Raw genomic sequence first — 121,896 nt, forward strand, 5'->3', positions numbered from 1 at the left:
AGAGAGAGAGAGAGAGAGAGAAGAAGAAGAAGAAGAAGAAGAAGAAGAAGAAGAAGAAGAAGAAGAAGAAGAAGAAGAAGAAGAAGAAGAAGAAGAAACACAAGCAATGGTAGTGTTGAGAACAAAATTGGTTCTAAGGAGACTTTACAATTCCAAAACACTGACAATAAGAAAACTAAGATGTACCAGAGGAATATTCTAATTTTGTACAAAAGATGAATATTACCTTCTTAAAAGGCTTGTCTTGAGCATGAGGTCAATAATTCATGATATCTCTCTTCCTGTGAACAGATATTTAATGAAGTAAGTGATACATTGTTATTTTAAACCTGTATGGACTTTCAGATATATAGAGACCTCTTTGATCTGAGATCTATAGAAAGTCACTATATGTCACTCCTAGCTAGTTACTGGTGAAAAGATGTGCGCATGTCAAAAGCTAGGCTCATACTCCATAGATGAAGGACAATAGTTCTTTGTTCTGCTGGGACTACTGATTCTATAGATGGAGTGAGTTTGGATGTGGCTGGAAATAGTACAGCTATGATGGCACCATCAGAGAGGACAATTGAGGTAAGGATAGAGAGACACCCCACGTGACCACTTGAGGGCCTACATCCAGCTATACTTAGAGCTCATACTAGTCTCTGAGCGTCTCAGTTACAGGATCATGAACTAAAAGCCTCTCTCTCTCTCTCTCTCTCTCTCTCTCTCTCTCTCTCTCTCTCACTCACAGACATTCTCTCACACACTGTCATGTGTTCACACACGATTTTCTTTCACACACAGATAAATAAACTCTAACACCCTATGCCCCGCCAATGCACACCTGCCTGATGTCATTAAAGTCCAGTGTTTCTGTCCTGAGAGGGAGCAAACATTGCTAACAACCCAAGCAATAAAGTAATTGAGAAGATGGCCTGCGCCCCATCTGCTCTACTCCTCCTTAGGAGAAAAAGACACACAGGCTATCATCATTTTGTGTTTAAGCCTGTACACAGACTACAATAAAGCAGCCCTCTTTTGTCACTTCCCCTGACAGTGAGAGCATGCTGGGCACTAGTCCCCACCTTTCTGGAGAGCCCAAATGCTCACCCAGCTCTGAGGTATACAGAGCACTCCCGGTCTAGGCCTGGTCTCCATCAAAGTTCCAAACAGGGAGAGCACTTAGCCACTCACTAATTTGTTAATGCGAATGTTAAACTCAAGCCACGTGTTTGCTTATTGGCCCACCAGTGGCTTTCCTTATTTTTCAGACACTGTTCAATGTGTCATAAGAGCTGGACATGCTAAGTCCAGCAATCCTTGGAACCAATGTGAGGTGGAAGGAAAAAACTGACCCCACAAAGTTGCCCGTTGACATTGAATCACACACTGTGGTGTGTGGGCCCACATGTGTGTGCATGCACACACACACACTTCAGTAATTTAATTGAGTAAAGGATGATAAAAGAACCACCCACGGGGCTGGAGAGATGGCTCAGAGGGTAAGAGCATTGCCTGCTCTTCCAAAGATCCTGAGTTCAATTCCCAGCAACCACATGGTGGCTCACAACCATCTATAATGAGGTCTGGTGCCCTCTTCTGGCCTGCAGGCATACACACAGACAAAATATTGTATACATAATAAACAAATAAATAAATAAATATTTAAAAAAGAACCACCCATAGAGGATACTTGCCTGGCTTTATTTCACCAATGTACCATGTACCCCAACATGAACTTTTGGGATGACCTTCAACCAAGCACCTGATGGGGCAGTATCACTGTCAACCCAGGATGCTCATCGGCATGGGTGCCATCAGGCAGAGCTTGCTCCCTATCATTCTCGGAGGACATTGTGTCCCAACGACACCCCATACTCTGTGCCTGGCATGCTCTATGGAAAACCAACTTCCCGGTCCCGTGATCACAGTTTAGTGTCTCAGATGCCCTTCCGGAATCCAGAGTGAGTATTGGCTGGTAAGACTAACGTGCTTAGGGGCTGGCGGGGCTTTTAGCAGGGGCTGGAAAAGGCACACTGCAACCTCACCTGAAGGAACACCTTGGCCCGCTGCTGTAAACAGATCTTTCTTTCCTGCCAGCCATTTCCCAATTTATCACACAGAGGCTTATATTACTTCTAAATCCTCAACCAAGAGATGAGGCTTACCACTAGCTAACTCTTACGCTTAAATTAACCCTATTTCTATCTATACTTTGCCACGTGGCTTGGTACCTTTTTTCAAGTATTGCGTTCTCATCCAGCTTTTCTGCCTTTCCTGTCCGTTCTCTAATACTGCCCTTCCTCTTTCCATCATTCTCAGTTTGGTTCTCCCACCTAACCTTATTCTGTTCAGCTATTGGCCAATCAGCTTGTTTATTAAACCAATCACAGCGACAAATGTTCGAGGTGTAGGAAGGGATTACTCCACAACAGCTGCCAGAGTTTGCAATCAGATGGCTGTGGGTCTCGGCGTGAAGGAAGAAAATGCTCGCTGTAATTAATTCTTGCTTTCTTAGGATTCGGGTGTTTCAGACTGGCCTATTATTTGGGTCCTGGCTCTCTCACGGAGAATCTTAAAGAGAATCTTTGTGTTGAACAGGAGTCACATTTTACTGCCTCCAGGACAAAGACTCACGAACGCCTTGATTCCTTGCCACACAGACTGAAAGAACAAAAGCATACGTTTATGAGATGCAGCCACAGAGCACTGAGCGCTGCTTCTCTAGACAAATCTCTCCATTGTGACACCCATGTGTACCATTGCCCTAGTTAGAGGATGGACATCCTTATTTCTGTTTCCGTTTGCTGGACTCTGAAACAGAAATCGGGTCCTGAGGGTGGTATACCCAATCTCAACCAGGAGGGACACACCAGTTCCCAGAAGCTTAGGTTCCCAATTCCTAGATCATTCTAAGGCACAGGCCAGGTGCACTCACAGAAGTTGGGCACAGCAATGCCCCTCACTAAACCTCAGGTACCACTTTGCTACCCCCTGGTCAGGCACAAAGCCAGGTCTGTTTCTTGAGTTTTTCCAGAGTGACTTTCCAGTCTAGTTGCATGGGGGCAGCCACCGTCTCCTCTCCTCTGTGAAGACGTTTCCAATGACCTCCATCTAGCCACATGTTATTTCAAACCTTTTTCCTGTTTCTTAGCCAGAACTCAGCCCAAATCCCCTGTGCCCTGGTCTTATTCTGGCCTACTTAAAAGGGTTGTGTCTTTCCTTTCTCCCAGCTTGATAAGACCGCTGAGGCTATGGGCCTGGGTCTACCATCACATGGGACCCTGCATATGACGTGGCATAGTGTCTCTACAAGGGACTAGAGCCCTTCTCTGGCTCCAGTGCTGGCTTGTCACTTGACTTTTGAACTTGGTCTGCTACAGAATCTCAGAGGACATTCTCTGTCCCCTTTCAGTGCCTGGAACAGACAGAAGCGCTGACCTCCGTAGTCATTTCCTTTCTGAACCTAACCGAAGGAACCAGAAGCGCAGTAACAAGCACAGCTCCATCCTGAGAAAACAACTGAGCCCAGGAAGCAGTGTGGTAGATCTCCCAAGATAGGACACAGCACTCAGCTCGGCTCACACAAGACCGTCCTCACAGGTTTGGAGTCAGCTGACCTGAATTCTACCCCAAGCTTGCTACAGACTTTGTTTTCTGCTGTATCAGCAGAGCAAGTAATGGGCCTTTTTGAACTCCAGTCTTCTCATCAGTTAAATGAGTCCAATAATAACGCTACATAGGATTAGCATAAGGATGGGTTAGCAAGACAGCAGAACTTCTTAATGCTAATTAAGTATAAAATCTTGTACTTGGACCTGGATGGTGTGAAGGGGTGTGTGTGTGTGTGTGTGTGTGTGTGTGTGTGTGTGTGTGAGAGAGAGAGAGAGAGAGAGAGAGAGAGAGAGAGAGAGAGAGAGAGAGATTGACTGAAGCCAATCTGAGACATGCTGATAACCCGTGCATCTGCATAGCACCTAGCACATAACGAACACTCAAGAAACATAACACTCAAATATAGCACTAGAAGTATAATGGTAAAGCATTGAAACCCAGTAGATGGATCAGCAGTTCTTCCAGATAACAAAACGATAGTTGCTTATATTTAACCTCACAGATTTTGCGGGGTTACAGCCTACAGTAGAAATTCATGTTTCCAAAGCAGAAGGTGGTCCACTGCATTTAACTAGAAGGGCCTGTCTTCTTTAAGGGCTGAGGGCCATTTTAGAGATGCCTGTATGGAGATGCTCTTTCCAAACCTTGGAACATTTCGTTTTTAAAGGAATCACTTTCGAAATCTGGTTTTCCCCTTAAGTTTGAATAGACAACCTGATAACAGGAGTTGAGTCATTTAAGGCCTGCGCTGGATACTCTGTACTCATAATCAGTAAACTAAGACCTACAGGCTAAATACAGTCTACTGCCTGTTTCTATAAATAAATTTTTCTTAGAACATAGACATGTCCATTCACTCATGTATTGCTCAGGACTGATTTCTCAACGCAAATGATAGAGTTGAGTGGTGGGAACAGAAACTGCATTACCTGAAAAGTACAGCATCCTTTTCCCATCATGGCGCTGGAGAGATGGTTCAGTGGTTAAGAGTGTTTGCTATTCTTCCAGGAGACCCCAGTGCTGTTTCTCACACCCACGCCCCGTGGCTCATCACCACCTGGAACTCCAGCTCCCCAGGACCTCAAACCGCTTCTGGCCTCTAAGGATACCTGCATACATGGGGCATACACTCACACTGACTCATACACTTAAATAATAAAAATAAGTCTTTAGCTTTGGGTGGTGGCACTTGCCTTGGATCCCAGCATTCAGGAGGCAGAGGGAGGTGGATTTTTGTGAGTCTGAGGCCAGCCTGGTCTAGATGGTCAATTCTAGGTCAGCCTAGGCTGTGCAGTGAAGCCCTACCTCAGTCATAATAGTAGAATAAAAATATTCTTTTAAATGCTATCTGTCCTTTACTGAAAATGTTTTCTAGTCTTTTTCGTCTATCATATGAGTTAGGATCTCTAACTTATCAATTTATAAAGGATACGTTCTCATGAGTGGTAGATGGCCATGCTTGCCCACAGGTGCATCTGATTATCAAGGATACTTGAACCTCAATCAGATGCAAATGCCCTTAAGCCTGGACCTCCTTCACTTTATATATTTTCAATCAGTCTTTTCCCATCTTTTTCTAGCCTCTGGCTATTTGCCAAGAGGGTAGAGCTTGGATTACTCTCTTTACCCAAACTGGTTACCTTCCAAGTACCTGATCAAGCTCTGTGTCACCCAGAAGGGCTTTACTGCACCCTTGACAGAGCTACTTCTCCTTAGGGGAGCTTAGTGATTTGTTTATGCCTCCAGGATGCCAGAGATTAATTCAATCCTTTATTAATTACTTTCCTTCGGGCAAGATCTCATGTATTCTAGGCTAACCATGAACTCTCTTTGTAGCTGAGGATTAGCTGGTACTTCTGATCCTCCTATCTTTGCCTCCCCCGTGCTGGAGTTATAGGAGTACCCTTGTTTGTCCACATTGGGGATTGAACCAGGAACTCACATCCCATACAAGCACTCTGCCAGCTGAGCTATATCCTGACCCCTCTGTATACTTCTTCTAAATCATGATAATCATGATTACCATGCCTGACAGGAGCCACTCCAGGGAAGAAAGATTTATCCTGGCTCATGGTCTCCCAGGGTTCAGTCCATCCTGACAAACCAGGCCTAGCAAACCAGTTCAGTTTGTGGTAGTGAACACATGGGATGCAGGTTCATCATGGGAGACCAGGAACCAGAAGTCAGAGCTGCAAAGGCCGGCCCTTAGTTACCTAACTTCTGCAGAGACCCCACCTCCTAAAGACTCCACAGCCTCCCAACATAGCGCCACCAGCTGGGAAACAAGCATGAGCTTGCCCGGAACATTCCAGGTTGGAATCATAACAATTGCTTGGATTTTCAGAACCACCGGGAAGGTAGGTAGAATCTGGTAGGCAAGGCACCGTGTCTTGTGGTACTGCTCTGGCCTCCTCCATTCCCCTTAGCACAAAGGCCAACATCACATTGGGAGCCGCAGATGGAGTTGTGAGTGCCGTTGGGCTGGCTACAGTGAGAGACAGATATTTAGACAGATATTTTAGATGGGTATTGGTACTTCCCTTTCCATCACTTCCCCATCCTTGTCAACAGGCTCTGTTCTTCACTTGGACAAATAACCCCATTCATCTCAATTAAAACAAATGAACAAGCAAGCTCGTGCTTTTTCTGTAGCTTCATCTTCTCTCTCACACTCTGCCCTGATAGTTTTGTTTTTCTGATCTACACACAACTCTGTTCTTCCCTTTCAATAGCTATCCATTTCTTTATCCCTGTTTCTATCCTCTATCTCCTCCCACTTGGCCTTCGCCTTTCCTGTTTGTTCCTGTCTCTCTCGGCTTGGTACACTATGGCAATGAAGTATACCTTACATACATTTTTATAAGAATTATATGCGATTTTACTTTCTTTGTGTAGGTGAAAAGGCATTGATTTTTAATGGTTAATGTGTCTCTAAGGAAAAAAAATAACTCTAAATTAATTACACACTAGTATTCCTTTAGGGGATGTATTTAAAAAAGATTATCCACCCACTCTGTATGACTAGTTAGAAAGAAATAATTGAAACAAGATACAATCATCAGAGTGATTTGGTGGGTAGTGGCATTGCCAGTGAAGTCCTGTTCTTTGTTGCATGCCTGTTCTATGTGTAGACAGGCCAAGTCAACCGTTCAGGTCTTGGAACAAAAACCTCCTGCATAGGCAGTTTTGTTTGACCTGCTAACCTGAGGGATTTCCCCATAGGAATGTCCTTAAAGAAAAGTAAGTTCTCTTCTGAGGTCATCTTCATGATGGTGAATTTTTATTTGTTTTTTGTTTTGTTTTGTTTTATGGTCTCAGAGAGTAAATACAAAAGGAATGTCATTAACCTCAGACGTGCTATCATCAAAATAAAATTCTAATCTCTGTCTTGAATGTTGATTTGCTGGGTTGTGTTCTGTTTTGCTGTTGTTGTGGTGGTGGTTGTGATGGTAGTGGTGGTGGTGGTGTGTGTTTGTGTGAATGTGAAAATTTTTTTCCTTAATTGTCATTTTGCCAAAAGTATTTATTTCGTTTCCTGAAAAAAAAGAGTTAAGAAAATGAGTTGGGTACATTTCATCAGCCTTCACAATTGAAATTCTAGTACCTAAGGATAGCACGTCCAAGAGATGGGGAACCCAGATGGCGGTCCCAGAAGCTGCCCTGAACAATGTGCCTGTTTCTCTAGAAAGGTGAGAAGGCCAACATGATTCTGGGTCCATTCCTTCCGGAGGCCATCTGTCCTGTTTTTGAGAGACGCGGGACTGACTCTGGGGTTGCCTGTGGTGCACAGACACAGCGTGGTGAGGAATTAGAACTTCCCTTGGCTATCCCGTGTCAGGCACTCTGAGGTAATGCCATTAGACACATCTCTGTTCCTGCTGGGTGGTAGTGGCACCTAAGCCAGTGCCCGAGATCCTTCTAGCGTGACTAGAAGTTGTACCAAAAGTAAGTTTCCTCTTTTTACTTCAAACCACAAGGCAGTCTCCTGGTTTTCCCTGTCACTAGCTGAGCTCATTTAGGCCTTAGAGAAGGGAGTCCTGCCTGGTGAGCTTAGGGTAACATGAAGGGGTCTAGTGAGAGGAAGAACCACTTGCCAGCCAGAAACCATGGCTTATGTAGTAGGAGATTAACTTCTACTGTGCTCACTGCTATACACTTTAAAGCTTACTTATTATGGATGGCATAAATGACTGACCCTATGCCCTAGTGTATTCAGGTTGCTATGGAAATTGCATGGTAAGTCTTATAAACACTGAAAATCCAGTTCTTGAGACTGAGAGTCCAAACTCAAGGCAGCCAGTACCTGTGAGATTCCCTTCTCTATGCTGTGAATATGTTTTATTACAATTGGTTAATAAAGAAGCTACTTCAGTCTATGGCAGGGTAGACTAGAACTAGGCAGGAAAACCAAACAAAGATATAGAGAGAAAGAAGGCAGAGTCTAAGAGATGCCACGTAGCTACTGAAAGAGAAAGACATCCAGAACCTTTACCAGTAAGCCACAGCCTTGTGACTATACACAGATAAATAGAAATGGGTTAATTTAAGATGTAAGAGCTAGCTAGGAATATGCCTAAGCTATTGGCCAAACAGTGTTGTAATTACTATAGATCTGGGTGATTATTCAGGTCTGGGTGGCCAGGAACAAACGACCAGTCTCTATTTACAATGAAGTGCATTATCTACTTTACATGTGGACCTAAAATTTTACTTTAAATTTTGTTTTTGAATGGTAACCTCAGGAGATTATGTCCATTGTGATGTTCTGGCCAGGCCAGATGAAAGATAAAGGACCCACATGAAGATGCTACTCTGCATGCTGAGTCTCTGCCCTGATCCTCCTTCCTTCCTAGAAAATCCTTTATGCCCCTGAGCTCCAGGAAACCGAGTTTTGAGGTTGACCCTCCTTATCATTTCCCTTCACCAAACCTGATTCCTTCTCACCAGATCTCAGCTTCTGAATCCTCATCTTCAGCCAGTGGACAGTTTGGGTTTTCTCCAGTCTGGGTTCATGGGATTCAGTCATCTTGCTGACAACACACAAGGTAGAAAGGGCAAGAGACTCATTCAGGACTCTCCCAAGGCCAGCAGACTCATTGACCAATTGCTTGCCAAAGGCTCACCTCCTACACCATCCCCTTGAAATCTAGAATTTCAACATATGAATTTTGGAATAGAGGAAGACATAAAAACATTCAGGCCAGCATGCAGTAACACGATAGGAGCAGATAGCAACTAAAGGGCAGTAGATGTTCCTCCCCAAAAGCCTGGTGAAGGCCCCTCAGAAGCACGGTTCTTTTGTCATTTTGGGGTTTTTTTGGGGGGGGGGTAGAGTAACACATCTGGTGGTCCTCCTGCCTCAGCCTCCTGAGTGCTGGGATTAGAAGTGTATACCAGCATGTTTGCCATTTTCTTCCTTGCTTTCAGGTTTCCTTTATTGTAACTTCTCTACATGTTTCGTGTGTAAAAGTTCTCATTAATAATTTCGTCCCTTCTTCAAAACTTTTCCAAGGTGTTGTGGCACATACCAGTATGTTGGAAGTGGAGGTGGGAGACTTGTAAATTTGAGGTCAGTCTGGGCCTTATAACGAGAATTTGTCTCAAAAGAAACAATAACAAAAACCCCTTTGCCCTCAATCTGTATCTGTATACTTTGACCAAGTTTGCAAAAAGTTAGCGAGAATGAATTGTATAAAACTTCCAAGGATAAGAGTTAGGCGGTAATAGGACAAAGCACGTGGTAACTAAGCGCCCTGGCATGTTCGGGGCACTGGGCTTCTTCTCCTCACCAAGGGGTGAAGGAGGAATGCTTGTGCCATAGGGGTAATGAGAGATTGTGTGAAGTCTGCTGAAACCTTCAGACAAGGCAAGCACCACGGTTCACACCTGTTATCTCAGCACTGGCTAGATAGAGGCAGGAGGTTTATCACAAGTTCAAGGTCAGCCTGGTCTACAAAGTGACTCCTAGGCCATCCAGGGCTACATAGTGAGACCCTGTCTCGAGAAACAATAGCGAAATAATACAAGATAAATACAAAAAAGAGGTTTTTTTCACTTTTTTAAAAAGCCAGGATAAGATTGCTATACGGGGCTACAGAGATGGCTCAGTTGGCAGAGAGCTCACTGTGCTTACGCGAGGATCCGTGGGTCCCAGAATTCACAGATAAAAGCTGGGCATTGTGGTATGAGTCTATAATCTCAGTTCTGGGGTGGTGGAAATAGGAGGATCCCTGGAACGTTCTGGTCAATCAGCCTACCTAATTAGTGACTTCCAGGTTCAGAGAGAAAACCTGTCCAGGAAAAAAAGGCAAATAGTCACTGAGAAAGTGACGTTGATCTCTGGTCTCCACATGCTTGTGAATAGAGGTACACACACACATACACACATGCATGCACGCACACACACGCATACATGAACACACATGCATACACACACACATGCACACATGCACAGAGAGAGAATTGTTTCTAGTCCAAAAATCTTCACAATTATTTATAAATAAAAGGCATACTAATCTTTTAATTATGAGAAGAGTGCAAGTTGTATTTTATAATAAGGAAGTGAGACAAAAATTCAGGAAACCCCTGAGAATTTCCTTTCATACATTAGGTGCTGTTACACTTATTTTGTGTGTCAAGCAAATATATATATTTCATTTCTCCCATAAGTTTTTGTTAGTAGAATAGACAAATGTATACAGTCCCTCTGGGTTTTTATGATGCTGTTTTTACATTCCATTAGAAAGGTGGCATAGTTGACTGTGGATTACAACAAATACTGCTCTTACGGTGTTGGGGATCAACCCAGAACTTCATACATGCTAAGGAAATGCGGCAGATGCTCTGCCACCAAGTTACAGCTCCAGGCCAGGAGGAATACATCTTTATTTTCATTTCCTCTTTTCCCTGCCTCTCTGCGTGATGCCAGGGATGAAACTCAGGGCCTTGAAAATGCTAAGCAGGAATTGTGCCTCAGAGCCACGATCTCAACAGGCTTTACCTTTCTTGGTCATCTAATTCCATTTATAAGTTCTGGGGAAGTTCCAGGGAACTGGACTCGGAGTTTTCTGCAGACGCTCCACCCGGTGAGCTCTCAGAGGCAGCTTGGTGACAAGCTAGAACACCGTAGCTCTGGAGCCAGGACAGCCCTTGAGAAACCCACACAGTGAGGCAAGGCACAGGCCTCCGGAGTTACTGCTGTCTCAGGGAATCCTGTGATCTTTGGCAAGTTGGCCTCCTCCAGCTCCAGACAGGTTTTTGGAAAGGAACTGAGTTATGAGTTATCAGGCAAGAAAGAGTTCCTCGGTCTACTCGGGACTAAGAAAGGGCATAACATTCGTTTTGTGTATGTCAGGCAGGACATTTTGTCACAAAAAGGGAGAAATATGCAGAAAAAAAATTCAGAAAAGAGAAAGAAGAATGTTGTAAGCAAGGAGAAAGTGCAGAATAAATAATGAAGGCTAACTAAAATTAAAGCACAGTGACGTGGTGACATAACCATGCCACTCTGGGACCAAGGCAGAAAGATTGTCACGAGTCTGAAGTTAGCCTGAGCTCTGCAGTGAGAACCTGTGTCAACAAGCCCAAGAAAAATAATTTCTGTTTCTTAATCCGGGGCCACAGTTGCACACTGTGCATCCTAAGAGATGCAGGGATTTCAGTCACCAAGGTCACCTGCTTCACCATGGATAGTTACAGGAAGCCTGTGAATTCAGGGTCTTGGGCTGTAACCTCGAAAACGCATTAAAGTGATTGGAGGCTCATTCGTTAAAACTGTACCAGCAGAGGTTATCCGCTCAGACGAGCAAGTCCAGAGCATGAGGACGCAATAAAGGGAATATACGCTGAGAAAATACTGCACTTAGCAAATCTGAGTCTCGGCTTATCAATGGATTTCTAACTCTGTATGTGTGCCCATGCATGTGTGTGTGCGTGAAAGAGATAAAAACAGACACAGAGAGAGAGTGAGGAGAGGCGAAGAGAGAGAGGAGAGGAAGGAGGAGGAGAGGGAGAGGGGGGAAGAGAGAAGAGTGGAAGAGTGCTGTGTGTGTGTGTGTGTGTGTGTGTGTAAGAGAGAGAGAGAGAGAGAGAGAGAGAGAGAGAGAGAGAGAGAGAGAGAGGAGAAGAAAGAGGAGAGGGAGAGAGAGAGGGAAGAGAAAAAAGCGGAAAAGTGTGTTTGTGTGTGTATGTGTATCTGTGTGTGTGTGTGTGAGAGAGAGAGAGAGAGAGAGGGAGAGAGAGAGAGAGAGAGAGAGAGAGAGAGAGAGAGAGAGAGAGAGAGATTGATTTAGGATTAAACTCCTTGCCTGCCCTTCCACCCAGAACATCCCTAGCCAAGAACCGGCAGCTTTGCATCATCCTTAGGATCTTGGGATCTTAGTGGACTTGGCTTTGAAATCCATTGTAAGAATTTTCTGTCGTGACAATTGAAATTACCTGATCAGTAATTGAAATTAACAGATCATTACAACAATGGCCAAGGCTGAGTGCACTTCCTAAACTTCAAGCCTGCTTTGAGCACGGGAAGAGAGGTCTTCTGAGTTTAGGGAAGTGGTCTCTGACAGAGGAGGCAGATCCCAACAGTCTGAAGCTTGCCTTCAGGAGCTGGGAGGTGCAGGCAAAGGCCTGCCGTTACTTCCTCTCCTGTCTTGACAATGGTAAGTGTGCCTTGCTTGTTTTGGCCCTCAAGTTGGCTTGTATCCTCCAAGGATACCACATGAATGCTGAGGAACAAGAGGAACCCATTCTGAGATTACGCACAATGTCTGGGGGAAGGACAGGGCTTGGAAAATGGAAAGTTAACGCCAGCTTCACTGGGCACGCAGGGCTGTGCATGAGAGCCCAAAGAGGCAGTTTCCTCTCGATGGTCCTTTGGACCACAAGATGTCGAAGGGGAGGGCATGGCGGAGTGGAAAGTTTCCAGGTGGCAGCCTCTGGCTTTGGGCCAAGCATGCTACTCAGCACTCAGAAGCTCCAGCTGGCATTTACTGCTCAACAAAGGAAAGGGGAAAGAAAAAGTACCCCTGTTGCCTCTCAGGTCACATTGTTAAGGAGGCAGGCAAGAGGGAGCAACACCACTGGGGAGAAGGGGGGGTGGAAATGAGAGCAAATTCCCTGATCTTTGTTCACTTTTGTTACAGGGCCTCAATTATTTCTACTACATTAGAGAATGTAAGAGTCTGGAGTGTTATTTAAGTCCTCTGCCAAAGTTTGTTTACTAGCATCTGAGGAAATGACAATTAAATTGGCACTTCCTGGAGGGTTTGTCTCACACTCCTGACTCAGAGGACAGCAGAACAGTCAGGGGACAAGTGGCCCTCCTTCCTCCCCCAGAAAGCTGGCTGAGTAAATAAATAACGGGTGCTTTCCTCTCTGGTATGTGGTCCTGGCTGAATTTTTATTTATTATTATTGCTATTTGTTTTTTAAGATTCCCCCATCGTTATTTCATTAGAAGTCTGAGGTTACTCTTTGGCCAACTATTCAACTAATACTGGAAGATTCATTATTGCAAAATTAATTTTGAAACCATCAGTCACTTTCATTGCATTTAAAAGCCTACTAAGGACTTGCTATAACTCGGTAGATCCTTCCTGCTGCACAGCAAAATGGATATGCCATAACACTGTCTCCCAGGCTTTACTGTGCCTCCATGCTATTCTACCCAGAGGGCTGAAAAGGAAACACAGGCACAAAACCCCTGAGTTTTAAGAGGATGTAAACCTGGATCTTCATATTTGACTTCTCGTCCTGTCCAAAGATTTGCTCAGTTAATACTTCCTTGGGGTTATTATATTTGCTTTGCCGAGTGAGCTCTTTTATAGAGAGGGGTGTGGGACTCACCATTCATGACAGTCCAGTTATAGGACCAGCCCACAGGTTCATCAGCAGGTGTAAGAAGAAAACGTGTTACATGTACACAATGGAGTTTTATTCTGCCATAAGGAACAAGGAAACGATCAATTGCTGGAAAATTGATGGACCTGGCGATCGCGTCTAGTGTAATAAATACCCCAGGCTCAGAGAGACAAGTGTTGCACAAGATCTCTGGTATGGAGAGTGATTTTTAAAAAAAGAACATGAAAGTAGAAGAGAGAGGAGGCTAGTGGGAGAGGGGGAGGATGAGAGAGAGTAACAGATGGGTGAACTTGGCCAAAGTGCATGGCATCTATGCACGGGAGTGTATAGAAACTCACTATTTTGCACAATTTACATGTGCTGACTTAAATGCCTAGGGTGTGGCAAAAGACACAAGACCTGCACAGGTTCAAGCCCAACAGGGTCCTGGCACTGTCAGGGCAAGTGAACATGGTGCCCACTCCTAACCAAGAAGCTACTTGAAACTGATAAACTCTAGCAAAGGGAACACTAGTTTTCTCCAATGTAGTGGCACTGGGTCCCTCAACCACACTCCAGCATAAGGCCCAGTACCCAGGAGTAGTTAGCAAAGACAAACTGAACTCAATGGTATTCTTTTGTGTGTGAATTTTTTTGTTTCATTTTTATTTGTTTTGGATTTTTTGTGGTTTGGTAGAGGTTTTTGCTCTTCCTCCTCCACCTATTCCTCATCCTCCTCCTTCTTTGACAGAGAACATAAAGGTGGGGAAGGATGATCTGAGAGGAGTTGGGAGAGGAAAAAAAACATGATCAAAATATATTGCACAAAAACTTCTAAAATAAAACAACAACAACACAACAACAAAGTCTAGGGGCTGGAAAGATGGCTCAGTGGGTAAGACTTCTCATTAAGCAAACATTAGGACCTATACTCAGATGGCCCCACGTAAAAAGCCAGGCGTAGGGCTGGGGACATGCCTCAATAGTGAAAATGCCTTCTGCCAAGCTTGATGACCTGAGAACTGATTCTTACAAGTTGTCCTCTGACCTCTGCATGCATGCTGTGATACCAACACTGACACACACATACACACACCACCACACGAGTAAATAAAATGTTCATAAAAATTTAAGTCAGGGGCTGGAGAGGTGGCTCAGTTTAAGGTAAGAGCACTGACTGCTCTTCCAGAGGGCCTGTGTTCCATTCCCAGCATCCACATATGGTTCACGACCTTCACAGACACTACTTGCACCTGCTGCACAGACATTCACGCAAACCAAACATCCACGCAGATAAACATAAATAATTGTCTTTTTGAATTTAAGCCAAGCAAGGCCTTCCACGCCCCTGTAAGCCCATGCTATGTGGGGCAGAAACAAGAGGATTGCTGGGGTCTGCTGGCTCCCAGCTTAGCTCCAAGTTTAGGGAGAGACTCTGTCTCAAAGGAATGAGGTAGAGCCAGGCGGTGATGGCGCACACCTTTAATCCCAGCACTTGGGAGGCAGAGGCAGGTGGATCTCTATGATTTCAAGGCCAGCGTGGTATACAGAGCAAGTTCTGTGACAACCAGAGCTACACAGTGAGACCCTGCCTTGAAAAATCCAAAGGAAGGAAGGAAGGGAGCGAGGAAGGAAGGAAAGAAGGAAGGAAGGAAAAGAGAGAGAGAGAGAGAGAGAGAGAGAGAAACTAAGTAAGACATGGCAGTCCACACTTGCAGTCTTAGCACTTAGAAAGCGGGAGCAGAAGTTTTTATGTGAGTTCCAGCTCAGCTAGGGACACATAGCAAGAGCCATGCACTCAAGAATAAGTACTGGGGCTTGCTGCTGTGATGATCTAGGACAGTGAGTGGCACAACCTGCCGTTAGACTGGCCTTGCCCTCCCACAGTGCAGTCATCTGAGGTCAGGGGATGCCCACTCTGGCATATTTGACTCCATCTAGTGATCAGATATTATGTGTAGAATTGCATGTATTGGGTTGATACTGCTTTTCTATTTGCAACATGAACTGCTCTAGGTATCCCTCTGCCTCCAGCACATCTCCAAACTGAGCTCTGCCTCTCATGCCTTGACCTGGCCATATTCACTCTCTAACTTCCTGTACTAAGCCTGTGTCTTCCACTGAGCTCTCTCCTCCACACCTTGCCATTTTATTTTTATTTTTTTTTAAGATTTATTTATTTACTATGTATACAACATTCTGCCTCCATGTATGCCCGCATGCCAGAGGAAGGCGCCAGATCTTAGTAAAGATGGTTGTGAGCCACCATGTGGTTGCTGGGAATTGAACTTAGGACCTCTGGAAGAGCAGCCAGTGCTCTTAACCTCTGAGTCACCTCTCCAGCCCCGCCATTTTCTTTTTATAGTGGCAACTTAAATGGTTTCTCTGTACCCAAGTCTGCTCTGAGTAATGTCACCTGCTCCCAAGTGGCTCCCCATTGGCTCAGATATTGGAACTCACTAACAAAATGCAGAAACTTGTATCGAGTTACTGTCCTTGATACGTGCCATCTTCTGTAGTGGCCTTTCTGTTTGTTTGTTTCTGAAATCCCCTATGCTCTCTCCTCGTTTCTCCCAATGCCGTTTGTCTGAAGATTGTCTCTGGTTTTGTGCCTCTGTACACTTGTCCTTCTGTAGGTCTCCCTGTGTGCATTTTCTGCCTTAATTTCCTTCCTTTCTTCTTCCTAGTCCTGGGGATCGAACCCAGGCCCTTCTTCATGCTAGGCAAGCTTTCTATCATTGAATTGCGTCTTCAGCTCTTTGTATTTTATTTTGAGGTAAAAACTCAGTAAGCTGCCCACGCTGATGTCTACCTTCCATTCTTTCTGCCTCAAATTCCCGACCACTGAGACAATTGCGTGCTGCCATGCCTGACATGTTTTCTTATTCTCTTGTCTAATCTCTCTAGCAGTTAGATTTACCAGTCAGCCAATGTGGAGCATTGTTTTCTTTCTTTCTTTTTTCCTTTTCTTTTTGCTTTGGTTTTGGTTTTTTGAGACAGGGTTTCACTGTAGCTATCAAGCCTGTCCTGGAACTAGCTCTTGTAGACCAGGCTGGCCATGAACTCACAGAGCTCGGCCTGCCTCTCCCTCCTGAGTGCTAGGATTAAAGTCATGTGCCACCACTGCCTGGCTATTGTGGAGCATTTTAAAAATGTTATTGCTAACTGATATAGGAGGGCCCAGTCCACTCTGGGTGGTGTCATCCCTAGGCAAGTAAGCCTTGGCTGTATAAGAAAAATAGCTGAGTAAATTATAGGGAGGAAGTCGATAAGCTGGGAATCTCTATTGGTTTCTGCCCCCAAGATCTCAGCTTAAGTCCTAAGTGTTCCTCTCAGGATCATACATTACACATATGGATGTGTAAGCCAAGTAAACTCTTCCCTCCCAAAGTTATTGTTGGTCCATGGTTTTATCACAGCAACCAAGAAACCAACTGGAGCAGACACCATGCCCAGCAAAATTTTACACGTCTTACGGTGAAGTAGGATTGAAGATAATTTCCAAGCATATATAGTTTATATATCTCAAAACTTAATAAATGCATAGCATTGTGGGGTAGCCACCAGAGAAGACGTGGCTTTAAACTGATAGAAAATCTTTTTAGGGGTGTTCTGGATCCCAGTAAAGCACTGAGCCTTTCTCAGGGTGAGTTTTTAAGCGCAGAAATCATATCCTGGGTTGACACACTTCAGTTAACAAGAACAGTTAGCCAGAAGCAGAACAACAGGAGCCAAAAGCGAGGTTAGTGTATTTAGAGACTTTCCCGGAACTATGGAATTTGATGGATTAGGTCTTTGTTTTGTTTTGGCAGGTGGTGCTGTCTGTGTGCTGAGTTTTATGGCCCGAATGATACTTCTGTCGTGTAGTTTATTGTGCTAAGGTCTGGGCCCTGATATACAGAATATCCGAAAGCAAATAATTGAAATTATACTTTAAATGTGGAAGTTCTAGAGTCAATATGTTGAGATATTATCTCAAGAAAGAAAGAGGAAAATATACAAATCATATTTAAGTAGCCAGATATTGATTAATTGACCATTTTATGAACTCTACTCAGACCCTGCCTGCAAAAGTTACTGCATGCCCACAGCAAGGCTATTGGACATGCTATAGGCCTATACATTTGACATCTTCAGACAGTTTTAAATGATGACAAAGAAGGCTTTGGAAGGTTGATGGGGCCAGATAGAGTATTCTTTGTCTTTATAATTTGTGGTGAGCTGGATATTTGTAGGTACTATTACCCTATTCCGTTCAACTGGGCCCTAATCAGATCCCAAAGGCCAGGCCTATCAGATTGCCACAGAATAGGCTTTCCTGAGTAGTAGGTGGGCAGATAAATAAAAAAGATACCTGTTTTCTTTATGAACTTAATGTCTCCATGTACCATTTCCTCTTTGCCATACTTGTCCAGGGTTGCACAGCTCCCTCCTCAGGACCCAGTTCAGACTTTTTCATTATTTTTCCACATGTTAGCTTTAATTGATCTTTCATAGTCATAGTTGATTCTGCCTGGAAACAAAGGGAAAGGCAGGTACGGTGGCTCATGCTTCTAATTCCAATGCTTGGAAAGCCAAGGAGGATGGCTGCAGATTTAAGCCAGGTTGCGCTACATAAGGAGACAGTGGCACGGAAAACCTAAACAAAGGAAAGACTGATCTGACTTGGTACGTCTTTCTCTTGTACACTCATTGTGACACAGGCACTCACTCACACGTGCGAAGCCCACACCTTACACAACCATTAACCAGGGCCTCATCTTAGAGAGGCCACATGTCAGCTCAGATCTGGTGCCGACATAGTCAGGGCTTGGCATGGGGCAGCCCTACACATTAACTGCTAATTGTTGACAGCACATTAACAAGTTTTGCCTAACTAGATGGCAAGCTGAAAGTTCCCATGATCCTTCCCTTTGGTAGAGTAATTTTCTAGAAAGTCCTTCAGATTTCAAGGGAATGCTAGCTTTACCAGCTTGTTACAGTCAGATCTCAGCATCTGGATGTTCAGGCAACCACAGATCAGAAGCAGGTGGCAAAAAATGGTACCAAGGCACTCGGGAGGCAGAGGCAGGCGGATCTCTGTGAGTTCGAGACCAGCCTGGTCTACAAGAGCTAGTTCTAGGACAGGCTCCAAAACCACAGAGAAACCCTGTCTCGAAAATCCAAAAAAAAAAAAAATGGTACCAGGACTGCACATGTATAGGCTACTTTACATATGAGTGATCTCAATGCCGCATGAGATCTACTACATACATCTTTATAGCATTGTAGAGAGGACTGAAAGCGTGTAAGAGAATGAGGGTATCGTGTACAGTTTATTTTATTTATTTATTTTTATTTTTCTATTCAAAAATTTAAACTTCCTTCCCTCCTATTTCCCTCCCACTCCCCAACTCACCCTCCTCCCTCTCCCTCCCTCCTTAAGAGAGGGCAGGGAACCCTGCCCTTTGGGAAGTCCAAGGCCCTCCCCACCCCCCTACATCCAGGCCTATGAAGCTTTGTATCCAAATAAACTAGGGTCCCAAAAAGCCAGTACATGCAGTAGAAACAAACCCCAGTGCCTTTATCAATGGCTTCTCAGTCAGCCCCCATTGTCAGCCACATTCAGAGAGTGGGTTGTGGGTTTGATCACGAGCTGGCTCAGTCCCTGGTCCAGCTGGATTTGGTGAGCTTCGATTAGGACAGGCAAGCTGCCTCAGTGGGTAGACTACCCCCCCACCCGTGGTCCTTCCTTCCTTGCTCGTCTTCTCCCTCCTTCTGCCCTTTAACTGGACCTTGGGAGCTCAGTCCGTTGCTCTGATGAGTGTCTCTGTCTCTATCTCCATCCGTTGCTGGACGAAGATTCTATGGTGATATTCGAGATAATCATCAGTGTGATAGTGGGCATGAGGGTGCTCTCCTGTAACTCCAGCACTGGGGAACTGAAGGAAGGAGGATCAAGAGTTCAAGGCCAGCCTGGTCTGCAGAAGCCCTTGTTTCAAGAAAAACCAAACAAATCAAACAACACACCCAAAACAAAGATGCCATGAAGCTACGTGCAATGGCCTAGCTACTGCCCAGTCTGCTGCACTCTTACAGTTTAGTCAATAGATTATTATAAAATACCCCCTCCCGACAGAAAATGTGACAAAAGCCAAAATGACAGCAAGCAAGAAAACCTGTGGCAGTTTAGGGTGTTGTGACCTCATTAGCCGTAGCACATCCTGGGAATCCAGGCTTTGCCCTTTGCAGCTCCACCGTCTAGCTGTCCTGAAGCTCCCTTTGAAGCTGTATTCTTTATGTTTCTGAGTTGCACAGATTTCTATGAAGAATAAATATTTTTCTAGTGAGGGAAAAATATGTATTATTGTTAAGATAAAATAATTTAAAATCCTAATTGAAGAATCAGAAGAACTGTTGTGAGTTCAATTCCAGCTCAAGCTACGTAGAGAACTACAGGCTGGCCTGCTTTCTAAGAGTAAGATTTTGAAATATATAGATTTATGTATATACATATTGAAAAATGAAAATAAGAAAAATGTTTTACATATATGTATATATATGTTTGTGTGTGATCTTACAATGCTTTATAAAAGAAACTTCAAAGTTCTATTTTCTTTTCTTTACCTCCTTTCTCTTCTTTCTTCTATTTGCTTTGAGATGTCACGCTGACCCCTGGCTGGTCTGGAACTCACTATGTAGTTCTGTTAGCTATGAACTAATGTCTCTTCTGCCTCAACCTAGTGAACTACTGGTTTATGGATTTGAGTTACCATGCCCAGCTAAACATTACTATCAGAAGCCCCAGCTGAATGCTGGGGATGCAGCTCAGTTGATAGCATGCTCCCTTAGCATGCCTGAAGCCCCAGATTCTATTCCTAGCATTCTGGAAACTGGGCTTGGTGACTCATCCTTGCAGTCCTAATACTAAGCATGCAACTAAGTTGCAAAGTTCAAAGACAGTCGGTTTGAGACAACCTTAAGTGAGGCTGCATGAGTCTGTTTGTTTGTTTTAAAAAGTTACAAAGTTAAGCACAGAACTAATAATGAAAGCTAAAAAAAAATGTCATTTTATTAGAAGCCAGTCCTAGAAGCGCAAGTTTGTAATCTCAGCTACACAGAGCTGAGATAGAGCAGTTTGAGCAATTAAGGAAGACCCTGTCTCAAGATAAAAAGTTAGGAGTAGTAGTGCCTGACAATAATTTCAGGGCTTGGAAGGCAGAGGCAGAAGGATCAAAGCAAGTTCCAGATTCGCAGTGTAAATAATAATAAAGTGAGGTGTGTGTTTCAAAAGATGCATAATTGCATCATAGAAAAGGGGGGTAGAAAGAATGTAAGAGCCGAAGGATGGGGAGGGCACTGTGAAATACTGTCCTTTGGACACAACACGGTATTTACATCCCTGAGCTCACAGCAGCAATGGTTCCTTCTACAAAACGTGCTCAAGATCAAGCCAGTTAATAGCAGCCTGGAGAAGGGTGGGAATCTCAAGGTCCTATCCCTAGCTCAGGAGCTATTGGCAGTTCCTACACGCTGGAGGAGGAGAAACCGCTTTTCTTTAGAAGTGTGGCCAATGGAAGGTTGTCCATGTCCCAGGGAATGAGTCCATGCCCATGTGCGTGTGGGTAACACCAACTGGACACAGTGGGTATAAGAGCAAATAACTAAATTATAAAAGAAGGATGCAGGTTGGGAGGGAGATGTGATGGGGGTCCTGGGGGGAGTTGAAAGAGGGAAATGAGGGATAGATATTATCAAGATGTTTGCCCCTACGAAACCTTCTCTATTTGAGGCTAAGCCAGAGCCGAGCAGGTCAAGCATGAGCTTTCTAAAGATCTATGGTATGTGCTCTGAATCCTAAAGAGTGTGAGGTTCTTAGAACAGAGAACAGATATTTTCCATGATATTTTTTCCGACTAAGGGAAGTAAAAAGAACATTCGAACAAATAAAACTGGAGGCCTTTCAGTGTTGTGTCTACAAAACAAAAACCAGTTGGTAGCACCACTGCCTAGCGATGTGGAGTCCCACAAACATTTAAATCCATAGGTCATCAGTTTTGGCAAACACAAAGCTGAATGGGGGAGAGATTCCCACCGACTTTTATAAGCAATCTTCAAAGACTTTCCTAATAATCCTTTAGAATGAAAGCTCCTAAGATTACCAGCTGGTTAGGAGCTAGGGTTTCCTCCTTTGTCTGAAATTCTGGTAGGCCAAGATCTCCCAGCTTATGTAGAAATATTGTCTGAGGTTGGGTCCAGTCCAGTTTGCCTGGTCTGTGAGAGCCCTGGGTGCCCACCCCAGCATGGGGCAAGGGCAGTGTTAGTCTTTCAAAGTTGTGTGGATTTTGCAATTGAGAAAGGACTGTGGGCTGCAGCCCTTTTCCTGTTCCTCAAATAACATTAATGCTCATCTGCTCTCTTCTGAGTGATTTTTGTTTGTCTGTTTGCCTTTTTTTTTAAGATTTATTTATTCATTATGTATACAGTGTTCTGCAGGTCAGAAGAGGGCACCAGATCTTACTACCGATGGTTGTGAGCCACCATGTGGTTGCTGGGAATTGAACTCAGGACCTCTGGAACAGCAGGCAGTGTTCTTAACTGCTGAGCCATCTCTCCAGCCCATCTGTTTGTCTTTTTGACACAGGCTCTTCAGTTTGCAGCTCTGGCTGGCTCAGAACTCAGTATGGTTGACCTTAAACTCGCAGAGAGCCCCCTGCCTCTGCCTTGAGTGCTGGAATTAAAGGTGTACTTCACCCCTCCTGAGTCTCCTCCGACAGTTTTAGACTGTAGTGATGGAATGTGGGCAAGTGTCCTACTGAACCGTACCCCTAGCCACTTTTTAAAACCATCAATTTTTAAAAACTCACTCTGTAGCCCAGGCTGGCCTTTAACTTATGACCCTCCTGGCCAAACCTACTGAACAGTTGCTATTACAGGCCTGTACCACCATATCTGGCTTTATTTTTTTTTTAACATAGTGTCTCCCTGTCAGTTCATGGTGATCAGCTTCTGTCTTAGCTAGGGTTACTATTGCCCGTGAAAAGACACCACGGCCATAGCAACTCTCATAAAGTGATGAGCGGGGAGACAGCTTACAGTGTCAGAGGTTCAGTCCACTGTCACCATGGCAGGGAGCACGGTGGCATGCAGGCAGATGTGGTGCTACCTACATCTTGACCAGAAGGCTGCAGGAAGTTAACTGGCGGTCACACTGAGTGACGCTTGAGAAAAGAGGTCTCAAAGTCTGCCCCCACAGTGGCACACTTCCCGAAAGTGCCATTCTCTCTGGGGGCCACTTTCTTTCAAACCACTACAGCTTCCAGCTCATGATTTCCCTGCCTCCAGATCCCGAATTTTGGTACGATAGGCACACACCGCCGTGCCCAGCTCCAAGCAGTTATTTATAGCCAAATGCATGATAGCACTGTGTTTGGAGAAATTTAATTCCACAGTAAGACATCTTTTTGATGCCTGATTCCCTGATGTCTTTCCGTTTCTTAAAATGGGGCCTAAGGGATTTAGATTTCCCCTAAGTGCAGGTTTCCTCTGAGCTTGTTGTATTCCACTTCATAGACTTCACTGGTGGATGCACTTTCATAAAAAGGGTTCCCGCTGGAAGTTTCGCTGTATGGAAAGAGCGGCATTCCTTATAGAAGTTGGTTAACATGGATCTGTCTAATGATTCCATTGCCAAAGAGGAATCATCATCGTAAACCACACCTGGGTATACCTAGGCGTGACCAAGATGGATCTTTTAAAGATTATTGCCTAAATCAAAACACGTGATGCCTTTGTAAAGCAGCCTGCTGGAACATCTTGGGTGTTCGTCTTGGGAGTGGATCAACACACACATTTTGGTACTCGCCACCTGTTCCTCAGAAGTGCATTAACAGCATGCAAGCCTGACTGCTGAGAAATCTAGGCCGTCAGGGACTTTGCATTGACTTTAAATACGTCAGAATTGCACAAGAAACAACAGATCCCTGAATAGGGTCCTGAAGCACATTGATAAAAACTCAGGGTCAGAAATTGGGGTTTAACCCGAAGATCTGAAACACAAAACAGCCAGCCACTGGCTCTTCCCTCGACCTCAGTCTGAAATGATGATCCAGATTCCTGGAATCTTAGAATGAGACTGTGTTTTGAGAGCTGTCTTCTCCTGTTTTATAATACTCTCCGGGGCTGGGGTTTAAAGGTGTGCACCACCATGATTAAAGACATGTACCACTCGATTTCTATGGCAACTAGTGTGGCTACTGGGATTAAAGGTGTTTGTTACCATAACCTGGTCTGTAAGGCTGACTAATGGGACTGTTTTACTCTCAGATCTTCAGGCGGTCTTTATTTATTAAAATACAATTGAAATGCCACTACCGGGACCCTTTCTAACTCACTATGTTATTTAACTAGATGAGTGAATCCAGCCTTCAGTTTTAATAAATGTAGTTCCTTTCGAATATATACATGTAAAAAGAAATTAGAAATAAACACACAATTGGCAAAAACCTGCTAAATGAGACAGCACACCAATAATCTTAGCACCTGGGAAGTGGAGGCAGGAGGATCAGGAGTTCAAGGCCACCCTCTTGATATCCTGCCTCAAACAAACAAAACAATAACATCTCGTAAAATAACTGAAAGGTGACAACTGAAATTATAATTATCTTATAGGTGGAATCAAGTGAACAAAAGAACAATTCACCAATCCCAGATGGTAGAATGGATATATTAATTGTACATATGCTTCTTTTGTGTGTGTGTGTGTGCATGCATTGGTGCTTTGCCTGCATGTATGTCTGTGTGAGGGTAAAAGATCCCCTGGAACTGGAGTTACAGACAGCTGAGCTGCCACGTAGGTACTGGAAATTGAACCTGACTCCTCTGGAGAGCAGCCAGTGTTCCTAAGAGCTGAACCATCTCTTCGACACGATGTTTGTGCTTCTTTTGCTTATAAATTAGATTAATTGAGGCATTTCTATATACCAACATTGCACTCTTACACCTAATCTGCTCTGCGCGATGAGGAAGGAGAAAGACAGCACTTATGGGTTCCAAAGGTTTTAATAAAGCCCCACATAAGCGGGTCACTGATCCATCAGGGCTGCAGGACATGGACTTGGGAGCATTCTTCTGGTTGCCCCAAACATGGGCAGAAGCAGGGCTTATAAGCACAAAAATCACAAACCCTGGTTGCCAAGTTCCAGTTCCAGTTTTCATCAGCCAGGAATCAAAGATTAACGGCTTTCCTTGTATCTTCCATCAATGTCAACGCATACAATGCAAGCCCGTCAGTCCAACCAATCAGATTCATTTGTTCCTTCTGTTGTTAGGAACAGTCATAGTGTTCTTAGAGAACTAAAGTTGCAGAACGACTATTTCTATGGTGTAAGGAGGAGGTTGACCAGCCATTGGAAAGTCCTCAGTTGCCTTACGGTTTGGGAACCTTAATTTTATTTCACCAGCCATTGGAAAGTCCTCAGTTGCCTTACGGTTTGGGAACCTTAATTTTATTTCACCAGCCATTGGAAAGTCCTCAGTTGCCTTACGGTTTGGGAACCTGAACTTTATTTCACCCTACAGGTAAAATGGAGTCTGAAGTCAAAACTGCAACACGTAGGCCAAGGTGCTCTTGCCTGTTCCTTGTAGTATTAATTGCTTTTTTGTTACTGTGATATGATACCTGATGAAAACAGATTAAGAGGCCTGGAGGGATGGCTCAGCCGTTAAAGGCTAGGCTCACAACCAAAAATATAAGAGTTCTGTTCCCAGCACCCACGGCTGTCCCTCCAGGTACCAAGTAAAAAAAAAAAAATAGATTAAGAGACAAATGATTTCTTTTGGTTCCCGGTTTCAGAGAGTTCAGTTCTTGGCTACTTGACCTCCAGAATATCCTGACTGGAAGAGCATTAGGGCTGGAACCAGGGGTGGGGCTACAACCTTTAAAGACCAACTCCTAGTGACCTTCTAAAGGTGCCACAACCTCCCCAAACTGCACCCCCTGCTGTGGAACAAGCAACTCTGGACATTTGCATTTTTTTTGTTTTTTTTTCGGTTTTTTTAAATTTATTTATTTATTAAAGATTTCTGTCTCTTCCCTGCCACCGCCTCCCATTTCCCTCCCCCTCCTCCAATCAAGTCCCCCTCCCTCGTCAGCCCAAATAGCAATCAGGGTTCCCTGCCCTGTGGGAAGTCCAAGGACCACCCCCCTCCATCCAGGTCTAGTAAGGTGAGCATCTAAACTGCCTAGGCTCCCACAAAGCCAGTATGTGCAGTAGGATCAAAAACCCATTGCCATTGTTCTTGAGTTCTCAATAGTCCTCATTGTCCGCTATGTCCAGCGAGTCTGGTTTTATCCCAGGCTTTTTCAGACCTAGGCCAGCTGGCCTTGGTGAGTTAGAACATCCCCATTGTCTCAGTGTGTGGGTGCACCCCTCGCGGTCCTGAGTTCCTTGCTTGTGCTCTCTCTCCTTCTGCTCCTGATTTGGACCTTGGGATTTCTGTCCGGTGCTCCAATGTGGGTTTCTGTCTGTCTCCTTTCATCGCCTGATGAAGTCCCAACACACTGAACCTGATAGAAGAGAAAGTGGGAAGTACTCTACAACACATGGGCACAGGAGACCACTTCCTACGTATAGCCCCAGCAGCACAGACATTAAGGGCCTCATTGAATAAATGGGACCTCCTGAGACTGAGAAGCTTCTGTAAAGCAAAGGACACTGTCGCTAAGACACAAAGGCAACCCACTGACTGGGAGAAGATCTTCACCAACCCCACAACTGACAAAGGTCTGATCTCCAAAATATATAAAGAACTCAAGAAACTAGACCGTAAAAGGCTAATCAATCCAATTATAAAATGGGGCACTGAGCTGAACAGAGAATTCTCAACAGAAGAAGTTCAAATGGCCAAAAGACACTTAAGGTCATGTTCAACTTCCTTAGCGATCAGGGAAGTTTGCATTTTTTTAAGCAAGATCTCATTGTGTCCCTCTGGCTGGCCAGAAGTCCAGAGCAGCTGAGGAGGACCTTGAGCTCCTCCCACCTTCACCTCCAGTACTCTGGGATTAAAGATGTGCACCAGCAAACCCAGCTAATCTTTTCTTTAACTTTTAAAAGAATTACATTTTGTTTGTTAGGGGGCAGGGAGCACGGCAAGAAGCCGATTGGAGGAGCCATTCTGTCTTTCTGTCCTATGGGTTCCAGAAATCGAATCTAAGGAACCAAGCTTGGCAGCGAGTAAATTGCATCTCATCGTTTGGAGTTCTAAAATATATTTATCTAATTTCTGTTAATGGTAGATGTATTCATGGTTGCTAAGGTTTTTTGTTTATTAGGTCTCTTTTGGACAGTGTCTCTAGTACATGCTACTGAACCCTTCGGATCCGGGCAAGGGCCTGGAGATTAAAAGAACACACAAGAGACGGGGTCATTTGTGAGGAGATAATGCTGAATGCCCTTTATTCAAGTTTAGGAAAAAGCTTAAGTATCTAGCTGCTGCAAGGTGGAATTCCCCCAGGCAGGTGGGAAATTACCACACCCAAGATGGAGTAAACACTGGCTCTATAGCTAACCACCAGGGGGGCAGAGGGAGCACAGGGACAAACAGGATGTTTAGCAGGAAAATGCAACAAGATGTCTGGCCAGAAACTATCCTTAAGATGAACACCAGAAGCTGGGCGGTGGTGGCTCATGCCTTTAATCCCAGCACTCAGGAGGCAGAGGCAGGCAGATCTCTGTGAGTTCGAGGCCAGCCTGGTCTACAATAGCTAGTTCCAGGACAGGAACCAAAAGCTACGGAGAAACCCTGTCTCGAAAAATAAAAAATAAAATAAAAAAATGAACACCAGAAGGAGGGGTAGACCCATGCACCCTACAGTCTCTAATATAGCCCAGACTGGCCTTAAATTGATAATTCTCTTGTCTCGGTCTCTTGAAAGTTGGTATTTTAGGCATGGGGAGTTTGTATATGGGAGAGGGAGTTGAAAAGCTTCCCTTTGTGCCAGGCATAAGGTCCAGACTACTTGCTTCGGAAAGACCAACATTTTGGAGACCAGAGTTGGTGTCATCAGATTTATTGAAGGGCTGGCAATCTGGAGAAGACAGGGTGGCTCAAACTTTGAAGCACTATCTCGCAGGGGCTGAGGGTCACAAAGGCTTTTCTAGGGAGGGAACGTAGACCACGAAGGTAAATTGCTGAAGAAAATAGTATCTTTCCTCAAGTCATCCAGGACATATCACCTTTTCCCCTTACCCCCAACCTCAAGTGTTCAGGGCATCACAATAAAACTGATGTTTTTAAAACAAAAGCTCGCCCTTCTTCCCAGCATTTAGGAGGCAGTGGTAAATTAATCTCTGTGAGTCTGAGGCTAGCCTGGTCTGCAGAGTGAATTCCAGAACAGCCAGGGCTACATAGAGAAATCTTGTCTCAAAAACCAGAACAGCACACCTTTAATCCCAGCACTCGGGAGGCAGAGGCAGGCGGACCTCTACGAGTTCAAGGCCAGCCTGGTCTACAAGAGTTAGTTCCAGGGTAGGCTCCAAAGCAACAGAGAAACCCTGTCTCGAAAAAACCGAAACAAACAGAACAGAACAGAAAAACAAACAAAACAAAACAAACAAAAATCTAAAAACTAGCTCTCGTTTGGGCCTTCCCATCAGGTTAGGCCACTAGTTCTAACATGCAAACTGATTGTGAGAAGCAGAGGAACATTTATTCATTATGTTCACACATGGAGGAGGAACAAATAAAAGGGTCTTATGACACACATCCAACCTTAGGTTCTGACATTAGGTACAGGCTTAAACAGAGGACAAGATCAACAGATGGGGGCTGGGGAGATAGCTCAGTGGCTAAGAGTACTGATTGCTGTTCCAGAAGACCCTGGTTCAATTCCCAGCACCCACATAGCAGCTCAAAACTGCAATTACAGTTCCAGGGTACCCAACACCCATGGCAATAAAAAAAAAAAAAGATCAACAGATGGGCATGGTTGTACCAGCTCTTAATCCCAACACTCAGAAGGCAGAGGCAAGAGACATCTGAATTCAAAGCCAGCCTGGTCTACAGAGCCAGCTCTAGGACAGCAAGGGCTACACAGAAACCCTGCCCCCCACTCCAAATAAATATAGTAAACAAACAAACAAACCAAAACTCAGGAAAACATATATACATCTCACTTTGGGTTGAGAAAGTTGGTAGGTCAGTTGGGAGGTTGTCAAGCACTATGCTTGTCTTTGGTGACCAATCAGGGCCTACGCTATGCTCACTTTTGATCCAGGGTGCATATCATTCACAAGGGTGGGGGAGTTGGTCTGTCCAATGAGATTTTTGTGTTTTGAGTTCAAGATGACCACAGGTGTAGGACAATGAGTTTTTTCTCTCTGCCTTTTGCAAGGACAGGTTACGTGGAAGAGTCAAACAGGAATCTGACCTAAGGACACAATCCAAATGGGAATAGACCCCCAGACCTTCGCACAACTGAATCCATGATGGAAGTACCAGGCATGCTGTAAAACAGCTTGTAGACAGCACCAGTTGCCAGAATGAAATCAAACTCCTACTCCATCAGACTCCAGAGCCCTGGCAGTCTTTAAATGTAGTAACCTTTCTTTTTGACTCCCGCAGTTCAGCTTCTGGCTAACTGTTCTTGCTGACTAAACTGTGTCAACCTAGGACATGGTTTTTGTGCTTAAAAAAAAAAAAAGCTCATCTTTAGAAAGGCTCAGGGCTACACTGGGATCGTAAACACCTGATGTAGTTGCTAGCTGGCTAACAAAGACTTTCTATTGGCTTAAACTCCGAAGTAGTCTTCTCTGGTGGATACCCCACAATCAAAGGCAGAGACTCCAGACTGTTCTGTTTTTAGCTTTCTTGTGAACCTAAGTAAGGAGTCAATTTTTTTTTTTTTGGTTTTTTGAGACAGGGTTTCTCTGTGGTTTTGGAGCCTGTCCTGGAACTAGCTCTTGTAGACCAGGCTGGTCTCGAACTCACAGAGATCCGCCTGCCTCTGCCTCCCAACGGCTGGGATTAAAGGGAGTCAATGTTTTTTATTAACATCAGTTTGTAAATGTGTTTCTCCAACATATCCTGCCTCCTGTAGTCCATCCGACTGATGTTTATCTTTTAAATATGCATTGTGATTTTCCTGCATCCTTGAATTATGGGTGTGTGCTACACACTTTCCGTTTCTTATATATTTTTTCTGGTTCACTTATGTAGCTCTGGCAGGCTTGTACTCTCAATGTAGACCAAGCTACCCTTGAACTTGTAGCTATAGTCATGTCTCTGTGTTGGAACTATAGGCACCACACTAGGCTCTTTTCCTGTGTTGTCTTAAAACAAACATATTTGCTCCTAAAGAGTTAGATTATAGAAGGGCAATACAAAGGCCCCTAGAGGTTCTAGGCTCTAGGAAATAATCTGAGATAATATTTCCCACTTAACATTTTAATGACTTTAGGTGGGGCTTCTCTTTGGAGTTTACAATGTCCTTCTCAAGGGAGGGGAACTCACGCTCACTTCCAGGATTGGTTAGCAAAAGGGCACAGGAAAAGAAGAACCAAAGTTACTTCCTCAGGAGCCTGGGATGCAAGTTCCTTCCCTTTAAACGACTTTGCGCCCACCTCTCCCCCACATGACTTCCAATCTGACAAGGACAGGTGCATTTCCTGTTCTTCTGATAGCCACTGCAGTTAATTGTTGCATTTAACCAACCATTGCTGCAATTCCATAAGGAGAATACTGCATTTATTCCCAGAAGAGCTTCCAGAAAGATATTAAGGGGAGGTGAGTCACCTAAAGTCTCCATTATGAGCCCAGAGAGAATCATCTCAGTACTGTCCCACCCAAACTTGGCAAGTGTTATCACTGATCTCGCTGCTTGCTATCCTTCTGCTGTTGAAATCAGGCTGTGCCCTGCCCTAAGCTACTTTATTTTGTTTGAAAGTGTTTTTCCAGCCTGTGCCTAGCTCTAGGAGATTTCGTTAATAAGTAGCCTTGGGCTCTATTTTCAGCAGAAGGATGACTCCTTATTGAGGTGGCTGTGTGAGCAGCATCATCTGCCTGGCATCACCCATACAGGTGGCGCAGACGGAGAAATAACTTCCTCCTGGGAGAAGAAATGGTGTCACCTGTATTTTAATTGAGGTGCATTGTGACTGCAGGGGCATATGGGTCTATTAGCGTGTTCTCAAGGAATCAGGCCTGAGAATTTATGAGGCACACGAGACCACTTCCTCACAGGAACCCTGTAAAGAGTGGGTGCAGCAAAGGTGATGGCTCCTCCAATCTGTCACCTGACCCTCTAGTGCGGATTGAGGACCAACAGACATAGAACTGCTGACTATCCTGGAGGTTTCAGCTCAGCTTGGTTCCCACTGTTGACTCGGTCTCCTTGAATTGCCATCTACCAGTCCTCCTGTTCGTCTCTTAGGACCTGTTATCCTCCCAATTGTTTGTCTGGGTCCAGTTCGGTCCTTCTGCAGCCGAACTCAACTCGACAGTACAATGCTGACCCTGCAGTCTGACTCTGGGCCACAAACAGAGCAGGTTTTTTATTTTATTTTTATTTATTTATTTTTTTAAGTTAGACCTCCAGTGGGGTTGGTTTGTCATCATAAGGAGAATCTTCCATCTCTATCGGTTCCCCAACTTTCATCTTTCTCAGACCATACTAGCAACTTAATAGCACACCTAAAAACTCTAGGGCAAAAAAGAAGAAATCACACCCAAAAGGAGTAGATGGCCCAAAATCAATAAAATAAAAACAACCAACCAATAACAATAATCAAAACCCCAAAGAGTCAATGAAACAAATTTCATTGAGAAATTCAACAAGATTGACAAACTCTTACCCAAATTAACTAAAAGGCAGTGAGAGGATATTTAAATTAATAAAACTGGAAATGGGAAGGGGAACAGAACAACAGATAGAGAGGAAATCCAGTGAATCATAAGGTCCTGCTTTAATAACCTGTACTTAACCAATTGAAAAATGTAAAATAAATGGATAATGTTCCTGATGCATACATACTACATACCAAAGTTAAATCAAGATCAGCTATGCAATTTAAAAAGACTTATAATCCCTAGTGAAATAGAAGCAGTCATTACAAATCTCCCAATCTTAAGTGTGCTACAATCCACAGCCCTAACCCTAAGGCCAGGGGTGGGGGTTGGGATGGGACAATGAGGGATTAGGTTAGACAGGTTGTGGGTGGAACAGAAGGAGAGAATAATGAAAGAGGTGTCTTGATAGGGCCACATTTCAGGTTTAGGGAGAAATCTGTCCAGGAAAACTCCCAGGAATCTGCAAGGATGACCCCAGCTATAAGACTCCTAGCAATTGTGGAGAGGGTCGCTGAAGTGGCCTGCTCCTGTAATCAGATTGGTGATTACCTTACTGTCATCAGACAGTCTTCATTCAGCAGCTGATGGAGACAGATGCAGAGATCCATAGTCAAGCACTGGACCGAGCTCCAGGAATCTTGCTGAAGAGAGGGAGGAAGGCTCACAGGAACCAAGATACGTGAGGAGCAGGTCAAGGTCACCACAAGGGAACCCACAGAAAAACTAACCTGGGCTCATAGGACCTCACAGACTCTGGACTGACAGTTAGGGAATCTGCATGGGACTGACATAGACACTTGAGCAGCATGGCCTATTTGTGGGACTCCTAGCAGTGGGATCAGGGCCTGACCCTAACGCTTCGGCTGGTTTTTGGGAACCTATTCCTCCTACTGGGTTGCCTTGCCCAGTCTTTTTTTTTTTCGAGACTGGGTTTCTCCGTAGCTTTTTGGTTCCTGTCCTGCAACTAGCTCTTGTAGACCAGGCTGGCCTTGAACTCACAGAGATCTGCCTGCCTCTGCCTCCCGAGTGCTGGGATTAAAGGCGTGTGCCACCACCGCCCAGCCTTGCCCAGTCTTAATACAAAGGGAGGAGCTTAGTCCTACTTCAACTTGATCTGTCATACTGTGTGGACTCCCACGGGAGGCCTGCCCCTCTCTGAACAGAAACAGAGTAGGAATGTATGGGGGAGGGCCCAGAGGAGGAGGGGGGAACAGGAGGAGAAGAGAGATGGGAAACTGTGGTAGAGATATAAAATAAGTGAAAACAATTAAATAAAAAGGAAAAAAAAGTCACCCAATCAATGCTGAGCATGGTGACACACACCTTTAATCACAGCACTTATAAGACAGAGGCAGGTGGGTCTCTGTGAGTTTAAGGCCAGCCTGTACTACAAAGCAAGTACCATGATAGCTACAGCTAGGGCTGTTATACAGAGAAATTTGAGTCTCAAAAAATTAAACCAGTTGGAGAGTAGGGAGGGGTCTTCCAACCAAAAAAGAAAAAGAAAAAATCCCAGGGACAGGTTTTAGTGGAGAATTCTACTAGAATTTCAAAGAAGAGTTACTGCTAATACTCCTCAAATTATTTCACAAAATAGAAACAGAAGATGTATACAGATACTCTGATAGCCAAACTACATAAAGACCTAATGAAGAAAGAGAATTACAGACCAATTGTCCTTATGAACATAGAAGAAGCAAAATATTCTCAACAAAATACTTGCAAAATAAATTCAAGAACCCATCAAAATGACTATCCACCATGATCAAGTAGGTTTCAAGCCATAGAGGCAGGGAGGGTTCAGCATGCATAAATCAATAAATGTAATCCGTCATATAAACAAACTGAAAGACAAAACCACATGATCATCTCATTCAGTATAGAAGAGCATTTGATAAAATACAAAGCCCTTTCATGAGAAAAGTCTTGGAGAAATTAGGGTTGCAAGAGACTTACCTTGTAGCAAACCCATAGCCAACATCAATTAAAACTGGAAAGAAACACAATGCGATTCCACTAAAGTCAGGAACAAGACAAGGCTGTCCACACTCTCCATACCTATTATTTATAGTACTTGGAGTCTTAGCTAGATCAATAGGACAGCTGAAGGAGACCAGTGGGATTCAAGTCAGGAGGAAAAAGTAGAAACTTTGTATTTGCAGATGATATGATGGTAAGCATAAATGATGCTAAAAATCCCTCCAGGATAAACACTTTCAGTAATGCAGCTGGATACAAAATTAAGTCACAAAAATCAGTTACATACCTGTATACAAATGACAAACAGACTGAGGAAGAAACCAGGGAAATAACACCTTTTACAATCATATCAAATAATATAAAATATCTTGGGGTAACTCTAACCAAGTGAAAGACTTGTATGATAAAAACTTCAAGCTGTTGATGAAGATATTCGAAGACAGAAAGATCTCTCACACCCATAAATTAGTAGAATCAACATAGTAAAAATGGCCATTTACCAAAAGCATAAAAGATAATTCACTGAAATTCCCACCAATATTCCAACACAGTTCTTGACAAATCATGAAAGGACAATTTTCAGCTGCATAAGGAAGCACCAAAATCCCAAGATAGTTAAAACAATCTTCAATAATAAAAGAAGAAGTGCAGGTATCATCACCCCCAGTTTCAAGTTGTATTACAAAGCTATAGCAATAAAAACGTGATACTAGCACAAACATTGACACATTGATCAATGGAATCAAATTGATAAATCCACACACCTATGGACACCTGATTTTTGATAATGAGGACATACAGCATCTTCAGCAATTGGTGTTGCTCAGACTCTATGTCTGCATGTAGAAGGATGTAAAGAGAACCATAGTTATGCATCCCTGCTAAAAACTCAACTCCAAATGGATCAAAGACCTCAACATAAAACCAGATACGCTGAACCTGATAGAAGAGAAAATGGGAAATAGCCTTGAACACATTGGCATAGGAGAAGACTTTTGGAACAGAACATCATTAGCACAGACACTAAGATCAACAGTTAATGAACAGGATCTCATGAAACTGAAAATCTTCTGCATGGATAAGGACAGTCATTTGGACAAAGCAGCAGCCTATAGAGTAAGAAAAGGTTTTTACCTGCTATGCATCCAATCAAGGACTAATATCCAAAATGTATAAAGAACTCAAAAAACCTGAATATCCAGAAAATAGTAACCTGATGCAAAAAATGGGGTACAGATCTAAACAGAGAATGCTCAATAGAGCAAACTCAGATGGTGGAAACTCTATAAGAAATGTTTGACAATTTTAGCTATTAGGGAAATGCAAATCAAAACTACTTTGAGATTTTATCTTATGCCTTTCAGAATGGCTCTAAGACTAACAAAAGAAGTGACAGCTCATGCTGGCCAGGATGTGGAGTAAGTGGAACATTCATCCATTGCTTGTGGGAGGGCAAAGTTGTACAGCCACTATGGAAATAAGTGTGGCATTTCCTCAGGAAGATGGGAATTGATCTACCTCAAGACCCAGCTATACCACTCTTGGGCATATACTCAAAGAACACTTCATCCTACCACAGAGACATTTGTTCAGCTATGGAATTGCCATAATGGGGGAGACAGAGTCCCAACTGGCCGTTTCTTGTCACCAAAGAGGCTGCCAGTACCAAGATTGGGGTACATCTGAGTTGTTGACCAAAGAATCTCCGTTGGAATCTCTAAACAATGCAGGCTGTTGCTAAGGCTATAGGTTGTTGTCCACAAATGATGGCAAGGTCCCATTACTGAAGACAACACCAACACAACTCATTGAACGTGAGAAGTTGAGCTGGCGCCCACATAGAACCTTCACCTCTATGTTTCAGGATCTTCTGTGCAGGAAGGTATTCTTCACATTACCAAAAGAGAAACTTGAACACTGAGCCAGCCAAATCCTTTGATCTGCAATGGTGTCCTGCCTACAAGATATGCTAGGGCAATGGTGGCACAAAGCTTGCGTGAGTAACCAGCCAATGAGTGATTTGATTTAATGCACACTCTGCAAGATGGAACCTATACCCGACACCGCTTGGGTGACCAAGAACCAGAGACTGCATTGCCCAGGGACCTATGGGAAAACCAAATACTACTGTTCTGAAAGAAGAAGAAAAGGAGGAGAAGAGGAAGACATAAAAAGACTCCTAGTGACATTCTGCTACACTCAAAGATCAGCTCCCTGCTCAGTCACCAGAGAAATTTCCTCCTGCCGCAGATGGGAGCAAATACAGAGACTCACAGCCAGGCAATATGCAGAAATGAGGGACCTTGGAACATTCAGTCCTAAATGGCATGTCTCCATCGAATCCTTCCTGTCAGAGCTGGGAAAGACTGCAAGAAGCAGAGGTCATGGAGGACACCAAGAACACAAGGCCCTCTAAATCAATATGATCAAAGTCCACATACACTCAGCCACTGGAAAAGCATTATAAGATTCCCTAGAGTGCGAAAGAGTGGGTCTATATTCTGGTGCTTCTCTTGGGTTCTTTTCTCTCCATTGACTTGTCCTCTCCAGCTTTGATACTATACACTTTGCTCTAAGAGGGTTGAGAACACATTCTTACTTTTTGGTGTGCATGTCTGTATATTTGTTGGGTGTGTATGCTTGCATGTCTGTCCCATATGTGGAGACACATGTGCATATGTATGTGCAAGCAGATGGGTTGGTGTTCTCCTCCATCACTTCCTACTTTTATTGGTTGAGATTGGGTTTCCCAGCTGGATCCAGACCGTGCAGTGGGCTGGTCTAGCTAGCTAGCTTGGTTGGCGGATCACTGGTCTCTGACTCCCAAGTACTACGATGACAGCTAACTGTGGTATCTGCCTGGCCATCGTTGTAGGGATGTGAATTGGTTCTCATGCTTGCTGGGCAAGCGCTTTCTCTAGCAGGCTTTCTACCCTTCTTCAGTATAAAGTGCATTCATAGGTTGGGGGATGTTGCTCAGTGGTAGAATGCTTGTCTAGCAGGAGTGAGGCCCTAGTTTAAACTCCTCGTACAGGAAAAAAAAAAGTCATCAATCAATTAATCAATTATTCCTTTTATTTTTTTTCATTTCTCTTTATACCTTTATTGAGATTCTTTGGAATCATTCTTAATGAAGCCTTAGAATGGCTCAGAAGAGCTCTTCTACTCACTAGAACTCCTAGTGATTTGTTCTAGTCTCTGCTTCCTCATCTGTAAAATGGGGACACAACACTAACCTGCTCTATTTGGTGTGGTTACATAGAACAAAGCAATCTGAGTCATTTATATAGAAAAGCGGTATTTCTCACAGTTCTCGAGACGGTGGAGCTTAAGGTGGGAGGGCTGCGTTTGGTGAGAGAGCCTTCTTCCTGTGTCAACCCGAATCTGAAAGCAGAAGGGCTAAAGGCATGTGCGCGAGAGCAAGAGTTGCTTTCCCAGTGCCAGACCCTCAGGCTACAAACATTAATCTGCTCACGACCCTGTGAAACCTCACGTCCTAAACACCCCATCTCTCAACACCATTGCACTGGGGAATTAAGTTTCCAATCTAGTTTTCTGGGGGACACAGTCAAACCACACAGCAGGCATACTCTGTAGTATTGAGAGGATTAGAGACGAAACATTTGCGAAATGTCACCGTCTGTAATTGCAGGTCTCTTCAAATGGTAGCTATTAACGGAAACACATCTGCTCTTGGACAATTAGTCACAGCCAACTGCCAGCCCACCCATCCCTCTCTGGGAAATTTAGAACAAAAGGGGGTCTAGGACTCAAAGCAGGAACAGCCATCTAGTACACTTTCTATGTATTGCTGGCAATGGGCTTTACTAATATCCTGCTAAGTACGGGCAAGAGGTGTGCTCCTGACTTGCCGGTAAGTATTTCCTTCCCCTGTCTGATTCAGCTGTTCTCAAATCAATCTTTTATTGTTCTTATTAACATCCTGAAAACCTCGTTAGCAATAGTGATAAGAACCACACCACGCGCCAAGCACTTTGGGACAGAGGGACAGAAATGGATTTAAAATTTCAATGATCTTGTGGGGTGGCGAACTTCATCAGCTGAATATTTGACACGTGCCCTTTAGGGTGGACCCAACAGTGGGAAGGGCCTTGGTACTAGGCCAGTGGAGGGAGCACACAGGGCAAGTGGGCAAGTGTATCCCCTCGTTTACGGGGACATGATAGAGAGTTACGTCTAGGAGAGAAACTTGCAGAGGCGGAGAATGAATCGGGCGTCGTCCTGTTTCCCTCCTGCTTGTAAAACACGTGGTGCGGAGCCCGCCGGGCTGGTGACCCCACTCCACTTTCAAAGTCTGTTAGAACTTCCGATCCGAAAAACTGAGATCCACTCCCTCAGCCCCGGTCAATGAAGCCTTTACAAAGAGGGGCGGGGCCTCCGGGAAACGGACCGGAGGGGCGGGGGAGGGCGGGGGCGAGCCGAACCTCCAGAGTCGCTGATTGGCTGGCACGAATGTCTGTTCCCTCCTCCCTCCGCCCCCTCTCCGGGCAGCCGAGTCACGGGAGGCGGGTCGCTCGACGCGGGCCGTAGAGCCAAACCGGCAGGGGGGGCGTGCTCCGGGGGGGGCGTGCCGGGTGCGCCCCGCCCCCGGCCTCCATCCCCGCCCCCATCCCCGCCTCCGCCCCGCCCCCGGCCCGGCGCGGCTGCCTCCTCTGCGCCGCGTACTCCGGCCGCCTTAGTCCTCGCGGCACGCCGTTGCCTCGCCGCCGGAGACCGCCCCGCGCCCGCAGCCCGTTCCCGGCGCCGGCGCCGCTGTCGGCGGCCAGCGCTCCGCACAGGCTCTCCCGCCGCGTGCCCGTCTTGGCCGCGGCCCTCCCAGGGTCCCTGGGGCGGGACCATGGAGGCGGACGGAGCCGGCGAGCAGATGAGACCGCTACTCACGCGGGTAAGGAGCGGGGAGGCCGAGGCCCGCAGACAAAGGCGGCGGCGCGGCGGGTGCTGGCGGCGGCCTCCGCGCGCCGTCGCCGGCCTTTGTGTGGCTCGGGGGGGTCGCGGGGGGGCGGCCGGCCCGGAGCCCTCCGGCGGACAGCTCTCCCGAGGACGCGCGTGCCCGCCGGTCTGCTCGCAGCCTCGCGGCGCCGTCTTCTCCTGCCGCGTGGACGCCGCCGTTCTCCGGCCCCGGCGGCTGCTCTTCCTGCGCCCGCCGCGCGGCAGCCTCCGGCCGGACCGTCGTTGCCAGCGCTCGGTGGAGTGTTGGGTCGCAGGCCCGGGAGAAGGACCGTGTGCCAGGTCCTCCCCCGGGCCCCATAGCAAGAGAGAGGACCGCGTCACCAGCCCAGCAGACCCCGCTGTCCCAGTGACACGAGCCAGCAGCTTTGGCAGGGGTGGGCTTGCAGAAGTGAGGTTCTTATTTAGACGGGGACAAGTGGCCCTTTCTCAAGAGACAGGGGAGCATCTGTGCCCCCCACGACAGACTGTCTTCTTTCGTAGGCATGACTCAATGGATGGGGTGGTATTAATTTTCCTACGTGCAGTTTTTACTCTGACTAGCAAAAGGGGAGGGGAAGTTACAGGGATAGATTTTTTCCAGTCTTTTCACAGCAAGGAAAACAACTTTTCACTTGTTTTTTTCCCCCCCAATTAGAATTTTCTTAAGGTTCCCCTTTCCCACGTTACGTATTGTGGAGGCCACAGGCAGTAGTCATTCATTACTTCACCATATTCAAATATAAGTTCTTTAAATATAAAAGGGAACTTGCGTTTTAAGGCAGCGAGTTTGTCAGGCAGTGTTTATGGGTATGATGGGTCACAGTGATGGCGTCCTGGCAACTCTGAGGATCTTTTTATGGTCTTTTAAAGAAAGTTAGACGGCACCTTCTCCAAGAGGACCTCTCAAATATACTGTTGCTTGTTCTTAACCTTATTTGCATGCTTTCAGCTGAACAGTAAACAGTACCCGTTTTCAGAAACTCTGTAAGCAGGGGTAGTACATCCGTAATAAGGCCATTGTGGTTCATTCATTCCGTGCAGTAGCATCCTAAGAGACTGTTCTGTAGAGTCCGGAGTGGAACCAGCTTTTTCCTGATGGAAGCTTCATTCAAGGAAGTGTGGGTGTGTCTACCAGGGAGGACGGGATAGGGGACAGCAGATGGCAATGAACTCACTTCTGGCATTAGTGGCTTGATAGGAGAGTGTTTTGGAAAGTCATACTCCCTAAGTCTTTGGTAGAATAAAACGGCAATAATACATTTACAGAAATTAATCATAGAAAGAAGTTTCTGCAAGCTTCCAGTCCAGAAGAAGCAGTGAAAATGGGTTGACATAGTGGAAGGCTGTCTGATTTTTAAAAAGTTGGACACTTGGAAAGTTAGAGCATCCCATGCTCACTTTACTTTGATAAGTAAAAGTCATAAAAATGAAATACTCTGGCAGTTGTCAATTATAACATTTTCTTCCCTTTTTTTTTCTTTTTTTGAAACAGGGTCTCACATTTTCCCTCAGGCAGGCCTCAAGTTTGCTCCCATCCTTCTGTCTCGGCCACAGTAGTGCTATGCTTACAGGCATTACCTACCAAGCCTCACTCTCAGTTCTAACGTTCAGCTCACAGCAAACTGTTCGGCCTAGCCAGAATACACTAAATCAAGCCGGGCTTGGTGGTACACACCTTTGTTTTTGTTTTTATTTTTGAGACAGGGTTTCTCTGTAGCTTTGGAGCCTGTCCTGGCACTAGCTCTTGTAGACCAGGCTGGCCTCGAACTCACAGAGATCTGTCTGCCTCTGCCTCCCGAGTGCTGGGATTAAAGGCATGCGCCACCAACGCCCGGCTTTGCTGTTGTTTTTATTGTTTGTTTTTGACTCAGCTATTACAACTCTGGGTACCTCTAGCTTTCCTGGAACTCACTTTGTAGACCAGGCTGGCCTCAAACTTACTGAGATCCATGTGCCTCTGCTGCCCGACTGCTGGGATTAAAGGTGTGCACCACCATCCACCTGACTGGCTTTTTTTTTTTTTTTAAGGAAAGGTTCCCTGTTCATTTGAGGCTGATCATATAGCCAGAACTGGCCTCCAAGTGCAGTAACTTTCGGTCTCGGTCTCAACTGCTGGGATTATAGGCATGTTTCCCCTCTCCCAACTTCGTAGGTGTTAAGTGTCTCATGGATACTGGGTACTGGGAAAATAGACAAGCAAGGTAAGATAGTCCTGCCTTCAGTGAGTCTAGGTTGGCATATTGGGAGAGCATAGTGATAACCTTTATATTCCATTTGTGAATGGCAGTTAAAACATTTTATAGTTCTGTTAGAAATAGTTCTTGAAAAATAGGTATTCTGCTAAAGGGAGTAAGACTCAAGTAACCGAGCTTTTGTGAGTCTGTAAACAGCCTCATTTGGGGAACTGGGTTGCCACCGACAGCTTTTAGGTATATGGTAATGGTATCCTAGGCATATTACCAGAACTCTGTTAACCTTTCTGGCTTATTTTTGGTAATTGGAGACTAGTTCATGGGTTTTTAACTGTAAAGGGAGACACCTGTCATCTGTCCAAGTGAAACTAGGCTTGGATTGGAGGACTGTTGTATCTGAGTCTGAGACCAGGTGATGGCTGCTTTAAGAGAGGAGCCAACACAGAGTTTCTTTTGATTGTGGAAAGGATATGAGAATTAGCATGGTCTTATACTAAACTCATACTAGTTCAGTAGGTTGAAATGGAAAACCAAAGTACCCTGGCATTGGAGGAACCTAGTATAGCATTTTAGTGGCATGTGGTGTGCTAGCCAATATATATTTAAACTTTGGTAGTTGCTTGTCAACATCCTGTAATGGGTTGTTTTTCTTCCTCTTTCTCTCTTCTTTCTCTGTTTTACCACAGATGAGATCTCAAAGCGGATAGGATTCACAGCTACTCAAAGTGCCATTTATGTAAAGTTGCATATGAGTTGTTTACAAGGGTAATGTTATGGGTTAGTTATAGATCTACATAGTTTAAACATTCTTTTTATGTGTGTGTTAGAGAGAGAGAGAGAGAGAGAATGAAAGGACAAGAACATGTAGAGGTCAGCGCTCCATACAGTTGGGGTAAGAATAGACACTATTTTACCCTCCTGCAGTTACCATTCTTGTGTGCGTTCAGTAGTTTTCAATTTTCAAGTAACATGTATCAATACGAAAATTATTATAATTTTTACCAACAATAAAATATGTACCTTTGTTTACCAGAGAGTATCACATATTTTGTTGAGATTTAATGATCTGGAAAAGTTTAGAGTCGTGTTTTTGATGGTGCTAACCCACCAAGGAGGTCTGGGATTGGCATTGTGAGATTGTGAGACAGGCCACAGCAGTGCTGGAGGCTGGATGACTGGAGAAGTGCTAGGTTGGCCTGTGATTGCCATAGCAAGAGTGGATTAGGAAATTATGTGCTTATGATATAGATTTGCATTTTACCAGGAACCGATACTGTTTGAATGTTAATGCATTTAATGTAGCACCTTTTTCTTTACCCCTATAGTATAAGTGTATAAGTTGTAGTACATTTTGACAAAATGCCTTAGTGTTTTAAATACCCTATTCTTTCTTGTGCAGAGTGTGTGATGTGAACTAATGCCTTTGCTTCCCATTCTGTCCACGTCTCTGTGGAGATCTTCCTCTGCCTGTGGATTCCAAGATTGTTCTTCAAGACTGCCCAGTTTGAGAAGCTGTTGATTGTATATCATATTTGATGAGGAACTTAGGATGTATCTTTGTAAGTAGAGTCACGGAAAAATGTATAGTTCAGTTAAAAACTATAAAGTGTGAAACAAAACAGAAAAGGTAGAATCACACTTGTGATATGCACATTTGATTCGGAAGGAGCGTGGAATGGTTTCCAAAGCAAGAATGAGTAAAGGGTGCCAGGCGGTGGTGGCGCATGCCTTTAATCCCAGCACTCGGGAGGCAGAGGCAGGCAGATCTCTGTGAGTTCGAGACCAGCCTGGTTTACAAGAGCTAGTTCCAGGACAGGCTCCAAAACCACAGAGAAACCCTGTCTTGAAAAACAAACAAACAAATAAATAAATAAATAAATAAATAAATAATAAGTAAAAATAAAAAAGATATTTAAAAAAAAGAATGAGTAAAGGTGATAGAAATTCTTCCTTTATAGCTTTCTATAACATAATTAATAACTTGGTGTGCATGTGCTTTGCACTTTTATATACACGATTTACCCTACATAATAATATTTATTTAAGAAAATTCTTTTGGAACAAGTCTTATTGTATAGCCCAGGATTGCTTGATACTTTTCAGCTCAGGTTGGCCTTGAAATTTTCGTCCCCTTCCACCTCTTGCCTTCAGAGTGGTTGTGTTACAAGTGTATACCAGTACCGTAACTTACTGGAATTCTTAATTTTGGAAATAAATAAAAGTATACAGAATCTATTTTGCTTTAAAAATTAATGTACTCAACAAGAAAATAAATCAGGTTCATGTAGATCTCTTTCTCTCAAGTCCTCCTGATAGTTGCAGATGTTTTTGGCAAAAGTCTTCTAGGAAGGATAGGACCTATAGTTGGTCCTATCTGGAGCCCTGTTTGGGTGTAGACCAGGTTGTCCTAAATTCACACAAGTCCTCTGCCTTCTGATTAAAACCATGTGCCACTGCGTCTAGTAGAAGCAAAAATGTGGAATAATTTTACACTTTGCCATGAAGGTAGTATTATTTTGATTTGGGAAATAACTTTTAAAACTTTAGCAGTGTTAAGTGTTGGTACAGTAGACTGGAGAACGGAAGTGAGGGTGTTCTTATGGACACCTTCCGGCAGATGTACTAAGTTGTGAGTGGGCTCAGGTAGGTTGGGTTTCAGCAGTTCTCACCATCCTTGTGGTCTGTGTTTTATAGTCACTCTAAAAGTCTCTCTCTCTCTCTTCTCTCTCTCTCTCTCTCTCTCTCTCTCTCTCTCTCTCTCTCTCTCTCTCTCTCTCTCTCTCTTTCGGATCTTGCTATGTCCATCTGGAGAACAGGCAGGCCTTAAGCTCCCTTGACCTTGCCCCTGCCTCCATAGTGCTTCTATTACCACACTTTGCTGCTTTGATGTACGTTTAAAACTGGGTTTCTTTTCTCCTTGGGGTTCACATTGCCTCATTTAGATTGGAAGCAGAGCTCGTTTTTCTAGCAGTGACTCCTATCAAATGTGAAATTCATTGTTTTCTAAAAACTCCTAGAAGTTGGGTTCTTACACCTGCTTATGTTGTGTTTAGCTACCTGGGAGGCTAAGGTAGGGGGTTTGCATTAATTCAGAACTCCAAGGTTAGTGCAGGTAGTATAGTCAATTTTTTAAAAAAGTTCTGACTTTTATATTCTATGAAATGAATTGAGAAGACCAAATTTTTGTTTTGTGAGAATGTAATTTATTTAAAATATGAAAAAGAGACTTTTGTATGATTAATGGTACTTCACAATAGAGCACTGTATTTAAAATTGATTTAAAAATAAAGGGGACTGGTATGGCATCAGAGGGTTCATGAATCACCCTCCAAAACTTGTTTCTATTTTTTTTTCTGGGAGAGATAGAAACAGCTTACATTGAAATCTCAAAGGAATCCAGAAGACAGCTAAAGAACGTGTCCCTAAAATTAACTCACTTTGACTACATGTCTTTCAAAGGTCATAGCTTATAGCTTGCTTAAATAATTGTTACGAATTTTTGGATCCACCCCATACCATTTACTAGTAATTTACTTCTCAGGTTGTGACGTCTATAGGACATTCTGTCAAAGAACTGTAGCCAGATACGTTTGGGAAATGTCATACATACTTTTAGGAAATTCACAATATATTAGGCTCTTGAGAAATCCTGTACTAGATAATATATATTAAACTTCGAGAGAAGGCAAGCACATTTGGTGGTTCCTAGAAAACATGAACACCAGATCACTAATATATGTCATTGCCCTTTAAAACAGCAGGTTGGCCGCACGGGCTAGTAAACGTGTGCAGTGTAAACTTCGCTCTGTGCTAGTTACTGTACAGCAGACTGAGAAACGTGGCATTCTGAAAGTTGCTTCTTGAATCCTACCATCTGGGAAACCGAGGCAGGCCAGTTGCTGTGACTTTGGGCTACATCTTTGGAATGCACTATCTTAAAAACAAAACAAAAATATACTTATGTGGCACAGGTAGAGTAATTATGGGATGTTCGCCTCCTGCCATCTGACAGCTGCTGAAGAGTGAGGGTAATCCTTTGTACTGATAGACAGGTAGCTAGAGCTAACTGATTACAGAGACCTCTCTGGGGAAAATTAAGAATGTCTGTCTGTGTAAGTACACTGGGAAGCTAAAGAGGAAGTAGAATACATCACTGTGGAGGTCTGACTGTCCTGGAACTTTCTCTGTAGACGAGGCTGGCCGTGAACTCACAGAGATCTGTCTGCCTCTCCAGTGCTGGGATTAAAGACACTCACCACTACTATTCATCTTTTTATAATTTTTGTTTTGTTTTGTTTTTTTGAGACAGGGTTTCTCTGTAGCTTTGGAGCCTGTCCTGGAATTAGCTCTTGTAGACCAGGCTGGTCTTGAACTCACAGAGATCCGCCTGCCTCTGCCTCCTGAGTGCTGGGATTAAAGACGTGCACCACCACTGCCCACCTAAAAATAATTTTTATGTTTAAACATTTATTTAAAAAATTTTTTTTGAGGCTGGAGAGATGGCTCAGTGGTTAAGAGCACTGGCTGACTTCCAGAGGTCCTGAGTTAAATTCCCAGCAACCACATGGTGGCTCACAACCATCTATAGAAGAGGTCTGGCGCCTTCTTCTGGCCTGCATGCATACATGGAGGCAGAATGTCGGATACATAATAACTAAATAAATCTTAAAAAAAAAAAGGGGGGGTGGGGCTGGAGAGGTGGCTCAGCGGTTAAGAGCACTGGCTGCTTTCCCAGAGGTCCTGAGTTTAATTCCCAGCAACCATATGGTGGCTCATAACCATCTGTAATGAGATCTGGTGCCCTCTTCTGGCCTGCAGGCAGACATGCAGGCAGAATACTATATACATAATAAATAAAAAATAAAATTTTGAGTCTAGGCTGGCCTCACACTTAACGCAATTTTCTTGCCTTCATATATGCACCACTGCACTAGTTTCTAATTCCTCCTCCCTTTCTCCTCCTCTTCCCTCTCACCTTCTCCCCCAACCTCCTCTTTCTGAGATTGGGCATCTCTCTGTGTAGCCCAGGCTAGCCTCAGACTTTTTATGTATACCATGTTATTCTTGAACAAAATCTCTATCCTCTGTTCTTAGTCTCTGTCATACTGGATGACCCCCAGATGGTTTTGTATATTTCTTTATGTCATGGATTGACGTGACTTCATGAGCGGTGTTAATAGCCTGTAACATAATAATTACCTAATGTTCATGTTGTGAAGGTACTTCACCAATACTGTAGTTTATAATAGTATATAATATCTCAAAAACATAACTAATATCAGTGAGCAGTACACCTCCTAATTGTGTACTGTTACCTGATTGTGTACTGAATTCATGTAGTCTTTGAAAATTTGAGTTTGTAGTTATTGGTGTTCTAATCCTGTTTACGTTCTATGTAGGAATTTGAGTCAGTGACCTGTAAAGGACAGGTTAGGGGTGTTATTTAAAATGCAGTGGCTTAGTATAAGGAAGTAACTGTTTGGTGATTGTACTGCTTATTCTTTGTCAACTTGACATAAGCTACAGTCATCTGAGGAAAAGGAGCATCAGTTGAGAAAATCCCTCCATCAGATTGGCCTGTAGACATGTCTGTGAGGCATTTTCTTGATTAATGATTTCTGTGGTTGGGGTCAGCTCACTGTGCCTCCTGGGCGGGTGGTCCAGGGTTGAATAAAAAAGTAAGTGAGCAAGCCGTGGAGAGCAAATCAGTGAGTGGCTTCCTCCGTGGTCTCTGCTTCAGCTCTTGACTGCAGGGTCCTGTCTGGGTCTCTCTCAATAGACTCTAAGCTAAAGTAGACCCTGATCTCCCTAAGTTGTTTTTGGTCATGGTCTATATCACAGTACAAAGCAAGCTAGGACAGTGATGTATAACTAAAACCCTTTCTTTTTGAGACGGATTGACTGACCTTAAACTTTAGATGTTTTTTTCTGACTCCTGAATGCTGTAATTACAGGTGTGTCAGCATGCTGAGCTGGTGTTTACAGTTTCTTAAACCTAGATTTTCCCTTTGTGAAAATACTTTTTAGTAAGATTCATAAATGTTTTTAAGTTGTTCACAATATACTTAAGATTCATAAATATTTTTAAGTGTTTAAATATTTTAAGTTATTTAAATTATGAGTAAAATATTGATAATATTTTTAAGTTCAAGGACTAGGGATGTATGTAGCTCAGTGGAAAAACACTTGCCTCAGGTGCTCAATGGCCTGCAATTAGATCTCCAACATCCTGAAAAATAACTCAACAAACAAATAATTAATCCAGGTGAATTGGCATTTGCTGAAATTACATTGACACAGTTGTAGGAGACACACTGTGTTTCTGGTTTTGCTGCCAATGGCACCATTTACCTTGAGTGCTGCATGAATCTGAAGGGTGTGGGCCTGTGTTTTACACAGACCATGTGCTGTTAGCATCTGTCTCTGCTAAGATGGGAGTTAGAACTCAGCAGATGGCTCCTGGCAACCAACACACCTTTGTATCCTTCTGCCTGCTGCAGTTTCAAGTGTTGGATTGCAGGTGTGAATACCCTGCTGGGGTTGTGAATTCTACTACAACACAGTTATTTGACTGGTCTGTTTCATTAAAATCTACCGTCTTAACCTTATTTAGAAGGATCCAGAGTAGAGACTCTGCCGAGAAAACAAAGGAGACTGGAGCCAGCGCAAATTGTGATTTCTGGCGTGCCTGAGAAAGAAATGGATAGAGATGAGAAAGTTAGTGGCAGCTATTCCCTGAGCCCCTTTCCTGTTGGCTTGTAGTGTTTGGTCACCATTTCTGGGATTCCACAACGAACTCTGTACTTTCCGAAGTTTAAACAAGGTTCTTGTAGAGAAACCAAGAGAAACCTGCTTAGTAACCTCACAGAATTTCTGTTTTCTTACTGAGATAGGAAATGCCAGTTATGAAATAGTAATAATACAAGAATTCAGATTAAAGCACTGCCAAACTGCTGTGCAGGTTAACCGGCAGGTCTGCGCCAGTTACGGCAAATGTTTGTTGCCTGTGTTCAGAGCTACTCTTTGACACTTCGTTTGGACATTTAACAACTCAATTCAAATTAACAAACACATTTGTTATAATTTTAGCAAATACTTGGTTAGATGTTTTATTTAACATTCTCCAAGTGCAGAAATCCCAAACATAGTCCCAGTATTTTTCCATATTCTCTTAAGAATACATATTTTTTGTAGCTAAAATCAATACCTCCTGGCTGGGCTTGGTGGCATAGACCTGTAATCCCAGCTGTTTTTGAGGCTGAGGCAGGAACATCACAAGCAAATCCCCATTTGGGATCTTGGGGGAGTTCAAGGTTACTCTGGGCATCTTACCGGGACAGTAACTGAGACACAGGCAGTAAAAAGGAGGCAGGGCTGTAGCTCAGGGCTAGTCTTCCCTAGCCTGTGTGGGGCCCTAATGATAGGAACAGAATTCATATCATACTCAGAGGAAATGAGGAGGGAATGAAAAGCAACTTGGAGGTCATCGGGCCAAGGATTTGTGTGTGGGTGATTTTTTTTGCTCCTCCTCATATGTTTACACAATGGCAAGTTTTATGAGAGTTAAAGAATGAGAAGGAAACAGGACCAAGTCAGGAAGATTGCCAGGTTGGGGCCAATCTGGGCTACATAGTGAGGCTCTGTCTTCAAAGATATATAAAGAATAAAACGGGAGAATGGTATAATGAAAGGAATTTCATAAAGTCTTTGGGAGATGTGAGTGCAGGTGAGGTTACTCATTTAGAAAATCCATAGGAACTATAAAACAGAGTCCTATTTCTAAGAAGAAAGAATAGAATTCATTTTCTTCAATATCAGACTTTATTCCAAGTCTAAAGTAAGTTGAGAACAACTGAGGTGTTGCACAGTCCGGGAAAGCACACAACAAGGGGCTGGAGAGATGGCTCAGTGCTACCAGCACTCACTGCTCTTCCAAGCACATCCATGGCAGCTCTCAACCCTTATAACTTCTGTTCTTGAGGGTCTCCTGGCCTGCATGTGATGTAGGCATGCATGCATGCGGTGCACAGACATTTAGGCAGAATATGCATATGCACAAATAAATAACAAAGTGAACCACAGTCTGTATTGGAGAAGGTTTGGCTTGGGTTCTTTCTGAGAGCTGTGAATGTAAAATGGGGGAACAGCTGGTGCTGGCCCCTGCAACTCTAGAGACTGTATGTGGAAGCTGGAAGTCAACAAGAAAATTACACTTTCCATGCTACTGAAAGTAGAGGCTTGAATATGATGATGAGAGAAAGTAAAAGGAGAAGCAGGCTGCCTTGAGATCCTTAGGCAGCCTAACCACTGGTTTTGGCATTTGACTAAAATAATAGGAAAGCACTGGACAATAGTTATGTTTCTCCTAAGCAGCCAACCAAATAAGAGTGTCTTGGGCTGGCAAGATGGCTCAAAGGTTAAGAGCACTGATTGCTCTTCCACAGTCAATTCCCAGCAACCACATGGTGGCTCACAACCATCAGTAATGAGATCTGGTGCCCTCTTCTGGCCTGAAGGCATGCATGGAGGAAGAACCCTATATACATAATTAATAAACAAGTTTTTTTTTTTTTTAAAAAGAGTGTTTTGTTTACTGAGGTAAATGTAGAGAAGAGAATGTCATTTAAGTTTGGTGTATATGATGTTCTAGGCCTCACAATAGTTACTTTTTGTTGCTGTGTTGAGACAGAATTTTCCTCGTGTAGCCCTGGTTGTCCTGGTACTTTAATGACTTTGAATTAGCAGTGGTTCTGCTTCAGCCTCCATAGTGTTAGTGTTACATATATGCACTCCTGTCTTAGGATTCAGTGTGTACTTAGCAGTTTGAGTTCTGTACAGGCTACATAGCAAGACTGTCTCAAGCCCACATCAAAGCACAGTGCAGAGACAAGAGCCAATGACTTTACGGTATGTTTGGTAGGTCTGTATGGATTAGTGTAGGAGCACTCTGGTTTTGACAGCCATTTCATATGTGAGCGTTGAGTAGACTGAGGCCTGAAGTCTTGTGCTGTACCATTTGCAAGCCCATAGAAAAGTTTTCAGCCCACTTTTATGTCTTTAAAAGTATTTTATTAAAATAACAATAGGAATACATAATATCATTTATGTGCACTTATATTTCTGTGCTCTGGAAAACAAATATATTCAGTAAATTCAGTAAATCTTCAAGTTCAAGATGTGTTTAGGTCATTTTTTTTGGAAAGATTGCTTTACGGTTGATTATATACATCTTCATACTATTTTTGAGGAAAAAACAGGTAGACCTTTAAAATAGTAGTACTTCCTGGTTATTTCCAAAGTAGTGAAATTCATTGTGGGTGGGCTCGAGGTATCTTTTTACCTTCCAACGGACATTTGACAGATAATTTAGTTTATCCTAACGTGTGTGTGTGTGTGTGTGTGTGTGCTTCTGGCATCTGTTAAGTAAAGTCCAAATAAGTGATGACCTAGGTCATATAACCTGCTAAAGTAAAGTAGTGCATAGACTAAAATGTCATTAATGCTGAGATTAAGTATCTCTGTTCCAAAGGATTTGATTCGAGAGTCATAGAGTCAAGAAAACAAAAGTATCAAAAGAGGAAAGTCCGAGTAAGTTTATCTTAGTTTACTGTATTAAACCACACACATACATGCATGCATATATAGCCCAGGTTGGCCCTGAAATTGTTGCTCTATGTTCAAATGTATATTGGGTGCTCATGCAGAGACCCAAAGTTGATGTCAAATGTCTTCCTTGATTGTCCCACAGTTTCTTTATTGAGGCAAAGTCTCTTGCTAAACCTGAAGTTGCCTTTGTGGCTAGTCTGGCTCCCAAGCTTGAGTTCAGGGATCCCTGGTCAGTTCCTCTCCACTCCTGGAATCACAGGCAGCTGCCATGCCTCCCTGGCTCTTACATGGCTGCTGGGTGTTTAGACTCGGGGCCTCCCGCTTTTGCAGAAAGCACTTTGTTCACTAAGCTGTCTCCCCAATCCATAGTTTGACTTTTTTGTTCTTGTTGCTATTTTGTGTGTATATGTATCTTAATATGGGGTGTGCTCATGTGTTTGTGCCTGTGTGTGTACATGGAGGCCAGAGGAAGGTGACATTGAGTGTCCTCTTTCATTCCCTGAACCTACAGCTGTGTCATGCACCCCCTACCCCTCCCCTCAGCTTCTAGGTTGGAAACTAGCAAATTGCAGTGATCATGCTTTGTCCACCTCCCCTTCTTGGTGCTGGGGGCACTGATTATTTGGCTTGTTATGTGGTTGCTGGTATTTGAACTCTGGTCCTTAGGCTTGCTTGGCAAGTGTTTTTAACCAGTGGGCCATTAAGTTACCTCGGTAGCCCCTTTGACCATTATTTTTATAATACGTTTAATTTATTATTTACAATTTCATACATATATACAGTGTATCTTAATACCAATGCCCCTCTAACTTCCTCTGGATCTTTGTAACACTTCCTTAACCTTCATGTTCTCCTCTTCTTCATCGTCCTCTTCTTTATAACCATTGAGTCCAGTTGATGCTGCCTGCGTGTGTGTGGTTGTGGGGCCATCCACTTGAGCATGGGCAACCTAGTAGTTGACCATGAAGAAAAGTGCCTCCTTCCCTCTCTTATTCCTCACCTCAGAGTTGAATCTCATGAGCCCCCTCCATCCATGCTGGAAAGCTGATTGGCTTGCTCTTGTGCAGATCTAGTTTGACTTTTTATTTTATTTTACAGCTGCCTGTGTGTGTTTGTGTGAGTGTGTGTGAGAAAGAGTGTGTGTGAGTGTGTGTGTGTGAGTGTGAGAAAGAGAGAATGTGTGTGAGTGTGTGTGAGAAAGAGTGTGTGTGAGAGTATGTATGTGTGAGTGTGAGAAAGAGAGAATGTGTGTGAGTGTGTGTGAGAAAGAGTGTGTGTGAGTGTGTGTGTGAGAGTATGTATGTGTGAGTGTGAGAAAGAGAGAATGTGTGTGAGTGTGTGTGAGAAAGAGTGTGTGTGAGTGTGTGTGTGAGAGTATGTATGTGTGAGTGTGAGAAAGAGAGAATGTGTGTGAGTGTGTGAGAAAGAGTGTGTGTGAGTGTGTGTGTGAGTGTGAGAAAGAGAGAATGTGTGTGAGTGTGTGTGAGAAAGAGTGTGTGTGAGTGTGTGTGAGAAAGAGTGTGTGTGAGTGTGTGTGTGAGAGTATGTATGTGTGAGTGTGAGAAAGAGAGAATGTGTGTGAGTGTGTGTGAGAAAGAGTGTGTGTGAGTGTGTGTGTGAGAGTATGTATGTGTGAGTGTGAGAAAGAGAGAATGTGTGTGAGTGTGTGTGAGAAAGAGTGTGTGTGAGTGTGTGTGTGAGTGTGAGAAAGAGAGAATGTGTGTGAGTGTGTGAGAAAGAGTGTGTGTGAGTGTGTGTGAGAAAGAGTGTGTGTGAGTGTGTGTGTGAGAGTATGTATGTGTGAGTGTGAGAAAGAGAGAATGTGTGTGAGTGTGTGTGAGAAAGAGTGTGTGTGTGTGAGTGTGTGTGAGTGTGTATGTGTGAGTGTGAGAAAGAGAGAATGTGTGTGAATGTGTGTGAGAAAGTGTGTGTGTGTGTGAGTGTTTATGTGTGAGTGTGTGTGAGAAAGAGAGAGAGGGTGTGTGAGAGTGTTTATGTGTGAGTGTGTGTGAGAAAGAGAGAGAGGGTGTGTGTGTGAGTGTGTGTGTGAGAAAGAATGTGTGTGTGAGTGTGTGTGTGAGAGAGAGAGAGAGAGAGAGAGAGTGTGTGTGTGTGTGTGTGTGTGTGTGTGTGTGTATGGGGTCTTGTCTAAGAAGCTCAGAAGAGGGTGTCATCTCTTGGAACTGTAGTTACAGGTTGTTGTAGGCCGCCCTACGTGAATGCTAGTGTTTGAACTTGGGTCCTCTGGAAGAGCTACAAGTGTACTTAACTGCTGAACTGTCTATATCCCCTAGTTTAACTTTTTTGCTTTGTTTTTTAAATTTTTTATGGAGACAGAGTTTTCCCTATAGTTTTGGAGTCTGTCATAGAACTCGTTCTATAGACCAAGCTGGCCTCAAATTTACAGAGATCCACCTGTCTCTGCCTCCCGAGTTCTGGGATTAAAGGTGTGCACCACCTGGCTAGTAACTTTTTAAAATTATATTTAAATGAGTTGGAGTTTGTCCTTACCAGGTTACCTTTTAATTTCCTAGGTAAAATTTTCTATCCAGATGTAACCCAATATTATAACAGCATTGTAGGTGAAATATTGTTGTATGACGTTCCTTGGGGAGATGTGAACAAATGTTCACTGATGACAGACCAAAAAAATTATTTTACCGAATCTAGCTTAGTGAAGCAGTGAATTTATTGGGATTTCTTACAGGGCTGTAGGTGACAGATTACTCATAGCTGCTGAATCACTGAGACAGGACACAGGTTATACCCATGCTCTACTTGTAGGCAACTTTGCCAACCCAGCAGTATGGATTAACCTTGAGGATGGGCCTGGTGATTCTTATTTATTTGAAGTGTTTGATGAGACCTGTAGGTTTTGTTTACTTCCTGAGCCTGTAGGTTTCTTTCAATTCTGAGAAAACAACCATTAGACAAGTACTATAAACACTGTAACTAAATTGACATTTCTCAATGCAAATGTAAGTTGAATTTATATTGTTTTTGTCTTTAACATTTAAGTATGAAATAGTATTATTGTTGTATTTGCATCACTGAGGATTGAGCCCAAGGCCTCCTGAATGTTAGCAAAGTCTTTACCTTGGCTCGAGCTATATTACTCTTAAGAAAATCAGCTAGATTCGGTGCTATCCTCATTCGTACTTACGTCAAAATATAGTTATAAAAAGTTTTTGAAGTATTATGAATATTTAATACAGCTTTAAAAATGGCCTTGAGGAGTTGTCTTTACTTACCCTATATACAATATAAGAAGAAAATTTCCTATTTCCAATCAAAGCCATTAGGCAGGAGACTTCTGGTGAGGCCTGAATTTTGGTGGTGATGAAAACTGAAATAAGTCATGTGAACTTATTTCAGTGTGGAGGATGTGGTCTGGCCTTGCGCTTACTGAACTGTGTAGTAAATGAAGCAAGTCTTCATTTGGTTTACATGGATTGTTTTTCTACAACCATTTCCTTCTAACTTATCTGTAGAAATCAAATTAAGATCAAATATCCATGTTTATTATATTTTTGCAGACCCCCTACCATGCTATCATTTTTGCTGTTTATGGTAATACTTTTAATATTATTAGCTGTTACTAAATTACTTGATTTACAGTATTGAAGAGTAATTAAGTGAATAGTTTTTGTGATTGAATAATTTATTTTCTTAAAATTACCCCATGAGATGTATGAGCAAGTAGCATTATTAGGATAGATAAAGTTACATGTGCTTTAACTTTGAGGACGGTTGATGTGTTGGAACACTGTGGCTTTGACATTGTCTAGTCCCTGATTTGAATAGTGATCAAGTTCATGGTACCTGAAGGAACTCTTTTGACATTAAGAATGTCTACGTAGTCCAGCAAAGAGGTAGGAGTTGGTTTCTTAAATAGATGGGTATATGGATTAATGAATGACTTTGTTTACTTGGGCTGAGGACTGAATGCAGGGCCTTTATGCATGCATATCACCTCTCTTGTTTCCTCATGCAGCACTTATTTCCACGTGAGCTGCTGATGGTGTGGCACACGGTAGATGTTTCCTCAGACATAACGAAGGCAGCCTTTATCTTCAGTAAGACAATTGATACTACTTTTTATTTGTTTTGTTTTTAAGCAATAATAATCTGGGCTTTCAGGCAAAAAGGATTTTGGAAAATTGTGTCTACCAACCTGACACTGATATTTCTTAATACTTGGTCTTAGCCACACATGCATGGTTTTGTTGACAAACATGAGTCTTTATTTTTCTTACCATGTCATTTAAAAGACACATGATAACCATTCAAATTACAAAATCCAGAGTGGAAGCACTTGGAAAGTTGAATAAGGAAGATTTATATGACGTCTAGCATTTTAGTCTGTAGAATCCCTTGTCTCAAAAAAAATGAAAACTTGTTGGGTAGATTGTTCAGTGGGTAGCATGAAATGCTATTCAAGAATGAAGTTCTGAGTGTGGGTCCCCAGCACCCACATAGAAACAGCTGGTGTGTGCCTATGACTTTAGTGCCTGTGTCCAAAGACCAGCTCACTGAACATCCAGTCTATACAAAATGGCAGATTTGATTTAGTGAGGGACTTTGTCTTTCTCCACCTCTCACAGACACACATACCAGAACAACAAAGCAGAAAAGAATACATATACAAGTGGGTTTTGATAACTGTATGTGAAATATTCATTTGAAGTTGTTTCAGGTTTCACATTGCAACTAACGTTTCTGAAATGAGTTCAATTAGTATTAAAGAGGAATTTCCACTGCTAATTGAAAAGAGTATTTGCTCTGTGTGGCGTACCATTTTTATTCCAGCATTTGGGAGACAGAAGCAGGAGGATTACAAGTTTGAGGCCAGCCTGGTCTACATAGGGAGAACTTTTTCAATCAAACAAGAACACAAAGTTGTCCTCACAGAAGTTTGAATTGTTTTTGATATACTTATTTTCACTAAGGTGTTACATAGCTCCAGGCGGTGGTGGTGCATGCTTTTATCCCAGCACTTCGGAGCCAGATGCAGGCCAGATGCAGGCGGATCTCTGTGAGTTTGAGGTCAGCCTGGTCTACAGAGTGAGTTCCAGTACAGGTTCCAAAGCTGCAGAGAAACCTTATGTAGAAAAACTAAAACCAAACCAAAACCAAAAAAGGTGTTACATAAGTTACCATGAATTTTTTTTTTGTTTTCTAAATAAACTGTAGTTTTTTGAGTTTTAATTCTACTATGGTAAAAGTAGATATAACTCTTAGTAACAAAGACCCCTTGAAGTCTCCAGTAGTGAGTATGGAAGGGTCCTAGTCCTGGGGCTGTGCTGCTTATTTCTGCCTGCCCTTCCAGTTGTTAGAGATTGTAATTTGACTGTCAGTTTTATTAGTATTAGTAATGTAGTTGGCAGTAATTTGGTATAAATTTAGTGATCCTCAGAAACAAGTTCTCTCTGAATAAAAACATTTGGGGTTTGCTGAAATTCAGTGACCAGCTTACTGGAAAGTACAGTATGGCACACCCATGGACTTAAATAGCCACACACAGGGTTCTTAGAATGTGCTCCCTTTAGTGTTGTGGATAGACTTCCTTTAGACGGATTGCAGCTTTCTTTCAGTTCATCTTTCCTTTTCTGGTTCATTCCCTTTCTCTTCCCTACACTTTGCTTTAAAGATAAAGTTTCTTGGCACCCTCTCCAGCTAGCCGTGAACTCACTGTGTAGTAGACATCAGCCTTAAATTCCTTCTCTTCTTCCCTCCCAGGTGCAGGGATTGCAGAAACACCTGGTTTGAGTGTTTCTAAATGTGTCTGTTGCCGTCCAGATCTGGTTAGTGCCCTGACCCCTTTTCTAAGTTGTAGTTATCAGCTTGGAAGATTAGGCAACATAGAAGACAGTGATTGGCTGTGCCATAAAAGCAACTTAGAGGAGTTCATCTGTATAAAGCACAGTGACCTAAATCAGATGTGTCCTTGCTGTCCCTGGACTCTTGTAGGGATTTACCGCACTGTCATAAACAAGCTCTGTCTTGTCAGTATTACTATGGAAAGATTCCGGCTGGCAAGGAAGTTACATGTAGGTACCTATTAGTTAGGATTTATGTTTTATTTACAGATAAACTGTAATTTTTTTTAAAGCTTAATAGTATATCCTGGAGAAATGTGGGGCTCAGTCAACACTGGCTTAGAATGTTATCATCCCTTTGTCCTTGGCTGTGGAACTGAAGGGTAAAGCCTGGGTAGTGTTAGGGACATCTGCAGTGTCTTCCCACTCCCAAACTTCTTTTTAAGGAAGGGCAAACGGGAGGTTTAGAGGGAGGAAAGGGAAGGAGTGATGTAATTACAATATAATCTCAAAAATAAAAGAAATAATTAAAAAGTTGTGTGGTGAGGATAGTTGGGAAGAAATCATCTCATGTTATGGATGCATGGAAGCTGAAATGTTTGATAGCTGTAATCACTCTACATGGTTAATAATCAGAATCCTTTGGGTTATAGCCATGTGTGATGATGGAAAAATAAATTTCTAATGGGGCTCTCTGATGTCTCTTTTAATACTGGATCTTGCAAGCTTTTGGTGTCAAAAGCTCTTATACTAGGCTTATGATACAGTCTAAGTAATTTTAGCATGTTATTCTTCATACTGTGCCTTCTAATATGTCTCATATTTTGATAATTTGACCAAGAAAAGTATATGTTGTAAATGTTCTCTTTTCGGCAAGGGAAATGACTAAGAAATTTTAGTTATAGCATGTAATTTTAGTAAAAAGAATATTTAATTTTTTTTACTAGGATTCTTATTTGTGAATTTTGACTTTATGCTAATTCTGGACTTTTAAAAGTATAAATAGACTTACTATATTTTTAAAGTATCATATTTATGCTCAGGGCTTAGAAGGGATCTAAGTACATGTAAGTTCAGGTACCTGCATCAGATTCCCTGGAGCTAGAGTAACAAAGTAGTTGTTAGTGCCCCCCCCCCCCCCCCATAGGATCCTCTGGGAGAGCTCCTAACTCTACTCCACCTCTCTAGTCTCCAGAGGATTTTTTTAAAATTTTATTTTATTTGCTTTGGTATTTTGCCTGTGTGTATATCTCTATGAAACTTTTGGGTCCTGGAAGTTAAGTTATACACAGTTGTGAGCTGTCGTGGGTTCTGGGAATTGAACCCAGGTCATCTGGAAGAGCAGCCAATAATTTTAACCCCTGAGCCATCTCTTCAGTCCCAACACCCCCCCCCCCCACCAGAAGGGATCATTAAGTTTTTAATTTTTATAAATTTTTAATAGTGACTTATACCTTGAGATATTGAAATTCAGCACATTAAATAAGGACTTCCCAGGGCTCAGGTACTGTTTGATGCTGGGAACTCAGTGGAAAACAAACCAGAAGTGGTTACTGTCTTTTGTAATTTATTATTCAGCCTGCGAGGTAATTAAGTGATTCCTCGAGTTTGTTATTGTGTAGGAAATGCTGTCCACGTGACAGGTGACCTTGATCTATAGTTTAGTGAATCAAGACTTTGCATAAACAGCACTCAGGAGACTTGGCTTTTCATTGTAGCTCTTTTATTGGCAGTGCATTTCTTTCCTCTTTTAGATTAAGAGAAAGAAAGAATGAAAACTGAACTGGAAAAGCAAAGCGTGTTCCATGTAGACGTCTGTGTAGTCGCATTTGTCGGGATTTCATAAGATCATTCCTTTGCCTCCAGATTTTCTTTCGTGGAGAGTCATGTCTTAACTAAACCAATAAGTTGGAAATTTGAGTTACTCAGTTTTCACTGGCACATGCCCATTTGTGGTGTAATACTCAAATTGTGACCTGGCTGTTTGCTACGAGAATGAGTTTTAGTTCCAAATCCTTAAGGAAGTGAGGCTTGTTCTCCCTCCCTTTCCCCCCTCTCCTTTATTCTCTTCTTTACCCATGTCCTCTTCTTCTTTTTCCCCTCTGTTTTTGTATGGTGTAGTTTCATACTACTATAGCCAAACCTTGGGACTCCAGCCGTCCAATTACCTCAGCCTCTCAGTTTTGGGGATTGCAGTTTGGGGCCACCACACCTGGTTTGTAGACCTTGAAAGTATTCAGTAAATCTTCATAGACTTCTGCACATCCCACTCTGGTTTTCTGTAGTAAAGAGGTAGTTATACAAGTTGTGTGTGTGTTTGATACAAGATCTTACTATGTATACCTGGTTGACTAGATCCAGCTGGCCTCAAATTTGTGATAGCCTTCTGACTGATGGAATTACAGGTGTGTAGTAATGTGTTTCTCTCTGTACCCTAGGCTGTCCTAGAATACACTGTATAGTCCAGGATGGAACTCGTGATGACTGTTGGTTTTGGCCTCTCATGCCAAAACTACAGACATGAGCCATTATGCTAGACTAATATCAGTAATTTAAAAAAATTACTTAAAAATTTTATCTCTGTTAATTTGTACATATTTGTCTCCTAGTGCATTCCTGTTTGGCAAGTCTGTATTGCTTAAATCTTGGAGTGAGTATATCTGCCTCGTAAACAGAGTGAAACACCTAGAGTTTAAAATTTCACACCAAACCCCAGAGAGGTTTTTGAACTGGCTTGAGACAGTAGTCCTGTGTCACGTGCCTAAACTCTGACTGTTGCAGAGGATTCTCCTTCCAGGGTTTGTCTCTGGCTCTCTCCAGTTTCCCTGTTCTCAAACTTTGTTTCTTTACATTTCCTTTCTGTTGTTCCCCTTAGAGACTTTTTGTTCAAACTTGGATTGTCTTTAGGTAAATTTCAAACTCCGACATAATGTCATGGCACAAGAATCAGATATATAGATGAGTAAGTCAGGTGTTGTGGCTCACACTTGCTTCCCAGCATCCAGAAGGCTAAGACAGGAAGCTTTCCTGGGCTGCGTATGAATTCCAGTCCAGCCTGGGGTATAGATAGAGGTATTATCCCAAAACAGATAAGCAAAACATGGGGGAAGAAAAATGAACCCAAGTTATATCAGTATTAAAGTTTGATTCCCTCTAGTCCTGAAGATACTATGTTATTCCTCTGTTGTGTAACACACTTTATTGTGCCATTCCTTTATCAAGGAATCCTAAGTCGTTTCCAGCTTTTCCTATTACAAGCACTGTTGTAATAAATAATCTTGGACATCTGTTACTTCATGTATAGAATATTTAATCTCATTCTGGAATAAGATATCTGTATGCCTTATGGATAATTAATATTATATTTTATGTTGTACTACAGTGGTACTTATGAATTTAAGAAACTGGCACCAGAGCTGAATTAAGATTAAGATTAGATTGAACATGACTTGCATAGATGTAATTTGGATGCTTTTTTAATTTTGTGTTTTTGGTTTTTCTTGTGACATGTCATTATTTATTTAGGTAGATGTTGCAAGTAATATTATACCAGTATTATTTTTAGCTATTGCTGGCTTTGTTTACAATTGTGCTCTTAGAGATAAAAATGTTGAAAGGGTCTTTTCTATGTGAAAATTAAAAAACAATTGACATTGGAATGTTACTATTTAAAAATGTCATACAGGAGATGAAATGCTACCAGGATTGCTAGGTCCTGCTCGTTAGTGTGTCCCTAGTGAGTAGTTTCATGTCTCACATTAGAAACATTTAATATGCACATAGATTGTCATAACAACTTTTACAAAAAACATATATTTTGCTTAGAGTAATAATTTTTCTGTGCATTAAGATGGTATAAAGCATTATTCCAAAACAATCCCATCTAAAATCCATGCATTTAGGAGAAGTTTTTACTCTCTTCAAATACCCAGTGCCTTTGTTCTGGGGGTTTCCGTCTGTGGCCAAACGTACCCTGTGTACTTTAGTTGTGTTTCTTCCCATACAGCCAGATGGCCAATTTACACAGCCTACACAATGCTGGCAGTTACAACAGATGCTGTCTTTACTACTCATGTTTCACAGTTGAAAAACTAGGAAAGAGAGAAATACATTTGTTTTCTGTCCTCCTTTGGTCAGTAAGTGCTGTAAGTTTTTTTTTTTGTTTTTTGTTTTGGGGTCCCATGTAGCCCAGACTGACCCTGAACTCCCTATACAGCCTTAGGTGACCCTTGAACTTTTGATTTTCCTGCCTCTACCTTCCAAGTGCTGGGATTGCACCTAGTGTGTACAGTCCTGGGCACTGAACCCAGCACTCTTCATGCTAGCTACACTACTGTGTAGCCGCATGCCGAGCCCTCTGTCCGTAATACTGAAAGATTTTAACTTTCAGCCAGTTTTGATGGCTCATACTTTTAATTGTAGCACGTAGGAGTTTGAGGATTGTCATTAGTTCAAAGCTAGTCTGGGTTGCAGAGTTAAACACACACTCCCCCCCTTGGGATTAGTGATATAGCTAGCTTGGTGCCAGAGCATTTGCCTAACATGTGCAAGGTCCTAGGTTCAGTACCAGAACTGTCAGAAACTTAATAACAAAATTTTATTTTGTTATGCTAGTTACATTTGAGAAATGTAGTAGCAACTAGATATTTGGAGTTAGTTTTTCTTCAGACATATTTTTCTGAGCAGTTGAAGTTTGGTGCAGATTCCATCAAGCCTTTTTCTTCGCTTATTACTAAGTAGAAATAAACACCCAGAAAACAAACATTTGGGAACAGAACAGGTTTAATTGATTTTAACATACATGTAATTTTATTTATAACTCTGCAGATTGCTGTTTCACTAAATAATATGTCCTTGAGATCTTTCCTAACTATGTATTTAGATCTTTCAGGGTGTTTGTTTGTTTGTTTTTGTAGCCCAGGGTAGTCTTGAACTCGGTACCCTAAAGTCTTTCAAGAGTCTCCTGTTTCTGCCTCCCAAGTGTTAGTTGGTATTAGAGGTCTTTGCTACCCCAAAACCTACTTCTAGTTTTTAGATTTTTCTCCCCCCTACACTCTGTTTCTGTCTGTCTGTCTCTGTGTGTGTGTGTATGTATTAAACCCACAGCTACATTCTCAGCCTATAGGTCTTTTCCCCCCAAAGTATTTGTTGTATTTCTTAGTTCAAGTAATACAAGTGACCTATTTTTGTTTCTTTTATTTTTTCTTTATAAGTAGAAATTCTAGGTCTGGTGTGGTGCAGGAGGTATGGACAGGCAGGTCTCTGTGAAGTCAAGATCAGCCTAGTCTATACAAAGAGTCCTTGGCCAACCAGGGTTTTACATTGAAAACTTGTCTAAGAAAAAAACAAAGAACCTACTACATTGAGAATGGAAGGAAATCTTAGGGTGTAGTCTCACAGGAATAGGCTGAGTAAATCAGTAAAGGGGGTATTCACCTACATCCTCTGAGGAGTCTGTTGTTTTGTTATTATTGTTGTTGGTGTTTTTTTTTTTTGCACAGGTGGAAGTATTTTTCTCTGACAATTTAAAATGATAGAGTATGCATATTTTAACTCAATGTAATAGTAAAGTAAGTGTTTGGTAAATATAGACTAAATGGTAGGTAGTGGACGTGTAGGGTATTTTTAGTGTAAGCTAATTGGCTTTGTTAATGCATCTGTACATGTCAGTAGAGCTGTGTTGTTGGTTTGAGGCCAAGAGTCAGTTGTAATATTTCTTATCCTGGCAGTTGTACAGGGTAAGGGAAAGCTTGGATGGGAGCAGTTAATCCCTTTAGTGTGGACAGTGTGTTGCCTCTTAGGACTCAACCTTGGCCTCGGGTTTAGGAGAGAACTTGTCAGTTGCAGAATTGGTGTGTATATGAACTCACAAAGGCTGGCAACATGCACTGAGCCTTCATGTGTCTAAGACAAAGGAGGAGGTGACGCAAGCCCAATACCTAACCCAATATCTCTAATTGATAACCTCTCACAAAGGAATAATTGTTTTCCCCAACGGAGCTTTACTGGGTATACAGACCCCTATTAAGGACAGAACCCATGCCAAGCAGTGGATGACTAACACAACAAACTCAGTGGCATTTTTGAAAGATCTTTGCCTCATAATGCTCAATCCTGATGTGTTTAGAAGGCTTTGTTTCCTTGGTGTCCTCCATCCTTTCTGGCTCTTCTACAGTTTCTACCTCTTTTTCTGCAGTGTTCCCTGAGCTCTGAGTGGGGGAGGGATTTGATGGAAACATCCCCTTTAGGATTGAGTGTTCTGAGGTCTCTTACTCTGCACATTGTCCAACTGTGAGTATTTGTTCCCATGTGCTACAAGAACAATGATGGCTGAATAAGACATTAATTAAACTGCTGGTGGTGGCGCACGCCTTTAATCCTAGCACTTGGGGAGGCAGAGGCAGATGGATCTCTGTGAGTTTCGAGGACAGCCTGGTCTACAGGGGCTAGTTCCAGGACAGCTAGGACTGTTTGTTACACAGAGAAACCCTTTCTTGAAAAACCAAACCAAACCAAAAACAAACAAAAAGGTGCTGAACTATGAGTATAGCAGAATATCACTAGGAGTCATTTTGTTGGCTACATTCCTTTAGAAGAACAGTAGCAGTATTTGGATTTCTGTCCTCTCAGGTTCCTGGCTACCCAAGCAGTGTTGCATATGGATTCCATCACATGTACCGAGTCTTAAGTCCATCAGATAGTAGTTGATTACTCCTACAAGTTTTGTGCAGCGATTGCACCAGTGCATCTTCCAGGCAGTTCACCCTTGTCAATGGAAGGGTTTGTAGCTGGCTTGGTGTTTCCCTTTCTCCTCGGGTAGCATGCAGAGAACCTTCCAGTGTCATGAGCACTAGTAGTAGGAATGAAGACTCTAGTTAGGCACCAGTTCCACTTCTCGGTGTACCATAAGGTGTGTAAATGCTGTCTTCAGTAATGGGAGCAACTAAAAACCTTGGCAATAGGCTGGGTTGTGTGAGGTTGTCCTTGGGCCACCTTTGGCCAGAAACTCATTAGATTTTACCAATTCCTGGAGCATGAAGTTTGGCTTAACGGTGGGATGTTCTGTTGGATTTTGTAGTTTCTCACTCTTGAGCTGTTTTATGTTTTAGGGCCTGGTTTTGTTTTTGACTTTGGCCCCATTTCTAAGGAAGTCTGGAGAACGTAGACTAACCAGACAAACTGGTGTCTTTTTCTCAGTTCCTGTTAAAGTGTAGAACCCTAGCGAGTCATCTAACTTCTTCGAATTAACTTGAACGCCGTCCATACAGAGATCTATTTGAGGTTTTCTTTGGGTGTCTAGCTTTAGAAAGTATGTCTGGATAGCTGGAAACCTGTATTTCCCTGTTTCTATGTCTGGTGCTAAATTTAATTGATTGGATAGTAAGTTGGGCTAGTAAGAAATTTATTTGAAAAATTCAAGCAGACCAACTCTGGTCCTGAGTTTAGAAAGTGAGAATTTGGGGAAAACTAATAGACAATTTATTGTGGGTGTACGGAAAAGCCATATACTGCAGGCCAGTAACACAAAAGGTTGTGCAAACCTTTCCAGAGAGCCGCATGTGGTTCAACTCAAACCCAGAACCAGGATTTGAGAGATGAAGGGTGTTCCCTGTTTGCATGTGTTGACAGAGTTGTACAAATACATTTATCCTTTGTAGATGACAGTGATCACAATGCTCTGTTAAAGTTGTTAGGACTTGAGAAAGCTGGTATAAATTACAAGCTTCTTTTTAAATGGTCCAAACTGTTTTGTAACACAAACATTAACAAGTTATATTTTTGTAGAGCTGGGGAGGGAGCAGTATGATTAAGATTGAGTTTTCATATCATAAACCAGAATTTCCCTAGAAGTTACCACTTTGGCATTTATTGTATCAGGAAATGAAGTGTTCTAACTTTTACTAGCTGTTTGTTAACTTACAAGTAAAAATGGTACTATATATTGATCTCACCACTCATTTTTGACAGTTTTGTGTTTATCTGTAATCTATGGCAATTGTTGTTTTTAGAGCAAATGTCAAAACAAACAAGCATTCCACTCTGACACTTAAGACAGCATTCCTTTCACATAAGATTTGCTTCCCCCCCTTTGGTCCTGTGTATATTTTACTGAGGATAAATTTAGTATTTCAAAAAATGGTTTACAGCCCTTTGCTGATTTTATTCTTACCATAAGAATATAACTGAATTTTAAAAGTTCCTGTAAACACTTTTTGAAAGATGCAGTTGCTCTCAGAACTTTATTTTGTGTGAAGGTACCTGCTTTTGGCTCTTTGAAATAATACAGATGAGGTTTTTGTGTGCATTGGTTTATAGTAAAGGAGAATGCCTTTCTTCTAGGGTCCTGATGAAGAAGCCGTTGTAGATCTTGGCAAAACTAGCTCAACCGTGAACACCAAGTTTGAAAAAGAAGAACTAGAAAGTAAGTTCATTTAAAATAATTTTTTAAGCTTAGCAGGGAGATGATCAGCTGATGTCTGCCAGTGTTCTTAAGTTACACTTTTTTTAAGTTTTAAGTTTTTCCTGCTTCTGGAAACATTGTTGTAGTCAGTGTTTGTTTAGAAGACTACTGAATACTTCTGTGGTGTAGCACAATGAATAATATTGTAGAAGATATTCTTACCAATGGTCCCGAGTATTTATTCTTTGCTGAATTATTGGCATAGATAGATTTCATAAAGCCTTTCCCATCTCATTGATTACTTGCCATTACTTCGAAAAATGAAAGGTAATGATTACAAAATGCGCTTGTCCCCTCCCCACACTCTTGATGGACTGGCTGGAGCACCAGATTTGAAGCCACAGCATCCTTAGTTGTCATCAGTGCTCAGTGGTGCTGCAGTGACCAGCACTTAGAACTGTGCAGCAGACGAGCTCTTTGTCCTCCTGCATGAGAAGAGACCCTATTAAACAGTTTTTCTTCTTTGTTAGGTTTCAGAAATAGTTTTGGAGTTATAGAATGTCAGCATACACAGTACAGAATAGTACCTTATATAGGTTCATCTAATGTTAAAAATATTATTTGTGAAATTGTACCATTTGTGAAAATACAGAAGTTAACACTGAATAACTCGAAAAGCATTTGCTTACAGTTTCCTAAGCTGCAGCTTTTATTTGGAATTCATTGATTTTTCTATTAATGGCCTTTTCTGTTCTGAGGACCCAGTTCTGTCTCCCTAGTCTCCTGTAATGCATGTGGGTTTCTCATTCTGACCTAGTCTTCATGACAGTGACAGTGAAGGAGGAGTGAGTGGGTGTGTGCTTTGTGCAGGGCCCTCAGTTTGCAGTCCCCATCTCTGTGCAGCAAGTCTATGGATATGATATCACTTATTGGTGAGTTAATGTGGAAATGTACTTCTATATCTCCTCAAAATAAGCTGAAATAAATTCTCCTTTGTAAATGTTGCTGATCATGTATTTGATCTTAGCATCTGGAAAGGCAGCATGAGAAAAGTAGCTAATATATCAGTCTGGCCTTGAATTTACAGTCCAGCTTTAGTTTCCCAAGTGCTGGGATGGTGGACTCTGCCACCAGGCACAGCTATATTACTTGATTGACGCTAATATTTTGACAATTGACACATTGCAACAGTATTGGTTTGGAAAGTAAAACAAAATTTTACTGAGTCAGCAAATTTGCAAGAGGCCAGACATGGTGGTACATTCCTGTAATCCCCACATGCAGGCAGAGGCAGGAGGATTTTGAGTTTCGTGCTAGTCTAGCAAGACCCTGTCTCAAAAGCTAAAATGAGAAAAGAAAATCTCACCTAAGGATAGAGTTTCTTAAAGTATTAATTTACTGACCATCTTGGGATATTTTTTTTATGAAAATAATATTGTTAGCTTAATATTTCAGCATATTATTTATTTTGTATATAAAGGCAAAAAGCAACTCTGTCATTTTTCCATAATTGCCTATTTTTTTGAATTTGTAGTCCATCTCTTTGTATTCAGCACAACAATACAACTTCAGTAGTGAACTGTTGAAACATTTGAAGAAACCAGTGTTGCTTTAGTAGTGGACACAGTGTGGTTAGCTCTGTGACTAGTTCATTTCATTTAGTGGACAAATTGTGTGATCAAGTACAAAGGATCATCTTTTCCCCATGGTAGCTTTTCTTATTCTAAAAGTATACAGTAAGGTGTTGTTAAGTCTTACCTGCTACTCTTCTCTCTCTCTCTTTCAAAACTTTTACTAGGCCACCGAGCTGTATATGTTGGTGTTCACGTACCATTTAGTAAAGAGGGTCGTCGGCGTCACAAGCATCGAGGACACAAACATCACCACAGGAGAAGAAAAGACAAAGACTCAGATAAAGAAGATGGACGGGAGTCTCCTTCTTATGGTAGGAAGAAGTTGCCCTTCACTGATGGCTTGAACTTTTTTTCTAAGAAGTATCATGTTTCTCACTTCATTCCTATGAAATAATTTAGCACATTGGGAGGAGGCCAATAAAAGTGGGGCATTTTTGTTTTGTCTTTTGAGGTAAGGCTTCTATGAGCAGCCCGGCTGGCCTCAGGCTTATTAGGCTTCTAAATGCAGGCACCATAGGCATGGGCCACCAGGATTTTTTTTCTCATCTCTATTTCTTCTCTTTTCTTCATCTCTCTTCCCTGTCCCTTCCCTTTTCCTTCCCTTCTGCTCTTCCATCCCTTCTTTCTGTCTGCTGGGTAATTAGGTCCAGGGCCTTTGTGCATGCTAGGTAAGCATGCTGCCATTGAACTATTTCTCACACAATAGTAACTTAAGATTTCATTGATATAAATGTGGTCATGGTGGTAGTGGGACTCTCGTTTTCTTTTTATTTAAAACTTTGGATATAAAAACTGGTTCTTGTCATTTAGCTTTTAAATGAGAGTTGTTTTGTATCCTTTTACTCTGGAGAGAGCAGAAAGCTACAGTGGATATTTTCTGCATACACTCTCAACACTTGCATGCAGACCCAGTGAAGGCTTTGACACACTCATGGGACTGAGGCATTGGGGTCCTTGACATGGCTGTTCTAATGTCAGTAACACACATTCCCTCATCCCTACATCATCCCGTATCAGTCATGTCACTGGTACACCATGAGTCTATCTCTCCCTGTAGGTCAGTATTACAGCATTCAGTGTCTAATATGACGAAGATAGTCATCAGTTCAAGACTGATTTCTCTGTGTCTGGTCACCAAAGATTATGGTGTCTTCAGCAGTAAGATTCTATGTTCAGTTGGTTGACAACCAAGAACAGTTGCAGTAGCCTGTGTTGTTTCAATACCCTTGGGGCTTCCTGACCAATAACATGGAGGGAGATGACTATTGCATTTTGAAACTGTTCTCTGGTTGGACAGGACTTGTAAGACAGTAGTTTGGTCTCTGGATAGCATATAGCACAGGCTCTTAATTGTGAGAAGAGGCTAGAAGGATAATTTCAGTGCTTGCCTGAACTGACTGCCCAGGAACTGTTTTCTAGTGTGGTAGCACAAGGTAAGGCCTGGTCAGCTCTCAGGAATCTGGGTTAAAAGAATCCAAAAGCAGTAAAGTGTTTCAGTCTTGTTGAGTGAGAAAAATACAGGCAACAGAGATAGGGGCGTGCACAGCACAGGTCTGACTAATAACCCAGGACTGTGTGAATCCAGACTGTATACATAAAGACTTGTCAGGTGCAGCTGATGCAGTGCATAGAGACTTAGGCCATTTGATCCTTGTATGTTAGAAAGAAGGAATGGGAGTCAGAGATACCATGTTCTAGCTTAAGAGACTAAGGGCAAGGGTAAAACCTATTAAGCTCAAAGAAAGGAACAAAAACTAGAAATGGAGAGATGGCTCAGTGAAGAGAGCTTGCTGCTCTTTCAGAGGACATGTGTTCAGTTCCCAGCATCTACCTCAGGCAGCTCACAAGTGCCTGTACTACCTGTAAATCAAGCCACAAGGGATCTGGCAACTTATTCTGGCTTCTGCAGGCACTATATACATGTATACTAATCCTATACAGGCACATGAACATACTCACACATATAATTAAAAAGTAAATCACTATGTGTGGTGATGCATACCTTTTATTCCCAGCCTTGGGAGAAAGAGGCACATAGATCTCCGTGACTTTGTGTCTTCACCTCTCTCTGCCTTATTGCTCCAAGGCAGGCTCTCTCAGCTCTTGATGTGGAAATGTCATATATCAATCTGTTGATTTTATTGGTTAAGTATTAAACAAACTGCTTGGCCTCATAGCTTAAAACATAGGTAGGTGGAGTAAACAGAACAGAATGCTGGGAGGAAGAGGAAATGAGCTCAGACTCGACAGCTCTGCTCTCTGGAGCAGAGAGGCCATGCTCTGCTCTCCTGGGCAGACAGACACGATTCAGCTCCGACCCAGGATGGACGTAGGCTAGAATCTTCCCAGTAAGCGCACCTTGGGGTGCTACTCAGATGATTAGAAATGGGCTAAATTAATATGTGAGAATTAGCCTAGAAGAGGCTAGACAGAAATGGGCCAAGCAGTGTTTAAAAGAATATAGTGTCCGTGTTGTTATTTTGGGGCATAAGGTAGCCAGGTGGCTGGGTGCTGGGGATGCAGCCCCGCCGCTCATACTACAACAAGCTCTCAGAACTGTCTTATCTCTTTCCCAGTGCTGGGGTTACAGGCATGCATGGCAGCGCCTGGCTTTTTATGTGGGTGCTCGGGATTTGATCTGAGGGCCTCATGTTTGCAGAGAAAGCCCTCTTATGGCTGAACCTTCCCGAGCCCCTGTGTCCATGTTTTGCCTTTGCAACACACATTGTGATCTGCAGACCTAATGCTTGAGAACAACATGATTTTGTTTAAAAACAAACAAATAATCTCAATGTTTGAAGTTTACAGTTGGGGTGGGATACATTCATAGCTGTCTCTGGCCACATGTCTGGAGAGCATTTTTTAGTAACTAAGAGAAAGGCTGAAGTATTCCATCTTATTACCTTTATACAGCATTGTCCTGGAGCTCTTAACCTGTGAAGGATGGAGGAGAGAAGTGGGGGCGGTGCACGTGACATACATGCATGGCAATAAAGGAAGGAAAGTCTGCGGATGTTGGGCCATGAGATAGTAAATCTAAAGAGTTTGCAGAACTATGGGACTAAGAGAATTACTCAGAGTAGAAAATCAACCTTTTCTCACGAGTAGCAGTGAATACTCAGAAATGGAATTTAAACATACCACTTACAGCAACACTAAAAAGTTCTTTAGTAATAAATCTAAGCAGGACATCAAGCAAGTCCTGTATGCAGGAGTAGTTGACCACAGTAGTATTGCCTTCCCTCTAGGCATTTGTTTAACACAACACCTGTGACAACTTTTCACATGTTTTGTGTATCCGTTCTCCCAGTTCTTACATTTTTTCTGGAGGGTTCCTTGTTGGACCTTCCTCCTTTGGTCTCCACATCACTTAATTTTCTGTGTTTTTTGTCTTCTTCATTTCTCATTTCCTTGTGTCTGTCATCTCTTCTGACATCTCCCTTTAACTGTCCTCTTCAAGTGTTCTGCCTGTTGCATCCTATAGGGGCCTGGAGAATTGTTTACCTAGATGTCAATTTTAATGGAACTTTATTTCTCATGTAATGCAGGGTGAATATTGTCTGTGATTGAAAGCCTTAAGGTTTTCTACTATTTAAGAGGTAGTGTCTATTTTGTTAGTGTGCCTTCTGCAGTGGCTCTGACCCAATCTGCATCTGACAGTTCTATTTCTCTAGAACAGCAGGAGAGCTGGCTGGCACATATTGACAGCTGCAAGTTTCATATCACTTTCTAAAGCTTGAGGCTTCCTTTTAATCCATGAACGTAGCTATCTTAACTACTTTATGTTATGCTTCCATTTGTGCATATATCACTTGAATATATATACTATGTATATTTTGGAAATAAGATTTGTACAACCCTGGCTTGTCTGGAATTTACTGGGACAGTGTGTCAATTTCAAAGCTTATCCTTAAATGAGTGTGCCGTTGTTTTGTTAAGACACACCATCGCAGAGGGTGCAGTTCATCCTCGGGACTGAAGACGATGATGAGGAGCACATTCCCCATGACCTCTTCACAGAGATGGATGAGCTCTGCTACAGAGATGGAGAGGAGTATGAATGGAAGGAGACGGCCAGGTAACTCTCTCTGCTCACTCTCGGCTTTATGAAGCGGAATCACAAGATAGAGTGCTTGTTGGTTTCTGTGTTCACTATTTATTTATTTACTGAGGTAGGCTCTTGTTTTACACCCCTGGCTGATCAGGACTTTAGGATGTAGCTCAAGCTGGTCATAGACTTGCAGCAATCCTCCTGTTTCTACCTACTTAATGCTGGGATTATAAGAATGAGCTACCTTTCTGGGGCTCTACATTAGAAGATTTTCTAGTTAATGCCTGGAAATTTTCTTTTGTTCTTGGCTCTCAGTTTATTTCCTTGAGTGAGCTCATTTAGTATGTTATACGGTTTGTATGGTTGGTATTAAGATGTCTGAACAGATTTGAAGTTAAAAATCCTATGTTGTGAAATGCTGCAGTTTTGGTTTTGTGGGCTTACTATTTTAAATTCAATTTCATTTCTCATGCAATGGTAATTTATTTACATATTGTTAAACTACAATCTTATCATGTGATGTAGGTGTCAGATTTGATGGCTGCAGACAGTGTATATTATACTATTGGCCTAATTTGTGGAAATGTATTTGAGGCAGAATTTTGTTCCAGTAGTGATCTCTTGTTTCTTTTTAAAAATCAAGCTTATGTTTATGGTATTAAAATAAACAAATGGAATGTCCACTGTTTTTTAGTTTTTCTATATTATCCATTTAGGTGGCTGAAATTTGAAGAGGATGTTGAAGACGGTGGAGACCGATGGAGTAAACCATATGTGGCAACTCTCTCCTTGCACAGTCTCTTTGAATTGAGGAGTTGTATCCTGAATGGGACAGTCATGCTGGATATGAGAGCAAGCACTCTTGATGAAATAGCAGGTTATATAGTAAACTAACTTTTTTATGTTAAAGAAAATTAAATAAAGAAAATAAGGTGTGATTTTAAGATACTCATTTAACAACTGTATAGTTCTACTCTTTGTAGGGGCATTGTAGGTTTGTGTAGAGACTAACACATTAAATTAGAAGTATGATCACTGCCATAAGCACATAAATAGTCTGCTCTCTGGGAGTTGAGAGGAAAGTCTCCCATGGTAAAAGCCCAGTGAGAACATTAAACATACAGCCTTCGAATCAGCACCTGGGCATAAGGAGCACAGGTGTATAAGAGAAAAGACAGTGTTTATGGACGAGCACGAGCAAGGAGAAAGTTCCAGTAAATGTAAACAAACAACAGGACTGGGGAAAGTGAGCCAGCTCCGCAAGCAGCTGTGCATTGTTTGAATAAAGATATAGGGCTGAAAGGATAGCCCAGTGCATACAGTGCTCACCTAGCGTGTGTGAACTCTAGACTTATTTCTCCCCTTTTCCAAAAAAGGGATAGATTACGGCCACCTTTGGATTACTGAGCTGAAACACTGATTTTTATGGTGCGCATTGGGACAGTTTGGGGATTAATTTGGGAAAGGAATGATCCTCCATGTGCTTTCAGAAGATTACCCTGGTCGAAAAAAATGCAGGGTGACTCTGAACTGGAATGGGGACAGAAACAAGAACTCTAACTATTTCCTTGGAGTTGTAGAAGTTAGTAAGGCTGGTGTGGATGTAGCAGCAAAAACAGAAGGAGGGAGAGGAGAAAAGAAGAGTTGTGATTATTTGATGACTTCTATCTACAGTTGCTCAACACCCAAATCATGTCTGTTTTAAATAAGTGTAATACTGTGTAGTCACTGAAGATTGCTCCACAGAACACAACTGATTGAGTATCTTGATTTGTTAAGAAAGCCATAAACTTGGCCAGGAGGCAGAGGTAGAGGCAGGAGGATCTCTGTGAGTTTGAGGCCAGCCTGGTTTACAAGAGCTAGTTCCAGGACAGGCTCCAAGGCTACAGAGAAATCCTGTCTCAAAAAGCAACAAACCAACTAAATAAAGCCATAAACTTAACAGTAATTCTTGGGCTATAAATTTGATGTTACCTGACTGTTAGATTGGACTATGTGGTGCAATTCTTTGAATTGTTGAGTCCCATTCTTGTATGAGTAACTGAAAAACTGAGGTAGAGTTAGGAGTATTGAGTATGGTCACGTGAGTCATTGTCAGAAAATAGAACTTTTATTTAATTTTTTTAAAAAAGAATTTGTTACTTATTCTTAGACAGTTTCATACCTATAGCATATCTTGATAATTTCTGCTAGTGTATGTTCCCACTCACAGCTTCTGGGCCCCCTAACCTACCCCCTCCACCTCCTCATCCTCTTTATTTTGTTACAGTCTGCTCCATGGAGTCCAGTGGTGCTGACTGATGGGTATGGGTGTGCTGCTGTCCTCAGAGCCCAGACTGCAGAACTTTGAGAGAGTAAAATCAGGCATGTGATGAGCTGTGAATATGCTAGCATTAAGAATTACCTGTTAAATTGGTTTTTCCATTTTTCTTTTTCTTTTTTTTTGTTTTCGTTTTTCAAGACAGGATTTTGCTGTAGCTTTAGAGGCTGGCCTGGAACTAGCTCTTGTAACCAGGCTGGCCTTGAACTCACAGAGAATCACCTGCCTCTGTCTCCTGAGTGCTGGGATTAAAGACGTGACCTACCACCACCTAGCTTTCATTTTTCTTTTAGGGTAATTTTATCACACATAGTTTTGAAGATTTGACTTAAAATTATCTCTGGCAGGATCAGGGATTAAATTCAGTGGTAGAGTATTTGCTTAGTGTATGTAAGGGTTCCATCCCTAAGAGAAAGAAAAAGCAACAACAGAGAAAGTCACCCCACTAGACTCATCTTAGTGCCATTGTTTAAATCTATACGGGGCTGCAGAGGTGGCTTGGAGACTAAACACATTTATTTGTTGTTCTTGCAGAGGATTTGGGCTTGGTTTCCAGCACCCCCTTGGCAGCTCTCAGCTGTCTGTAACTCTACTTCCTAGGGATCTGGTGCCCTTTTCCAATGCCTACAGGCTTCTGCAAGCACATGGTACATGTCAGGAACAGACACAGATTTGTAAAATAATACATATACTTTTAAAACTTTGTATGTATTTTTTGTACATTGAAAATATGCCCAGTAGTGCACAGAGCAGTGCTGGCGTCCATCCGTTCGTTCGTTCTTTCTTTCTTTCTTTCTTTCTTTCTTTCTTTCTTTCTTTCTTTCTTTCTTTCTTTCCTTCCTTTCACTTTTTGACAGAATTTGCCTTGTCTGGGATTTTTATCTACTTCATTGGTCTGTGCCTTTTGCAGAGTAAGAGCTACCACTTCTTTCCTGCCCTGTTCCTAGACTGCACAGACAATTGGACGTCTTTGGAGCCTGTGCCATTGAATATTTAGTTAAATAGAATTCACTGCTACTCATTCGTTTATTAACTATAATTTACCATATCTATATAGGAAAGCCGCCTCTTTAAAATACACTGGATAATGTTCATATTTATTTTCATGCATATGCTTAGATAGTGTTTTTATAGTAAAAATACTATTTTTTTTCATTGAATAGATATGGTGTTAGACAACATGATAGCCTCTGGCCAGTTGGACGACTCAATAAGGGAGAACGTCAGAGAAGCTCTCCTGAAGAGACATCATCATCAAAACGAGAAAAGATTCACCAGTCGGATTCCCCTGGTTCGATCTTTTGCAGATATAGGCAAGAAACATTCTGACCCTCACTTGCTTGAAAGGAATGGTGAGATAAGTTGTGGTGTCCAGTTTTCGCTAACCTTTCTCTGATGGAAGCCTGTCTGCTATATTAGTATGTGTTGCCAGAACGGTGGTGTCTCCTGTTACCATTCTCACTTATCCAAAGTTGCCATTTCTAATTGTTTTTTTGTTTTTTTTTTTTGGGTTTCTTTGAGACAGTCTGTCTCATTATCTATCACAGGCTGACCTGGAACACTGTGTAGCCTTTACTGACCTTGGACTTGGATTTTTCTTCCTTAACCTCCCAAGTGCTAGAAATATAGGTCTCTATTAATAAGACCAGTGTGCGTTAGAAATCACTTGGATGAAGTAAAAGCATTTACTGTTATTAAAAGGTCATAACTTTCCTTAAGCAATCTATAAGTACAGTCACAGTCCCTTACCCTTAATCACATCTGCTTCTCTGTTTGGATTTGAGGTTTCTTCCTTAAAAATTATTTAAGAGGCATACATTTATGATCTGTAATTTTAATGTTTTTAGTTCTAAATACTGAGTTTACTTTACGCCTATATCAAATTGATTTGCCTCCTAAACTGATCATAAACAAGCATTTTGGGAGTTGGTTTCAGATATTCATATACCTTGTGGAAGGTTTCACGATAGGGCTGTCTGATGCAAATGGCAGCCAAGCTGATGTCTTTCAATCCATTGAGAATGGTGCGAACCAGTTCTGCCACTCCTTTCAGAGGATGGTGGCATTTAATGTAGGACTTGGGGAGACAGTGTTTTTGTTTTTTAAATTTTACTTTTCTATTGTGTGTACACATGTTTTGCCTGCATTTATGTATGTGCACTACATGAGTACCTGGTGCCTACGGAGGTCAGAAGAGGCCATTGGATCATCTGGAACTGGAGTTAAGGATGGTTGTGAGTTACCATGGGGTACCAGTAGCAAACTCTTCCTGTGGAAGAGCAGCAGGTCTCTTTAACTGATGCTGAACCATCCTTTCCTCCCCAACCCTAAATAGTCAGTTAGTTGTCAGTTTCTGAGAACTAGTGCACATTGAATATTCATCTCACCTTACTGTTTTCTTTCCAAAGCAGGAACACACCAGTATGGTTCTCACTTGACTCTTAAACAGAACTGTGATAACAGAACCTAGACAGGCCAGGTGCAGCAGACAGGCCAGATGCAGTGGGTCGTTACTGCCTCTGACTGTGTCCTGACAGGAAGCCTAGGAGAACTGCAAGCTGGGACAACTGGGATATGGGACACAGTAGCTCTCTGCTCTTTGTCTGTCCCTGTTCTCCACTGTGATGAAGTAAATTTATTTACTTCAGGGACTCTACTATTATTCCCCATATTCAGTCAATGTTTTCTCTTTATCCTCTTTGTAGTTTAATTTCTTTTCATCATAAGACAATGGCTATTCTTAAGCAATTTTACTTTGTTAATTTTGTTACATTATAGGTATAATGTAATAACCTTTTCTGCATGTAGCTCCTTAAAAGATAAACAATAGTTGTTTATATATTAACAATTGTTTCTACTAATTTATTTTAGTTAATATACAAATAATAGGTTTATCACATTCTTTATTTTTGCTGTATTTGAGTCTCCTGATCATATGGCTTTGATTCCTTAGTCCACAAGAGATTGTTACATTTCTCAAACAACTACCATTTAGTTTGAAAAGGCCACAAGGGAAAGAATGTTTCTCTTTTAAGCTCACTTACCAGTGTATTCCTATGCTTTTGAAATAGCCTAGACTAACTTTCCTATTGCTCTTGTTAAGATGGTAAAATGCTTTGTTTTTAGCTAGCTAATGCCGCAGTTGTGTATAGTTGATTAACTGGCTGGACTATGGTAGAAGCAAGACGTGCTCTGAAATATTGACCTAAAACTTAATGTTATAATTCTTATAATTCTCTTTGTTTCTCTCGTTTTCTTTTTTGTTCTTTGTTTGTTTTCTTCCTTTTTTCCTTCTTTTTTGTTTTGTTTTGTTTTTTTCTGTGGCAGGGCCTTACTGTGTAATCCTGTCTGGCTTGAAACTTGCTTTGTAGACCAGGATAGCCTTGAACTAAGATTTATCACTCCTGGCTATAATTCTCTTGAAAAATAATTCTTATAAATTGTCTTGTATTTTTAAAATGTACTTAAGAACACTGGCCAGCCTCTTGTTACACACATTTGTTACCAGTTTTAAGCTAATTATTAGGTAATGCTAATATAGAGTCTTGACATCTATAAATGTTCCTAGTTAGGAAAAATGTCCAATAACTTTTCAGTGACATTATAACAAGTAAGAATGTGACTGACCTCTAACCCCACAGACGAATCTTAAGCTTGTGATTTGTGGTTTGAATTGAGTTTTGTGTTCTCTGTTTACTTAATACAATGGACATCATTTTTTACTTACTTGTTTTATCTCAGGGGAAGGCCTGTCAGCCTCTCGCCACTCTTTGCGAACAGGTCTGTCTGCCTCAAACCTTTCCTTGAGAGGAGAATCGCCTTTATCTGTTCTTCTCAGTCATCTTCTCCCTTCTTCGAGAGCTGGAACCCCTGCAGGCTCAAGGTGTACCACCCCAGTCCCCACCCCTCACAGCAGCCCTCCTTCCAGCCCTGGCTTAAGTCGCCTGGCCTCCAGAAGTTCCCAGCAGAGTCAGCCTCAGGCCCCAGAGCTACTGGTGTCACCCAGCAGGGATGATATTCCCAGAGTAGTAATTCATCCGCCCGAGGAAGACATAGAAGCACTCAAAGGCCAAGAGCAGAAGAATGAGGAGAATGTTGACTTCACTCCAGGCAACTGTCCAGAGTCCTCCACGTGTGGTGCCCTGCCTCTGGCTCACCTGCACTGAGAATGCCTGTCACACATAGCTTGAGCAGCATATGTAGATAGCGCTTATGATTGGACAGCTGCATGGTCTTGCTCTTTACAGTGTATTACAGAACAGAATAAAGTCATTAAAACTTAGGCTATAAAAATACTATGAAGAAGGCTGTACATAAGTTAAGCCCATAAATTTTTTTGTTTTTGTTTTTTTAGAGATCACGATATTTGGGTAGTTTAGCAAACATATTTTTGATGTGACTCCGAGAATGGTGGTGGTACTTCTCTTAAGAGTGTAGTACAGCTTAGCCTAACACGATAGGATGCCATGCTGTTTTTCTCATCCTCTCTCTGACCAGACTGACATTTTCAAACAATTGCTTGTAGTCATTATTTCAAGAGGAGTGGTGTAGCTTGGAACAGACTGTACTCTTTTATTTATGATTGTGTGTTAGTCCAAGTTTCTCCTGATGCTTTTCAGAACTGTGGGCTCTTTACTCAGGCTGAGGATGTAGTTTTGTAAGTGGACTACAAAACTTTCTTATGGGGCTGCAGAGGTCTCTTTAGGCAAGACTTCATACTGGACCTGACTTTGATTTCTTGCACCCTTGTCAGGTGGGTCACAGCTGGCTTCCTGTAACTCCAGCTCCAGGGCCTCTGATGCCTTCCGCCAGCCTCTCCAGATCACTCATGCACATGCTTATACAATAAACATGCATACAATTAAAAATAAAATATAATATGTGGGGGGGGAGAGAGAACTTCTAGGTAGTAAAGATCTTTGTTAGTTGAGAATTGAGGCATATATTCTTTTAATATTACTACAAATCTTTATGACAAGATTATCAATTTTTCTGAATAGGTGAAATTAAAGTGTTTGGATTTCTGAAGACAAAATGAAGCTCATAACTAATGAGAAAAGTCATAGGATCAACCGTCATCACTTCCTTCGTAACTGCCATTTGCACTTAGAACATTTAGTTGTTTCTGGCAGGACTCTGGAAGCTGATGCCATAGAGAGGATGCTATAGAGAGCTCCTCCATAGAGAGGATGCCATAGAGAGCTCCTCCATAGAGAGGATGCCATAGAGAGCTCTTCCATAGAGAGGATGCCATAGAGAGCTCTTCCATAGAGGATGCCAGAGAGCTCCTCCATAGAAAGGAGGGCTACTGGAACTTGGCTTTAGCTATGTAGCGCAGTGGGAGGAAGCTTCATTTTTTGCCGACTAAATTGATTCTCAGCAGAATTAGTATCAGGAGCTGGAGACTTGACTAATTAAAGAGACAGCTTTACCTTGGCTGAGGCTTGCAAAGATTACCCAGAGAGAATCATAGTAAACTAGACTGCTTTAGTTTCTTTCTAAGAACCAGTTTTCATCTAGTTTTGAGTTTCTGATCCTTCTGTCTCTACCTTCCAAGTGCACACAGGAGTGTGCTACCACACTTGGCAGGGTAATGTTCTTAACGTGCCCCAGCCAATTGAAAAAGGAACATGTTGAAGATGGCAAGCACAGCCAAGCAGTTTCAACTAATTTCCTCCTTTGTCCCCATTGAATTTATTTCTTCTTTCTGTTCCTACTGACCTTGCCACCCCCCCCCCCATCCCCACAAGCCTCGTCCTTAGGTCTCAGATCTAGTGGCTGAGTTGTTCTAGAAACTGTATTATGTTCTTATTTTGATGATGTGTAAAATAATAGTCAGTAGTGCCTAGTACTCAGTCACAGTTGGCACCAGGGTTTAATAATGTACTTCTTGAGCTTGTGTGTGAGTGTGTAGAAGCAACTGATGAGGATAATTTTTCCCACCTCCTTGGAAAGAAGAGACACTGCTCTGAAAGCTAGGGACAAAGGTTAAATATGAGGAATTTTAATAACTTTTCCATACTAAGTCAATATTTAAAAAAGTATTTATTTTAGGAAATAATTTTTATTTCAGAAATGTTTAATTTGAGAATTACATGACTACATTAAGTGCAGTGCTTTTTATATGAAGGTTTTTCACTTATATCGATACCCCAGTTTGTTGACCTGGGAAATTGATATCATCGAGGACTTTCACTCAGTTGAAACAGCTTTTAAACCCAAATGCCTTAATTTTATGTTCACTAGTTATAACTGCTGTATTCTAGAAGAATAAACATGCTTGGTTGTATCAAGTATATCTGATATGCTTGAAATTGTAGAAACGATTACTAATTTTAACCAATGACTGGTACTGACAAATATTAACTGCACTTCTGTATTATATTGCAGTTTCTTCCCCTAAAATGTTCAGTGTTGTGAGCATTAATTGGTTTATATTCTTGGACTAGAAGGCTTTTTTTTTCCCTAAGGAAAAAAAGATGTATTCAGTGGTAGATATCTGTGTGTTGAAACTTGGATTTTAAGTTTTTGAGATTTGAGCTTTTTCTAGAACTCTTAGAGGTAAAGATAGATTAATCTTTATGTTGTGCTGCTTGGAACTGCCTTCCTGTAAGCGTTGCTGCTGAATGAGTACACTAACATGAACATGCATCATTTGTAACTGGACAACAACCAGGCTAGTCACACGCTAAGTTATAGGCTCGTCGGAACCAGAGGGGTTGAGTAAATCATTCAATCACAGGGCCACAAGTGATGAGAATTATTTATCCCAAATCTCTTTGATTTTAATCTTTTTACTGGGATAGCTTGTTTGTGGTTTTAGGTTTCTTAGGAAGAATGACAGTAGAAATTAGATGTAAATACTGCTGAAGAAAAATAAAATTTCTTAGGGAAACATGATTAAGAAAGATTAAACAAAGCACACCTCTTAAATTTTGTGAATTACAATTGGAAAGAATTCATATTGGCATTGACATGAGTGTCCTAGGGGAAGTTAGGGCCCACTGAGTTCTGTACGGGTCCCACGAGGTAGAGACACTCGAAGTGCATTACCCAGAAGTATTGTGGCAGTAGGGCTGGTTCCACACTGGCTCGCTTCTGTGAAGGCCACTGTGTGGATTCTGTAATGCTCTAAATATTAAGTGCACAGCTTCATCCTGTTCATGTGTTCTAATTCATGCTGCTGGTACGGAGCTAACATCTGCACTTTTTAACCTCTCACATTTGCTTCGGTAATGAGCCATCGCTTTAAGGATATGAGCAGCATCAGGCTACATGGTGGATTTTCTCCTTACTAATTCGGTTGTGTATTTTCTTAAATACAGGGATTTTGGCTTCTCCACAGTCTGCTCCTGGAAATTTGGACAATAGTAAAAGTGGTGAAACGAAAGGTAATGGAAGTGGAGGAAGCAGAGAAAATAGTACTGTGGACTTTAGCAAGGTAATTCATTAATTGTAAATTTTCATTAGCTTTCCCACTGAGAAAATAACTAGTAATGTGTTGCTTTGTTGCCATTGCTTACAGTAACTGTTTAGTAACCTGCTGCTTACACACTTGCATAGGATGCCTATGAGATGTTATGGGCAGAAACAGGGATAGGCTCCATGTTTGTAACTACATGCTTACAGTTGCAGCCGTTCAGAAGAAATGGATTTTCTTTGGGCCTGCTCATAGATAATTTTCTTGGGTGTGACATCGCAGCACTGACAGCTTTCTTCCTGGGCTCTACTGCATCCCAGAATTACTGACTCATGGTTCTAGGACCTTCTAGAATGCCACCGGGAGACATGGGTAGATCGAGGCATGGTTTAAACAAGAACAAGAAGCACCTGTGAATTGATTTTGTTTAATGAGTAGTTCAGGGAAGTGAAGATGAACGCAACAGAACAGAGAGACCCTGGGTTTTCAGGATAAGCTCAAGTGACAGCTGAGTTTCAAGAGTACTTCCTAGTGGTCGGGAAGTCCCTTAATTTGCTGCCTGTCAGTTTACCATTAATTCATGGAACAGTAATATTTTTGCACCTTCTTTTTAAGACTTTGTTGTAAATATCAAATAGATTTCCGTCTTTTAAAGCTGTTTTCTGTTTCACAGTGTGTCCGCAAATCATGCACACTCCACTGAAAAGAGGTTTAAATTATTTGTATTGTTGTTTTGTGGAGTTTCATACTCCCCCATTATAGAATAGAAAGGCTTACCATTAGGGATTTTGACTATTCAGAAAAGGTGTTCACCTGAGCATGGTAGCATGTGCCTATAATCCTAGTTATCCAGAGGCCAAGGCAAGAGAGCCTCAAGTTTATGGCTATCCGGGGTTACATAGTGAGCTCTAGACTACCCTGAACTAAATAGCAACTTGTCTTTTAAAGCAAAACAAACAAAAGTCTTTTGCAGTTGTCATTTCTAACTATCTTGTTTTCATTAGTGCTCTGTTTCAGATCTTCAGAAAGTGTTCCTAGCTAAATTGGAATTTATTCGTTGTTGCTGAATAAGTAAATTACCATAATTTGCATTGTGGTTCTTGTCTAGGCATGGCAGTGTGGTTGATCTTTGTTTCTCTGTCAGTCGCACTTTTTTACTTGGCCTGTTCTTGTGCACCCTCCCTGTCTCTTGTTGGGCAGGAGTCTGCCTCCTGGCACTGTAGTTGTGGCACACTGGGAGTGGGACTCAAGAGGCCCGCTGTAAGTGCTGGTTTCATCTTTTAATAGATAGTCTTGTTAGTGGTTGTTTAGTAGCTTGTGTGAACCTGTGTATCAGTGAGAGCTTCACTACTTTGGGGTCATGTTTGTTACCTTTTTGTAATTATACACAGGTGGCTGAGTTTCCCTTACACATCGTTCCATGTCTGAGCTAATCAAGGCTATTGGTTCTCATTGTAAAGAATATTTTTTTTTATTTAAGGAAAATACTAAGAAATGGTAGTGTTTTATTTTTTAAAAGGAGGATTTATAAAGACATGAAACAATAAGACTTAATGAAAATCATTCAATGAATTTGTTGTAGCACTGTGTATAATTTCATAAGCCATTGTTAGTTTGTGCACTGTGTGTGCTTACCAGTTTTTAATGAATAGCCTATTCATTGAAAAATTCCCAAGTTTATGTTTGATAATATACAGCTCTAAAGTAATAAAGACTATAATAGCTAAAACAATAGATGATGAATTTTGCTTGCATTTTGTGTATTTGTCTACTTCATTCTTTATATCTGTGGGAGTTTTGGTGTTTATGCATCTTTTAGATCACAAGTTTTGATTGGCAGTAGTAGTTTTAAAGTCATTCTTTTATTCATATCTAAGTAATTATATTTCTAAATTATTCATCTATCAATAGGTTGACATGAATTTCATGAGGAAAATTCCCACGGGAGCGGAAGCGTCCAATGTTTTGGTGGGAGAAGTGGACTTCTTGGAGAGACCGATTATTGCGTTTGTGCGACTGGCTCCTGCAGTTCTCCTGTCGGGGCTGACTGAGGTCCCTGTGCCCACTCGGTAATGAGTTCTCCTCCGTGCTTGTCCTGTCGGGGCTGACTGAGGTCCCTGTGCCCACTCGGTAATGCGTTCTCCTCCGTGGTTGTCCTGTGGGCCCACTGAAAGCGTCCTTGCTCTGTAATAGAGGCGCTGTTTGACTGCTGGTTTTCAGTTGTGTCAGTGCTTTTGAGTACAAGAGTGTAAATTATCCTCCCTATTCCATTCTGCAGCTGACCTGGACCTTACTGTGTAGCCAGCCTGGCCTCTGATTCCTCCTTTTCCCTCCCAAATGATGAGATCGTAGCTGAGTCACCTTCTCCTGCTATAGTAATACTGTATGAAAACAGTTCTTCATTTGTATCTTTATAAAATGTTTGGTATCTTAGGAACTTTTGTTTTACAAAGCCAGTCATTGAGATTCATTTTTGTGCTGGGTGCCCAGAAGATGGCTTGCTCAGGTTCACTTCTCATTCTGTTCTGGGCTGCACTCATCCTTTGTGTACTCATGCAAATTCTTTGTTGTGGTTTTCCATCCATGTACATTGGATAACAAATTAATCTAGCTTGAAATCATAAAGAATAATTAGCAAGTTGTGTTAATCAGCACATGAGCCATGAAAAGGACATCTGCAGATCGTTAGTATCAGAAGCTTAATTGTGACTATGACTTGTTTTGAAATTAACTTTTTTTACTGTATTTTTGTTTGATGGGTTTTTTTTTGTTTGTTTGTTTGTTTTAAATGAAGTCACGTGTGTGGTCCAGGTTGACTTCTTATCCCTGACTATCCTTCTGCCTCAGCTTCCTGAGTGCTGACATCCGGGCATATGCACTGTACTAGGGGGATTTTGCAGCAGGGAGCTTCCATAGTACCATGGAGAGGTGTGGTAGATTATGTGTTCTCATGACCGACTCAGTAATTAAGAATTAATAGGAATTTGATGGAAAATACTTATTTTATATGTATTTATTCCGTTTCCACTAATGATACCGTGTTGGTAAGTGAGGAAAAATTATTCGATTGTCTCATTTGTAAATTTTCATAAAGGAGGAGCATAAGTATTTGGATCAGAATATTAATATTTTATATAAGGCTGAAGTAATGATGAAACCCATTATTTTGTATTATTACCTACAAAAATAGTTAAAATATTAGTATCTACTCTAGTGTTAACAGGGTGCAATTATACTTTTTATTTAACACTTAAATAGAAACAGGTCTGATATTGAAGTTGGAAATTCTTTTCCCTCACGGAAAAGTTACTTAACTAGATGCCATATTTATAGTGTTAAAGTGTCTATCCAAAATAGTTCCAGACTACATATCTTTTGTGTGTATATTCTGTACTATTTGATTTGACAGGCCTTTCAAGAAATCAGTGTAGGACAAGGGATGTGTCTCAATTGGTAGAGAGATTGCTTGGCATGCACAAAGCCCTGGTTCAGTTTCCAGCATCCATAAACCAGGTGTGGTGGGCCACACCTACAGTCCCCTCACTTGAGTGGAGAGTGGAGGGGCAGTGGAGGCCGGAGGATACAAAGTTCAAGGTTACCTCTGGCTACACAGTAAGTTCTAGATCATCCTGGGTTATACTACCCTTTCTCCAAAAGAAATCAGCATGGAAACAGTGTGGTGCTGCAAATCTGCCACACAGCACTCGGAAGACTGAGTGAGGATTTCGAGGTCAGCCTGGTTGTTTCATCCAGAAGGATATAAAAGATGAAAATTTTTATGAGAAACACTTCCTTAGTAACTGTTTTTGCACTAAGGAAGATGGGAAAGGGGTAAGTTGGTAGAGTTAATTGTGAATGCATTTTATAGTTTCATGATCTGATTTTTGCTTGTTTTGTTCGGTTTTTGAAATAGGATCTCCTGTTGCTTAAGCTGAGAGGATGACTTTGAACTCAGAGCCTCTTTGCCTCTGCCTTTCAAGTGTTGGAATAGCAGGCTTGCCCACCACACTCAGTTAAGATCTGTTTTGAATAGAATTGCCATTTTTCCCCCCTTGATTCTTGTGGGTGATTGCAAAGAAGGTCTGTGTGTTGCTTCTGTGTTTATAACGGAATTATTTGTAGAAGTTTCCTGGATTTGTGTATATGTGTTGTTTCTTTTAAAATCTGCATATTTCAATCTTTCCTTAGGTTTTTGTTTCTGTTACTGGGCCCAGCAGGGAAGGCCCCACAATACCATGAAATTGGCAGATCCATAGCCACTCTCATGACTGATGAGGTAATTACAGTCAAATCCCTTCGAGCTAGACAGTGAATATGCAATTATAGCCCTTCTTTCTCTCATAGTAAAGCTTATAAAATGATCTTTGATGTCTATGCTATTTTATTTCATATGTACTCTTCTAACACATGCATTTGTTGAGGGTTTTAAGATTTATTTCTTAGCAATACTAGGTAGTTTTTCATCTGTTTTATTGCTATTCTTTCAATTTGACGTTTTGAAATTTATTTGGCCCTAGCTTTTAGGGTGTTGCCTTTTTGGGGCTTCCTTGGGTCTTTTGCCATTTCTCCTTACTTCTCTCTCTTGATTTTGTTGTTGTGTTTGGCTGTAAACTCTTTAGTGATCAGGACTTCTGCTTCTTTGAGAGAGATTTCTAGAAGATTTTGCCAGACATGCCAACATATCTGCACGGACCATCAGAAACCCTGTAAACCTGGACCTCGTCCGTGTCAGCTCATCATACATTTTTGTAATCACTGCCCTTTTTCTGGTCTAGACTCTGACCATTACTGTGGCAACTCAAGTGATTTTTTTCTTTGGAGTTCTTACCTGTATTGACAATAATAACATATATGTAAGTCTAACATGGAATCCAGAATTTATTCATAGCCTAATTATTTAAAGTTTTTTTTCCCCCTTTTTTGAGTTGTGTTTTCTCTATAATCCAAGCATACTTCAAACTAGCTGTGTAGCTGAAGTTGTTCCCACTCTTGGGAATCTTAGCTTCGTCTCTCGAGCGCTGGGATAAAGATATGAATCACCACATCTGCTTTACTTTACGTTCAGATCAAACCTTGTTCTGGTATTTTCAGGGAACCTTGCACGTATCCCATGCTTACACCCTGCTCTGGCCATAGTAGCTTCCTTTCTGTTTCTTGGATGAGTTTTGCTCTTCGTACCCCTGTACAGTACAGCTATGATTCTGTCTTCCTAAGTACTGTTTTACCATTTCCCTCAGTTATTACTGTTTTGTTTGTTTGTTTTTTTGGCTGGCTGGCTTTTCTTGGATGAAGTCTTTTATATAGCCTGGACTGTGCTCAAACTCACACCAGTTCTCCTCCCTCTGCCTTCAGTTGCTGGGTTATCAAGTCTTCTCAGCAACATTTTTGCTTGGCTGCTTATTTTTCTCTTGTCAGCTTTCCATTCTGCACTTTGTTTAATATTTATTCTTTTTTTGAACTTTTGTCCCTCATGATCATAATTATTTTCAGGATAAATAACACTTTAATGGCAGAAATACGATGACCTGACATTATTGGAATGAATTATTTTGTAGTGAATCGATTTTTATCTTGTAAAATTACTATTTATCTGTGGAATATTTCCTTTGTACCAACTCATCATTTTCTTCAGTTATTTGTTGTTGATTGATCTATTTATGTTAGTCCATACTAATGATGGACTAATTCTTGCAAGGTGAGGTGACTGTCTGCAGCTGATGAGAATTTATACCATTTTTAGTGACTTTATTTTTGTTATTTATTTTACATTCTATGCATATGTGCACAGGGGAGAGAGGTACATGCACATATGAGTGCAGGTCCTGTGGAGTCCATGAGGTTGTGTCATATCCCCCAGAATTGGAATTACAAGTAGTTATGAGCCACCCTGCAATTCTGGGAACTGAAAGTGTGTCCTCCGCACAGTGCTGCTGTTAATCATGGGCTCTTGCTCCAGCACAGAATTTATTCCTGCATCTAAAGTGCATTTTAATACAGTCAGTTCTTTCTGTCCGCTGTCGAAATCCTTATGCTCGATATCTTCTCTCCTTAGATTTTTCATGATGTAGCTTATAAAGCAAAGGATCGAAATGACCTTTTATCTGGAATTGACGAGTTTTTAGATCAAGTAACTGTCCTTCCTCCAGGAGAATGGGATCCTTCCATACGCATAGAGCCACCAAAAAGTGTTCCTTCTCAGGTAAGAACCTGGATATGCTTCTAGGGGTGTTTTCATTTTTTCTTTTTTAAGTTAAAAACTTGTAATAAAAATGTGAGTTATGCATGTTTTATAACTCAAAAGTCATAACTATTTATAGTGGGTATGTCAGTGGGTGCACTTTGTCAGCATGCCCAAGGCCCTAAATTTGAACCCTGATACTGGAAGTAGGAGCTACAGGAACCAAAGGTAGATTCAGGGAGGATGTACTTGTGTTACTATGTCTCTTGTGTGTTTGTCTGTTGTCAGCTTTGTGGTCCTGATTATTCTGTACCTGGACATGTAAATGTTAATAACCTGCCTACTGTTTTGTTATTTGCATCATTTTAAGTTGATCATTTGTGTGTGTGTGTGTGTGTGTGTGTGTGTGTGTGTAATCTGTCTTTATTCTTCATGTGCTATTATCAGCACTTTAAATAATATGGAATAATTTGTTTTTGCAAGTTTGGGAAATTTCTGGCATACATTTTTGAGCCACATCTCTTGCCAAGTGTGGGCTTTAACAAGTTGTTTCATTCCTTTATGAAAATTGGTTTATGTGAGCTTCTCTTCCCTCTCAGGTCAGTTCTGGTAAATTCTGTTTGCCCATTGTGACCATATTTTAAATTTTCTTGGGAAAGTTTACCTATTAAACTTTCCTTGGTTTGTGGAATTATATCCTGACATATCTTTGGTTTGATTAATAGGTAAATTATTTATTATATTTTTCAAAGAGTAGTTTGTAAAATTATTTTAGATTTTTTAAAAGATGGGTCTTTTTCTGCTTCATTCCTCTCACTATCCTCCAGTGAAGATTTATTTTATCCTTCTTTCCTTACATAGTTAATTATTTCCCTTTTAAAGTTTTTCTTTTTTTACATTTATTTTATTTTATATGTATGGGTGCTTTGCCTGCATATGAATGTGTACCACATGAGTGACTGGTGCCCAGGATCAAGTATCCCAAAACTGGAGTTATGCGTAATTGTGAGCCACCATGTTAATACTGGGAATTGAACACAGGTTCTCTGAAGAGCAGTCAGTGCTCTTAACTACTGAGCCATCTTTCTAACCCTCATCTTTTACATTTTTTGTTTAAAAAAAAATTGTTTCGTTTGATTTTTGTTTTGTAGACAAGATTTTCTTAAACTTCTAGTGATCCTCCTGCCTTAGTGTCTTACTAGAATTGTAAGCATGAGCCACTGATTGATACCTCATATTTTCATGTTTTAGCTACAACTTAGCTATGTCATACGTTCTTTTGTTCTTACTTTCTTGGGCTTCTATGTTGCTTTTTGTTTCCCCTTTGATGTAAGGGGAAACACATTGGTTTTCAAGTGGTGATCTTCCTTTTTTATCCAAATCTAGCTACTCTGTATTAATAAAGTGTTGTGTATCTAGGTCCATGGGAGTTTTAAAACTTCACAGGAGCTCTTACAGACACATATATCTGTCTTGCTCCCTGCTTATTCTATTTCCTCCCTCTTTGCATTATGTGTGTTTATCTGCACATAGGTATTCCTTTAGCCAGTTCTTTGTTGAGGTAACCTATGAAATACTCCTTTTGTGTTCGTGTCGGGGAGAAGATCCTTTATCTTAGAAGTGGTTTCATTGATTTTAAAATAAAATATAAGGGGAAACTGAAGGAATTCTTGTGTTACTTATCTAAGGAAATATTTTAGGAAAGGGAAAATGTTGGTTTCTGCCTTCTTTTCCCTCCCTTCCTCCCTCTTTCCTTGTTCAAGATCTTTTTCATAGCCCAGATTGTTCTTGAACTAGACTTTCTGCCTTAGCCTCCGGAGAACTGGCAGTGCAGGTGTATGGAAAAAGTAGTATCTTTAAAAATTAATGAAAAATTTGTTTTTGGTAGTTAACCACGAATAGTATTATAAATATTTTGATGAAAACGTGCTTCTTTTCGAGAATGTTTATATTTATAGCTGGGTTTGCTAGTGTCAGCTTCCCATAAGCTTGAGTTGTTTAGGAAGGAGGGAATCTTACTTGACTAAGAATTTCCATAGGCAAGACTGAAGTCTGTAAGGGCCTAGCTCACTGTGGGCAGTGCCACCGCTTAGCTGGTGGTCTTGGATGCTATAAGAAAGCAAGCTGAGCAAGCCCTGAGAAGCAGGCCAGTAAGCAGTGTTCCTCCCTAGTCTCTGCTCCAGTTCTTGGCCCCAGGTTCCTTGTCCTGACTGACGTCCCTTCATGAAGGACTAAGATCAGGACATATGAGCTGAACCCTTTCCTCTCCAATTTGCTTTTAGTCACAGCAGCAGAAACTAACTAAAAAAATAGTTACTGCAGAACAGCAATTTGAAATGGTATATTTATCTTATAATACACTGATATTAGAAGGTGCAAAGAAATTATAAATTTATAATGTGAACAGAAACAGATGGTAAATTCTTTTAAATTGCATCTTTTTAAAATGCTATTAAATGTTTTTTTTTTGTTTGTTTGTTTTTCGAGACAGGGTTTCTCTGTGGCTTTGGAGCCTGTCCTGGAACTAGCTCTGTAGACCAGGCTGGTCTCGAACTCACAGAGATCCGCCTGTCTCTGCCTCCCGAGAGCTGGGATTAAAGGCGTGCGCCACCATCGCCTGGCATGTTATTGTTTTAAAAGGTTATACTAGAAAACATTTTTTCCCATGTGTGCTTGTGTAAAATCCTCATGAGATGTAATATTTCCTCTAGCAATCTCAGATACCTTGTCAGTTTTCTTAAAGTTGAATTCTAAAAGTATGTTTCTGTGGAATTCAGGAAAAGAGGAAGATTCCCGTGTTTCCCAATGGATCTGCTGCAATGTCTGCCGAGCCTCCTAAGGAGGCCGCTCATCATGCCGGGCCTGAGCTGCAGAGGACTGGACGGTGGGTACAGTTGTTTCTTTGGGGGATTAAGCACTGGTTTGATAGAAAGGCACCAACAGTCTTCTCTTTTAACTCAAGTATTTGGAACCTAATCTCGTACATTATTTCTTCTGTGGTTTTGTAAAAACTCATTTTCTATAAGATATATAACATTAAGGAGAATTTATGCATTTTAAAATAATTTTAATAACACATACCAATTTTTAAAATGAAAATAATGGGACATATATTCAAATTTGTCATTATTATATTATGTGGGTTTTTTGGTAACATCTACAAAGGTTCTGAAAGAAAATATAGATTCTTTTCCTAGTTAAAGAATTATGAGATTAAAGTGGAGTTACAGAGAATGATTTTTATACATTGTGCATGGATTTAAAACTTACGTGAACATTACTTTTTGAAATACTGTAAAATTAGATGGACAAGCATGTTTAAACCCTACTATTGGCATCTGGAAACATTATTAGGAAATTAGAAAGTCAATTTTAGAGTAAAGGATAGAAATGTTACCTGGTAAAGTGTAAAAAAATACCTTTAAAACACTGAGTAGTAGTTGATTGTGGCAGCATTTCCATACTGTTGTGAAGTAAAGCTATTGGTGTTAAATGGGGCACTGGTAGTCACTGTGGTTTTATAGGACCTAGAGTTCAATCTTTGTTTATATAACTAGGGTATCTTATACAGACACTGTTGACAAGAACAGCAGCTAATATATTCAACACAGTCAACATCAATGACTAGTGAAATGGAACAGAATAAGATTTTATCTTTGTGAATGTAACAGAATAAGATTCTATTTCTCTGCCAATAGTGCTGGTCTCCTATTGGCTGTAACCATTTCTTTGTACTTTAGAGATGGAAGTACCTAGTTAGAGGCACATTCCTCTCAGGCACCTGAGAGCCTCCTTTGCCACCTGTTAAGTTATCAGTTGTTCATTTGATGATGATTTATTTTCTACATTGTCATTGATACCTTTTTAATTGAAAGCTGATTCCTTTTGTGACAGAATCACTTCTGCTTGTCAACTCGCCTTTAGGGTTTGTTTAGTATCTAACTTAAAAAAATTAGAATGGTAAAGCTTGAAGCATCCAAGCCCTCAAAAGTTTAAATTTAGTATTCATCTATTTTCTTTCATTTGGTATATATATATATAAAATCCCCTGTTTCCTGAGTCATAAGACTGTTCTGAATTTTCAGTTCAGCAGTATTTATTTAGTACCTTTTGTATACCAGGCAGGGTTCTGCTAACAAGAAGCATGACATTGAACAAAAGTCCTTATCTCTTAGGGTGTTTATGTTTTATTGGGATATTTTCAAATTAAATATATCTAAAAAACCCATTTTTTAAGTTTAAATGGTATGGTTTTGATGTTTTAATGCAAATATAGGTTTTTATTCTTAATAAAATTTTTTAGTTTTATTAATATACTCATTACATATGTAATAATGTACTGAAATAGCTTTAAAGGTTTTTTCTTGGACAAAAATACTCATATAAATAATTCAGGAGTTAAAAATCATTAGACATAGTTCTTAGTTGACTTCTGAGTTGAATGTTAGCGAGCCACATTCACTCTACTTATACAGTACTTACTGTGTAAGCCATAGCTGCCCGTTGCCTTTCTGCTCTGTACTGCAGATAAAGAATAGAGTTGCAGTTGCACATTTACATGCATGGCTGGTTAGGTTTTGTTTATTATATGTTTACTTGTATATTCTCATTCCAAGTTGCTCCTATAAAGTCATTTGCCTGCAGCCTTTTTAGCATATATAGTTTAATGTTATGTTTCCATTAACTTAATGAGATCTTCTTTCCTCTGACATCATTTCATTAGAGTCAATGAGTATATCTTCTATAAGTTATACCGTGATTTAAATTTTTATTGGCAAAATAGTAAGCACCTACAGTTTTATATAGCCCATAGATTTAGTGTGAACTAGTTAGAATCCTCTAGTCTACAGCTTGACGAGTTTCATCTCACCTATTTAGGCTTTTTGGTGGTTTGATACTTGACATCAAAAGGAAAGCACCTTTTTTCTTGAGTGACTTCAAGGATGCATTAAGTCTGCAGTGCCTGGCCTCGATTCTTTTCCTATACTGTGCCTGTATGTCTCCTGTAATCACTTTTGGAGGGCTGCTTGGAGAAGCTACAGAAGGCAGAATAGTGAGTACAAAAGATTGGTAGTGGCCAGGCTCCCAGCTCCTCAGAGGCAAGTGTCTGTATGCATTTGTCTCACTATTCATGCTTGTATTTGAAGAGTCGACCCACAGCATTAACCTGTCCCAAAGCAGACTTCCCCCAAAGGTAATTGCTGTGGAAAACATGGGGAAGCCATTTGAACAGGAGAAGATGCACAGTTGAGGTAAAAACAAAAACCAAACAAACAGTTTATTTTACCTTGCTTGATGATATGGTTATAAATTGAGTAAACTTCCATTGTCTTCTGGGGGATGGGTGGGTTGCGGGGGAGATGAACTGCTCTGGGTGGATCATGGTGGGAAATTTATCCATTGGGCTCCCTGTCCTGTTAGTTACCATAGGGTTAGGGTTATGACTGTATTTAACTCTTCAGCCCCAGCTGGTCACTGAACTGAGACCGTTTGAAACAATAAATGTAGCTATAGAGTGGATGGAATTTTGAAGTTATGTTTGTTTTCATTTAGCTATTTAATCTATCTGAAAATTGACAAAACTTTTATTTGCAATTGGGTGCTGCCTCCCTTTTCCCATGTGAATGTAGAGTCCTGTTTGCTGTACTTGCTAATAACTGTGGAGGAACTGGTGCGTCATAAAATTTTGAATGGCATTTTATGGGGAATATACATATATTTTAATGGCATTTGAGTGATATTTATAATTCTTGATTTCTAATGTTTGTTTTAATAATACTTTTGAAAGAAATTTTGTATTTTTATAGATAAAAGGTTAAAACAATAGCTAAAATATAAGTGGTGACAATTCAATTGTAAAGACATCTTTTTCTAAATAACTGAAAATTTCTAATCCTGAATTTGGTTTTTACTACTTAGATTCCTTTTTCCTTTAATCATTGTTCATAATATGTTTTTAGTTGCTATCTGTCAAAAATTATACGTATAGCTCTGCTGGACACTGTGACAATGTGGTTTAGTTATTACCTCTTAGAAATATTGCTGCTTGGCTCATGGACTGTCACTCACTGCCTGTCTTCTCCTTCTGCCCTTGGACACCATGTACCCGAGATAGTATGTTTGACCCTGGCGTAGGAAGAGAGACAAAGGTAGCAGAGGGAGCCTAAGCAGAAAGGTTGACAGTAAATGGGAGCTCATGTTCCCTGCAGTGTTTAACTGAGAGAGGAGAACTAGGGAATGAAGAGGCAGAAATAGAGGAAACAATGGGGAGATGAGGTGTTTGTGTCCATTGCTTTATAGAAGTGTACATTTTCGGAGCTCACATTCGGAAGCACAGAGCAGCAAGAAGAAAGAGATTGGAGACTGTTGAGCTTGAGGTGAATTGTAGAGAGCGAGGGTGTGTGGGAGCTTCGATGGTTATAGAATGGAAGGAGGAGAGTGGCCAGCAGACCAGACCGTCAGAGCGCAGAGTGGAGAGGAGCATGTGAAGCAGCTCGATATTAGGGGAAGGTGGGGTGGGAGTGGTAAATGAGGAGTCTGTGGTGACAGTGTCCGCGTTTTTGATCCACCACGTGGGGGAAAGGCCTCTGCTTTGTGCTCACCTGCTCCATTTGAGTTTTGACATGTCCTTCTTTTCAGTTTTTGTGTCCCCTCCTCCGAATTTCACTTAAGACATTTTCACCTCTAACTCAAGCTCACCTTAAATTCAGATTTAAAATGTACATATTTTAGTATAATTAAGGAGCTAGTGATTGCATATCAGTGTTTTGTAGTGAAGCCCTATTTTTTCAGAGAGAAAACATTTATTTTTAGGATTAATATGTTATTAATACGGAGGCTTGTTTTTTCATATTACCATTAGTTCAATTATATTTTGTTACTTTATGATTCTGGTTTGGAAGATGCTGTTGGAGTTGATGAGAAATGCTGCTTTTGTGTGATATTCCCAAGGTAATAGACATGGCTTGAAGTTGCCTTTATAAACACTTGTGGGGTCTCCTAATCGTCATCACCCTGCTTAAAAATAAAAACCCTTAGACTCCCAAGTTGCCCCAAGACTGCATTCCAGGCACTGGCCAGGCTTCCAGGGCAACCCCATCCTCCCTGCTCTTGTGCTGTCTCTTGTTTCAGGAGCTTTGTTTCTTATAACTTCTTGTCTTGCCTTTACCAATCCTGGGCTTTCTCCTTTCTGGATAGCACACCCCAGTTGGCCTTGATGCTTAACAATGGTAAATTCTTTTCCTTTCTCTCTGATCCTACCCTTTGTCTAGTGGCATAGCACATTGTCATTGCTTCACCATTTAACCTCATTAGCCAGCCTATAATGCCATAGTGAAACAAAACTTTACTCTGTCTTACTCACTGAGAACTCCTCCAAGACTTTCATTTCCATTGTTCTCATTTTGCTGAGCTTTAATGATAAAATACTTACTCATTTATTGTCTCTGCGAACTTACAGAGTACTCCCCACCTTGTTTGTGTTACCTCTATCATTTTAAAGTAAATCAATTAAAACTATCACTTTAGATTAATTTCTAAGAAATGTATGCAAAGTTTTTTTTGTTTTTAGAAAACTGAGGGTCACATGTTTACCTATTTGGAGATTATTTTTAATCACCATCTCGAGTATTTAATGTGCTTTTTATTTTTAGAGTAAAAAAAATATTTATTTTAGTCGTAGAAGAGTAGTAAAAATAACTCATGCTTTTCTGCTTGTATGGGCTTAGAAATAAAACACCACAGATGAACTTGAAGCCCTGTGTTTCCCTTTGCGCCTTTTGTGTCTTACAATATTGAGTGTTGGGCTAAGGATGATTGCCAAAAGTTCAACTAAATATGCAAAGCAATTTTCTTGATGTACTTGATACATGTGTAACTGCTTGGCTAGCATCTGTGTTCTCCAGATGATTAGAGATCACTTTTTGATGTGTTACTTCTATTCATTTTCCCTTAAACAGAGTGCAATAGAGTCTCTTTTTGGAGCATCATTAACTGGGATTGCATATTCATTGTTTGCTGGACAGCCTCTAACAATTCTGGGGAGCACAGGTCCAGTCCTAGTGTTTGAAAAAATTTTATTTAAATTCTGTAGGTAAGTAGTAATTCTCATCCCCTCTATTTGTATACCTGTCAATTATGTGTTGTAGTATACTGTTTATGAACTGCAATATCTTTGTGTGCTTTTATGTGGTTGTCCTACCAAGGCTCCTACTACCACTTCTCAGTAATGTAGAAGTAAGGGAAAGTAAGATTGCCTATCAATGTTCATTTAGTAGATGTGAGTATTGATAAGCACATTTGGAGAGCAATAAAAATTCTTAGTGCTTGCAAAATTACACCAGAACTGTTTGTTAGGGGAAATGTAGCTCTTACATAGGATAGAGTGAAATAGATCTTGAAAGCCCAAGGCTGGCTTTGCCAGGCGGTCTTGTGTAAAGAGGAAAGGGCTCAGAGCTATCAGAGTGCACGGTTAGTATCTTATAGCTAGGCTGTTCACGACGTGGGCATACTATAGCTAATAGACTTTGAATTCAGCATTAACAATACCATTCCCTGGATGGCATATGGGCAGTCAAGTATTTTAACCTGAAACAGCGGAGGTATCTGAATATTTGTTGTAATTCTATTGCCCTGATTCTCTGCTTATTAGCTAAGCTGGTTCTAATTTTGATATGGCGTGCTCCACTGACGAGCAGGGCTGAAATGACTTAGAGTATCTCTTATTTGAAATTAAAAGTAAGAAACTACTTTTTTGTAGGGATAGTGGTGGGTGAAGAAGGAATAGGAGTGGCAAGATGTTGGGGTGCTGAGTGTTTTCACCTTACACATGGATTCTTCGTCTTCAGAAAGCCAGGCACAGTTGCTTTTAACCTGTCATTTGTTTGATATAACTGTTTGCTAATGTAAGGGCTAGTGGCTTTATGCCTTTATTGCCTAGCATATTTTCACTGTAAATCTTTAATATAATAACCAAGTTTCCAGTTGAAGCAGAAAAACACAGAGCTTCATCTAATCATTATTTTGGCCATTTGGTAATTGTTATTTTTAAAGGAATCCTGTGTTGCTTGTGTTCTTACTGCTTGTTACGAAAAAGCTTAGGTGCAAATGCTATTCTGTATGTACATGGTGATCATGTTCCCATTTATACTTCTCAACAGAGATTATCACCTTTCCTACCTATCATTAAGAACCAGTATTGGTCTGTGGACTTCTTTCTTGTGCATTGTATTGGTTGCAACAGATGCAAGCAGCCTTGTGTGTTACATTACTCGGTTCACAGAAGAAGCTTTTGCCGCTCTCATTTGTATCATATTCATTTACGAAGCTTTGGAGAAACTCTTTCATTTAGGAGAAATATATGCATTTAATATGCACAACAATTTGGATGAACTGACCAGTTACACGTAAGTGCTTCTTATGTTAAAGTTAAGTTTCTTCCTTATGTTAATATATCTTTTTTCTAAAATATCAGAGCATTTTTTCTAACTTTTTTTTTTGTTTGCTTGTTTATTTTTCTGAGAGTTCAGCATGGTGGGACACATTTTTAATTCTGTTACTCAGGAGGCTAAGGCAGGAGGAAGTACAAGTTAAAGGTCCACCTGTGCTACATAGCCAAAAGAAAGAAAATGGAATTTTTGCAATGTAGTATTCACTGTATCTAGTTGTATTTACCATCTAGGCCATAGTATAATTGTCATTTGATTCAGATGAAATTTTATTCAAACATTCATGGGTAGAATTATAGTTGATAAAGTTTATTCACTTTTGTTTACTGGTATAATGATTTTATGTATTCCTCGCATTTTATATAATTGCATTTTTAAAGTATAGAATTTCAACATCTGTACCTGTCATTTTTACATATAGTATACTGTCGTCAAGAAAGGTACTTCATTAGTATCTTTTCGTTGCTCTTGAGATGGCACTCAGGGCTTTGTGCATGGTAGGTGCCTTAGGGTTTCTATTGTTGTGAAGAGACACCATGATCATGGCAACTTTTGTAAAAGAGAAAGTTCACTTCCTGTTGCCTGTGGCTCAAGATGTAGAACTCTCAGCTCCTTCTCCAATATCATGTCAGGAAGTGAACTTTGTCACTGGGTTTAGCTTGAGCATAGACCTTATAAGGCCCACCCCCCACAGTGACAACTTCTACAATACATACTCTAACAAAAGCACACCTAACAGTGCCACTCCCTTTGAACTTATGGAGCCAATTACATTCAAGTTACCACATTCCAAACTCCCTGGTTTCCATAAGCTTGTAACAGTATCATAATGTAAAATGTATTTAGTCCAAATTCAAAACCCCTTATAGTCTATCACAGTACTCATGTAAAAGTCTAAAGTTCAAAATCTCTTCTGAGAGTCATATAATCTCTTAATTGTAACTCCTTATAAAAAAATAGATCACATACTAGCAACATATAATGGCACAAGGGCATATATTACCAGTCCAAAATGTAGGGAAGGAAGCTTAGTAAAGAAATGCTAGACCAAAGCAAGACTGAAAACCAGCTGTACAAAGTCCAAGCTCTGTATTTCCATGTCTAATGTCAAAACACTCTTGAGATCTTCAACTCCTTTCTTCTTCGTTGACTACAACACAGTTCTTTCTGTTGGGCTGGTTCCACTCCCTGTTAGCAGCTCTCCTCCTCAGCATCTCTAGCATCCTGGATTCTCCAAGGTAATCCAGGCTTCTCCTTCATAGCTTCACGCACTGGCCTCTGTAGACCTCGTTTCAGGGACACCCCTGACACATACCTGGCTTCAACTGCTTTCTTTAGTCACAGAGGAAGATTCTACAACCCTTTTTTTTTTCTATCCTTGACTCTAAAGCCAGAACGACACGGCTGAAGCTGCCAAGTTTTACTGTTTGCTGGCCTGAAACATGGCCCTCTCATTCTCTTATATCTTCTGGTTTTGATGGTTTCTGGTTTTGGTGGTTTCCTTCACTGCCTGATCTTGGCTGTCCTGAATCTCATCTGTCAACCAGTGTGGACTTAAACTCAGAGATCCTCCTGTCTCTGCCTCTGAACTACTGCCAGCTCTGAGGTTATCTTTAAGTCCTATTCACAAATTGGAGGCTTAGCTGGGTGGAATCTTGCCCTGAGGTCACCACTCCCTTTATTCCATTTCTTGATTTGTTTATCTCCTTGAACAAAGGATTTTGCTCCATTCCACTTCCTGATGCCTTTTTTCTCCTCATATAGTAATTTTTGTATTTTTCCTTGCTCAACTTGCTCCTTTTCATTATAAATCATTATAAGCATGAAGAATAGTAACCACATACTAGGCTGTTTTGAAATTTCTTCTGCCAGTGGAATTAATGAAAAACTCTTCATTTTAGCCTCAAGCAGACTTTTCAGAAAATGGCAAGAAGCAGCCGCACTCTTTACCAAATATTACAAGAATGATTTCTAGACAACATACTAAAATTCTTCTGAAACCTCTTTAGTCAGGCCCCACAGTTCAAATGACCCTGAGCATCACTGACCCCGTGCTCCTACTAATATGGTCATTAAGCAGCACTTAAAGCATTCCACTGCTTTCCTAACTTAAAGTTCCAAAGTCCAAATTCCTCCAAACAAAATGTGATCAGGCCTATCACAGCAGTACCCCAGTCCCTGATACCGATTTCTGCCTTAGTTAGGGTTTTTATTGCTGTGAAGAGACACCATGACTCTTAAAAAGGAAAACATTTAATTGAAGGGGCTTGTAGTTTGAGAGATTTAGTCTGTTATCATCATGGTAAGAAGCATGATGGCATGCAGGCAGACGTGGTACTGGAGAAGGAACCGAGAGTTCTACATCTTGATCTGCAAGTAACGTGAACTGAAACGTGTTACTGGGCATAGCTTGAGCATATATGAGACCATGAAGTCCACTCCCACAGTGACACACTTCTTCCAACAAGGCCATACCTTCTCCAACAAAGCCGCACCTCTAAATAGTATCACTCCTTATGAGCTTATGGGGGCTAATTATGTTCAAACTACCATAGTAGGCAAGCTCTATCACTGAGCATCTCTAGCCTTTTACAATTTTTTTTAAAGACAAGATTGCACTATATATACCTGGCTGATCTTGAACTAGCTATGTAGACCTGATTGGCCTTGAACTCTGCCATTTTAATTAATTTTTTTGTTAATTTTTGAGAATTACCTGAGTACTGTATTAACATCATTTCTTCCCTACCTTTTCCCCTTGCAACTCTTTCCTTGTCCCTTGCCCTCTCAAAATCATATCTTTTAACATTATTATTGTTTTACACACACACACACACACACACACACACACACACACACACACACTCACACACTGACATGCAGTTGGATTTTTCTTTGGACCACCAGCTCACAAATAATGACACTGAGACTTGTTAATTATGAATAGCTTAGGTTTGTTCCTTACTAACTCTTATAACTTAACCCATTTATGTTAATCTACATTCTTCCATCTTGCCTGTTTTCTCTTCATATCTTCTTGCTTCTCCTACAACATTCTGAGATTCATCTCTTTCTCCCTCTTTGCTTGGAAGTCCCAACTTTACCTCTTGCTTAGCTCTTAGCCATTCAGATCTTTATTAAACCAACTACAGCAGTATATCTCCACACAGTGTACAAATATCCTATAACACAGACAGACACTTATGAATATATAAATACAACATGCTGACCCCATTTTATATTGCTTGAATATGTTTGTTTTGGGGGTTGACCACTTTGACCTATCACGGTACTTGTCCCTGGAGAAGACTGATTTTCTCTCTCTTAGCAGCCATTGATTGTCTGTGGCTCTTCATCTGGAGGTGGGGCCTTATGAGAGTGTCCTCATCCCTAGTGGGATGTCTACCAATGTCATTGTGTTGGTTTTGTTTAAGTAGCCACATTGTTAAGATTTCATGAGTACAGCTTTGCTATGGTGTCTTGGTCCTCTGACTTTTATAGTCTTTCTACTCCCTCCTTTGCAGTATTCTCTGAGCCTTAGGTGTGTTGTAGATGTGGGAATGAGTGCCCCACAGGTAGTTGTTCTTTGCATTCTCACCCATTGTGGCTTTTTGTGAGTCTCTGCTGCAAAAGCAAGCTTCTTTGATGAGGGGGGAAATTAACTATGCACACAAGAATGGGTCTTTAGAATGTCACTTGCAATTGTACTGGTTTAGCAAAGTGACAGATTCACCTCTAGGGTCCACGACCTCACTAGCTGAAAGTTGTTTATAGTGCCAGACATGAATTCCCTCCAACTCAGTGAGAAATGAAAATTTTAAGCTTTAAATAAAAGAATATTTGAAAAGTCATATGTAATGATTATAAAAAGTTTCAGACATTGGGGCTGGGAAGATGGCTCACAGGTTAAGAGCACTGGCTGTTCTCCGAGAGGACTTGGGTTCAATTTCCATCACCCACATGGTAGCTTACAACTGTATGCAACTTCAGTTCCAAGGCATCTGATACCCTCACGAAGACATTCATGTATGCTAAACACTAAAGTACATAAAATAAACATTTTAAGAAAAGTTACAGATGCAAAATAAAAGTCCAGTATGTCTGAAATGCCCTCTTTGCTGTCCAGAAGTTGCATGTGCTTCTGTGCCACTACAAGGAGAAATGTGACCATTAGGACACAAAAGCTGTGCTGCAAAGATGGTTGAATGGGTAGGGTAGCCTTTGCTTGCTGCCAAAACTGATATCTGAATTCAATCGCAAGGACCCATATGGTGGAAGCACTTGGGGTGCCCTGCTTCTGCTTCCGCTTTTACTTCTTACTTTCCATGCTTGCTACATGGAACAAATTCTGAGATATTAAAAGTTACAGTCTTCCTGGTCTACAAGAGTTAGTTCCAGGACAGACTCCAAAAGCTACAGAGAAACCCTGTCTTGGAAAGCCAAACAAAAAGTTACAGACTTGTGCAATTGATTTAGAAAAATGTAAACATTAAATGTAGGATTCTTAAAACTTATCTTGCTCTTATTTCTCAGATGTGTTTGTGCTGAGCCATCTGACCCTAGCAATGAAACTATAGCACTGTGGAAGAGGAAGAATGTGACGGCAGAGAGCATTGCTTGGGGAAACCTCACTGTATCTGTAAGTACATTAGGGATTGAGAGATACTTTAGATCCGTGGGAACCTGACTTTTATCACTCCCTGTTTCCTTCTGGGGTGGTTTCAAGCTGTAACTTGTACTGACCTAGGATTTTCAGCAGTCTTCCTGTCTTAACCTTCCCTGTGCTAGAATTCAAGATGTGAGCTGCTTCCATGTCCAGCTTTCTATTTGTGCTGAACTTTTCTTCTTGATAATGATATGTATATTGTTTTCAAAATACGTTCTGTAATTTTTTTAAATGGTCATGTTTTAATGTGCATCTATGTGGGTGTGTGCATGAGTGCAGGTACCTACAAAGGCCAGAAGGTGTCAGATTCCCAGAGCTGGAGTTTCAGGCAGCTGTGAGCACCCAATAAGGGTGGTGGAAACTACTCCAATTAAGAGCAAATATGCTCTTAACCTCTGAGCCATCTCTGCAGCCTCTTTTGTGTTTTTTTAAGTGATGTGTAAAGCCTTAGACCAGTGCTTCTCAACCTCCCCAATGCTGTGACCCTTTAATACAGTTCCTTATGTTGTGTTGACCCTAACCATAAAGTTATTTTATTACTATTTCATAACTGTAATTTTGCTACTGTTATGAGTCATAATGTAAATATCTGATATGCAGAATATGATATGCATAACTGACCTAGATCCAGGGCCTCACACATACAAGGCAAGTGCTTTACTACTGAGCTATAGCACCAGACCAGATGTAGTTTCGCTAGAAATTTAATGACGGTTTTGCTGCTCATGAAAGACCATGTTTCACTCCCAGGTGTCAAGTCAGAGCTGAATTAGTTGCTTTTAATTTTTCCTACTTCCTCTAGGGTGAGTGGTAAAGCCTCATTTATTCCAGGCTGCCATCTGAATATAAATAGCAGACTTGCCTTGAATTTCCGGACCTTCAGCCTCACCTCGAGAGGGATAAGGATCACAGATACGTGCCACTGTGCTCCTCTCCAGTTGTCTTTTAAGGCAGCGCTCTGTCCCTGCTCCCTTAGCATCTATAAAGAGTGCAGTAGTGATTTTCTGTCTGCTGCTTTTAAGTAAACCAGCTGTCAGACAGTGCAGTTGTGGCCTCCAGGGATGCAGAGGAGACATTTCGGTTAACAGTCACTGTGAGCCTTTCTCTAAAGGGAACATGCAGTTGAAAGGAAGGGGAACCTTGGCAAAATCCTCCATTGTGGTGATTTTTAAAGGAATATCATAGTCTTCTAATTCTGAGTAGAATATAAAATTGATGCCTTAGATTCTACCATATTCATGAGTACTCTATTAGATACTTGAAAATCTCCATGTCCTTCCTCTCCTGTCCTCCCCTCCAGGAGTGTAAGACCTTCCATGGTATGTTTGTGGGGTCAGCCTGTGGTCCTCACGGGCCCTACGTTCCCGACGTGCTCTTCTGGTGTGTCGTCCTGTTCTTCACGACGTTCTTTCTGTCTTCATTCCTTAAACAGTTTAAGACCAAGCGTTATTTTCCTACCAAGGTAACTGGATTGAATTTTGGTAATATTTATGTTTTCTTTTCTTTTGATTTATTTCAAAGCAACAATTATTGATTAAAGTTATTTTTTTATACTAAATAGTTTAAAAGAAATTCCTTTTAGTAAAAAATATATTATCTGGGTGGTAATGGTGCATGCTTTTAATCCCAGCATTAGGGAGGCAGATACAATCAGAGCTCTGAGTTCAAGGCCAGCCTGGTGTATAGAGTTCTAAGATAGTCAGAACTGTTGCACAGAGAAAACCTGTCTCGAAAACAAAAAGCAAAACAAGACTCTACATATATTGCATATCTGGGCATAGAGAAGGAAGATCGTACTGTGAGAAAGTGGAGGGTAGCTGTGACCTTTTCTTATGCTTCGGGAGTAAGTGGATAGGCATATGTAGCACTCATATTAAAAGTCTCATCCATACATCGGGGACATATTTTATGAGAAAGACATGAAGTATTTACAAAGTCCAGGAAGTAATTCTATGTTTATGTTCATGTAATCTCTACTGTAGGTACGATCAACAATCAGTGACTTTGCTGTATTTCTCACAATAGTAATAATGGTTGCAATTGACTACCTTGTAGGAATTCCATCTCCTAAACTTCACGTTCCTGAAAAGTTTGAGGTAAGTATTAAAGCAAGTGGCTATTTGTTTTTGGAAATGGCAAACTACTTAGTGAGGAAAGGACTTGAGGCCAGGACATTGTTCTTATTAGGCAAGAGCTCTTGTGAACTGCAGTCAATTTACCTTTTGCATTGACAAATATTAATTTAAGTTTTAGTAACTCCTGTCCTCCAAGCACTAGAGTGATTGCTCTAAAAATCAGTTTCATGTTACATCATTGAAATGTGTTTGATCTGATAAGGGGCCAGATTTTTGTCTGTAGTTGTTTTGTGCCAATTCTGACTCAGTACCATAATCTCCCCATAACCACTAGTTTCAGGACTCTAACCCAAGGTACGTTAAGAATTGATACAAGAGAAATTTATTTCACTATATTAGGAACTACATAGTTCCAGGCCAATCTAAGCTACTTAGCAGCACCTTGTTTGTTATCCATAATAAACAAATTCAAACAAACAAACAAAAAAACCCAAACCCCAAACTGCTAGTCTCTAAGCAGCAAGCCTCTGTTCATAACTCTTTGAAGGTTGGGTTTGTCCCAGTGGGATGTGGTCTAGTCAGTAGGTCCCATGCCTTTCATGTGTCTGATTGGCTGGTGGGGACAGTCTGGCTGAAGGGCTGAAACAGAGAGTGGTAGTGTTTCCCTTCCCTGCTTCTGTTTGTGTCTTCCTCTCCAGGAAGCTTACTCAGAAACACAGTCATCTCAGGACTTCGGGAGGGTCAAGAAAGCTTCAGGGTTTCTTGAAGTCCAGACTGTACATGTCACTTTGGTCTTACTTTGTGTATAAGTTACAAGATGATCTTGAATTGATGGAGAGTTGGCAGGTTCCATAACAGGGCATGCTTGTAGGCACAGGATGAAATTTCTGTCACTGTCTGCAAAGAATTTACCACACATCCTAATTCAGCTTTTCTTCTATCCCTTGGCATTTCATGGAATAGACCCACTATGTGTTGTAGAAATCTAGTATAGTAGAGGAATGAAACATTTTTCTTTGTTTTTAAACTTTAATAGCCTACTGATCCAAGTAGGGGCTGGATCATAAGCCCTTTGGGAGATAACCCTTGGTGGACATTGCTAATTGCAGCCATTCCAGCTCTCCTCTGTACCATTCTCATCTTCATGGATCAACAGATTACAGCTGTAATCATCAACAGAAAAGAACACAAACTCAAGGTATTCTCAGAGGCTTCTTTGAGGGTATTTTCTTTAATAGCAAGAATACTTAAAAATACATTTGAAAACTAGTTTCTTCCTTCTTATAATTAATTTGGAACTTCAATATAAAGGAACAATCTAGATTTACTGGTGTTCGTTTCTCTCTTCAGAAAGGAGCTGGCTATCACCTTGACTTGCTCATGGTTGGTGTCATGTTGGGAGTCTGCTCTATCATGGGCCTGCCGTGGTTTGTGGCTGCGACAGTGTTGTCTATAAGTCATGTGAACAGCTTAAAAGTTGAGTCGGAATGTTCTGCTCCAGGGGAACAACCCAAGTTTCTGGGGATTCGTGAGCAGCGGGTCACAGGGCTGATGATTTTTATCCTGATGGGGCTCTCTGTGTTCATGACTTCAGCGCTAAAGGTAAAAACCCTTTGTGGCATGGTGGCAGTGTTACCATCCCGCTTAACATTTGGACGCAAATGTATGGAAATGAAACGTTGAAATATGTGTGGAATACGTAAAATCAGAGTGCACCCCCCCCCATAATTTAAAATCCATTCACTTTTAGAAATACTGTTCGGCAACATTTTTCTTATGGTAAACATGTAGATTAATAATTATGCCCTGTAGATTCATCAGTTACAGCCTGCAATTGGAAGGCGTTAAGCAGCATGTGGTTAGAACATAGTACAGGAAGTAATCCGGAAGCAATAGGAGAAAAATGCTTTGGTTTCTTTAAAGTACTCTTAAGTGAATTTGATGTTCTTTTCTTGATAAAGCACATGAAATAAAAGTAATAAACATTAAAAAATAAAAAAAACAAGATTACCAATGAAACACATAAGAAATTCAATTAAATACATTTTTAATCCCAGCACTCGGGAGGCAGAGGCAGGCGGATCTCTGAGAGTTCGAGGCCAGCCTGGTCTACAAGAGCTAGTTCCAGGACTGGCTCCAAAAGCTACAGAGAAACCCTGTCTTGAAAAAAACCAAAAAAAAAAAAAATACATTTTTATCACATCCTTATTTTACAGAATATAGTCATTAAAAATAATTATGTAGCATAGTATCTAATTTGAAACTTTTTCTTTATCATGTAAAAACCCAACTCCATATTTGTCTTTGCTATTTTGGTTATTTTTCTTGTAAAGAAAATGGCTGAATAAAAGCTGACACACTATAAACTAGAAGAGACTTAATGTATATTAGCTTTAAAAGGATGTTCTTCATTGATGAAATTCCATGGGCTTGTTTTATGTACTTTTTACTAGCCAGTTTAAGTGCTGTGTGTCTGGACTGCTCTCAGTACCCTTCGCCACGGGATAGCAATAAATAGGGTGTAGTGTTGTCTTCCTGCAGGGACTCCACAGTTCGCCCATGAAATGGGCAGTTGTTTAGTGCTGAGTGTGTTTTAAAGGAACTTGGAGACAAAAGAACTATTTTATGTAGTCTTCTGAAGGTGAGGGCCCATTGAAGCTCTTTGAAAGTTGCCCCTTAAGTCTTATTATAGTTTCTAAATTTCTAATGAATTAAATGCTGTATATAAATAGAAAAATTCAACTCATACATGCAGAAAACTCTACAATAAAACTTAGTCTCTATTTTTTACTTTTCAAAAGTAACTCCTCAAAGACAATTTTTTTCAACTTGGTGATTTAAATTAAAAAAAATTGTGTGTGTGTGAGAGAGAGAGCACGTGTGTGCACAAATTCGGGCACACGTGCAGTAGTGACCATGAAGGTCAGAGAGAGAGAGAGAGAGAGAGAGAGAGAGAGAGAGAGAGAGAGCGCACGCGTGTGCACAGATACGGGTACACGTGCAGTACCCATGAAGGTCAGGATGGGCTCCAGAGACCACTCTCAGGCTGTCTGGCTTGAATAGCATAGCGAGGAGGTGAGCAGGCTTGCTTTCGCCCCGCCTGGCTCCCGCACAACTGACCTGGCTGCTGGCTCCATCGCGTCTGGCTCACCTCCCTTCTTCCCAGCATTATGTTCAGTCTACTCTGTCTACCTAAATTCTGCCCTATCAAGCCAAGCAGTTTTCTTTATTAATTAACCAATGAAAGCAACAGATAGAAAGAAGTCACTCCCACATCAGAATAGCAAATCTTTCACTCACAGAGCCACTTGTTGACCCTCAACTTTGTTAACTTGCTCTGGTAATATTTGGACGTGGTGGCTTATGTCTGCAGTCTTAGCATTTGGACAGAAGTGAGGTGAGAATGGGGCTATACAGAATTGTTGTAAGTTAGTGGATAGCTTGGGCTACATGGTTAGTTCCAGGCCAGGCTATACTCAGTATGAGTCCCTTCATTGAGAGGGGCTGGCAAGATGGATCACTTAGTAAGGGCATTTGCAGATGCCAGGTTTGACAACCTGAGTTTTGTCCCCAGAACTCACATGCACATGCCTTTGACCTCCTTGTGTGCATCAAGACACAAGGGAGGAAAGTAAGTTAAATTATGCTGGTATCTATCATTATTGTAATCTTAAATATTGTTATAACTATAACTATATATTTTATTTAGTTAGTTATATATTTTGATTTTTTTGAGACAGGGTTTTTCTGTAGCATTGGTTCCTGTCCTAGAACTCGCTCTGTAGACTGGACTGGCCTTGGACTCACAGATTTGCTTGTCTCTGACTCCTGAGTGCTAAAATTAAAGGCATATGCCTCCACTGCCCAGCCAATATATTTTTTTGATATTTATTGAGCTCTACATTTTTCTCTGCTCCCCTCCCTGCCTCTCTCCTCCCCCAAAGTCCCCATGTTCCTACAATTTACTCAGGAGATCTTGTCTTTTTCTACTTTCTACTTCCCATGTAGATTAGATCTATGTAAGTCTCTCTTAGTGTCCTCATTGTGGTCTAAATTCTCTGGGATTGTGGTTTGTAGGCTGCCCAGCCAATATTTTTACACTTATGTTTATATTGACTCATTTTTCTTAGATATTTTCAGTCTGCTTCAAGGACTGTTGGAGTCCCTGGCATTCTGTCAGAATTCCGCCAGGGCCTTCCATTCCAAGGGCTCCATCCTGCAAAAGACAGCACTTTCTGTGTATCTCATACAGAAGAGCTTATTGTAGCGAATTGCTGTAAACTAAACACAGTTGCAAGATGAATACTCCCTGTCTCTTGTTAAGCAACCACTAAAGAGATTTACAGAAGTGTAAAGCAGTGCTAGCCCTGAATTTCACTTTGTTTTAGAAATTGTGGTCTTTCATAGAAATGTGTTCTGGGCGTGACTCAGTTTGTAAAGTACTCATTATACAGGTGTAAATCCTGAGTTCAGATCTCCAGCACCCATGGGTAAAGAGCCTGTCATCTTATCACCCTGGAAATAAAGATACATAAATCCTCTGAGCTTATTGGTCAGCTAGTTTGCCTAATTGGTGAGCTCTCTAGATTTGGTAGGGGACCCAGTCTTCACAACAAAACAGAAGGTAGAGCACGATAGAGGATTGCACCAGACAGTTCACATCCACTTACACAAAGACAAGTGTTCTTTATGCCAGCTTATCCTTGTTATCGATATTATTGCTGTTATTTTTAAGTTGATAATAACTATTTAAAGTATCTTTTAATTATCTACACACACAGCTATTGTTGTAATAAGAACAGCGGGGCTGCGTCCCCAGCACCCCGGCTGCCTGCTAGCTTATGCCCGAAATAACAACACACAAACTGTATTCATTTAAACACTGCTTGGCCCATTTCTATCTAGCCTCTTCTAGGCTAACTCTCGCACCTGGACTAGCCCATTTCTAATAATCTGCTGTAGCCCCACGAGGTGCGCTTAGCAGGAAAGATCTTAACCTGCGTCTGTCTGGAGTGGGAGAACCATGGCGACTCTCTGACTCAGCTTCTTTCTCCCAGCATTCTGTTCTGTTTACTCCTCCCACCTATGTTTTAACCTATGAGGGCCAAGCAGTTTCTTTATTGCTTAACCAATAAAATCAACAGATTGATATATGACACTCCCACATCAAGCTATGATTTCTGACAGAAGGCCTGCCAGCATAGGGGTTTGTCATGTTCACCCTTCAGAAATTTAACTACACAGCAAGCTGGTGCATAAGCTGAAGTACCGAAAGGCTGTTTTGTTTAAAAAGTTAACTAGGTTTCAAACTAAGCTGTTGACTGAAGTGCCCTTTCTCCTTACTCTTGAGTGCACTCTATTGATTAACAATCTGTAGATCAGTTGACTCTCTAATGTATAAACAATAAATATATGTTTACTTCTTCTGTGTAGGAACGTTGGTCCAATCCTTATCAGAAAAGAATTTTCAATTCTGTCACCATAGTTACTTATTAATGTTTCTGTATACTTATTATTGTAAAATTATTTAGTACAATGAGTTCTGATTGTAGTAATTTTATTTACAGTTTATCCCAATGCCAGTTCTATATGGCGTTTTCCTTTATATGGGAGTTTCATCACTGAAAGGAATCCAGGCAAGTATTTAATAATGACACTATTTAAAAATGGCAAAAGCTGTACTTGTGACTATTTTTTGTCTTGTTATATCAAATCGACATTTGCTGAGTGGATTATTTTTACTCCAAAGAATGAGATGATAATTCACCTACTTTAATTTAAATCCAAGGGAACGTCAGGGAAGACTAGTTTAGTGAGGGGAGGGTCAAAGGTCAGAATGAAAAGACTTTACCTCCGGTGGAGAACACTTTCAGCATTGAGACAGAAAGGATATACAGACGTTTATGTCACAGTGAGGCCTAGTACATTCGCTGTGTTCTGTAATTCTTACGATGCTGACTGATGGAGGAAGAAGGACCTCCTGTTACAAAGCAGGACGTGAAACTGGACTCAGGAACCAGTGCTTACCTGTGCTCTGTGCACACAGTCTGCTAAAATAGACTCAGGTGTGTACAGACCCGAGTTAAAATGTTTAGACCAGCAGAGCCCCATGGTGGCCACTTCTTCTCACAGAAACTGTGCCATCCACAGTGACTCATTGCTGTGAAAATAGCTGGCAGTACTTCCCAAAGCCAGCACTTAAAAAAAAAAATTATGTCTCCCATGGTGAAGAAATGATACTGTCTCACTCACTTGATTTTTATAGCCATTTTGTGGGGTGGGTAGGTTGATTTTACCTCTGATTTATAAATAAAGAAATTACGTTTAGAAGTATCCAATGTATGAATTGGTGATTTCTCTTCATAACCTTAGTGGTATTAAGCTTGAAGAAACCTCAGAAGACTGTTAGTATTTAATTGTGCATATTGAAAACAGTTCAAAGACATTCAGTATATTTGAAATTGGACCAAAGTAAAATATTTTGCCTGTTTCGTTTTGCTTTTTTGAGTCAGGGCTAGCCTCCTAGGCCGGTTTAAACAGTAGTCACCCATGGGGTAGGATTATAGGTATATACCACCAGCCCTGGCTGTCTTGACCTCCCTCCCTCCCTCCCTCCCTCCCTCCCTCCCTCCCTCCCTCCCTCCCTCCCTCCCTCCCTCCTTCCTTCCTCTCTCTCTCTGAGATTGTTTCCTGAAACATTTTTCTGTATTATCAAAACACCAAAGAACTTATAGTTTAATGTAGCACAAATACATAAAACCCTAAAAGTTGGAATTTCTTAAATAGGAAAAATGGTTTTTGTTGATAAACCTCTTCTTTTTGTTATTTTACATGTGTAGTTTTTTGACCGCATCAAACTATTTGGAATGCCTGCCAAGCACCAGCCGGACCTGATCTACCTCCGCTACGTTCCCCTGTGGAAGGTGCACGTGTTCACTGTGGTCCAGCTGACCTGCCTCATCCTGCTGTGGGTAATCAAAGCTTCTGCTGCTGCAGTCGTTTTCCCCATGATGGTAAATTTTCAGATTTATCTTGTTACTAATTCATAATGTAATACTTGTTTTCATGATAACGCTTAAAAAATTTGTTACTGACCTTGCGGAAAGAAATACCTCCTTTAAATATCTTAAGTATTTTAAAATGTAGACAAACTGTTTCTATCAATAAACTAGTACTTTGCATTCTGGGTATTCTTCTCTTACTCTGCAGTCATTTATTTTTAATATCTTAGCCCTTGGAATATAAGGCTCTGTTGTAATTCTATGTAACTTCAGAACTTAGGACATTTATAGAACAAATGTGATTGGCAGGTGCATAAAGCCAAGCAGCTATAAGATATCCTGGCTTTGAAACGGTATGCTGTAATGTCTTTCCTAGAAACTACAGATCTGGAAGTGTAAAACTTAGGAAGTCCATAGAGGGTTTTAATAGGACAAAAAAAAAAATGAACCTACATAGAAAAGAGGACATCAGAGCTCTAGCTGTGGTTTTGAAAGGAAAAGAATAAAAACCATGGAAATGCATACTTAGAAATATAAAGCAATTAATAAATAGGAAATATGCTGTATATAAAGTCTACATATGTATATAAATAAATATATAGCATAAAAAAAATAAAATGCTGTTTTTGTAGCGTAAAAAAAAATAGGACACAGTCCATACAATTCATTAAATCACCATTTAGTATTATTTTTTTGCATAAGAGCTATGCAAATAGGTATTGTTTGTCCTTTTCTGGGTACTATATAAAAGGCAATTACTGACTTAGTTACAGAAAATGTTAAGAAATTCAACTGTTAGGACTAACTGAGCAATATTGCCTACCCGATCACAAACAAATCACATGCCAGTGAAGCTATTAAAGCAAGGTTACAGATTTGGAAATTAAATCCTATTAAAATGTCAAGCTAAAGAGCAATCAGGGTTCCCTGCCCTGTGGGAAGTCCAAGGACCACCCACCTCCATCCAGATCTAGTAAGGTGAGCATCCAAGCTCTTTGGGCTGATAAGGGAGGGGGACTTGATTGGAGGAGGGGGAGGGAAATGGGAGGCGGTGGCGGGGAAGAGACAGAAATCTTTAATAAATAAATAAATATAAATAAATAAATAAATAAATAAATAAATGTATGTCAAGCTAAAGAATCCTATGGATGGGCTAGAGAGATGGCTCAGAGGTTAAGAGCACTGACTGCTCTTCCAGAGGTCCTGAGTTCAATTCCCAGCAACCACATGGTGGCTCACAGCCTAATGAGATCTTCTGGCATGCAAGCATACATGGGAGGAATGTTGTATACATAATAAATAAATAAATCTTTAAAAAAAAAAGAATCCTATGGACTTAAGGAAAGAGCATCATAACGACATTTCTAAAGCGCTGAGCACAGCTGTATACTTGAAGGAAGATGTATATCACATGGGCTTTGTTATCAAGGAAAAATAAATGCAGCAAAAATCAGGAGTGGACCAGTGTCTCCCAAGTCAAGAGTAGAAATAAATGAGAGTATAGAGTATTTGTGTAAGTTTAAGAAGAAAAGACTTGTAGCCACAGATGCACAAAAGACCCAAATGGACTTAAGTTCATAGACATCTAGAATGCAACAGTTATTAAGTAATTTTCTGTAAAGGGCCAGGTAGTAAATATTTTAGGCTTTGTAGATCAGGAGAATATTATGTAGGTACTTGAATAATACAAGAGAGAAATACATGTTTATAGTTTCTTTGTAGTAAAATTAAAGAAATAGTACTTCTTTAAAATGCAAGACTTCTAATGAGAAGAATGCCATTGTCTTTTTCTGAGGGAACATTTCACTCAGGTCAGGTTCAAGGACAATACTGCATTTATTGGTGAGGTTAGGGGGTGCGACTTAGTAGTGGTCTTGTCTAGAATGTGTAAAGACTAAATTTGCTTCTTAGCACTGAAAAGAAGATAAAGAAATCTCAGAATTATTCCAAAAGTTGTCTGTAAAAACCATTCTTAGTTCATGAGCTCTAGAAAAATGGCTGATGGCCCAGGTTTGACTTAGGATCAATGAGTTGTCACTTCCTGATTTATAGGAAGTGGATTATTGTCATACTGCATATGAATTTTCACAAGTAGCCCAAGGAAAAGGGTTCAGTAGCTGAGAATACCAGGCTCAGTTTAATGAACAGTAAAGATCAGACAGTCTGAAGCCAAGAGAAAGCTGTAAGCTTTTCTCTGGAAACACTAGAAAGATCTCAGCACCAAAACCTGATGAAGTTGTGAAAGATCTATGGCATTTTCTATGATTAAATTGGATCAGCTTGAAATGCTGGTACATATGCTCAGCATTATTTCTTAGCATCGTATACCATAATAAAGCAGATAACAATGCTTTACCATTAAAAGGAATTATCAGCATATTATAATTATATACCTTTCACCCCTCAAGTTAGAATCTAATGAAAAAAGAGTAAAGAACAATACGAGAATTAATAACCGTTGTATTTGAGTATCTGGATAAGAACATATCAGAAGTAGTAGATAATGTCTACCTCAATAGTGTTAATCATGGGAAATAAAATTGATTAGAAGTGACCCAACTCGAGAAAATGTTTAAGGGTAAGCTGAAATAAAAAGGATAATATTTTTTAAGGATAAAAGCTTTGAAGTAGTACTTATGTCAATTTCTTACAGCTTTTTTGCAAAGTTTGACAAAACTTTGTGTGACTTAAAACTATAAAAATTATTATTACAAATATTGGAGACTAAAAGTGTGATATCGGGTTGTAGGCACAGGACCGGCTGTGAAATCTGCAGGGTGTTCTCTTCCTAGCTTCTTGCTGTGTTGCTTGCCCTGTAGCTGTTTAGCTACAATCTGAATTGTCCCTGCACGTCTTCCTGTGACTCTGCACACGGCACGACCATTTTATAAGGGCACCAGTCAAAGTGTTCTACATGTGTGTTTCGAGATGGAGCTGGTATCATTGTGAACCAGATAAATCATTAAAAACGTGGTTTGCAAAAGTGTTGTGTGTGTGGGCTACATGTGTAATTGTTATGTGCATCAGACAGTTTCCTGCTCGGCTATATGTAAATTATATTCTTTTTAAAAATCAAGACTTATAAGTTACAGAAATCAGTTAAGCATAATTCGGAATGGAGTCTTTCTGACTGCCTAACTTTCTGTGTTACTTCATGCTGTCTGGACAGCCAAGCTTGGAAACTTCTGTTAGGTCCATACAATGTGAAACTGGTATAGCACTGAGTGAGGAGACCAGAGACATAGACTAATGGGGTCAGAGGTTTGTGGTTATATAGAACTGTATTGGTACTGGAATACCATGGACAGATTATTTTATTAAAAATGGTCATTTCCTTCATCAGAAAGTTTAATATATAGCGTTGAGAAAATTATCTATATACTAACATCTTAATAAGGAAGAAATCCTAAGTGAACTCAAAATTTAAGAGGCAAATGAAGTTGTAGTAGAAAAGTTAGGATTTTATATACATATGTGTGTATACATATAAATGTATATAAATACATACATTCACACACACATATACATAAACACATACATACATGTCTATCCCAGTGGCTAGAGAGACTTTTTAATGAAAATGGGAAAACTTAGAGGTAAAAGAAGGGTAAATATATTTAACCATGTGAAGTATTTTTATGTGATAGGCGGCATTTAAACAGAGTAGAGCTGTAGAGCTGTGAACCAGGAGAAAGTATTTGTAACACAAAGTAGATGGAAGGTTTCTACTACACTAACAAGTTAAAAGCTACTTTTAAGGTAAAGGGAAAAGAAGTAAAAGATAAACTTAGCAACAGCAGTAATAGAAAGCCAGTTGGCTCTGCAAACATACAGGTTCCAGCAGCTGTCATAGGATAGTGAGTTCACATCCACCCTTTCCTCTCAACTCAGTGAATGACAGCGTTCAGGCCTGGGGCAGCTATTCTAAGGCCTTAGCTAAGGGTTGCAGTGTTGTTTTATGGTAGTTACTTACATCATGAAAATCTTTATTGAAGGGGGCAGAATGGCTTTTTGATTTTATTCCTATGTGTTGTTTTGAGTATACAATGGGAAGATACAAATAAATAACTCAGTTCCGTTCCAGTAAGTGTTAACTAACTTTTAAGCAAAATGAATGTAGCATTTCCTGTTTGTATAAGCTTTAGCAATCATTTGCTTTTCTCTGTCAGTGTACGTACTATGTCTCTGTCTCTCCCGTCTTCTTTAGGTTCTTGCACTAGTCTTTGTGCGTAAGCTCATGGATCTGTGTTTCACAAAGAGAGAACTCAGTTGGCTTGATGATCTCATGCCGGAAAGTAAGAAAAAGAAAGAAGATGACAAAAAGAAAAAAGAGAAAGAGGTAAAAAGACACCTTTTAGTGTTTGCAGTGTTAGCAGATCCTGTTACCGTCGCTGTCGCTGGGAAGCACAAATACTCCATCCTGCTGTGCTGAGATGAGGCGCAGAGCTGGGTGATGTCACTCACATACTGCTTCCCACTGATTTCCCAGTCTTGCTGCTGTTTAACTCTGACACAAGAATACTTTTAAAAGATTGGATATTCTGGCCGGGCAATGGTGGCACACACCTTAGGAGGCAGAGGCAGGCAGATCTCTGAGTTCCAGCCCAACCTGGTCTACAAAGTGAGTTCCACAAAAGTCAGGCCTGTTATACACTGAAATCCTGCCTTGAAAAACCAAAAACAGGGAGGGGTTGGGAGCATATTCTGTGAATTAAAAAATGTTATTGTACTAAAAATCACACAATAATGTCTGATTTAATCTTAAATACATTGGGTGTGTTAGTGTGTAGCACAGTTTACAGTATTTTAGTCGTCTGACGTAGTACACTACATAAGTTTAAAGGTGTTGAAGACTATTAGGGGCTGGGGAGATGGTCCATTAAGTAAAAGCTGCACAGGCATGAGGACCTGTGTTCACAGCCCTTAGCACCCAATTAAAAAGCTGGGTGTGGCTGTGTGCAAATGTGATTGCCACCCTCTGGAGGCTAGAGAAGAAAGCTAGCTCCAGATGGAGCACACAGCTATATAACAGCAGTACATGAGGAATGATGGAGCAGGACACCCAGTGACCTCTGTTCTCTATAGGTCACACATGCAGACACACATGCAAGGGAATGAGCCTATAATCAGGCATAAGTCCCTTACATTTTTTACGCTTTTGGGCAGTGACTCATGGTGCTGCCTTTGAACTCTTGGGTTCCAGAACCCTCCCACCCTAGTCTCCAGAGTATCTGGAACTAAGGCGTACTACCATCCATGCATAACTATGTTTTTAGGTTTTTGTTTTTCTTTAAAAATGCATTTATTTATTGTTTTGTGTATGTGCTCATGCTCAGGATATGTAGGTGGAGGCCTGTGTGCCACAGCACACATTTGGAGATGAGAGCACAATTTTCAGGAGTTGGTCTTAGACCGACGTTTATGTGGGTTATAGGGTCAACTCAAATTGCCAAGCTTGTACAGCAGGTACCTTTTTCTGGTGAGCCTTCTCTCCAGCCTGGTTTTTAATTCTAATATTCAGTAGTCTGTACCATCGTTAGTTAATCTGTACAGTGATATTTAAAAAAGAAATACTTTATTCTGGATTTGGTGTTTTTTAATTATGTTTGTGCTTTTACTCACTAGGAAGTAGAAAATAAATATGGTCTTGTTGGTTGCAATACTTTCCTCAGTATTCCTGTCTTAGTTACTGTTGCTGTGAGGAAACACCGTGACCAAAAGCAACTTGAAGAGGAAAGAGTTTATTTTATTCACAATTCATTATCAGAAGCAGGGAGAGCAGGAACTGATGCAGAGGTCGTGGAGGAGTGCTGTTTAAACTACCTTGTTTCCCTTGGCTTGTTCAGCCTGCTTTCTTGTAGAACTCAGGCACCAGCCACAATGCACTGTGTCTTCCTCCATCAATTGCTAATTAGGAAAATGCCCTACAGACTTGCCTACAGCTGGATTTTATGGAGGCATTTTCTCAGTTGAGGCCCCCTCCTCTGTGATGATTAACATGTATCTAATTAACATAAAACTAGTTGGCTAAATAAAACAATTTCTATTCAGAATTTTGTTTGAAAATTAGGTGAGAGATTCAGTTGTTTGTTTCTTGCTGAAGTGAGCATTGCTGTGTAGCTGATGCTAGCCCATTCTTGTGCCCATTCTCCTTCGGCCATCCCTACTCCAAGTGCTTGGGATACAATTTGTGCACCACCATATCTGGCTACTCATTTTTAAATGTCATAGTCTTACTTAAATATAAATTGGAAAGGGTATATTTCTTAGCCAGAATTATAACTATTGTAATTATTTGAATGAGGTTCTGATTTTTTTAAAAGAAAGAGTTTTGTTTTCTTTAATATTGCATGCATAAACATGTAAGCTTCTGGTAATTTTTCTTTATGTAGGATATTATTTATTTGCAAAATACAAAAAAATAAGCAGGTCATATTACTTGTTTTTTGCTTTAGTTGATCCAGAAACACATAACTTTAAAGAACAGATGTGAAAATGTGTTTTAAAAGTCCAGGAATCTATTTTCTATCACAGTAGAAAAGAAGCAATGGGAAGAGAACACAAGGCAAAATGAACATTATTCTGTTTTTCAAGAGCCTTTCTAAAACTGTCATTCAGTAAGTTGCTTATGCAGTGTCTTCCCCACTGAGTTACAAAGAATGCTGGGAAATTAGTGTAGCAGTTTTAAATCAGGGCGCATTGTAAATTGTGTCGATTGTAAATGGTAGGATTTTTGATAATAGGGAGCTGAGATGAGCTTGATGCTCTTTCTATACTTCTTTGCGTCTTCCTCCATTATTAAGGGGTCATTTTTATCCATGTTTATGTTGTTGTTCAGGTGGTTTTCAACCAGGATGATGTCCTCTCCAAGGGACCTTTTCAGTATCAGAGACACCTGGAGAGGCTGCTGCTAGCATAAGTTACATCTGGACTTGAAAGTTCTGTGTCCACAGATCTTCCACTAACACCGAGATGTAGACTGAGAAGCTGCCTAATATAGATTAGCTTTTACTGTGCCCTGTGATGAGACTTGAGATGTCAGTTTTCTTCCCTTGGCTATGTATAGCTAGTATTCAGACTGAGGTCATACTGCTTTTCAGACAGCATTAATTAATCATTCTCAGAAATAGAGATTATACCTTGGGAAATAAATTTCTACCAATAGTTCTTATAATTTCATGCTATTATGTGTTTATATTGCCACAAGAAGTTTTCAGTTAAGACAGATACATTGTTTATATAATGCTGTCAGTTTCTTTAAGGTATTCTTAGTAACAGACCCTCCTGGGGATATTCTGGAGAAAGTAATCTCTTCATGTTTGTGCTCTAAAGGAAGCTGAACGGATGCTTCAGGATGATGGGGATACTGTGCATCTTCCATTCGAAAGAGGAAGTCTCCTACAAATTCCAGTTAAAACCCTAAAATATAGGTAAAACACAGCTTTATTTTGTACAGTATATATATTGTTTTCCATGTGTCGAGTTATAAATGAAGCATGTAATAGTTCTTTGAAATAATGCTGAGTAAATGGTTTCCCTAGGGAAAACACAGTGGCAGGTTGGAAGGTTTACCGTTTTCAGCCTGGACGTTTGGCTTATGTGATGAAAGTCTAGGAACCATTCCAAGACTTAGCATTGACTTTGTCATACAGTTCTGCAGTCTAAATGTATGTGGTTGGTAGCTTGAGCAGGATTTCACTAGGTAGCCCTAGCTGATCTAGAAATCCGTGCACACCAGTTTGGCCTCCAGTTTACAGAAATCTGTCTACAGAGTGCTGGCACTAAAGGTATGTGCCACCATGCCCTGCTGCAGTCTTAAATATGATTTAAAGTATGAACAGAGGTAGATTTTTTTAAAGCAACTGGTATCAATCACTTATAATATAGCTGCTATTACACTGTTATTTTAATATTATCTAATTTCTTTTTGTAGTGTCTGGTATTGAACCTAGGACTCTGCATGCTTGGCAAACCATCTCCCACTGAGCTACTTCCCCAGCTTTTTTTTTTTTAAACTAGGGTTACTATTGCTATGATAAAACATGATAACCAAAGGCAGCTTGAAGAGGGAAGGATGTATTTTGCTTCCGTTTCCATATTACTGTTCAAAGCTGTCAGGGCAGGAAACTGAAGGCAGGAGCTGATGCAGAGGCCTTGGAGGGTTTTGACTTAATGGTTTGCTCTCCTCATAATTTATTCAGTATGCTTTCTTAGAGTACTAACCAAGACCTCCGTTCCAGGAATGGCACATTTTAGAATAGGGTCCTTCCCAGTCACTCACTAATTAAGAAAATGCCTAAAGGCTTGACTACAGCCGGTTTTATGGAGGTATTGTCTCTATTGAGGGTTTTTTCTCTAATGACTCTAGCTTTGTCAAATTGGCATAAACAAGCCTGCACACCAATTTATATAGTTCATTCTGAAGATAGGATCTTACTAAGTTGCCAGCTACCCTTAGACTTACTATGGTATACTGCTTCAGCCTCTGCCTCCTGGTAGCTTGCATTACCCACCTCAGTCATGTCATCCAGTATGACATTTGTGTTTGTAGCTTGTTTGCATGAATTGTTTTTCTTTTGGTTAAAAATAAAGGACTAATAAATGTATTTCAGTTTTATCTATGGAATGTCATATTACTTGTGACCAATGACAATGAATGCACGTTATTTGTGGATGTAATCATTGGATTAGGGGTATAAAGCATTTTGCAGTATTTTGTAGAAATGTTACATTTGACTTTTATAGTAAATAGGCAGTATTACTATTCTTTGATTTTGATGTATCTGATGAAATAGCACTTTGACACCAAGACCATGAGAATATCTAGCTAAACAGTGGTGGGGCCATTTTTGTGCCGTCCGCTATGTTCAGAGCTTCATTGTCAGCTGTGCTTTGATTCCAGCATAAAAAAGATTTGCAAATCAAAAAAAGGCTTTTTGCTGTTGTTGTTGTTTTTATATACTGTAGTTTTTTACTTGGTGAGAGTGTGGGTTGTAAGTGTTTTGACTAAATTTGTACAGTTTTAGGCTTTTAGACACAGTAATTGGTTTTTATGTTTTCTCAATGATCACAAGATATCGTGGCTGGAATACTGATGAAGAACTATCTAAATTGAAAATGAAATGGGTTTTGCTAACATAATCAGTCCTGCTTAGTTTCAATGGTAAAAGAACTTGGAGTTCTCTGTGAAGACTTGATAGCAGAATTCCAGTTTTAATACTTTGTTAGATCATAGGTTTAAGTGCATGCCAAATGTTTTCTCAATTTTAAATTGATGAAAACAAGAAATTTCATGATGCTAATAAAAATGACAACATTAATGCTTTTGCAAGTACTGGATACTAACCACAAAGTGTATTTGTTCTTCAGTATTGACCCTTCAGTTGTTAACATATCAGATGAAATGGCCAAAACTGCCCAGTGGAAGGCACTTTCCATGAATACTGAGAATGCCAAAGTAACCAGACCTAACACGAGGTAGTTACAACTGTTTATGGCTTTGTAACTGTTGGTAGTGTTCACTCATATTAATTTACCTAATGTATCTAAATATATTCTCCTTACCGGACAAAACCAATCCTCTCCCCATTTCTTTCTATCTGTTCTTCTACTTTAATTGTGGTCTGATGCGGGTTATAATTGTTTTTTTCCTCATGATTATGATTTGTAATTCTTAAATTTACAATTGTGTATTTCAGAATTTTTTTTTTACCATTTTGTAATAAAAATAAATTCTATAAAGCAGTGCATATATTTTTGTGAATATAGTTATATTCACAAATTGGATATATATTCATAATTAAAGGTTTAATGGAGTATAATTATATTCAAATGAAAATTATATATAATAATTTTATATAATAATTATAATATAAGATAATTGCTAAGAATTAAATTAATGTTTCTGGGCATAGTGGCTCACACCTAAATTTCCAGTCCTCAGGAGGCAAAGGTAGGAGGAGGGACCCTTGTTTTTTTTGTTGTTGTTGTTTGTTTGGTTAGTTGGGTTTTCAAAACAGGAGTTCTCTGTGTAATAGCTCTAGCTGTCCTGGAACTAGCTCTTGCAGACCAGGCTGGACTTGAACTCACAGAGATCCACCTGCCTCCACCTCCCCAAGTGCTGGTATTAAAGGTGTGTGCCACCATGCCCAACTCTTTATCATATATTTTTTATCTTTTGTTTCTTGAGTTCTAGTTCTGAGCTTCACTGTTCCTTCTTTCAGTTTCTGACTGTGATCTCTAGGGTTTTACAAATTTTTGAACTTCACACTGAGTGCCACCTCTTCACATTCTTCCTGCACCCTTGACTCAGTGTTTATGGTGTTATGGTGAAAATAAAGGCTATGTAGTAATATCAGTGTGTCTCTTTTATACTTAGCTTGTCATGTCTACTCAAAATCACATTAAAGACAACATCCTGGCTTTACTCATGCTAAAAAAAGTGATGTGTTGGGGCTGGAGAGATGGCTCAGTGGTTAAGAGCATTGCCTGCTCTTCCAAAGTTCCTGAGTTCAATTCCCGGCAACTACATGGTGGCTCACAACCATCTGTAATGAGGTCTGGTGCCCTCTTCTGGCCTGCAGACATGCACACAGACAGAATATTGTATACATAATAAATAAATAAATATTTTTTTAAAATGTGATGTGTTGGGAACAAGAAAGGGCTCTAAGAGTTAGAGCGGTGACTATGGTAAAATACGTTATATCCATGTGTTAGATTGCAGAAGAAGCAAGAGCAGACAGGTTGTAATAGCAAGGTGTAGGTTGGTGTTAGCACACAGTATAGGTATTCTTTGTTGACCATTTAAGAATTTAGGATCAATTCTTTTAAAAGTAATTTTCTCCTCATTGTTTGTTTTAAACAGCCCTGAAAAACCTGTGAGTGTGACAATAAATTTCGAAGATGAACCATCAAAAAAATACATGGATGCTGAGACTTCATTGTAAAGCAAACCAAAAGGAATATATAGAGATATATACCCGTCTGTATGTATATATGTATGTATATATGTGTACATATATACACACACACACATATAAAATGCACATGTGTCGTGCCATTGTGTATTACAGTGCTGCTTGTCACGCTGTTTATGCGTGACTGTGGGTCTCTTTGAAGTAGCACCTGACGTTGTGAGCACCATGGAGACTGTATTAATGAAGCGAGGTACATGGTTTTTACTCTTCAGATAGTTATTTTTTGGCGGGGTAAAGCCTTTCTGTTCTGCAATAGAAAGATTTGGAAAACTGTATTCAATCTGCTTTTCTTAAATTTCTTTGTCAGTGGCAATCATATCAACCTTAAGTGATACATACTTAGTCTATATATTTATAATTTTTACCTGGATTTTGAGAGGTTATTGTCTCCCTTTTCGTAGTTTTTATAGGTAGAATCAGGAGCTTGCCCATGCTGTGGGAAATGGCACACCCTTCACGTAGCAGTCCATCATACTTCACAGGGGATGAACCTCCAGGTGATTATAAATTATCGGAGACTTTCAGGGTAGGAAATTGATATCTTAGGATTTATTTTTAAATTTTAAAATTTATCTGGGCTTCCATTCTGATGGACAAGTAAAAAACAAATTCTGTGTGACTTCTCATTTAACACCCACACCATTCACAGCATTTTGAGTTTTTTAAGAAGCTATAAAGTGCCCATTTGCAATAGTTAAATTTTGTTACCTTTGTAGTAAGGCTTTTCCAATACTTATACTTTTCTAGAAACCCAGAGTCCCACTGTTCTTGTCTTTGCTGTCTTTTACTTAAAGTGGTCTTGTGTGTGTCAGGTTCAGATATCTTCTGTTGTAAGTAGTAATAAAGAGTCTGCCCCCTTCACATGGGCTTGTGATCAGTGCTCCTTTATAAGAATACCTTTCATTATCTGTTGTTATTCTTTCTATTGTATGCAATGTATTTAATAAGTTTTTACCCACAATATCATTTTTAAATATTTTATTTATTTTAACTGATGTGATACTTAAATATTATATAAATATTTGAGACAGTAACAACTATAGAGTAAATTGTTCCTGGTGTAGCTATTTGGTGCTCACTTGTATTTCTGTTTATTACCTGAAATCAGTGACAAACTTACATCTTTGATATAAAGCACTGCCATATTTACATTTTAAAAGGAAGTTGAATATTTTCTCTGCAGCTCAGATTAGTGACATCGTTCCTGTCCTGTGATAGCATTGAGGTTACAGTATTTCTGAGCTGTCTTTTAAACATGTAGCAAATTGTCATCTTTTATGTACTCTTAGCTCCCCACAGAATAAATAAGTGCTGTTTTCAGGCTGTGGACGAAATGATTGGGGCTGTGAGAATGCTATGACCAGAGAATAGATAATACACAGAAATAGCGAGAAGCCCCGGCAACATTGATGTGATGGGACATTATAGTTAGAGCAAATGTTTAAGGAAATTCTCATGTTCCTTAGTCACTTCAAACTAGTGTGATTAGTCTTTAGATCAAAGGAATAGAATTGCCCAAAGCAGGTATTTCTAGCAAGTTTGAAGTGGTTTTAGTTCATTCTAAACTATGTACCAATTAGTGTAATTCCCTCCCTTGAGAGCAAATACTGGATTCTAGGTAAAATAGTAGTTGGCACCATCTGGTACTATCTGAGGAGTTCTGTGGGATTCCCTTAACCTATGATGGGGAGTATTGCCGTGGTGCTGTGGTCACTGATGACCTCCACTGAAGTGATTCTCTGCATTCAGCAGCGTAGTGATTTCCAAAGTCCCCATTTGCTGCTATTATAACCCTCTGATGCGCCCTGATGAGAGAATTTCCTCATATCGTTTCCTTGTGTCTGGACATCAAAGGGTTAACATTTTGCAGGAAGTGATTTTAAAATTTAAACTGAAAACTACCTGGTATCAGAATC

The 121,896-nt window shown here is 40.8% G+C and overlaps 1 protein-coding gene across 5 annotated transcripts; it reads left to right on the forward strand.

Moving 5' to 3' along the window:
- The first annotated feature begins 37,668 nt into the window (after positions 1-37,668).
- Positions 37,669-120,841, forward strand: Slc4a7 (solute carrier family 4 member 7). Of its 5 annotated transcripts, XM_075988614.1 has the most exons (26): positions 37,749-38,148; positions 64,150-64,231; positions 66,009-66,155; positions 69,784-69,922; positions 70,612-70,772; positions 73,379-73,567; positions 75,957-76,325; positions 79,541-79,656; positions 81,547-81,704; positions 83,824-83,911; positions 85,688-85,834; positions 88,591-88,697; positions 90,692-90,866; positions 93,772-93,905; positions 94,972-95,217; positions 99,793-99,898; positions 101,226-101,387; positions 101,908-102,021; positions 103,037-103,198; positions 103,351-103,602; positions 107,568-107,636; positions 108,840-109,013; positions 113,209-113,340; positions 116,334-116,431; positions 118,371-118,478; positions 119,869-120,841. In XM_075988614.1, exons 1-26 carry the CDS (start codon positions 38,101-38,103, stop codon positions 119,948-119,950), a joined length of 3,765 nt encoding a protein of 1,254 aa, XP_075844729.1. In that variant the 5' UTR covers positions 37,749-38,100; the 3' UTR covers positions 119,951-120,841. The 5 variants fall into 5 exon arrangements, with proteins under 5 accessions (XP_075844732.1, XP_075844730.1, XP_075844729.1 ...); XM_075988617.1 differs by lacking the exon at positions 75,957-76,325 and having other exon boundaries at positions 37,669-38,148; positions 73,379-73,528; XM_075988615.1 differs by lacking the exon at positions 118,371-118,478 and having other exon boundaries at positions 37,748-38,148.
- Positions 120,842-121,896: the final 1,055 nt, after the last annotated feature.

The sequence above is a fragment of the Microtus pennsylvanicus genome, chromosome 10, assembly GCF_037038515.1.
Source record: "Microtus pennsylvanicus isolate mMicPen1 chromosome 10, mMicPen1.hap1, whole genome shotgun sequence".
NCBI classification, from domain to species: Eukaryota; Metazoa; Chordata; class Mammalia; order Rodentia; family Cricetidae; genus Microtus; species Microtus pennsylvanicus.

What these genes read in the sequence shown, in the direction of transcription:
- Slc4a7 (XM_075988614.1), top strand. Translation starts at nt 38,101, where the DNA reads ATGGAGGCGGACGGAGCCGGCGAGCAGATGAGACCGCTACTCACGCGG. An exon ending in CAAAAAGTGTTCCTTCTCAG is followed by an intron (nt 85,835 to 88,590) that starts GTAAGAACCTGG and finishes TGTGGAATTCAG; the next exon opens with GAAAAGAGGAAGATTCCCGT. An exon ending in AAAAGAAAAAAGAGAAAGAG is followed by an intron (nt 113,341 to 116,333) that starts GTAAAAAGACAC and finishes TGTGCTCTAAAG; the next exon opens with GAAGCTGAACGGATGCTTCA.